Raw genomic sequence first — 115,333 nt, forward strand, 5'->3', positions numbered from 1 at the left:
TATTGCATTTATTGACTTTGAAGAAGCATTTGACAAAGTTAAAAGAAACATTATTTAACATATTAAAAGAAAGACAAATACCAAATAATATCCTAAAAACTATCACAAGTATATATGAAAATAATCAAATACAAATAAGATTAAATCACGAGCTATCATATACGAGAGAGATAAACCAAGGGGTCCGACAGGGATGTCCCCTCTCAGCAACTCTTTTTAATATCTACTTAAATGAAATAATAATAAAATGGAATAAAAATTTACATCAAGGAATTAAACTTTCTCCTACAGTAAACTTAAACACTCTCCTCTTTGCCGACGACCAAATAATAATTACAAATTCTGAAGATAAACTACAGAAAGCTATTTTAGATCTAAATGAGATATCCAAAGATTATTGGCATGATAATATCAACAGAAAAATCAAAAACTATGGCCTTTAAAGGACAAGATCCAGCAAGAACTAAAATAGTATTAGATAACAAGATCTTAGAACAGGTGAATTCATTTAACTACCTAGGATGTACGATCACATATGAAAATGAAAAAGATATAAACGTAAAAATCGCAAAATATTTAAAAATAACAGGTGTAATTAACTCTATATTTAAACCAAACCTAGTTCAAAAACAAACCGGACTAAAAGTATACAATACATTAGCCCTACCAGTCTTAATGTATGGAAGCGAAATCTGAACAATAAAACAAAAAGACAAACAAGATTAACAACAGCAGAAATGAAGTTTACGAGAAAAACTGCAAAGTATACCCTATTTGATCACAAAAGAAATGAAGAAATTATGAAAGAATTAAACCAAGAATCAGTAATAGAAAAAATTAAAAAATATAAACATAAATGGATGGAACACGTTCAAAGAATGAAAACAGAAAGATTACCAAAACAAGCCTTAAAATACAAGCCATTAGGAAAAAGAAAACCAGTACGTCCTCTTAAACAATGACTTCTAAGGCCGGAACAGGCCATGCTAGGCCTAAATCCTTGATATGCATGATGATGAACTCAGGACACACTTTGTCCAAGTATCACTTAGCATATACTGAGCCTTGGTTGAAGGAGGGAAACCTTCAATAATAAAAATCAATAAACAACAAGCAATTGGTTGAAATGTGGATAACACAAGTTCACTTCAAATCTGACAAAACAGCAAGGGAAGGCAGAAGCAATAAAACTATATTGTTGTTCACTTCATCCCTCTTATTATTCGTCATTCAGCAGCAGAATGACGAATAATAAAAGAGTGAAGTGAACAACAATATAGTTTTGTTTCCACCTTTGAACATTCTGAAGCGATTTGTTGGGTTTTTTTGTCTCCATTTGATTTCAATAATTTTTACTTATTCAATTTAAATTTGTTTTGTTTAGATAATTAAAAAGTATATTTACTTAATTTAAGTCTCCCTGCGGACTACAGGTTGAGAAACACTGCCCTAGACCATCAAATCTGTTCAAGTTAAGACAGTGAAGTAAAGTTTCACACGTTTCTTTATAAAGCCGTTCAATGAGGAAACGATTTTTATTAAGAACTCGTCTTGTTGAACTATGTTTAGTGTCCATAGCATGTTCTTCAAGTCTGGATTGCTCAGGCTCATGGTATTTAATTTAAGACTTGTGTTCTTCTAGCCAAATAAAACCAGATCTTCCTGTTTGTCTGAAATAAGATAATCCACAAGAGCAAGGAATCTGATAGATGCCTGGATAATTGGAAATGGAAAGTTGTGCTTGTTCCCAAAGTTAATAAACAACCAGTTATTCCTGGTTGTTTATGAACACTCTGGACTTGCAGAGCATGCTATCAACATTGAACATTAGTTTATAGGAACAAGACAGTTCTTCATAAGTCATTTCCTCATAGAACTGCTTTATAAAGTGTGAAACTTGACTTCGCTGTCATTACTTAAACAGGTCTGATGATCTACGTCTATCCCTTTATGGTAGATAATATTAGCTGATTTACAAAGCACCAATTTTATTTTGTCCATATGACCTTTCATTTGGTTACTTAGGTGGCGTTTTTTTATGTTGGTTAATGTTTAATCATCATTCTGTGACCTTGTACTGACGAAGCCTATGATACTTATGCAAAAATTCTAGCTAATAATTTTTTTTATGCAAGTTTTCCTCCGGTTTTATAATTCTTTACAAAGTATACAGTTGTTGCTACTACAGGGTGTCCCAAAATTCACGCAAGAAGTAATTTTGATAGAAAACACAGGTTTTTAATTAAAAATTGTAATTTCTTATTGATTCATAAAGTATACAGTATAGGGTTATGCATGGAATAGCATATTGGGTAAATATGCCTCCACGGCTTTGCTGGCACATATGCACTCTTTTGTCGAAATTTTCCATTACCGTTTTGCATAAATGTGGCTGAATTTCATTGATACAGCACTCAATTTCCTCCTTCAAGGCATGGGTGGTCGTGGGCTTGTTGGCATAAACCTTAGACTTCAAAAAACCCCAAAGAAAAAGGCGTTAAGTCACATGATCTGGGCGGCCAATTCTGATCACCAAAACGGGAAATTACACGACCAGGAAATGACTCGTGCAGTAATTGAATTGTTTCTCGGGCTGTATGGCATATGGCACCGTCTTGTTGAAACCACATCGTCCACATCCATATCTTGCAATTTAGGCACAAAAAAAACTGGATTATCATGTCGCGATAGCTGTTATTGCCTTACCAGCCGCATTTTCGAAGAAAAATGGACCGATGATGCCTCCAGCCCAAAATCCGCACCAAACAGTGACACGTTGTGGATGCATTTGTTTTTCAACAATCACTCATGGATTTTCTGAACCCCAAATGCGACAATTTTGTCAATTAACGAAGCCATCAAGATAAAAATGAGCTTCATCGCTGAAGATGATTTTGTTCGAAAAATAAACATCCACTTGTTGTTCCATAATCCATTCAACGAACTCTCTTCGCTGTGCATGGTCATTTTTAATAACCCTGAACTGTCAGCTGTCACACTGTCTTTTTTTTCTTGTTGGCAACACTTTAGCGCACAAATGGCGCTAAATTTAAATCTTGCGTGAATTTTGGGACACCCTGTATATACTAGAACAAGGAAAGATGTGGATGACGTATATGAGTAAGTCAAGCACGTGTGCAGGTAATTCCCATTATGATATCAAGTTCAGGAAAATACTAGGTAGGAATATCATATAGCAGGAAGGAAATGGAATTCATTTACCTACAAAGATAATTACTTGAAAGCATGATGTACTTGAGGTGACTTGGTATAGTGTATAGGATCAGATCTGTCCACAATAGGGTAACAACATTGCCTCCATTTGGGAAGAGTGATCCTGTAGGCTTTGGCTTGGGAGATTGCCAAAAGTGAAATTTTCATTAAGGATGTGAAATTACAGGGACACGTGATTATGATTAGGCAGCGCCATTGCATAAGAATATTCAAGAGGAGAATGTTAGCGGTGATTGGGATATGGTCAAGGGGTATCTGAAGTCAGCAACATCATATTGTATTCCTATAGGAGTTAGAAGGATGAGTGGTATTTTAAACAGGAGCTGTAAACAAAAGAAAATGTAGCAGAAGGCATACAAAGAGAAAGAAAGGTAAACAGTAACATCATCAACAGCACAAGACAGGCAGGCATGGTGACCAAAAAGGTAAGGAAGGAAAAACCAATTTGAGAAGAAATTAGCAGAGCATGCCAAACAGTTCTTTTTGCTCTGTGACAAGTAAAGGATAATGAGTATGAATATACAACCTTGATGAGCAGTGATGGCAAGGAGGCAACAGAAGAAGCCAAAATAAATGAGTTGCTAGAAGACCACTTTGCAAGGGTGGTCTATCATACATGTGAGGATACTGCAGTGACAAATGTCAGAAATTACGTAGTAGTAAAGGTTGATGAAAGTAATTAGGATAATCTCAGTGCAAATATGGCGACAGGAACAGATGGTATAGCAGCCTGCATATTACATTACAAGAATATTAATACTGTGTTGTACAATATGTTAAAGACTACACTACATCATGAACACTATGGAAACAGCTACCATGTTAAAATAAAACTTTAATTTAATATAAACCAAAATAAACACTCGACATTTCGACCTTGGTCGCTTCACCATGGAAAGGTGAAGTTACTGACCAACCATTACAACTATTGGCCTGACCTCTGGCGAAAAAAAAAAAAAAAAAACCTTACTACATCAAAGTTAGAGTCCTATTATTATTGCTATCTATTAGGTTACAAATTTAAATTAAGGTGGAGAGCAACATGTCTACAAAAAAGAAAAAAATTATTTAATAACTTATATAAGTATACATATAAATTACAATCAACTGGTATGGATAGTGGCCAATAAAAGCTTAAAAATTGTTTAGAGTCCTAAAGTCAGGGTTTGCTGGAAACTAAGTGGGCTGAATGTGTGCCATCCCCACTATCCATACCAGTTGGTTGTAATTTATATGTATACTTATGTAATTTTTTATTTATTATTTCCTTTTTTTTTGTAGACATGTTGTTCTGCAGCTTAATTTAATTTTGTACCCTAACAGATAATAATAATAGTACTCTAGCTTTGATATAGTAAGGTTTTTTCTTTTTTTTTCCACCAGAGGTCAGGCCAAATAGTTGGAAGTTGGTCAATAACTTCACCATGCCATACAGATTGTAGTGCAGCTTGTTTCTTTGTGTGTGTGTGTGTGTGTGTGTATCTCCAGATGATTTTAATGTGAAGGTCAAAACTTGAGTGTTTATTTTGGTTTATATGAAACTGAAGTTTTACTCTAACATGGTAAATGTTTCCATAATTTTCATAATGTATTCTGATCACCATGTAAGCATGAAGGAAAGGATGAATACTACACTATTCATGATTAGGGGCTGTTAAAACTCCCCTAAGTAAGTAGAAGGAGAACAAAATAGTTAAGTTGCATACAGGAGGCTCAAAGACAGAGGTATTAATAAGATACCAATCTCTGGAGGGGTAAGACATGTATTAGAAAGAATGGGTGGATAAGAATATGGTACTCTAAGGGGAAAAGGATTGTTTTATGGATAGGTAATCTCACCCCTATTAGAAAAAGTAATGCCCCTTTACTTTTTCTAATAGGGGTGAGGGTTTAGTATGAAAAAGGGTATGGTTCACTTCATCCCCAAGAAACTGCTAATTTTGCAAATGCATTTGACAGAATACTACATGGAACTCTAACAAGAATTGTAACAAATGGGAATGGATATGAAGTTGGTGATAGGAATACCACAACAGTATATAGGAAAGCAGAATCTAGGAGAATGCAGGTGACCAACAGTATATTTTTTATGTTGTTCCTACTCACGAAATGGTATTTGCAAACCTATAGTACAGTTTTGGAACGTGGGTGGGCTAAGGATTTTTTATTTTTTTTCCCCTATTTTATCTTATCAATTTAATATTTTTTTGTATTTTTAATTTATTTTTACATAGTTCAGAAACCCTGCTCTGGAGACTTCACAGTGATAAGAAAGTCATCATTCCCTTTATAATCTTTGTTATGGATACATTTGGATTACTGTGCAAAGTTGTGGTCATCTTTGTTTCTTGGGGATGAAGTAATAGTGGAGAGAATCCAGAGGCGAGTAAACTCTGTGTACTCTCTATGAGGATAGAATGAGAGCATGTGAAAAAGAGGAAGATAATAGAAATGTTTATATTACTAAAATGGAATGGTTTTATAGGATTGATACAGACTAGAGGAGACACAACATAGGGTCAATCCTAAAAATTGAGTGAGTGTGTAGTTAGTAAGCCTCTGGACTAAATTAGCTATCTGGAGTTGGTGATTAAGTGCAATGGATTACTGGTCTGTTATGAATGCTTTTTCAAGAAATGCATTCAAAGAGAGATAGAACAGGCACTAGTGTGGATAGGCTCTACTTCCATCAAAGAGTCTTAAGACTCCATGTGAATTCCAGTACAATAAAATTTTTTATATCATTTTCTAAATAGGGGTGAAAAAGAAGGGTCAAAGCTATATAACTGAGATAAGACCCCCACATAGCCTTTAAAGGAATGCAGAAAACCAATCAGGGCTTCTGACCTAATGTCCAATCCTCACCTTCTTGTGGTGCACCCTGTGGGGTATCTACCTAGATACTGAACGAATGAGGATGGGCTGACAATTTAGAATTTAGCCAACCAAATTGTATTCTTATTGGCTTCAACCAAAATAAAAAATGACGGTAAAACATGATAGAATTTCATGCCAGCTGGGGCGTCATCCGGTTAAACAAGCCTCATGATGCAGATATGGTGGAAGGGGGGTGTAAAGGAGAGTGTTAAAGATGATATTGAAACTATAAAAAAAAAAAGACTGAGAACAGAGAATTTGGGGGTTGCACACTAGCAGAGAGGAGAAAAAGTGGCAACATGACAGTCAAAGAATACTAGCAGATGGAATTTTTCATTTTATGGCAAGTGGTGAGAGGACAAGAGGGCATCCAGAAGCTGGATATTTTCTCTAAATGGTGTATTGTTGGAACTGCTTGCCTTTAGAAGTGGTGAGTGCAATTAGACATCTAATAAATTAAAGGAAATTATAGCCATAAGTTGAAAATTGTCAAGTTTTTAATATATTTTCAAATCTTGTCACATGTTGCACTATGTTCAAGAAGTTGCTCTAATAGCATCTAAGTTGAAAATAATGTTAATTGGTTGCAGAAGTTTTGGGGGTTGCACACTAGCAGAGAGTAGAATGGCAGTGGCAAAGTGCAAAGAAATTTTAAAGTATTTTATAATGGCAAAGAATCACCAAAAAACAAAAATAGTAGTATAATAAACTGTTTCAGGAGACTGGATGCATTTGTAAGTGAAAAAAAAAAAGTGTTTACTAACTGGGAAAACCAAGTTAGTAAAGGTTAAGGCAGGAGCAGTTCAAGTAACTTTTATTTACAATCTGGAAAGTCTGAGTTATTTCTTAGCACTTTCACTGCAATCAACACTTAGAACTTTTGATCAATGGTCTTTTTAGTCACTACACCCTCAACTGATTATGTACTCAATTGTACTGTCAAACAATTACCCAAAGTTTGAAAATGTACTTGGTTCCAGAATAATTTGAACATATTAACTTCATAATGATATGGTTAAAAGGGGGGGGGATTAAAAAAGCATTGAAAATGCTAACTCTTATTACATATACAAAACATACCATACAAAATTATGCAACATTTAATAAGAGAAATGATCATTAAATCTTATTTATTAATAAAATAATAAACTTTTCAAATCCTTTAAAAGCACTTTTATTTTCAATCCTGTAACATTTGCTTTTTTACTCACCCCCCCCTCTCCCTTTGTAAGAATGAAATATTTGAAACATTTACAGAAAACAAAATTTAGAATGTGCACTTCATAAGCAGAAATAGCACTTCATATTACTACAGTTTTATGTTTCCAGTATGCTGAAAAATGTATATTAACTATAATGAAGGTGTGCATGCACACATACTGAATATTATTTGATTACATTGAAGCATTCCAAATCCATGAAACTGATAAAACATCTTAAGATTTTTTCATGCTATGCATATTTTTTTTAAACTGCAAAAAAGTTGATTAATAATAATAAAGGATTATTCTGTTCTATTAAATAAAATACAGAAACAATAGTGCACTAATCCATTCTAGATTTTTGTATTTTAATGAAGTTCACTTTAGGCATTCACCACTTTTCTGCACTGTTCCCAAATAAATGGTATATAAAACTTAAATATATGCTATTTTCAAAAAATAAAACTGTAAGAAGTTGCATTGCAAAATATCTTTAAAATAGTCACTGGGCAGTAACAGCAGGAAAAAAATGGTAAAGATGATGAGTGCTTCTATTTAACAATGCTATCTTTCTTAGATGTTTATAATCTAGATGTGGTGTATTCTAATGGAAAACTAAAGCCATGCAACCCTTTTCCAGCCACGTTCGGTAAACTACCAGCATTTGGAATGACATTCCATGAAAGAGTCAAGGTAACATTCTTGTTTCCCCTGAAATTAAAAAATTATAAGCATTAAAGCTAAAAAACAAACCATTTATTATACATCTACAGCAAAGAGAAAACCAATTAATCATTTAAAGTTCTTAAGCATACTTTTATATACCTGAAATCAAACCACCTGTAATCCCAAGGTAAGATGACAAAAATAGTTGAAGGGTGCAGTGCAGGGGAAAAACAACTTCAGTCCACGATATTGACTTCCAAAAAAAACGTAATTAAATTTTCCTTGTTGTCAAAATGCAAGTAAATATAGCATAACAAAAAAAAAAAAAAAAATAAGATATGGTACATTCATGTATATTAAGCATAATTAATTTAAACAGTACTTAAAAATTAAAAAAACAAATGGCAAATAATGCCCTTTTTGTCGAAATGGCCAGACTGAAGCGGTTTTTCCCTGATAAATTCTGGCTAAGTTGGTGCCTATATAAAAAAAAATAGTTGTTATGCACATTTTTTTATTAATCGGATTGGTAATATCTGATTTTTTAATTATTTAATTTATAAATAATGATCAGATCGCATCCCTTGTTTTAAAGATAAAAGGTAAATATAAAAATTGGAATTATTATACTAACAAAAGTTGGTAGGTGCTTCTTTATTAAGTAAGCAATAATACACAAAAAATGAAATATGGTAAAAAGTAATAAAAATTTAAGTAGTTAAAATATTGTAGTTTTAAAATAATCATTTATTTCAATCACTTATTGGATGGTCATCAACGTTGTCATCATTGCCACCCTCTGGAACATCATTATACAGCAAGTCTTCGTAAAATTTTTTTGAATTTGGCCGCTCTAAAAATTGAGACAGGTGGAGTAGGTTGTTATACTTCGCTAACTTTATGGGTACTTTGGCAGTGTATAAGCTCTGTAGCGCAGTTTCTCTGTTATTTATTCTTTTATTCTTCTGATTCTTTACAATAGATGCAGTTTCATACGCCCTGGAATAAGCTGACTTGTAAAATATCGCTGTAGGTTTTTTTGTCCTTTAAAATTTGCAGCATACGAATTGGTCTCGTGGGAAAAGGGCATTTTGCTTTATACAAAGGCGATAAATGATCTGTCCAATTTTGGAAATCAAAATCCTATTCGCAGCCAATCACTTCAAAAGGTATAGGTTTATCTCGACTGATACGTAAAATTTCTCTCCAGTCGTCCGGAGTTTCAGTGTAAGATTTTTGGTTTAACAACCCCCATTTATGCAATAGTGATAATAGTTGATGTGATTGGACTGAAATTGTTTTTCCATACAACCACTCGGACTGAGGGTGTTCTTCCCAAGTTTAAGAAATATTCTCCGTTCATTTGTCTGGAGTGAGGTTGTTTATGCAGAAAGTCGTATTTATGAGATGAAACAGTCCTTTAATCCCCAACAGATAGCGGCATTAGGTTGAATTCACAAAAATTGGACTGAAGTTGTATTTCCACTGTACCCTTCAGTTATAAAAAAACAGGAAAAGATTGTTTATAGATGCAAGTATACTTGAGAAACGGTTGAGAAGAATTGTGGAAGAAAAGCTTGGTGAAGAACAAGCTGGATTCAGGCCAAATAGAGGCTGTCAGGATCAGATCTTCACTTTACGACAAATAGTCGGGAAAGCATGGGAATATAACAAAGATCTGTATTTAAGTTTTGTCGATCTGGAAAAGGCATATGACAAGGTGCCAAGAGAGAAGCTATTCAATACGCTTCAGTTATATGGTGTCAATGGGGCATTATATCAAGCAATACTTAGTCTTTATTTGAGTTGTAAGTCAGCAGTTAGAATTGAAGGAAGTACAGGAAGATGGTTTAATGTTAAATCTGGTGTGAGACAAGGATGTACATTATCCCCTCTGTTATTCATTATCTATATGGATCACATTATGAAGGAAAGTGGTATTAAACATGATATCAAAATTGGAGATGTTAATGTCAGCTCTTTGCTTTATGCGGATGATGTTATACTTCTAAATAAATCTGCTACAAGTCTGCAAGATTCTCTGACTAAATTGAATAGCTGTTGTAATAGATATGGTATGAAGGTCAGCAATAAAAAGACAAAGACAATGAAAATAGGCAGAATCATTGAAAATGTCAACTGTGTTGTGAATGGAGAACCCATGGAACAAGTAAAACATTTCAGCTATTTAGGCACGATTTTTACTGAAGATGGTAAATTAAATATAGAAATAGACAACAGAATCAGCAAAGCTGGTATGGTGGGAAGTCAATTGAATAAATTCATATGGAATAAGAGAGAAATCAGTCGGAACACTAAATTAGCTGTGTACAAGACAGTGTTCAAACCAGTTTTAACTTATGGATCTGAGAGCTGGGTCAGAAGTAAAACACTTGACCAAAGACTAGAGACCACAGATATGAGAGTCCTGAGAAAGATTATAGGCATGAACAGATGGCATCAATGGCAATATCATATTAAAAATGAGGACATTAGGAAAGAACTTGACATTGTCAGCATCCAGGAATGCATTAGCAGAGCTAATCTTAGGTGGTATGGTCACTTAAACAGAATGGTCACTTAAATACCATATCTATTACAACAGCTATTCAATTTAGTCAGAGAATCTTGCAGACTTGTAGCAGATTTATTTAGAAGTATAACATCATCCGCATAAAGCAAAGAGCTGACATTAACATCTCCAATTTTGATATCATGTTTAATACCACTTTCCTTCATGGTGGGAAGTCAATTGAATAAATTCATATGGAATAAGAGAGAAATCAGTTGGAACACTAAATTAGCTGTGTACAAGACAGTGTTCAAACCAGTTTTAACTTATGGATCTGAGAGCTGGGTCAGAAGTAAAACACTTGACCAAAGACTAGAGACCACAGATATGAGAGTCCTGAGAAAGATTATAGGCATGAACAGATGGCATCAATGGCAATATCATATTAAAAATGAGGACATTAGGAAAGAACTTGACATTGTCAGCATCCAGGAATGCATTAGCAGAGCTAATCTTAGGTGGTATGGTCACTTAAACAGAATGGGCGAAGAAAGATTAGCAAAACAAGTGTTCTCTGCCAGGTTGGCAGCAAAACGACCCAGAGGAAGACCAAGATATAGGTGGATTGATATGGTACAAAATGCTTTAGACGATAGAAATATAAGATCTGATAATGTTGGAGTTTTGACAAGTAACAGACTGATTTGGAGGAAAATTGTAGATAGGAAATTAATAATGATATAATTTTTTTCATGTAGTACTATCATATCCTGTACACCCCTTGAGGGTACATGGCAGGAATTTGATGATGATGATGATGATGATGAACTTTATTCCACAAATTTGAGTGCAGCAACTGAGCATGTTAATCACTGCTTTTTTTTTTAATCTAATCATGCTGCAATGATTATACAATATATTCAGGCAATGACAATCAAGGAAAAGGAGGAGTAGCCATAGTATTCAACACTAAACCCGAAGCTCAGTGGCGTACTCAATCTTGGGTGAAGCCGAGTCGAACATATAAAATTTTTTTAGCTACTTCATCTGCCTTGTGTTCACAGTGGCCATGATTTCCGAGAGCTAGAGGGTATTCCCACCTTATATAACCGCTAATTCATAAATAGTATAGAAATAGAAGACATGACACAACATAAATAAAAAAATTAATTTTAATTAGGAAAATATTTTTGGAAATTTTTCTAGTCTTTTTTCTCCCTTTGTCTTTGGGGTTACCAGGCCCCCCCTAGACCCCCCACCTATGGGGTGTGCCACTGACAAGGCTAATCTTCTTAAATGGCAGGCAGTCTCAAGTAGAGTGATGGGGGAAAATATGAAAATGTGGAACTGGACAAGTGAGACTTAGTTGTGCCTATGGTCCCAAAGAAGGTTCTACTAAGATAGAACCTTTTTTCATTAAAAGTGAAAAAAGCAATTCAAGCTGGTAGGTTTGGTATATTTCTCTGTGAATTAAGCTGTTCTGTGAGGGATCTAAACAGCTTTATAATCTTACACCAATCAAATATTCAATGCCTGTTTCATAAGGGAAAGGGGAAGTAATTTACATTTGAAGTAAGGTAACTATTACTGTCAAAGGTTTGGCTTATTTAACTAGTCAAACTTACATTACCAAACACCTTCTGGAATTTGTCTACAAGCTGCATTTTCATTTCTTTTTATCATAATTATTCATTCAAAAACCACATTAAAAAGTAAAATCACTTGGTGATTTCTATGTTTAGAATGAGTGGTGGTCAATTCCAGTCTGTGTTCCGATTATCTAAAGAGTTCAAGGAAGAAGCCTTTAGAAAAAACTCTTTAAAAGATTCTTCAGATATCATTTTGCCATTTGTGTTTAACTCCTTTCTGAAACATGTTTAAGCACACCAGTAAGCAACCGGTGTCCGAGCCAGGAAACCTTTAGGATTTCTCAGTAGTAACTAGGTAAACATAGAAGTCTACAATATTTCTTGTTACTCTACAAAAGATGTGAGGTAAACATCTGACTTTGTAGAATAACTAGGCAATTTTTCACTGTGAATGTGCTTAAAAATGTGATATTCAGCAGTAAGTGAAAGTCAAAGGAAAAAATCCTGAGAAATAATGTAACCTAAACTATTAAAATCCTTCAAAAATTTACATAATTTATCTTATAAAAATAATAAGGTTTCAAATAATTCATTCATAAAAAGAAAGTTTCTTTACAACTGAAACTAATGGAGTACCTGCAACAAGAATGAACCTCTCTCATGAGCAGAGAGTTATCGTGTAAAATGAAATTTAAAAGTATGTTAACATTTTTCTAATAAGTAAATAAGATGAAATAGAGTTTATGTATTCACACTTAAGTAGTGAATACATAAACTCTATTTCATCTTTAACTCTTGAATCTCACGTTAAGGTTGTTTAATGGAGGAAGAAAGCAAACAAAAGAATTAAACTTGGGTTTAATTTGTCCAGTATTGTCTGTCACAGAGATATCCAAGATAAGATATGAGAATTGTAATAACACACAAACATCGCAAAAAATAAGTAAAGGTGAAGGATATTAGACTGTAAGCCATTAAAGGGCTAAGAAAGCACCTTCCATGAATTATTGGTAAGGCATCTTGGCTGTTGGTTTGGGCATCTATGAATTACTGTTTCCCAAATCTTGAGAAGGTTCACATAACTATATTTATTCAGATTTGGTTGGCTGTTTTAAATCCTGTGAAAGGTGTTTGAAGGTATGGTCAGCTAGACAGACTGAGTACAATTGCAGTTATATATTTTTATACAAGCTTTGCCACCTAAATGAATTCTCTCTAGAACTCTTCATGCTTTTATAAAGTGTGGAGAGCTGGGTTGAGGCTCATACTGTGGTCCTCAATACTAGTGATTACTATTACAAAAGTAATGTGTTACTCAGACATCGTGCTACATACAAACCTGTTTTTAGATCACCCCACTCATTCCCAGAAATGTTAACCTCTTAAAAATGTTACCTCGTAGTTCCAAAATTAACTAAATCTCAAGCCAAGATAAAAAGCCAAACAGCTATTTTTTCTGGCAAAGTTAATTTAAACCTCAAGCCTTTAGTTTCCATCTCTCAATATTTCCAGATATTGTCTTAAATTCATAAATCCATAATCCCTCTTTCCCCATTGTGGATGCTATTGACTCTGCCACCTTTAAAATACTGGGAAATTCTTTAACTTTCCTACCTAGTCACACTTATTACATAAAAGGATTCCACTTAAAAAACAACAACTGAATTCTGGATTAAAGATTTGAAGTGGGTGGATTTTTTTACTATAATTTTTATTAACCAATATCCCCTATCTGATGTCTTAAATTTACTTAACCCTTTGAGCAATCAAGCAACACACACACACACACACACACAATGCTTCCATCTCAAAAACAGTATCAATGGTGTATGTATGTGTATACACATACACATTCAAATTTTAACTACAGTAAAGCTATAAATTTACATCTGGTTTTCAGTTTTTGCAGGGAGGTGCTGCAATCTCTTAGCAACCTCCCCCTCCTTTTTCCATGCATTTATAAGCTATAGGTGAGATGTTTTTGACTCACTGCACAAAGGGGCTAAAAATGTCTTACCCACCACCCCAAACATCTTGATACCCATCGCTTCAATTTGGCTATCTATGCCAGTTACTTCACTTGTGTTAAACTGTGAATGAAGATAATTATAATTAATAATACTTCATTCATAATTAACATGATCTACCATATCATAAGCAGGACTTATTTAAAATTATTTTGTTGGTCTCTTGGTTATAAAATGTTATTAATGTATTCGTTTCGAGTTTTGTTGGTTAATTTTATTTATGTAATTTTAGGGTATATCATAGACATGAAAAGGCTCTGTATTAAAGTGTCATTTATTTTATTTGCTTTATTCCTTTAATAATAATATAAGAAACTGTGATGTATATAATTTTAATATATCCAGAAGATTCCTTGTGATATCATTTGATTGGTTGTTGTGAGAAATCATGCGAATTTCTCCTAGCATGTGTTGGAGCGTGAACTACTATATACCAAGGGAAAAGCAAGTTCGATGTGAGCTAAACCGGTGAGAACCAGTTACTGGCAGAAAAAAGGAACGAGTGGACATGAAAACGAAAGTAAAAAAGGAGAAAAGAAACGAGTGGGGGAGTATAGAGAACGGCAGCTAGAGATTGAAGGGGGATTTTGATGTGCCGAAAACGGAATAGAAAGGACCAGGAATCGCTTGGCATTTTAGCTTACCTTTTTGGGAGTTGGATTTCTACCAAAACTTCCTAACATCTAGCAGTGGAATAGTGCAGGACATAGGATAATATGAATAAGAAAAGGAAGAAATAGGTAGATAATTTATACCAAGTGCAAAAAGGTTATATTCTCCCGAGTCTATAAATCAATCGTGGAAATAGAAGATTCTTTTAAGTTTGTGTTACTACAAAGTAAAGGTCAGCAAGGACTTCAAAGATGTTGTTCGATCTCCTTATGATGTAATGAAGCTATATCCTGGTAAGATTACCTTACTATACTTAGTGTGAAGTAACGAAAATTAATTCCGCCGAAAGTAATTTATTCCTGGTTGTTGTATTCAGCGAGTCAAGATTGAATGTGCGATGTGCTAAGACTTTTTCCTCTTCAAGTGACAAATGCTATATTATTGAATTAAGCATAAATTGATTGAATGAGAATATTAAGAAACCTATTTGTTGTAATTTAGGAATCTCGAACTTACAAGAACTAATTTTGATTGACTGAGTTTAGAGAATTACAAATGAATGCCTGATGGTTCATGAGTTGTATTCTTTCTGAAAATCTTGAACTGATTTGATATTTAAAATGTTTTGAGATGTAACCTTGGTCAGAGTGAAGTTGTGGTAGAAGTTCTTTGTAACAAGAAGAATAAGATCTGTTAATATAGTTTTTAGTTATAAATTTTAAGCTCAGCCGAGTAGCGTACTAGTATCTTAATGAAAATTTTATATTCATTTAATTGTAATGTCCCTGTTGGAACATTGTGTTATGATGTAATTATATGTGATACTGCATTAAATGTTTTATCTAAGATCATTCTAGAGTTTGTCTGATTTTCTTTCACTGAACCACTCATTAAATATTTCGAACCAAAAGCAAGAGCTTTGCTTAATAGTGAGAACCTTGGCCTAAAATCAGCTTTATAATAACCTGGTACAGTTGAAGGTTGATTTATCAAAGTTGCTCTTGCAATTCAGAACATAGAGTGGCGCAGTATAATACAAATTTTATTTATGTTCGGATGGCATATCAGCCTACAACTAGTTAAATACTAACGAGAGAGAACTATAAGATGATAAAACTCGATTGAGCAGAAGCTACAATTCAACACTTGGAAGAACACTGCATATAAACTAATAGCAGGTACAGCAATGGACTTTCCTTGTCAATTTCTGTATGAAGCAGTTCTAAAACTTGCTTGATTCTGCAGTTCTCAAACCTTCTATCTGGCTAAGATTCATATTGATGATGAGTTCTCTATTTGGCCACATAGCACACACACACATTACTCAATCCTCCTCCTCCACCTTAACAGCTAATATTCAAAAATCTTGTTTCCCATAAAAAAAAAAAAAAAAACCTATCTTTCCTAGACACTATAATCACTCCCCTAATGATACTCTCAGTGTTTTACAGAATATCTGTCTAAACAGGTATACATTTAAAAACTTTCCCATTCATCCACACTCCCAACAGTATGGTATCATAATCTTAGCTAACAGGGCCACCAACCTCTGTTCCAACCAGATTTTCTCATAGCTGAAGTCTCCTTTATGCATTACATTTTCCAATCTAATGGTAATGCTGAAATAATTAACAGAACATTTTTTCCTCTATGCTTCTCAGCATACAGATTATTAATAATGTTATTATTCCCTAATATCCAGGGCATCTAAAAAAGCCAGAACTTGAAATATAATCTCTGCACTGTGAATTACAGAGACTAGATGAAATGAAGGTCACTTCAAATGACAGGATGGTACACTAATTGATTATTTAGGAGGTGACTCAAAGCATCAGGGATAGCTATGATACTGAAGATAGTTCAGGCAAGAACCCTTCTTAGTTGTAATCCTGTTAATGACAGAATACTTTGTATTAGACTTGAGGCTATTTCTACCAAGTTTGTGTGCCCCACACAGATAGGCCTGATGAAGAAAGTGAGGAGTTCTTCAAAAACCTATAGACTATATTGGACTGCCTGCCAAGAAGGGATGCACTTTTTCATCGAAGGGGACTTTAATGCAAAAGTGGGAAATAGTATGAGAGTGAGTACTGAGTGTGGAATGTTTGGTCTGGGTAAATGTAATACCCATGGTAAAAGACTGTTGGAATTTGCCCATGCTAACTGATTGGTTATTAAAACTTGCTTCCAGAAACATCACAACAGACATATACTTGGACATTAACATTAACCAGATTGATTACATCCTAGTTCTCCAACGATGGAAGATTAGCATCTTCGATGTACATACTTGTTCTGGAGCAGACTGTGATCAGACCCATTCCACTAGACTGGATGTCAAAGTATTTCCTAGTGGGTTCACAGAAGAAACATCTACTTGGTTAGATGATGATTTTTGAGAACTCACCAGAAAGGCTTTGGGGAGGAATCAAAGTTATAAAACAGGATACAGTCAAGAAGTATCTCAGTCCAATAAAAAGACCAAGAGACTCATGGATATTAGATTCAACATGGGATCTAATCAAAAGAAGATGGTTGGAAAAAACAAAGAGACAGGGACTACAGAATATAAGAGATTACATAGAGAAGTCAGACGGGCCATCAGGCAGGACAAGGAAAAGAATAATAAATATGAAGAGATACAGTTCTAAGTGAGGAGGTACAATTATAAAAGGGTGTTTTTAGTTCATGACACAAAGCACAAGTTTAAGAACAAACTGAATGTCATCAAAGACAAGAATGGAGTAGTATTAACAGAAGAACTGGAAATCAAAAGCAGATGGAAAGAATACTGTGAGGAACTATACAACAGAGAGGATAATAAAAATTTGGAAGAGACCTCTCACCAGGAAAATTTTGATTTAGAACCTAAATCAAAAGCATGAGGTTGAAGAGCGGTTAAACAGCATAATAACAATAAGGCCCCAAGTGCTGATGGAATCACAGGAAAGTTAATTAAGGCTACAGAGGATGGAGGGATAAGAGTGTTTCATAGACTTATTACAAGGATACAGGATCACAGCCTATAGACTAGAAGAAGTGAGTTTTCATACCACTATATAAAACGGGAGATATGAAGGATTCTTCTTCTTCTCCCTTCTGTGTGTTGGGCCTACTAGTCTGTTAGAGAGCTATTTTAAGCCCTTCTAAGTCATATCCATCCCAAGGATAAGGTGATTAGCCCTATATTTCCTGGTATATTCTATGGCTGTAGCTCTGGGTATTCATGGGGACAGTTTGCATGCTTGCGGGAAAAATCCCAGATAAACTGTGGAGAAAACCCTGCTGTCCGTGCCCAAGACCGGCTAACTTGGCTATGTCTGAGAAAGATCCTTAAGCTCCTCGCATCGGCGACGGGAATCGAACCCAGGACACTCCTATTCCAGGCATATGGTTGCAAAGTGAATAGCCACTAGGCTAACCATGCAGACCAATATGAAGAATTGCAAGAACTATACAACTATTAGTTAATATCTCATGCAAGCAAGATTTTATTAAGGATCATTCTAAATAGGATTGAGGCCAAAGTTGAGACAGAGATGCCTGAGAAACAAGCAGGTTTTAGAGGTAAGGATATCAGAGATCAGATCCTTTGACTTAGATAAATCATAGAAAAATATAAAGAATTTAAACTCCCTATGGTAATGTGTTTCATAGACTAAAGCTTTTGACTGAATTCAGCATGTGGGAAGTAATGAAAAAGAACGAGTTTTCCTCTAAACACTATCAGGCTGATAGCTAACTTGTACAGGGAGCAAGAAGCCACGGAAAGAATAAGTGTTGGATTAACTGATTGGCTTCAGGTTGGAAAGGGAGTTAGGCAAGGATGTCTACTTTCTCCTTACTTGTTTAGTATCTATGCTGAAGTCATCATGAGTGTAGCATTGTTTGAGCTCAAGACGGTATTTAAGATAGGTGGTAGATTTATCGGTAAGCTGATGTATGATAATGATACAGTACTCCTCTGTAATGACAAGGAAAAATTAGTACAAATTCTTGACAAAGTTAATGAGATTAGTAAGAACAGAGGACTTCAGCTCAATCCTAGCAAGACAAAGATTATGGTTCTTAAAATAAATACAGACAGGGAAGCTCCTGAGAGGGTGTACCTTAGAAAGAATTGGGGACATCAGCAAGTCTGAGTACCTGGGATCCATTAGCAATGTGAAGAATTGCTGTTCAGAAGATGTTAAAAGAAGATTATGAATGGCTAAAACAATAGTCAGAGACTTGGTCTAAAATCTGGAAGGATGGATCTATCTCCATGAGAATAAAGTTGAGGATTTTGGAAGTAACTATTTTTCCAACTTATGGATGTGAGACTTGGAACCTAAAGAAGTTGATAAGAAGAAAAGTGAACAAATGGATGGGTACTAGAAAAAATTGGTAGAACTTTAAGGCTCCTTAAGGATATTGACAGAAGAAAGTTGAAATACTCTGGTCACATTGAAAGGATGGAAGGAGGACTTCTCGGAACAGTAATAGAAGGTAAAGTTTCTAGAAAAAAAGAGGAAGGGGTAGACTGTCAATGAGTTGGATGGATGGATGGTGTCTGGAGTGACTGATCTTCAGAGTTGAAGCCTCCCAGAAAAGCATGCAAGGACCACATGGCAAGAAATGGTGTGGTACATTACCAAGCATCTAAATAACCATATGGCATTTATGTCCAATGAACAGATGGATATTACCATTTTCAAATCATATTTGAAGTTAGCTGCCCCCTATCTGCTTTCCTAAAGATCAACTCCTCCCCAAGTTCCAGATGTATATAAGATTTTTAGTTCTTGCAACCCGTCCTATTATAGTGGTCAAAGTGGAAAATTATCCAACATCTGTCCTAAAGAACACAAATATCCTTGTTTATGATCAATCAGGTTTAGCAGATCATGCCTTGGACATCTTGCATAGCATCAAATAAAAATTATGATTTACTGCAAAAAAATGGTTGTGTAAAATTTCCTAGATTTGGGAAACAGTAATTCTTAGCCATCTTACTCAACAGCCAAGATCCTAATACAACTGTCATTAGTATTCCTCTTACAAATATTGGACAAAGGAGTTGCTCTGATTGTCAGTTGTTTTTTTTTAAAAAAAAAAGAATGTCCCATGAACACCCTCTTGAATGACTGGAGATCATAAACCTTCCAAACTCTGGATGAGGAAAGATAACATTTTCCTGAGTGGACATTATTCAGGTGTGTGTAATATTAAAAATGTTGTATTATTTACTGCTGCCTCTAATATTTTTTGTTTTCAGTTGATGTTGCAATAGTTTCTGGAAATGAGGGTTATGCTTTAGCCAGTTACTAAAGCATAACCCTCCCTTCAAAAAGCCAAGCTGTCCCCAGAGTATCATATTCCTGAATTCTGCTGAGCAACTTTTCAATACCTTTACTCACCTCTTCCAAAAGAGTGATGAATATATAATTTGCTACCTCAGTCCAGGAGCTTCCTTTATTTTACTCCTTTTTAAGTATATGTATTAAAAAGGCACAAAATTTAAATTTACTTTAAATTAAAAAAAATTGCTATTACAGATAATCTATCTGTTCCCAAGAATATGCAGAATGTGCCCAATTTACAGTCAGAATTAGCACATGGCAAAATTAGTAAATGAGAGAAATTATTTGAGTCTGGCTGACATTTTTTTGGCTGACAGAATTTGAGTCTCAATTGACTCAAATTCTGTCAGCCAATCACATACTGCTTTTATTAGTATTTCTATCTGGATAGGTTTCATGTGCTTTAGATATCCACTAGATATATACCATCATGATATACCATCAGGGAGATATACCATCATGATAATATCTTACCTGGAAAGATAATAGCTTACTGATACTGTCACACCGATAATAACTTATCGATACAAATTGATACAGCAAAAAAATTACACAATCATATTTCCATTCAAATAAATTTAAAATGTACACTAACTTTAGCCCATTGCCATCATCCCAGAAGTAATATTTTGTATTCATGCTCTGATAGTCTAGGACTGCATTTTCCCCTCGCTGGATAATCTTGTCCCATAGAACCACCTGATTTAGTACCTGCAAAAGCAGAAAAAATGATTCTAAGGTATTCCAAAAAACCTACATAACTGTCAGCAAATTTATATAACTATAGAATCGCACATATACCACAGTAAGAATTAAATTTATTATAGAGATATATCTTACAATATGCAAGACGAAATATCTGCATAATAAATTTAATTTTTACTGTGGTATATGTGTGATTCTATTGTTATGGATACTCCACAGGTCTCATTATCAAGAAATCAAATTTATATATTTCATTAACAACAAAACAAGTCTGCTGCAGAAAGCGCATTTGTGAATGAAAATTGTGAAGAACAAAATACAAGTACTAGAAATTTCATTGATCATCAAGTTTTAATTTTCTCATCTCATTCTTTAACATCTGATGAACATTTTTTAAATTTTCCAAATTATGGTTAATATTTTCAGATAAAAATCCAAGTGCAGATGGTAATATCCAATTTGCATTTCATCATAAGCACAAGTACATTACACAAATAATTCTATAGCTCTATTGTAACAGTGGACTGGTAATTGATTTAAAGTCTGTTTCTACCCTTGGAAAAGTTTTCAATCAAGATGACGAAAAAAAAAGATTTTTTGATTTAGTGATCTTTCACAGGCAATGACAATCGAGGAAAAGAAGGGGTAGCCATAGTATTCCACACTAAATACAAGATTAATCTTCTTGAATGGCAGGCAGTCTCAAGTAGAGTGATGTGGGCAAATATCAGAATGGGGAATGGACAATGAGACTTATTTATGCCTATGGTCCTACAGAAGGTTCTACTAAGGTAGAAGTGGAGGAATTTTTTGAGGCTTTATAGAAAGCAACTGACACAATGAAAAAGGAAAAGTTGGTCCTTGTTGGGGATCTAAATAGCATAGTAGGAAATGATTGTCAGACATACAAAAATAGTTTGGTAAAATTTGAAGAAAAGAGCAAAGCTAATAATAATAGCAAATACCTGTTGGATTTCTGCTCAGGACATGGACTGGTTATTACTAACACAATATTCCAACATAAAAATGTGCACAAATTCACACGGAGAGAAGGAATAAGAAAAGTCTCATTGACTATGTTATTGTCGAGAAGCGGTTAGCTAATAAGTTGTAGAATAACAATTATAGCTACGGAAAACAGCTGAGTGACTACTAAATAGACTAGCAATACCTGAGTTGAGATTTAATTTCAAGGCAGACCTTTCAAGGACACACGGAAACTTGAAGCATAGCACGAAGTAACTAGAGAATAATTAGAGGCGACAAAGTTGAGTTTAATGATAGCGGTGTTAAGAATTATGGTACCTAAATGATTAAATTGATGTCAAAGGAGTAGGCAACTGTGCATATTAAACTTCAAGTTAAGGAATTATTGTGTGTTACCTTAGTACAAGAGTTGTTAGTAGAACACTGAATTAGTTAAGTGAGGTCAAATGTAGTGCAAGCAGTTTGATCTGTGCAAGAACGTTTGATTGGGTGTATTGTGACCGTTAATTAATCCAGTTATTTCTAAGAAGATTTTTTTTAAATGAGTGCCGTTAATTGATTAAAGTGTATACAGTTACAAAAAGTGTTCGCATATACTTAAGTGCGAACACTTTTCACACTTAAGTATATGTATATTTAATACATATTTAAGTATATTTAAGTATACTTAAGTATATTTTTGCTTTAAAAAGAAGGAAAATTGTCGGTAAGAATATTCCAACCATTAATATTCCTATGCAGAGATAGGAGTGTCTTCCTAGAATATCCCTATACTAACAGTAACTGTTGCGGAGGTTAGCTGAAGCATAGATTTAAAAGTGTAAGCTTGTGAAAAAGTATTGCCACCCATAAATTGTATTTGAAACTAAAAAAAACTATGAGATGTGAATGATCACTAAGGAATTTTATGACATTAAGCTTTATTAAGTGTTAAGTGAACTGTGTGAAGACTGTACTAGAGATAACAGATTTACCATTGTCTGAATTTGTATGACAGTATTATCAGAAAGGCTGAAGTGTTTATAATAACTTATTTAGTATTTTCATCTTAAGTGTAAAATTTGTGATTTCAAAATTAAATGTTTGTTTTTGTTTATTTAAAGTTGTATTTTGCCTGAATCTCTTTTACTGCACCATTCATAAAATATTCGAACCAAAGCGGGTAAATTAAGTAAGTCAAATATACTAGGCCAGTATATATTTTAAGGAGAAATAGTTGAAGGTTGATTTTTCTTCAATTCTTGAACTAATTCAGATATAGAGTGGCACAGTCTTTAAATATAAATTTTCTCTATATTTGAATTAGAAATCAACTCGCAACTTATCAATTAGTTAAGAACATCGTAATTGTAATCATGTCGGATCCAAAGTATAGATTAAGAATAAGTAGGATCCAACAAAATGGTGCAATCGACAGGATTTGATTCCACTAATATTAATTAAGATATAGAGTATTAATTTTAAGATAAAGTGATCCCAGAAACTTTAAAAGTAATTTAAAGGAATCAAAGTGGATAGGTTGTAAACTAGAATCAGGCAAAGAAAGAAATTGTTTTAGAATTATGAATTTTTTTTGTTTGTAAGCTGATAAAAAGTTAAAATGGCAGTTTCATCTGGTTCAGAGATGGAAGACAGTGAATTTTTCAGAAGTGTGAATCCCCAACAGGTAGTTTCCCAGTTTTCAGGAGAAGACTCTGATGATGTGCTATCATTTTTTACTTTTATTGAGAAACTCAGAGAAACAGCAGGTTGGACAGACTTTCAGTTGTTGGTATTACTTAGAAACAAGCTAATTGGTAAAGCTAAAACATATTTTTTCTCATCTCCTATACTTAGAGAAACATTTGAGCACAAGAAACTTAAAGAAGCCTTACTATCTCAATTTTGTAAACGGAGGAGTGTTGGACCAAATTTATGGAAACTACAGAGAATTACACAGAAGGACAAAGAAAGTGTTGCTGATTTCTACAATCGTTTACTAACTCTCTCTAATAGTTTAAATGTATCCAATGAAGACAAACCTCATTTGGATTGGGCAGTTTATCAACAATTTAGACAAGGTGTTAGGCAAGAACTGAGGGAGACAGCCTACAAGAAGAAGAAGATAACCTCACTAGAGGGATGCCTTGTAGCTGCAAGGAAAAGGAACAGATGATTGGAGACCTTTGTACCTCATCCAATATAGGCCTTGTAAACATAGTAGAAAAAACTGATTGTTCCCTAGGTTTAAATAAAATTATTAAAGAGAATTCTATTAATTATAACTGCATGTCTGAGACAAATGAGCAAACCAACAAGAAGTTATTCAAGGCAGTACAAGACTTTGTTCACCAGGAGGTAGAAAAGTTGCAACAGCCAATGAATAATAAGTTAGATGAAGTAATGAAAAAATTGACAGAAATAACTATAGGATTTCAAGAACTTCAATCCCACAGCAGATTATGTTAGCGAAGTAACTTGATCAGCCTGTTATTCAACTTGACACTGACTTGACATCAAAACTTCAAGTGTCTGATTCTGTGCAAGAAATTTGTGCTGAGAATCAAATGCCAGTTAAAATCAATTTTACTAAGATATCTGCTTTACATATCAGAACTGAAAATATAAGAAGAGGAAAGAATTACAAGGGTTTGAGTGATCTCAGAAGGAAGACTAAAAGAATGAATTACCAAGATGGAAGACAACTTAGGTTGGATATTAGTGACAAGGAACAGAGTTTCTACCCTGAAAGAAGATTACCACACTATAGGCTTAGAAAACAATTGTTTCTTTATTTTAAGAGCAGCAAAGATACAAGAGCATATACAGAAAGAAATAAACGTATAAAACATGAAAGCAATTCAGATTTAATTCAAACTAGGAATTGTTTAAGAGTTAAAAAAGGAAATGAGCAGTCTGATTCCTCTATCAAAAGACCTAGCGTGAAAAATTTTTCTTTAAAGAAAAATTTTTCAGAGGAAGAGTAAGCCTTTGGTTCATCGAGGTGGATCCTGTTATTAATAAATAAATAAATTTATTTATTTATTTATTAAAGTTATAAATAAATTTAAAAAATTTTTCAAAGGAAGAGTAAGCCTTTGTTGGATTCTGATTATGTAGAGATTAAAGTAATTATTATTTGCTTCAGAATCCAACATGATCTTCCATCACAAAGGCTAGACTTGTAAATATTATTTAATGTAAACATATTTTACAATTTAATAGTCATAACTACCTTTAATTTTCATCTAATATTTAATTATTTAATCAAGAATATATGTATTAATAGTAGAAAAACTCTGTTAAAATTAAAATATTATCAAGCTATTTAGCTTATTTCTATGTTAATATAGAATTTATATTTGATAATTTAACTGTGCATTAATTGAAATGTAAATATTCTTATTTTGTTCCTGTTTGTAGAAGTAGGATCCAACAACACTAAATTAGCTATAAATAAGACAGTGTTCAAACCAGTTTTAACTTACGGACTTGAGAGCTGGGTCAGAAGTAAAACACTTGACCAAAGACTAGAGACCGCAGATATGAGAGTCCTGAGAAAGATTAGAGGTGTGAACAGATGGCATCAATGGCAATATCATATTAAAAACGAGGATATTAGGAAAGAACTTGACATTGTCAGCATCCAAGAATGCATTAGCAGAGCTAATCTCAGGTAGTATTGTCACTTAAACATGCCCTAGACGATAGAAATATAAGATCTGATAATGTTGGAGTCTTAACAAGTAACAGACTGATTTGGAGGAAAATTGTAGATAGGAAGTTAGTAATGATGTAATTTTTTTCATGTAGTACTATCATATCCTGTACACCCCTTGAGGGTACATGGCAGGAATTTGATGATCTTTTTAAAATAATTTGTTTTAATTTTTGAAATTTAAGAATAATTTTTCATTTAAGTCTAATACTAGAATGGAAATACTTATGTGCATATTCTCCCTCCAGAGATAATCCCACCCATAAGTCAGAAACCTATATAACATCTTAGTACTTTTCATGCCACTTCAAATCACCAAATAATTGTAGTAATGGTCTCATGCAAGTTAAATTCTCTTTATAGAGAATTTAACATTTTGTGTTAATTCCTCTATAAAGAGATATTCAGGTGATTGGGAATTATTTCAAAATACCACTTGCATATTTACACGTATACTGAAGCGTATCAAGATGAAATTAAGTCTGCAGCTTTTCAAAGTATGATAAAACAAGTTCAGATATCTCTGAGAATTTGCATAAATTGAGGTTGTTAGCAGATGTAAAAGAAATAATAAGTTTAACAATTCATATTTCATCAACCAGTTTTAAGAATATCAAATAAATGTTAAAAGAGCACTAATACTAGACTTAAACAGTTACATATAAATAGCAAAGCATTTATAATGCCATTTGAATTACTAATACACAAGAAAGAGAATGCATTATTCAAGTACTAACACACAACTGCACTAAAAAATAGAATGACATTCAAGATAAAGATTATAGCCAAAACAACCAAGACCAGCTTATGCCTGTTAATTTAATATATGCTGCATCCTGTTTGTTTTGCAGGATGAAAAACTAGGTATCCAGATGGAAAAATCCTGCCACCTCCTTATGAGGACTGGCTACAATTCTAGGCGGTACACTTATTAAATCTCAGAGATAATACAATCAAAAAAGCTCAAATTTAGGTGGTGACAAAATACTTCACAAGTTTCCATAAAAAGACCAATCTGAATGAGCTATGCAGTATTTAGTTTTTCGTTCTAGAAGACTATTTAGTGAAAATGGCATGGCTTGATTTATCCTGACTAAAGAAACAAATAGTCTTAACTTTCTTCATCAGAATTGAAGAATGTAACAAAGTGTCTGGTAGATTCCTGGAAATAAAACGAAGCAGTAATCTGTTGTTACCTGTAAGCAATATTAACTGTTGCATTATGGGATATTAAGACAACTGATGTAGTCAATGGTCTTTATACACAAGTGTACTAGTTGTAAATATACTTCACGCACAAATTTGCTTATGCTCGAGTCAAGGTTAATTTACAAGAACATAATTTCTTGTGAATTATAATATATTTTCTTAAAAAACTTTAATTATGCATATGTATGGGAATTAGAAATGAAAAACAATTTATTATCTATCATACACTAGATTCAGTTTTCTGAATCTAGTATATGATAGATGATAATGTTTAGATAATCTAGAGAACCTGCTATGGGACAAGAGTACTTTCTGAACCATTTCTGGCCACTAATAAGCAGAGTGATCTCATACCAGATGATGAGATCATCATTCACCACATGAAAATATTCACAAATGTTCATAGTGATTTGTAATAGTCTCTAATTTGAATTGTAATTCAAATGGTGATTTGAATTCACTGCTTGTTGACTAGAAAGATTTTTTTGAGAATAAAGATGTTAAATTTGGTATCAAATTTGATAATGATATCAAAAATCAGTGTTAAATTTGAAATAACAAAAATATAGAATATAAAATGATAAAAGAATTACACCTGGTCATCGACTTACGACCACACACACACACAAGAATAAATTAATAATAAATCAGGCAGCTGCGCATACGATAACTATCTCTCATATATGCTCAGTCGCTTTCAAGCATCTATTGCATGTGGTGTATTAATTAAAATTCTACTGAAATATTACCCATAAAATGTCTAGTAAAAGGAAAATGCCTTCACCTACAGATATGCCAGCTAAGAAGTCAAGGAAAACTATTGATTTAGAGTGCAAGACGAAAGTTATCCAGAAGTATGAAAGCGGAAAGAAAGTGAATAAGATAGCACGTGACTTGAAGTTATCACATTCCACGGTATCGACAATACTTATGGACAAAGAAAGAATACGGGAAGCTGTGAAAGGTTCCACACCTATGAAGTCTACAATTTTAACCAAACAACGACAGAGATCCATCCATGTAATGGAAAAATTTTTGTTTATGTGGATGGAAGATTTAATACAGAAAAATTCACCCATGAGCCTTTGCACAGTGCAAACGAAGGCTTATCGTGAGATATATGAAGGAAAAAAGAAACAAACTGTTCAAACAAAGCTCGGCATGTTCCTCATCAAGAGAACATCTCCCAGCACAAGCAAAGATTAAAATTTGATTTTGTAAATTTCATTTGTATTAATTTTAGATTGTATTTTTGTGTTTACTGTACAGTATTATTTTTCACATTATGTACAATATACATAATTATAAATTTAAAAGATTATAAAAATAAATTATAAAGATAAAAAGATTAGAAAGGTTAAAGAATACTGTTAATAAATATATGGCCGACATACGACCAGATCGACTTACGACCTGTCAGCCAGAACGAAAGTCGGTAGTAAGTTGATGACCAAGTGTACTCAAATTGTGGATTTAAAAAGATAAGGATAGAAATATTACAAAAAACCCTGTAAGAATGCATGACAAACCAGCAGTATGACAGTGTGCTGGTTGTTTGGGAGAAATCAGCATATGGTTGTGTGAGCACTTGCAGAAGGGCAAGCTAGTTTTACAGGAATAGTAGGTGGTATGTAAATGTACCTAATATGTTTGATGGGAGAAAGTTGTTTTAGCAGGATGAACTGCTAAATTTAAATGGATTTGATGTTATATATTTGGAAAGAGTGCTGGACTTTGAAGAGAGCATGAATATGAGTCAAGGAAATGAGATGTCAAGGTGGGAGGAAAGAGAAATTAAATATATACAGTTGAACCAAAAAGTAGTGTATATAGAAGAATGATTATAACATAAAGGCAACTGGTTAGAAGGAATGACCTAATATGTGGCACGACAGAGTACACCTAATGTGGATAATCATAGAAGCAGAGAGGGAAGGTGAGAGGAATTTAATGTCAGCTTACCAAATGAAATGAGATAGATATTAATGGATGAAAGGATACACTAATTAGCTGGATATGTCAATGCTTATTTCTTAATGAGAGAAGTTCATCAAAATGAGTAGTAGGACACTGATCAGTTCAACTTTACTAATAGGATAATCCTCAGTCCTCTAACAACAACCTATGTCATGTCATGTTGACATGAGGATCTCCTCCTTTAACATGACAAGACACAAGTTGTTGTTGTTATAGGACTCGGGATGCAGAAGATAAAAATGAAAAGTATAAGCAATTAGTTTAATTAGTTTATGCCTAAATGCATATCACAGATTTGGGAAAACAATCTAGTGTATGACAAATCGGAGAAAATGGGAATAGATATGAAACTAATGATATGGACAAGAGGTCTGATTGATAGGCAGTAGAATGTCACAGGCATATGTGCTTGCATTACTGCTATTGTTATTTAATTTGCACATTACTGATGCTGGGGAGGGCCACTACCCAGACTGGTTTCAACCTTAATTGAGGTCTCATCAGCAGGAACCAGACCCAGAAGCGATACCAAGGTTGAAATAATGCAGAAGTCATATTACCCATATACAAGTATATCAAAAGGTGTCACACATTATTAAAATACTTACGATTAAAGATAGATGCTGAAATTTTTTCCCCTTGGTTATACTGTAAATTAAGGATGTCAGCAAATCAAATTATATTCTTGGTTTAATCCTTTATCCAAGCTAAGTGAAGATACTTCACGTGCAAACATTATTTGCACGTGAAGTATCTTCACAAATGGGTTACTTGTATATACAGGCTAATGACTTCACATCAATTGCCTTAGTATCCCATAATGCAAAGCACACACCCTTTCAGATGTGTAAAATGCAATGTATTATGGAAAGGGCCACTAACCAGACCAATTAGAGATACCAAGGTTGATGTAATGCAGAAATTATATATAACCCATATACAATTAGGTAATAATATGACCTGCATTACTTCAACATTGGTATCTCTTCTGGGTCTGGCTCACACTGATACAGTTTTGTGTGGATTTGGGAAAATTCACTGAAGTGGTTTCCACAGATGTGGGGGGAGGGGGGTGGAAGCCACTCATACCTCAGGGAAAAGCATCCACTTCTGTGGATGCTTTTCCCTGAGGTATGAGTGGCTCATGCTTGGTGGTGGGGTGGACCTACCACTGAGTAGAACCACTGCTGAGTAATGAGTTAAATAATTCTGAGGGATCACGAGTTTTTGGAGAGAAATCTCCACACTTAAAAGCATACCTCTATAAAGGTCAAATCCGGTCTGGGTAGTGTCCATGCTTTGCATTATGGGATATTAAGGCAATTGATGTGAAGTCATTAACCTCAATATACAAGTAACCCAGTTGTGAAGATACTTCATGTGCAAACATCATTTGTTTACACTTAGATAAAGGTTTAAACCAAGAATATAATTTCTTGGCATCTTTAATTTATAGTATAACCAAGAGAAAAAAACTTTCAATAATACTGATTTGAGGGTTAATATCCAGTTGTTTCCAGATGCTAAGGAAGGACAGTGGTACATGAAACTAACGTAGAAGATCCTCAGGGGAGCTATGAATAGACTGACATTTTAGGTAAAAGATAAAAGTTCATTTTCAAACCTACATAATGCATTAACCTCAGGAAGGCAAAACTTGGAACAAATTACAAAATCAAGCAACACAGCACCAAAAGTGGAGTAGGGGAAGTTAATGTTTCTCTTTATAAGCTTTGATATGATCATATATATATATATATGCTCAGATTTAGCCAAATGGGAAATGGGGAATTTGTGAGCAAAGAAAGTGCATGGGATTCTACACACTGGAAACCAAGATGGTACTGGATGTGTGGATTCCTGTAAATGTATTCAACTGGCACTTCATCATATTAGATTTGCTTACTCTTATGCCTGTTCTACTTTTGGACACTTCCACAGGCATTTGCTTCATTGAATTGGTCACTACCTTACCTCCAAAATCATAAGAACAAGAGCTGCTATTAACTAACAACCCATTTACAGTCTAGCTTGAAACTTTCCAAACCAACTTTTCTGCATCCTCTTTCATTCCCATCTACTTCTGTTCTTTGGAACAGTCTTTCCCCACTCTGCCTTCACCAAAGAAAAAGACAATTTTCAGCTGTTTTGGGATAAAAAGTGAACAGAATCCTCCTTTCTTCTTACTTTCTTGACCACACACAGCACTGATATGCTACAGGCTCTGTGACCTTTCATGTGTGGGATAGATATTAAAAAAAAATTCTATTTCCATATTTAATTTGTCATTTTTGCTTAATATTGCACAATAATAGTTAAAATGTTTTGCCTGATATATAGGTTCCCCAATGAGAATGCAGCAGAAGTTTTTCATGTTCCTGTCTGCTTTCATAGTTTGCTATGAAAATCATTAAAAAGACTAACTTGTTATAGCATTTATCTTATGGCTCATTTTATGCAAAAGCTACTTTCCATTCTAACCTGTTCTGTACAATTTTTCATTTACACCATATAATTTTATGCTCTGAACAGCTTTTTTTTCTTGTATTTTAATCATTTGCTTTTTTCAAAACAAATAGAGATCTATATTACACATTCCTATGATCTTTTTCTCAATTGTTTGTGTTAAAATAAGAATTATCTTACAAGCCCTTGTCTGGCCTAAACCCCAGCTTGTTCTTTTCCCAAGTTACTCTTCAACTTCTGGCTCCTCTTCCAGTATGTTTAACATTAATCTTACATGAAACAATCGGTACAGAACTGTGCTTCACATTTAGTTATTTTCTTTTTTTTTTTTTTTTTTTTTTTTTTTTTTTTTTTTTTTATAGGTGAGTATTATGAAATCTCTATCCCAGATTATTACTTATAATTCAACCTTCAGCACAGCCACTATAAAACAATTATACTTCTATACTTGAGCATTTCATGTTGCATATCATATATCATCTACTTGCCTTTCAATATTTCAGATTTCAAATAGCTTTTTCTACCATGTTGCTACCTATCTCATTATCTGATTCCTTTTAAAATGCTTTTTTTAATCTCTATTTCTAAGTTTTAGCCTCTAGAATATTTTTCTGACCTTTATATAGCTTTTTATCATATTCACTTCTATATTCTTCCAAAAGCAACATTCTATATGATCCATATATGCGTTTACTTAACTATCACACATATATGGATGTGTGATAGTTAAGTAAACCTTGCATTTTTTTGTTTAAATTCAATGTTGTCAGCATGGCACCAATGCATGGTACCATACCGATACGGTCAAGATGTCCTTGTTGGATGAACTGAAGTGGTATGATTTTCTTTAGTGTAGTGTGCGCAAAATGCATTCATCATGAAAATTGAAGGATTTATGGAAAGAGAATGAAACTGGTGAGTGAAAGTGTTTTGAGAGCAAGTGCCATTTGGGTGTTTCCTTCAATCTGAAGGAAATTTTTAACCAAGAATTAGTAGCAACACTAGTTTTTAAGGGCTGGAGTTGATTTTCCTGATCTAAATTTAAGACTTTCGACATGAATTCCTTATTACTAAGGGAATTTCAAGCACAGTTTTTTAACTGGATATTTATTATTATTATGGGATGCCTCCAAGGAGTCCAGACTCATTAAGAGAGAGCACCTACTCTACAACTCTCTATCACTTAAATCCATCAAATACAGTGAACCGCAGTACTGTCATCTACATCGGGGAGGGGGGTTCTCAAACTCAAATGCAGCAAGGGCCAGTCAATTAGATGTATATCAGACGAGGGCCGTATTCAATATTATTCTGTGAACCAAAACAAACTAAAAAAATAAAGGTTCTAACAAAGGCCCTTTGGTTGCCGGGCCTTTACGATTTACGTAAACAGTTACACCACCATTTAAATTTTAAAAATAAGTTTAGAAAATATAAGTTCAATTACATTTTATTCATACTTTAAGAAAATTATTTATATACATAATTTTGACTTACAAAAATAAAGATTTTTATTTTTATTATAAAGATTTTCTATCATCAAATAACATCTGATGATAGAAACATGGCAAAAAGAATTATAATAATAAGTTTTACTTTTGTTTAAAGCTGTCATAAAACATTTAGAAGTTTCAATTTTTTCTGTTTTAATCCCTGCAGGATGTTAGAAACATTGATTTTTAGAAAAGAAATCATTAAGGTTGCAGGCCACCAGTTTGTGATTCCTGATCTACATCAACACCACCTACTGTCCAGCACTGGTATTTTTTGTCTGTAAATTGCATTTGTACTCAAAGCCGATTTGTCTGTATGCGAGATGAAACATCAAAGTTTCCAGGAGAATAAACCCTGCTCCCGTCATACGAGATTGGCTAACTCACCTTCAATTGAAAAAAAAAAAATATATATATATATATAAAGATTCTTCTTGTTATGAAGAGAATTGAACTTATGCCTTTTCAGATCGAAGGGTGCAATGTACCATTGTTCTTTCAATTGCGCTACAGAGGTGCAATTTTGGGAGCCTTCTTTTATGAATTAGAGCTACAGCTATGATTATGCTACAAGTGTCCTGTCCTTGTTAAGAAATGAATACTGTAGGTCTAATTACAATTCTCACAAAACCTATAGTCATTACAACTTACTAACTCTAGCAACATAGGTTGGTCGATTGGTAGAGCCTCTGCTACTAATGGCTCAGTTAAATAAGTTTGAGCGTGGTTAGTAGTTGGATGGGGACGAATCGTTCGATGCTGTTGGCACACTCTCCCTCGATGAGTCTTTGGACTCCCTGGAGGTGTCAAATAATAATAATAATAATAATAACATGGACGAAATTGAATCTACTAGTGAAACCTTGCTAAGAAGAGTTTTGCAAATTTCCACTTAAATTATCTAAAAGGATAAGGATACTAAGATTATGAAAAGGTTGTTTTTTTAAAAAAAACAAAAAATCAGCTAACGCCTTTTTATTCCCATATACGGGAGCAGGCGAGGCCATTTAGCCCTATCTAACTTTTGGAGACTGAGTGGGCAGTTCAATCTCCACTGGTACCCAATCAGAGATAGATGGCCCAAGGCTATCACTAATTAAGCGGTACGCAGTGAAGAGAGACGGCTCAAATGTGCCGCCATCTCGTGGTCCCTAACCCTAACACAATATATTTAATGTCTGAAATAATGTGGGTTCTACGGTCGATTTTCTCGAGTTTACAGGACGAAAAACCCGAGTTTCCGGGAGGAAAAACCTGCTTGCCCGTGCCAGTGATCGACTAACTCGGGAACCGGTCGAAAAAAGGCTTAGAAAAATTTCCTCTAGTCGCCGACTAGACTCGAAACCAAGTCTTCCTTCGTGCGGCCAAGCGCGGTGGTATGCAAACGCCACATCCACCGAGCTACACAGGCTCAGTGGATGTGGCGTTTAAGAAGTTTAATACATTTTACTCGATACTTAGCCTCTCTCTCTCTCTCTCCTACAAATATAGTTAAACATTCTGTGAAGATAAATATAAATACCCCAGCAATGCATTCAACTCACTAACAAATCTCCACATAAAAAAATTACTCCTCACACCCTTCACCATATTTTTATACAACTTCCAGGGATGGCCTCCAATTCTTCCCATCTTTCTTTCATTCACTCTTTCTATAATTCCTTCTGTATTAATCTGATAGAGCCCTTCAAGTTAGTTAAGGGATTTTATCATATATCCTCTTTCCATCCTATCCACCACCCTCTATAATCCACATTCCCTCAAATACTCTTCATAACCAACACTCCAGAGCCCTAATATCACTTTGGTCATTCATCTCTGAACCCTCTCTAGTGTTTCTACATCACAATGAAAACTATGTGACCAAATCTGAGCAATAGTCCATATGTGATTTGACCAATGACTTATAGAGGCACCACCACCTCTATCATAGCAGCAATACAATCTGCAGTCTTTTCAATACTTGTGATGTGCCTTCTGAACTTCAGTCCACTGTCTACCATCCCTCCAAGATCCCAAATCTCATCTATAATTGATATAACTGGGCCTTTAGAATCATTGCAGAACAGTCCTACTATTGAAAAAAACAAATGGAGTTTTGCATTCTGTGCTTGATTTGAGGGCAGTTAAATAAGGTCGCAGTACCCATTAATTTTCCTCTGAACAGCATAAAAGAATCGTTAGTTACTTTAAATGGCACTAAGTTATTCTCAAAGCTTGATCAATTCTACCAAATACCTCTGAAAAAAGAACAGACAATATTTAGTATCTACCACACAGTGGAAAAAACTCCAACATGTATGCCACAAGAATTACATGTAATTCTGTCACATATGTTGGGAAATGGTGTTCTGACCTTTCAAGACTTGTTATATTCTGTAAATTTTGATTCTTATTGCAAACTTCTAAAACAAGTCACATATAAATATAGATTACATGATTTAACTTAAAAGAGAAAATATCAAAATGAAATTTCTTTTTGGAAGAAGTTGTATATCTTTGCCATGTGATAAGTAAAGATTGAATAAAATGTTAGCACTCTAGCTTTCTTCAGTGTCCCCAAAATAGACAAGTTAGATTTGCTGGCATGATAAATTTTTACCAACTGTTTATTCCAAACTGTTCACCATATTTAAATGCTCTACCAAATCTTATAAGGATAGAGTAAAATTTACTTTGGGAACTAAAGAACCAAGATCATTTAAAATTTTAAAACATTTCTAATGACCCCCCCCTCTCATCAGTTTTAATTCATACAAAGTTTAATAAACCTTTTTTTCATAAGCACAGATTGCATCATCTCGTGATTATATTGCTGCAGTTGTAGAACAGAATGAAGGATATGAATTAAAACTAATTGCTTTCCTGAGTAGATGACTGGGCAACTCAGAAGTGAACTAATCGACTATTGAAAAGGAAATATTTCCTCTCAGCAAACTGAGATAACTTAAATGGTCAAGATATGTTAGATCAGACCAAAAACCCTGATCATTTCTAAGAAACATGAATAACAAAAATCTGAGAATTAAACACTGATCTTCAGAAACTCCAGAATCCAATCTTAAGGTTTGCTACATTCCTGGAAAACAAAATATAGTAGCAGCTTGCCTCTCTAGATCAATCAAAGAGAGTGAATTAGAAGAGATGCCTCTGGGAAGAAAATCTATTATGAAGTGATCAAAACATCAAGTGAATCCAATTTCTATTTTGTATCAGGATATCAACAGCAATCATGACAAATGGAATGTGGAAGTAGCAAGGGCCTAAAAGGAAGATAAGGTTTAGAAGAAAATTTATACGGATTTAAAGGCTGCGAACTTTCTAAGGTTTCTCCAATCGATACTGAATATCTGTTTCAATAGAGATGAATTACAGATGTTTAAATAATAAATATGTACTAGTAGTTTACCTAAAATCATTGTTCATTTTGTGATGATCTTACAGGTATTGAACCTGTCATTCCTCTAATCTTGTAGAACACATAGGTTCTCAAAAACACTAGACTTATGAAAACATAATACAGTACTGAGTATGTTTAGATAGCGACGTTAAAATTTTTCCTGTATTTTGCTGTGGATATAACAAGTCCATTACCACAAACAGAAGAAGTAACAAGTATATCTTTGTTATAATAGATATACTGTCTTGCTATCCAGAAGCATTTCCCATTAAAGACTAGAAGGCAGAGACTATAGCAAGGTGTTTTGTTGAAGGCATCACATGAAGTTCTGGAAGTCTTGGAACACTTTACAGATAGGGATCCAAATTTTTCTCACACCATTTTATTCAAGTATGTAATACATTGGGTATAAAAAATTATTCACAACTTCATATAGACCTCAATGTAATACTGAACATATCAATCAGATATTAGCTAATGTCATTATGTAGGCTTCTGTGGAGAGATGCTTCTCTTATGTAATGATATCCTAACTCAAGGTGAGTCACTACTTTCAAAAGTGAATAAATTTAAAAACTAAGAATAAAACAAAAACTTTTCCATAACAAGTTAACATTTCTTTTGTGATGAAGAGACAATAGTTATTCCTTGTTTATTAAGGTTGAACTGGCAGTTCATCACAACACATGCTTTAAGATTTCTAAATCACTTAGGGAATTGAACAACGTGGATCCGAATATAAATTAAATTATACTTTAATAAATATTTCTGATATTTCCGCAACGTCACGTTGCCATTTTCAAAAGGAACTTACAAAAAGGCACGTGCATGCAGGCACAACAACACAGTAACTGAGAATGAAGGTATGAAGCTATCGTTCTCCTAGAAGAACTTTCGTGCACTTTAAATCACGAACTGTGGTCTATTTTACATGACATCTCGTGTACCACTGCAGACAAAGAATTTGAAAAAATACGAGGCTGACAGATGAAAAAATTCGAAAAATTAAAAAAGAATTCTACCATCAATCCAAAACTTGCTACCAACACTGTAATCAACCTTTCTTCAGTCACCCTGAAGCCCTCAACGCGCTTGCACGTGGCCACAACTTCGCCATTGCTCCCAGAAAAATACCCAGTGAGGATATTATGATCCAGATCGAAAGGGGAATCTGCCACCTTCCACATCAAATCGCCAACAGTGTAAGACTGGATGTAGCTTGTGTCCTTTCCAAAGGAAGACCACCAAAAACCAACATATCCAACAAGGAATTTAAAGCTCTACAGGAAATAAGGAATAATAAAGAATTAGTTATCACCAAAGCAGATAAGGGAAATGCAACTGTAGTACTTAACCAAAAGGACTACAAAGGTAAGCTTAATGCTCTTCTATTAAATCGGGCTACTTACCTCCCCATCGAATATAATCCCACCAACTCACAAATGAGAAAACTTCACAGGCTCCTTAAGAAAGTTACTTCTTGGCCTGTAGAAGTTACCAACAGATTAAAGCCGTTTAACTCTATACGCCCCCCCCCCCCCCCGTATTTACGGACTCCCAAAAATACATAAAGAAAATGTGCCATAGAAAGAAATGTCAACCATCTCTCCAGTATCGAAGCCAACAGACTTCGATTTGAAGTAGCTAAAGTGATCTACAATGCCAAACCTTCAGAATTAAATATCCCACCATCAGAATTGAAAGCTATTATTTCCTTAAAACATAATAGAAGCATAATCATTACCAGAGCTGATAAAGGAAATACCACTGTGGTTCTTGATACAAACTCATATGACCGAAAAATGAATTTACTTCTTCGAGATCGTAATACTTACGCCAAATTGGATTATGATCCTACAAAACGTCAACTCAGAAAATTAAATAAGCTACTTAATGAAACTTCCTCCTTAGATGAAGAAACAATCAAAAAGCTTAAAACATACCATGCAAGACGGGTGGGTCTAATGTTCCACTTAGACCCGTCGTAGACTGTATCAGCAGTCAAACTTACAAGTTATCAATATTCTTATCTAACCTTCTCTGCCCTCACATAGGCAACTCAGTCTCTTCAATCAAAAATTCTACTGAGTTTCACACAAAAATTAAAGACATTCAACTATCAAAAACTGACTTGTTAATCAGCTTCGACATTGTCTCCCTCTTCACAAACATTCCCCATAAATAAACAATAGAATTACTAACTCAAAAATTTCCATCTGATATAGTTGAATTGTTCAAGTTTGTTATTACATCAGGTTACTTCGAAAGATGAAATTTACAAGCAAGAAGAAGGAACAGCAATGGGATCTCCTTTATCACCAAACCTAGCAAACTTGTTTCTAGAACACCTTGAGGGAAAAAAAAAAATTCACTTTTGAACCCAAACCAAAAATTTGGTTAAGATATGTCGATGACGTATTTGCAGTCTGGGATCATCCCGAACATGAATTAGAAATGTTTCTAGATAAAATTAACCTTCTTCATCATCGCATCAACTTTACATTAGAAAAAGAATCTCCACAGGGTATCTCCTTTTTGGATTTACACATACAAAGAAAAGAAGACGGTTTCATCGCCACGTCTGTCTTTCGCAAGCCTACATTCTCAGGTCGCTACATTCACAATTCTTCCACTCATCATCCATCTCAGAAATCTGGCATTATTAAATCACTAGTTTCCAGAGCACACAAATTCTGTTCCTCTGAAGAATCTTTAAACGAGGAATTAGAAGTAATCAACAATACAGCCATCCTAAATGGATATAATCCTAAAACAACTCAAAAAAAAATCAGTCACTTCTCCACACATCAAAAACAGGAAGAAGTCTATAGGATTCCCATACCTTACGTCAAAGGCATCTCCAAACGTCTTTCTAAAATTACGAAGAAATACAATTTTGCCACTACTTACAAACCTATCAACCAAATTCACAACTTGTTACCTTCTCCTAAGGACAAACTCTCACCTTTGATGTTGCCTGGCATTTATGAGATTCCATGCTCATGCAAATTGTCTTACTTTGGACAGACAGGTAGGTCTATTCAGAAACGCATCTCGGAACATCAAGACCACATTCGTCTTTTTAAACCGCAGAAATCTGGCCACTCTCAACACGGAATTGAAAATCCAAACCATAGGATCCATTGGGAAAAATCTAAACTTTTACATAGATCTTTATATAAATATGAACGTTTATACAAAGAAAGTTCTGAAGCCCTACTACACAGATCAAACTTAAACTGCAATGACGTTCTTACTATTCCTAAAGTATGGGAAATTGCCATACAAAATTGTGTTAAATAATTTTTTTTAATTAATTAATTTTTTTTTTTTTTACTTCTGTAACACGTTATGCACGTTTCATGAGATTCTACTGTAATCATGTGCCCTAATGGTATGTTATTCCTATTATTGTTTTAAACTACTGTACTGATGATTTCCTAAGATACTTAGGATGAAATATTTACAATTAAATAATTTTCACTGTGATTAATACGTATGTTTCTTTTAATTAAAACTGTTAATGTATTAATGTTTTTGGTACCTGCTTTAAACAGAAACTGAATATGCTCAAAGTAAAACATATGTTGAAGATATGCTTGATCATCAAATTCCTGACATGTATCCTCAAGGAGGTGTAAATGATATCATGATAGTACCACATGAAAAAGTTATATAATTACTTTAACTTCCTATCAACAATTTTCCTCCAAATTAATCTGTTATTTATCAAGACTCCAACATTATCAGATCTTATATTTCTGTCTTCTAAGGCACTTCTAACTGTATCAATCCACCATGATTTTGGTCTTTTTCCTGCCATCCTAGTAAAGAATATTTGTTATTTTGCTAACCTTTCTCTCCCATTATGTTTAAGTGAGCAGATCAGCAAAAATTAGCTGCTAACACACTCCTGAGTGCTAACATCAAACACTTTCCTAATATTCTCAATTTTTTAATATGACACTGCCATTGATACCATCTGTTCAATCTCCTAATCTTTAAATTAAGAGGATAAAAATCCCTTATTATTTTACAGCCAGTGGCGAAGAACTATCGGCGAATCCAAGGGTAAGTGACCACCTGGTAGTACAACACCAAGGCAACTTGAAGCAAAGGTGGAGCAAGATCCCTCACTATCGTTGATATTTTCTCATAATGTAAAAACATACAGCTCCTAGGAGATGTAATACTGCTTTACATTATGAAAAGAGGTCACTACCCAGACCGGTTTCAACCTTTTTTTGAGGTCTTATCAGTGAGTAGCTAGACCTGGATGATGATGATATCAAAGTTTAAGTGAAAAGAACTTGCATACCTTCACTATACGAATGCCAGAAAGGTGTGCCCATATATTATATTATAACAAAGATAAAAAGCCAAACGGCTATTTTTTCTGGTAAAGTTAATTAAATTAAGGGGATAAAAATACCTTATTATTTTATCCCCTTAATTTAACTAACTTCGCCAGAAAAAAATAGCCGTTTAGCTTTCCATCTCTCCTAATCTTTCTCAAAACTCTCATATCTCTGTCTCCAGTCTTTGATCATGTTTTATTTTTAACCCAGTTCTCAGATCCATCAAGTTAAAATTGGCTTGAGCAATGTCTTGTATAGGAACCAAACCTTGGAGATTCAGTGGCAAGCCTTGAAGAAAACTCTGATTCGGCCAGAGAGGCATGTGGTGAGGTTGTCTGCAAGGATAGAAAAATCAGGACTCCATGGTGGACACAGGAAGTTAAAGAGGCAGTGAATGAAAAGAAGAAATCACATCAAAAGTTCCTGGCAAATAAGTCAGCTTTTGCTCTTAGAGAATACACAGACAAATGTAAAAAAGCGAAACACTGTGTAAAACTAGCTAAACAAAAGTCATGGGAGGATTTTGGCAAGAACATAGAAAATAAATATCAAGAAGGTGGTAAGATATTGTGGAGGGTGTTGAAGAAGCTTAGAAATGGAAGAAAGAGTGCTGTAAAAGGAATTAGAGATGATAAAGGTGACATGAAAACAGCAGAAAAAGATATCCTTGAAGTATGGAGTAATTACTTCGAAAAATTGCTAAATGAAACAAGCAGTGATAGCACAGTGGTAAAAAACACTCAACAGGCATACAGTCAGGAATATATATCCATACTTGAAGTAGAAAAAGTCAAAAGCTTGAAATGTGGAAAGGCAGCAGTAGTAGATGATATTCGATCAGAAATGCTGAAGTATGGTGGTATAAAAGTCTTACAGTGGCTGCACTGCATAGTTCAGAAGGTCTGGACAGAGGGACGAATTCCCAATGATTGGAGTAGAGCTCTCATAGTACCCATACATAAAAAGGGAAATAAAACTGAATGTGAGAATTACAGAGGTATTTCCCCACTGAGTGTTCCTGGTAAGATATATGCAAGTATACTTGAGAAGAATTGTGGAAGAAAAGCTGGATTCAGGCCAAATAGAGGCTGTCAGGATCAGATCTTCACTATACGAAAAATAGTCGAGAAATCTCTATTTGAGTTTTGTCGATCTGGAAAAGGCATATGTTAAGGTGCCAAGAGAGAAGCTATTCAATACACTACAGTTATATGGTGTCGATGGGGCATTATATCAAGCAATACTTAGTCTGTATTTGAGTTGTAAGCCGGCAGTTACAATTGAAGGATGTACAGGAAGATGGTTTAATGTTAAATCTGGTGTGAAACAAGGATGTACATTATCCCCTCTGTTATTCATTATCTATATGGATCACATTATGAAGGAAAGTGGTATTAAACATGATATCAGAATTGGAGATGTTAATGTCAGCTCTTTGCTTTATGCGGACAATGTTATACTTCTGAATAAATCCGCTACAAGTTTGCAAGATTCCCTGACTAATTGAATAACTGTAGTAATAGATATGGTATGAAGGTCAGCATTAAAAAGACAAAGACAATGAAAACTGGTAGAATCATTGAAAATGTCAACTGTGTTGTGAATGGAGAACCTGTGGAACAAGTAAAACATTTCAGCTACTTAGGCACGATTTTTAGTGAATATGGTAAATTAAATATGGAAATAGACAACAGAATCAAGAAAGCTGGTATGGTAGGAAGTCAACTGAATAAATTCATAAGAGAGAAATTAGTCGGAACACTAAATTAGCTGTATACAAGATAGTGTTCAAACCAATTTTAACTTATGGATCTGAGAGCTGGGTCAGAAGTAAAACACTTGACCAAAGACCAGAGACCACAGATATGAGAGTCCTGAGAAAGATTAGAGACGTGAACAGATGGCATCAATGGCAATACCATATTAAAAACGAGGATATTAGGAAAGAACTTGACATTGTCGGCATCCAGGAATACGTTAGCAGAGCTAATCTCAGGTGGTATGGTCACTTAAATAGAATGGGAGAGGAAAGATTAGCAAAACAAGTGTTCTCTGGCAGGAAAACGACGCAGAGGAAGACCAAGATATAGGTGGATTGATATGGTACGATGTGCCTTAGACGATAGAAATATAAGATCTGATAATGATAATATTGGAGTCTTGTGTTAGCAACCTTTCAAAGTATTTATTCCAGACATCTAGAATATCTTTATCTTCAGTTCTCATGTCACCTTTACCATATTCAATTCCTATTACAGTACTCTTTCCTTCATCCCTAAGCGTTTTTCAATAGCCTCCAGAATATTTTGTCACCTTCCTAATATTTATTTTCTAAGTTCTTACCAAAGTTTTCCCATGACTTGGTGTAGCCAGTTTTATATAGTGCTGCACTTTCTTATATATTTCTGTATATCCTCTCTGTCCCAGAAACTTTTGATACATTTTTTCCCTTGGTTTGGTTCCTGTTTGCAAACTTTCATTTTCTTGAATAACGTTTGTATATTTTAGTCTATAATTTACCTCTGAAAGCTGCTCAAACTTGGATTCCTTTGAAAACTTTTTTACACTCCTCTTTTCAAGAAGAAATTTACTGTTATCCTGCTCAAAACTAAATTGTCATCACTTCCAATTTCAAATCCTCCATATACTCATGTCCTAAAGCAGTGAGAAAACATCATTATGAACAATATCATAATCAATGCGACTTATTTCTTGCATATTCTCTCCATGTGTCTTTTGCACATTTTTATGTTAGAACATAGTGTTAGTAATAACTAATTCATGTCCTCAACAAATTTTAGCAGGTACTTACATTAATATTGGCTTTTCTCTTTTCTCCACATTTTTCCAAAACATTTCAATATGGCTGGTAATGATTTCTTAGTCTGCTATTTAGATCTCCAACAAGGACAAATTCCTTTTCGTCATGTCAACTGCCTTTCCATGTACCTCAAAAAATTCCTCTATTTCTTCCTTGTAGAACCTTCTGTGAAACTATAGGCATAAACTGTCTCATTGTCTGAGATACAGGTATAAGTTGTCAATTTCTTGAGTAATTGTATGCAAGGACATCTGTTGTTGTTCTTTCCCTTAGAGAACTTATGAATTGATGAGAAACATGTGTTCTGTGTTTCCAGAACAAGAATAGCCAAGTTTTCTATTGTTTCAGTTTGATTCTCAGACTGAAATATGTTACCCTGTGTTTTTGCAAACACATAGTAATTCATGTCAAAACAAATTTGAGCCAAAGATTAAGGTTATAAGTATGTAGAAGGGTCACTATTTTTTCCCCCTATGCACACTTCAATAAAATGCGTGAAAGAAAGAAACTTGGCTTTCAAGTATGTAACTTGAAACCTTAACTCTGTTACTATGGACAGTGAACTTAGTGGACGTTTAGAGGCCAAATACAGCACTAAAGGAAATGTCTCTAGAATGGATTTCCAATTTACATAATCTTCAACTCGCACATTTAACTAAAGTGTAAATTTCTTATATCTTTTTAATGAGAATTCTGCACCTTAAAGTGAGACCAACAAAAAGCATGGTATGATAAATGTTGTGAGAAATTTATTAATATTAAGAAATCAAAAGATCACACTTGCATAGATCTAGGTGAAGAAATCAGCAGTTCAGGAAGAAAACTATATTTGATATCTTTAAAACTATTATGGCTTCTGCTCAAGCTACTTAGTCTAAATAATGTCTTTGCTTAAAGTAATGATATTAAATTAATATTTTAATTCAAATTCTTAAAAATTATACAATACTTACATTATTATCTGTAACATATTCAGCAGTCAGGTACAAGAAAAGTTGCTTGACATTCCAATTAAACAAATTGCTAAGATGTTAATAGGTTAAGGATTCGAGTGAAAATTACAAGAATTAAATATACACACACATATCTACATATATATATATATATACATATATACATATACATATATACATACATACATATATATACATATATACATACATACATATATATACATATATACATACATACATATATATACATATATACATACATACATATATATATATATATATATATATATATATATATATATATATATATATATAGCATACAACTATTTACAGTTATTCTATTCTAAACAATTCCAAAAGGAATTTATATAGGCATTCAAAGACTTCTCTTTAAACGCTATTTCTTGAAAGCTTGCCAAAGCTTATCTCTCGTGATAAGCTTTGGCAAGTAGTACAGGAGTATGGAGTGGATGACCAACTATTAGCTGCCATCAAGGCCCAGAGTTTTGTGTCAGGGTAAACAGCACAAAATTCAAACCTTTCACAGTCTCTGTTGGTCTCTGCCAAGGGTGTGTTCTGTCACCCCCTCCTTTTCATAATATTTATGGATTGGATTGATAGGCACAGCTGAGGCAGTGAGTGTGTCAAAATTAAAAGATGTAGCATTGGACTTCTGCTTTTTGCAGATGACATAGTTCTGCTTAGCTCTGCCACAGATCACCTCCAGCAGATCCCTGGATAGGTTTGTAGCTGTTTGTGCAGAAGTCAGGATGAAGATCAGTGTGGCCAAAATGGAAACATTTGTGGTCTCAAAGACAACCATCCCAGTGCACTCTACATGTGAGTGGAGTCCCACTGAGGCAGGTGGAGAAGTTTAAATACCCAGGGTCCATATTCATGAGTGATGGAAAGTGGGACGTAGAGCTAGATACTCTAATTGGATCAGCAAGTGCAATATTGCAGGAGCATGGCCGTTCGGTAGTATTGAAGCAGGAGTTTAAGCAAGAAGGCAAAGCTGGCCGTCTTCAATACAGTCTATGTCTCCATCCTCACCTATGGTCATGAGAGCCGAGTAATGACCAAAAGAATGCGGACACGAATCCAAGCAGCTGAAATGAGGTTCCTTCGAAGGGTTGCGGGGCTGACAAGACTCAACAGCGTCAGAAGCTCTGCAATTCGGGAAACCCTCAATACTCAATTGCTGCTTCTCCGTGTTGAGAGATCACAGTTACGATGGTACAGGCACCTGGTCAGAATGCCACAAGAGAGGCTCTCCAGCAGGCCTTCTTTGCCAAGACAGAGGGTGGGAGGCCACATGAAAGGCAAAGGACTCACTGGATAGACTATATCCAAAACCTTGGATGGACACGTCTGGTGGGAGTCCCACCAGAATACCTCAGCTTGGTGGCAGAGGATCGTGACCATTGGAAGTCCCTCTTGCAGCTGCTGTCCCCACAACCCAATTAGGAAAGGTGTGCCTTGAAGATGGATGGATTATTTTCAAATCCCATGATTGCAACTTCATATCATTACACTGCTACATTCAAACATCACTGGGTCAACCCACTCAGATAAAAAAAAAAACATTCTCTAGCATTTTCCATACTCAAATGTGCATCTGTTACATCTGTAAGCGAAGGATATAAAAAACTGCATCATTTATTTGAATTTATTGTTACGAACATTATTTAATTTATTGTTATAAACAACTTTTTAATAAGCAACAACCTAGAATTTATTTTAAAAACTTATCTAGTGTTGTCTGTTATGTGTTTGAATATAGTAATTCATGAACAAATTGCTTATACTCATAATGCCTTTCAAAGTTTGTTGCTCAATGTTGCACACCGTGACAAAGTAGTCAGAGCTTCTTGCATCTGGGCATTGGTTGGAGGAGCTTCTAAAATTTGTTCTTCTATACTTGTATTAGGTTCACTTCCTTCTACTAGTTTAAAGTTATCATTGGAAGCAGCTTGACATGTTTCCAACGCTGTCATTGTAGCCACCATTTCAACACTGTTATCAATATCCAAGCAATTTTCAAATTCTTCTTTTGACATGTCATCTGGGATTTTATCAAAAATTTCATTTATAAGATATTCAAATTCTTTGGAAGAAGAAGTTTCAGAGTTTGTTTTAAAAAATCCACCTTTTTGGAAGCAGTTTTCAGTAGTCTTCTCTGAGACTTGCTTCCATGATATTGCTACCAAATGCACACAGATTTAGAATCTGTGTTCATTTCCCTTCAACGTCAAGTAGGGAAATCTTTTTTGCAATTGCACTTGCATCCAAGATTAACACAAAAGTCAGATTTTGACAAATGTTCTTTGTCAAATTCTTTCCTGATTAACCCTTGAAGTTCTTAATTCTGAGATGCAAAAGGCTAAACATTCGAGGATTTTGATAACAATAACCAGAACTTTGATTATAATAGACCGATTATTTATAATTCATTTTAAATGGTGTATTTTGGGACTTACTGATTTTGATAACATTATCTGTAATCACAATAAGCGGATTCTACAGTGTATAAGAAAATGTGGAGCTAAAAATCACATTTCACGTCTCATTTGATTGAGAAAAGCGGACTAGGTTTGGACCTAAATATGTGAGTTTTATACCTATTTTTATGTACTTTTATGATTTATATCTTGAAAACTTTGACTTGCTGCCACCAAATTACGTGGGATCCTAACTGAATGAGATGAGAAAGGACAATGAATCCAAAATTTTTATCTCTTCAGATAGTTTGCATAACAATCCATCATACCTATTTTGTGGTTTTTCAATTATCAACTGACAACAAAAAAAAAGTAGCAATCTAATGGAAGATAGCTCACTTGTGAAATATGTTTTGCCATTTTTAAAATCCCACTCTACAAAATGTATTTCAATGCCTTTCTGAACTCTGCAATTTTGCAGAAATGAATACTTTGAAAATTAGTTGCTATAGACAGTTTTCAGCAGAATGTGGCATCTGGAATATCAGAAAATTAAGCAGAAGACTTAAAGACTCGTCAATACTTGAAACAGAATTCAATAATTAAAAATTGTACCTGAATTAATATCCAGTTAAGTCAAGTTAGTTTTCCTAGACTTCAATCAAAATTCCTATTTTAGGCATCATGAAATATAGAATTTATACAAATTCCAAATGGAGTAATATTACTATGGTGATCTCCTCACCAACAGCATTATACATACTGAAGTCTATAGCTTTAAGTAATAAAGGCATTTAGTGTTTATAGAAATGAACAATCAATCACACCTAACCAATCACACACACTTCTTTAGATTTCGTATGTGCAAATTTTTAAATTTACAGTTTATCTAATAAAACCTCCAATTTTTGATGTGGAAAAATGTTATACAAACATTGTCATGGACAATCACAAAAGTTTAAAAATGAAATAATACAAGAAGCAAGTAGTTTCCACTGAATACTATTTCCATATAAAGAATGCTTCCCTGCTTTGTATTAGCACTCAGCATACTAATGTAAATGATACCTTGTACATAGAATACTGCATATATAAGGATGAGTAACATTTAAAAGCAAAAAAAAAAAAGTGATTTACAAAGACATGTGAGAGAAGGGTGTATATATATTAGAATGTATCTTGCTATTCATTTATGTGTCAGTCCATCTTGCTTTGTCATGTTGCAAGTTTTTTCAGCGCTAAGTAGGCAATTATATTTGCACAAGAAATTCTTGCTTTCATCCTTATTTAATCAAGCATAAACCAATAAGCCTGCACATGAAGTGGCTATACAACTAATATACAGAACAGCAGACCTCAAACTTCCGTTTGTATTCAATAATGTTCAGCACATTTTTTCCTTGGACACATATGTTATGAAGTGAATTATCATAACACGGCGTCATTACATATTCCTACGAAGAGGGCATATACTACACATTATGAGATACAAAAAAAGTGACAGAATGAAGTCTCTGCATACAAATAACATAACGGCAATAATGGTTCATGTGCAAACTGTTGTTTGTTCATGCTTGGACAAAATGGAATGAAAACAGTATAATTTGTCAAATATAATTTACTGAAGTGTGGGTGTTGTGCTCATTACTACAAAAAATGTTTTAAAATTAAAAAAAGTTAAAATACTACAAAAAATTTCTAAATCAACAAAGTTAACAAATAATGAAAATTTTAAAAGTCTGACTTGACATCATACTGTGTCCATTTTACTTTATAGCTGTTTCTGAATTACAAGACAACCCCAATCAGACCATATAAAATTTATTACTCAAACACAGCCAATTCTCACTATAGCAAACATCACATTAGTAACTCTCCCTTCGACAAACTATGGAAAAGTCCCAAAGACAACTAATATACAGAGCATCTGACTTCAAACTTCCCTTTGTATTCAATAATGTTCAGCACATTTTTTCCTTGGACACATATGATGTTATGATCTCACCTATAAGCATTGTACCTAAGGAACTAAATTTCCATAGGTACAATGCCATGCTAAAAGAAATTCACTACAATAAAGTATCCATTAAAATATTCTAGGAATTTGCTATAGTGAGTCAAACGTACTTGGACTAATTTTTTTTTATGTGAAAACTACTGCCACAGTCCATGTCAGTAGAGGTAACCTAAAGTGGTATGGCTACTTAAACAGAATGGGTGAGGACAGGTTAGCAAAACAGGTGTTTGTTGCCAAGATGGAAGGAAAGAGACCCAGAGGAAGACCAAGGTCTAGATGGATTAATTCAGAACTGCCTAAGAACAAAATGTCACATATGAAAATACAGGAATGCTTACTGGTAATAGACTAATTTGGAGGAAAATTGTGGATAGGAGATTAATAATAATGTTACCATAATCATGTAGTGTGGTCATAGTAACCTAAACACCCTTGGGGTATATATCAATCAATCTATCTATTTAGCCTCACTTCCAATTCTTCCCTCCCACTACAAGAAAATATACAACTTTATGTCAGTGCCTCCAACTTTGCCCTTCCTATATTCATCCTTAACCTTCTCATCTACAAAGCTGCATATGCCACCAAGTTTTCAGTGGGATCTTCTATATAAATTGAAGTGTGCCAAACCAGATTCTGACATACAGTGGAGGCTATGGCATAATATCTTGCCAACTTCCACTAAACTATACAAACTTCAACTTAGAGAATCAAATCTGTGTCTATTCTGCAAAGTTTCAGGTACCATGGAACACATATCTAACCTGTCCTGCAAACAAAGCAATGATTACCTATTGCCTCTAGCACTTGTAACTATGCAAGCAGCCAAGAAGACTACTGGAATTGCAATTTATTCTTCATCTGCATCAAGGCCATCATTCACAGTACACAAGAAATAACCGGCACCCATCCGTCACTGAATCGGAACAAACTCATGTGTAGCCTATGTCGGAAACTACAAAGCAGGCTTTCACTGGAACTAAATTATTACAAAGAAATAAGAACTGTCACAAAATTCACAGAGGAATGGAATCCAACTGGTACCCTATTCTGCATCGCCAATGATGATACACTACAGCTGAAAAATAACTAAAAGTGATACTGAACTGAAATATTGACTCTTACTAAAAAGACAAATCCTGTCTACCACTGATGTATCTTTTGCCTCCTTTCTATTGTATATTGAAAGGAAAATCCTTTTTTTTTTTCCCTCTGTAACACATATTCTTATAATATGTAAATAGTCTTTTGTTGCCTATCTTCCAATGTATATTTTATCAAGTTAAATAAAAAAAAATCTATCTATATAAAGATTCCCTTTCAAATTAAATACACTTTAAAGTTTGTGAGCGAAAAAAAAAAAAAAAAAACTAAGTAGCCGCTCCGAACCACTGATGCGTAATGAAACATAACCCCACCAAAATGTTAAAAACTGAAGTTTCGCAGATCTTTTACCGAAATATTTGGAACAATAGAACTGGTGTGTGGTTAAAATGTCAGCATGTCCAAATTTATAAATATACAGAATATAATATTATATAATATATTCTGTATATATATATACAGAATATACCTCCAGAGACAGAGGGTACTTAATATGTAAATAGTCTTTTGTTGCCTATCTTCCAATGTATATTTTATCAAGTTAAATAAAAAAAAATCTATCTATATAAAGATTCCCTTTCAAATTAAATACACTTTAAAGTTTGTGAGCGAAAAAAAAAAAAAAAAAAACTAAGTAGCCGCTCCGAACCACTGATGCGTAATGAAACATAACCCCACCAAAATGTTAAAAACTGAAGTTTCGCAGATCTTTTACCGAAATATTTGGAACAATAGAACTGGTGTGTGGTTAAAATGTCAGCATGTCCAAATTTATAAATATACAGAATATAATATTATATAATATATTCTGTATATATATATACAGAATAATATATAACAACACCTCCAGAGACAGAGGGTACTTAAGGGTCAAAGCTGTATAACGGAGAGGAGACCTCCACATAGCCTTTAAAGGAATGTGAAGAACTGAACAGGGTTTCTGACCTAATGTTCAATCCTCGATACAAAATCCTCATATTGCACCCTGTAGGGTATCTACCTAGATACTGAACGAATGAGGATGGGCTGACAATTTGGGATTTAGCTGATCAAATTGCAATTCTTATTGGCTTAAATCAAAATAACAAAATGATGGGACAACATGACAAAATTTCACACCAGCTGGGGCATCGCCCGGTTAAACAAGACACCCGTTGTTTTCAGCAGGGAACCAGGGTGAACAGCGAAAAGTTAGCTACTGGAACAAATCTGAAAAAACACCAAAACTCAACATCAGAGTTAAAGATCAGTACTATCAACATAAGAAGCCTGAATGGCAAAGAAATGGAGCTAGCTGTGGAATTAGATAAGTACCAGATCGACATAATAGGGGTGACTGAAACAAAAAAGACAAAAACTGGCGAGATCTTTATGAGCAATAAATATAAAATGTTATATTCAGGCAATGACAATCAAGGAAAAGAAGGAGTAGCCATTGTATTCAACACTAAATACGAGGCTAATCCTCTTGAATGGCAGGCAGTCTCAAGTAGAGTGATGTGGGCAAATATCCGAATGGGGAATGGACAATGAGACTTATTTATGCCTATGGTCCCACAGAAGGTTCTACTAAGGTAGAGGTGGAGGAATTTTTTGAGGCTTTATAGAAAGCAACTGACACAATGAAAAAGGAAAAGTTGGTCCTTGTTGGTGATCTAAATAGCATAGTAGGAAATGATTGTCAGACATACAAAAATAGTTTGGTAAAATTTGGAGAAAAGAGCAAAGCTAATAATAATAACAAATACCTGTTGGATTTCTGCTCAGGACATGGACTGGTTATTACTAACACAATATTCCAACATAAAAATATGCACAAATTCACACGGAGAGAAGGAATAAGAAAAGTCTCATTGACTATGTTATTGTTGATAGTGATGCTTTCTCCCTGGTGCAGGACACCAGAGAGTACTGAGGATTTGAAATTGAAAGTGATCACTATTTAGTCTTGAGCAGGAAAAAATTAAATTTCATATTGAAAAGAATAACATGTAAGAAAGTTTTGAAGCAAATAAAAGTTGAGCAGCTCTCTGATGTGAACTGTAGACTAAAATACACAAAGATTATTGAAGAAAAAACAAAAGAGTTTGAGAACAGGAACCAAACTTAAGAGATTCAGTGGCAAGCCTTGAAGAAAACCTTGATTGATTTAGCCAGAGAGGCAATGATAGAAAAATCAGAACTCCATGGTGGACACAGGAAGTTAAAGAGGCAGTGAAGGAAAAGAAGAAAGCATATCAAAAGTTCCTGGCAAATAAGTCAGCTTGTGCTCTTAGAGAATACAGAGACAAATGTAAGAAAGCTAAACACTATGTAAAACTAGCTAAACAAAAGTCATGGGAGAACTTTGGCAAGAACATAGAAAATAAATATCAAGAAGGTGGCAAAATATTTTGGAGGTTGTTGAAGAAGCTTAGGAATGGAGGAAAGAGTACTGTAAAAGGAGTTAGAGATGATCAAGGAGACATGAAAACAGGAGAAAAAGATATCCTTGAAGTATGGAGTAATTACTTCAAAAAATTGCTAAATGAAACAAGTAGTGATAGCACAGTGGTAAAAAAAAACATTCACCAGGAATACAGTCAGGAATACACAGGCATACAGTCAGGAATACATATCCATACTTGAAGTAGAAAAAACCATCAAAGGCTTAAAATGTGGAAAGGCAGCAGGAGTAGATGATATTCAACCAGAAATGCTGAAGTATGGTGGTATGTCTTACAGTGGCTGCACTGCATAGTTCAGAAGGCCTGGATAGAGGGACCAATTCCTGATGATTGGAGTAGAGTTCTCATAGTACCCATATATAAAAAGGGAAATAAAACCGAATTTGAGAATTACAGAGGCATTTCCCTACTAAGTGTTCCTGGCAAGAGCTATACAAGTATACTTGAGAAACGATTAAGAAGAATTGTAGAAGAAAAGCTTGGTGAAGAACAAGCTGGATTCTGGGCAAAAGAGGCTGTCAGGATCAGATACTAACTTTACGACAAATAGTGGAGAAATCATGGGAATATAACAAAGATCTCTATTTGTGTTTTGTAGATCTGGAAAAGGCATATGATAAGGTGCCAAGAGAGAAGCTATTCAATACGCTACAGTTATATGGTGTGTCAATGGAGCATTATATCAAGTAATACTTAAGTCTTTATTTGAGTTGCAGGTCAGCAGTTAGAATTCATAGAAGTACAGGAAGATGGTTTAATGTTAAATCTGGTGTGAGACAAGGATATACATTATCCCCCTCTGGTATTCATTATCTATATGGATCACATTATGAAGGAAAGTGGTATTAAACATGATAACAAAATTAAATATGTTAATGTCAGCTCTTTGGTTTATGCGGACAATGTTATACTTATCAATAAATCCGCTACGAGTCTGCAAGATTCCTTAACTAAATTGAATAGCTGTTGTAGTAGATATGGTATGAAGGTCAGCAATAAAAAGACAAAGACAATGAAAATAGGCAGAATCGTTGAAAATGTCAACTGCATTGCAAACAGAGAACCTGTGGAACAAGTAAAACATTTCACCTACTTAGGCACGATTTTTAGTATAGATGGTGAATTAAATATGGAAATAGACAACAGAATCAATAAAGCTGGTATAGTAGGAAGTCAATTGAATAAATTCATATGGAATAAGAGAGAAATTAGTCGGAACACTAAATTAGCTGTATACAAGGCAGTGTTCAAACCAGTTTTAACTTATGGATCCGAGAGCTGGATCAGAAGTAAAACACTTGACCAAAACTAGAGACCACAGATATGAGAATCCTGAGAAAGATTAGAGTCCTGAACAGATGGCATCAATGGCAATATCATATTAAAAACGAGGATATTAGGAAAGAACTTGACATTGTCAGCATCCAGGAATGCGTTAGCACAGGTAATCTCAGGTGGTATGGTCATTTAAACAGAATGGCCGAGGAAAGATTGGCAAAACAAGTATCCTCTGCCAGGTTGGCAGGAAAATGACCCAGAGGAAGACCAAGATATAGGTGAATTGATATGGTACAAAGTTCCTTAGACGACAGAAATATAAGATCTGATAATATTGGAGTCTTGACAAGTAACAGACTGATCTAGAGGAAAATTGTAGATAGGAAGTTAGTAATGATGTAAATTTTTATGTAGTACTTTCATATCCTGTATGCCACTTAAGGGTACATGGCAGGAATTTGATGATGATGACCTCCAGAGAGGGAGGACACCCACTCCACAGCTCATTCCAACTGCAACTACATCAATGCTATCTACCACCCACCATCATCACCACTAGCGTTTCCACAGACAACCACTTGGACAACTAGGCCAGCAAAGTGGCATGTCTGGTTTTTTCATAAATATTTTTTTTTCTGGGAAAAAAAAAAAACAAAAAAAAAATCTTTCAATGAATATGATGCTGGTTGGTGCTGATAGAAATATTCTCTGAGAAACTGTACTGCAGAATAAGTTTATTCATTAGATTGAAAATCCTTATTTGAACAATTGGGTATGGCCTGTTATCCAATGCAATCACTTCAACCAGCCATAGTGTTAGTGCTTACATGCATTGTGGTGTGATATTTCAGTTTCATTTTGTTTTACAAATTCATTGATAAGTTTGAATTTTTACAGGATTAATCATAGATGTATACTTTTTTTCTTCTATTATCCTGATATTTTGTTATTTTCATATTTTATAAATCAAATCTTCACATAAATCAAAAATTTCCAAATTTTTTTTATTATTATTCATGACCAACACTGCTATTTTTGCATGTTTTAAGACAAATTTTAAAATTTCATAATAAAAACTCCAAAGAAAGTGCCTATAGCAAATGCAGCAAGCCATTGTATGCAGTTGGGCATGATAATAGGACAATTTTCCAGTTCGCTGTTTGCTGTTTTTTTTCATCCAGCTAAATACCGATTCTTTTTACTGATTCGTCCAAAGCCACGTAAAGTAGCCCCCCCCTTATCCATGGGGTATACGTTCCAAGACATTGTGCAGATACCTGAAACTGCGGATAGTACCGAATCCTATATATATATACTATGTATTTCCCTATACATACGAAGGTGGTCTGAAAAGTTCTTGGCCAAACAATGAAAAAAACGAATTTATAATTTCAAAATTATTTTTACAACATAATCTCCCTTAAGACTAATACATTTATTCCAGCAATGCTCCAGCACCATTATCCCATCCCTGTAGTGGATCTCAGTAAGATCTGCAAAATACCCTTCTACAGCTGCAATCACCTCTTGATTCGAAGAAAAACACTGACCAGTGAGGAAGAGTTTTAGTTTTGGGAAAAGATAGAAGTCAGAGGGAGCCAAATCTGGGGAATGGGGTGGATGTTCCAACAATTCATAGTGCAAATCCCTTAATTTTCCCATTGATAAAACACTTTAGTGGGCAGGTGCATTTTTTTCAGTGCATCCCCGAGTTACTACCTACTGGACTTAAGTAGCTAAAGCAACTCGGGGATGCCAATGATTGTATTCTCGTAAGCCCTCAAATCAACTTGTGAAACTTTCATACTTTCTACAAACATTTGGCTTAAAAATAATTTTGGATTTAATATCCACTTTGACGATGTAATTATAAATAGTTTATTTCTGGAATTTCCCCATTTAATATCTTCGGACTAGGGTTGACAGTGGATAACTGAAACTACGGATAAGGGGATGACGACTACAGTACTGTATTTACTCAAATATAACTCTTTTTTCCTCACAAAGCAAAGTTAAAAAAATTGTCATGAGATATATATGAGAATTTTCAGAAACTAAAGTTTTTCAGGAAAAAAACGAAATTGAGAAAAAACGAATTTGGGACTGGATGGTATTCCACCACGAATTTTGAGAGAATGTGCTAAAGAACCAATAGCACCTTTGACCTGGCTTTTGCTTTTCAATGAAAGTCTGGCTGCAGGAAAGGTGCCCAGGGAATGGAAGGAAGATAAGATAGTGCCATTACATAAGGGTGATAGCAGACTAGAAGTGTCTAATTATAGGCCAGTTTGTGTGTCATCAGTAGTTGTTAAGATCATGGAGAAATTAATGACGGACCATATACAGCATTGGGCAGATGAGGGTAATGTTATCTGTGAGAGTCAACATGGATTTGTGAAGGGGGGCGCTCGTTTTAGCAATATGCTAGTTTTTTATAATAAAATTACAAGAGCAGTAGATGACGGAAAAGGCATATACTGCCATTTTCTTGGACTCAGCGAAGGCATTTGACAGGGTGCCACATGATAAGCTGATATTTAAGTTGCAGCACATGGGTCTGGATGTCAGGTTGGCCAACTGGATTCAGGATTGGCTGTCTAATAGGTATCAGAGAGTTGTGTATGGTGGGGCAGTTTCAAGGAGGCAGAGGGTTACAAGTGGGGTCCCACAGGGCTCAGTACTGAGACCTATATTGTTTAATCTTTATATCAATGACAATGTCAGTGGATTGCAGGGAAATATTCAGTTGTTTGCAGATGATGCGAAGCTGGGAAGGGTTATGAGTAATAGTGCAGATGCCGTATCCCTGCAAGAGGATTTGAATAAGCTAGACAGATGGGCAATGAATGGGGGTATTGGTTTAATGCAGCAAAATGTAATGAGTTTTGGGACACATCGATGGGATGCTACATAATCTATGGGAGGAGCTATACTGGAGGAAGTAGGGGAGACAAGAGATCTGGGGGTTGATGATTGATAGAAACCTGAAATTTAGGGGACATATTGCAAAGGTGGTGAAGGTAACACAGAGGATTGCTGAAATAACAAGAAGGACACTGATCTACACAGATAAAAGAGTTATCATTCCGTTGTATAAGACTCTGATCAGACCACACTTAGACTATTATTCTCAGATTTGGTCCCCAGGATTTGAAAGGGATAAATTAAATGTGGAAAGGGTACAAAGGCAGATAACAAAGATGGTTTCAAGACTGTACAATGTTAGTTATGAGGATCGGTTGAGGGAATGTGGACTGCAGAGTTTGGTGGATAGAAGCAGGAGAGGTGATATGATTGAGACTTTTAAACTGCTGAGAGGTGGTTACAGGGTTAACACTGGGGTGTTCTTTCGCTTGGTTGAACAGCGGGAAGGAGTGATGACAAGGGGACATCCCAGGAAGTTACGGAAGGAAACTGTGAGCAAGAGGGTGAGGAGTGGTTTCTTTGCATGGAGGGAGGTTGAACCATGGAATACATTGCCTAATAGAGTGGTGAGAGCAAGAATGGTCAATGAGTTTAAGGAGTGGTATGATAGACTGTGTTTCCTAGGAGGGACCTCCCACGATAAGTCTTGATAGACTGTGTTTCCTGCGATGAGTCTTTGGACTCCATGAAGGCCTGAATAATAATAATAATTAGATCCTCAGTACTCATTATAATTTATAATTGCTTACATTATTTATAAAATTAGTGTATTTAAAATTTTAATTAAACGTTATTTATGTGCTCAGCCGCTCACCAGCATGTGATATATTTGAATTTTTTAGTGACAATGCAATTAAATTAATTATTTCTAGCAAAATCATGTCCCAAGCTCTCAAAATCCAGTTGCACAACAGTTCTAATGATGGTCTCTTAATCTACCTCCGCGAATTTCAAGATAGAGTAGAAGTCGATGCTTTCACTACCACATTTCTTGTACTGGTTCCTTCCATCTCTATGCATATGATTGGTGTGGCATTAACAAAAGATTATGCAACTCAACGTTTTGTTGAGTTGAAATGCTGATTCTTGTCAATTGAATTACAAAATATCTGAAACTGCCATAACATTCACTATCTATTTCTTAAAGTTTTAAACTTTTTTCCACTTGCAAACTAGATGCGAAACTTTAATTTCTTTTTTCATAAAGTAAAATCAGCGGTGCAAGATATATGCGAGGGCATGTTATATTCTAGTAAATACAGTACGGTTGCACCTCGAACAATGAGGCAGTTAGGGGCACCGACACACGCCGTTGTTCGAAAATCCACGTATGACTTTTGACCCCCCAAAAACTTAACTACTAATAGTCTACTCTTGACTGGAAGCCTTATCAATGACAAACAGTCATTGATAAGGCTTAACACATTTTGTTAATTTACTAGTGTATGTATATATACTATATTCTTACAATAACGCAAGCTAAAAGAAAATCATAAGGAAGTGAAAATACATTTACAGTGCTGTACTGTACTGCATTTATTGATATCGTAAGTTAATTTTGTCTGTTTAAAACATGAATCATGTCTGTCAGTAAGTACATCAATATTGTCTTAATAGATACAAAACACTGCAGATGTTATATATATTACTAGAAAAGATAATATGAAAAAGAAATTCATATTTATTGACAGGTATAATGATTCATGCATTGATAATGAAGCAGCAGCAATATGATTGCTTTATGGCAGCCTAGTGTAATTGATAGGATCGTTATAAAATTTTTATTCTATGCTAATTAATTCAACTAATTAATAATAGTTAATTTTATGCAGTTATGATTTAATACTGAATATTTAAGTTTGTTTACATTTCTCTTGACTGCAAATGGCCATGTATGGTCTGCAAGTGTTTGGTGCGTACATTTTGATAAATTTTAACTTTTTATAATAGATTTGTGTATAGTTTATGGCAGTAAATGATAAAATAGTCTAGTGTCTACATATATTTTATACATTCATGACATACCTAACTTTTTCTTAATGTTTTCGATATTTCTAGGCTACATGGCTCATCTGCAAGTTTTTTAAATTAAAAAAAATATAAAAAAAAGTGTATAAGTTAAATCACGCTGTTCAAACCCTCATTCTTTAAGAGTCAACTGTATTTGCAAAAACATGCTAAATGAGCTGAATACCAAGGAAAAACCAAATATTCAACGCATCCCTATTAGCCACATCAGAAAATGATTTACAAAGATTAGTAAAATCAATATAAATTTAGAATATCTAAATTAAAGACAACAATGGGTTTTTCCTTTTGAAAGTCATTAGTAAGAAGTAAAATACTGAGATATAAAATATTAGAACACAAATACTTTCAAATTCATATGATTCAAATTCAGATAAATCACATTCTAGAATTTGAAAGATACATTAAAATATCAAATTTTGCTCAAGTAAATAGCATAATGAATTATATTTAAGCTATCCCTAATACAAAATCGCAGCAGAATCAGACTATATAATGTCCTGCCTAAACTAAAACTAACTTTATTATGTGGAAGTGAACTATGAAAAACAAAAAGATCAAAAATGAATTCAAACAGCAGAAATGACATTTCTCAAAACAGCTGGATATACCAAGTGGGACCATAAAACAAATGAAGACATTTTACAATCCCTGAATGTAAAACACCAATTTACTATTATATAAATAAATATAAACAACAATAGATAGAATATCTAAATCAAACAGACAACCAAAAAACTATACAAATATGAAATAAATGGAAAAAGAACTGAAAAACCTGGAAAGTGATGGAATGAGACCAGAACAGGTCACTTGGACTAAAATCCATGATAGAAGAATATAATCCAATATTGGCCTGACAAGGATTGCATAATGGTATTATTATAACTAACATCTTACCTTCATGCAGTCAAAGGACTCATTGTTGAAAAAAAAATCCATAGGCCCATACTCACTCACTTTCTCATGCAAAAATATCCCCCAACCATGCATTAAACTGCTTCAGTTTCTGCACTCACCACACTTTCAGGCAATGCATTCCATTCACCAATCACTCTCCATGCAAAGAACTTACTTATCACTACCTTGCTAACACCATTCTTACAGCTTCCAGGGATGGCTTCTTGTTCTATCCTTGTCTCCTCTAATCTATGAAAAATCTCCACATTAATCTGATAACAACCCTTCACCAACTTATGTTTCAACATCCTCTCTCCTTCCATTCACAAGGATCTGAAGATGCATTCCTTCAATTTCTCCTCATATCTGACATTCCATAGATGTGACACTGACTAGTAAACCTTCTCTGGATGCCTTCCAATCCTTTAGGACTTGCCTGCTGCAAGACTGATGATGTTATACAGGTGTGCAAAGGTATCATTAATTCCTTGGGGCATTCCTTCAAGACAAGTGGCAATATTTTGTCAAGTCCTACTACCTTATTAACATATTAACAGAATTTACTTAATTCCTCATATACCTTCTGCTCATTCACTATCAGTCCCTCCTCTGCTATCCTCTATACTCCAGCTTCTTATGCTGTTGTCTTCACAAGGATGAAATACACTGATAAATTGCTCACTGAATACTTCAGCTATGTTCTCAGCATTGGTTTACCAATTTGCCAGTGTCATCAACTAGCATCATCCTACCTTAGTCATTTTCTCTTTTTGCTACATATCAAAAACTCAATAGGATTTCTTAGCTTGATTGGCTAATTTATTCTCATACTGCACTTTTGCTGTCTTTACCAACCTGACTTGCTCTTTGTACTCTTCGTGCAACTGATTATTACCAACATTTTGTTGCCTCCACACTGCCTTCTTCCAGATTCTATGCTTAACACATTCAGTGCCACTGACACTTTAAAGCATCAAACTGATATTTGCATATGTGCCACTGCTGCTTCTAAGCATTGTAATAATCACATTTCTATGCTGCATAACTCAGTCTGACCTGAGCAGTCAAATCACGTGGATATGTAGGCAATGCAGCAAAGTCATTCTGAAAATGCTGGGGACATTCTGTCATAAATGAGTAGCAGTGAATGTGTTACTCATTTATGACCCAATTCATTCCCATATTATTTAGCCTTTTCACCTTTGAAATACACTCAGACACTACTGCTGTTAAATAGCTCTTGATCAATGCCCAATCAACATCTGTCTCCTTTCCATTCAACTCCTCTTTCCATGCCTTATCTTGGTTGTCCCATAAGCTTTTCATAATTCCCAGCCATGTTTCTCTCTTCACAGAAGCTCTCATATGATTAGCTACAACCCAGGTGATCACTTCATGGTCACTCTCGCCAACCAGGAGAAGATTAGACACTCCATTCACAATCATATCCTTGGATGATATAACCAGATCTAAGACTCTTAGTTCTCCATGCCCTCCATTACATACTACATAAGATAGTTGTCCTTAAGAACAAAGAATTCATACTCCTTATTCCATAATGCTATCTCTTCAATCCAATCAATATTGCCATAACTAAAAATTGCTCATAATTATCCTTTGCTTGCTCACCAAGCCAAGTTGACTTAGTCCCTGTCTCCACCCTCCACATTCCCTGGTAGCAACATTCAATCACATATCTCATTCTATCAAGAATTATCAATAAGTTAGCACAAGAATGTTTTTGTTAATATTTGCCAAATATTTCAGTCTGAAATTAACAGACTATCATCAGTGGCTTGATAGGAACAGTTTTTACATGGTGGAATACAAACAATTGATCAATCAAAAGTAGAACGAGCCACGTGATGTTACATTGCTAAGCACTAAAGAGAAGTAAATTTCATCAGTGATGAATAAATTATAGGTATCAATTCACAAATTCACACAACAATCTTAATTTATAATTTCAATTAAAGATAACATTAGAAATAATGTAAGAATTAGAAGGTCTCAATTGAAAAAAATAAATAAAAAATAGTGTTATCCGGATTAAACTTCCCCATATTTTTGACAAAGATAGCCAATCATTTCGATTCAAGTTAGGCCGTTGAAGTAAGGCCTCAGCACTCTCTTTGAATAGGCGTTCAAATTTATAGCAACATCTGTGTAGAAGGCAAGCCCTGGACCAGAGAATGTTGTGGCTTGTCTATATCCCATGTTGTGCTAATCCAGACTTACTGAATTTGTTGTGAAGAATGTACGATTGATGTTCTTGTATTCTTTTTTCTATAGAGCATCCAGTTTGTGCAAAGTACGACAGACTGCAGTCACACGGAATTTGATATACACCAGGCAGCGACATAGTTGAGCGTTTATCTTTAGAAGAGGGGGAAATAGATAGATATTTTATTAATAGGAATATAAGTGGCTGTTAAATTATATTTCTTCAGAATTCTTGAAATTTGTTCTGGAAATTCCTGAAATATATGGAATTGGAACTCAAACAGATGGTGTGTAGTCTTTTTGGAGAAGCCATTTAATTTCATGTAATGTTTGATAGTGGAAAGGCCTTTCTGTAATTCATGGAGAGTTGAGCAATTAGTTCTAGCTCGTCGAATTAAACATTTTATGATTCCTGTTTTTTTGATAAGGATGATGAGCAGATTGTTTGAGATGTAACGTCCAGTAAAAGTGGGTTTTCTGTAAACTATTGTTGTCGAAATACCTGAAGGTGACCAGATGAGAAAGATGTCTAAAAAAGGATAACTTGTCTTTTTCAATCTCCATTGTAAACTTGATACGAGGGTGTAAAGAATTGATTTTTGCTAAAAAGGAAAGTAAGGAATCTCTGTTGTGAGGCCACACTGAAAAAATGTCTATATACCTAACCCATAAGGTTGAGGGTATATAGATGAAAAAAAGAATGTCTTCTAGATGCTCCAAATAAGTCAGATAGAGCAGATGAAAGTGGACTTCTCATGGCCGTTCCTTCTACTTGGTTGTAGAATTTGTTTTGATACAAGAAATATCCAGAGTGCATCACGAAATCGAATAATTTTACGATATCTCATGGGAAGATGTCAGCAAGTAAATGTAAAGTCTCTTTGAGAGGTACATTCGAGAATACATTGAAGCTCACCATAAGATCTGTAGGCTGTAATGGGATATTTTTTAATTTGTTTAAGAAATAAGAGTTTTTCAAAAAAGAGAGTGATCGTCTATATGTTATTTCAATAATTTTGCTAAATGTTTGGCTACAGTAAGTAGATGAATCAATACAGTCAACTATAGGACAGAGAGGAATGTCTGTCTTGTGAATTTTTGGTAGAATAAAACCCAGGTGGTTTTGCAAAATGAGTTTTTAACCTTTCTATAGTGTCTGCATCTAAACTTATAACCTCATCTAGAAAGGAATTTAATTTCCTCAGTTGCCTGTTAGTGGATTCATGATAAAGTTCTTAGTATGTTGAGTGATCTGAAAGTAAGAGAAATTTTTCTTCTGTAATTTGAAGAATCCATAACAGAACCTAAGTCAGTCCTCCAGTGAAAAGGCTAATTCTCTCCGCCTAGAAGTTGCTTCTACGCTACTTAAAGCCAAGCTTCCTCCTTCCAACATATCTCCTTCTAAAAAGAAAGCGCTACATTCCTTAAGAAACAACAGTCGCTTTGTTATCACTAAAGCAGACAAGGGAAAAGCAACACTAATTATTGATTCTTCAAATTACAGAAGAAAAATTCTGTAATTTAAGTTTTGTCACTTAAGGACAAGCTCTCTCTCTCTTTCTCCCCCTCTCCCGATAATCACATATGAAGTGATCTTGCTTACTATGGACAGACAGGAATATCTGTTGACATCTGCCTCGGAGAATATAAAAACATTTGACACTACCATTATGGCAGGTCAGGAATAGCAGACCATGCTTTGGATGGTCTGCTATTCCTGACCTTCACACATAAAGAAAAAAAAAAAAAAACGGAAGAGTGCAACACAGAAGTCACTACAAGTCAGAGAGAGAGAGAGAGAGAATATTTTTGAAATTAGCAGCTGCCTTAAAACATTCCCCAAACCTCAACAAGTACAGCTACGTCAATTTAACACTTGTGAACCTCTGTATCCAACAATAGATGATGGCAATTAGGATTTTATTTCTTTATGGTGTCCATTATAATTTTAAACTGTTTCCAACTATTAACTAATTGTGACTGTTTGCATATTGTGAAAACTTGTGTACTCTGAAGATGCTTGGTAAAAACCAGCAAAACAGCCACAGAGTTTACCAGAAATATTGGATGTACAGTTCAGATAACTAAGGCATGAGATTGGCACTGCACATATTCTGCTTGGCAGGTTAGCATTTTACATAGGGGAAAAGAGCTTACCAGAAAGAAAATTCCTGCTGGTCTCACATGGAGCTGGAAGGGATTCAACAATGTTTAGCTGAAAAGTCTGATACAGTCATAGCCTGATAGTACAATTTGCTAAATGAAATTCACTTTAGCAACATGAACACTATGACCATCCTTTCCTGTGATCCCCCAAAGTGGGAGTCAACTGCATGACTTCCTTGCTTCCTAAACAACATTGACAAACTTCTTTCTATGTAAAAAGAAAATACTGCCTCATCCTCACAAATGTACTTAAAATTACAAAGAAAAAAAGTTAAGGAAAGTTACAAAATTCCCATCGACACTTGAACAGGAATAGCTGTCAATTTAAAAACTGGAAAATGGTTAACCTGCACAATTGAAAATATTGATTGTGATGGGAGGATGTATACTCGATTGGAGGAGCTATACTGGAGGAAGTAGGGTAGACAAGAGATGTGGGGGGGGGGGTGATGATTCATAGAAAACTGAAAATCAGGGAGCATATTGTGAAGGTGGTGAAGGTAACCCAGAGGATTGCTGTAATACTGGGATGGATGCAGACCTGCAGAGATAAAAGAGTTATCATTCCATTATATAAGACCCTGATCAGACCACACTCAGACTACAGTTATGAGGGAATGTGGACTGAAGAGTTTGGTGAATAGGAGAGGTGATATGATTGAGACTTTTAAACTGTTGAGAGGTGGTTATAGGGTTGACAATGGGGAGTTCTTTCGCTTGGTTGAACAGCAGGAAGGAGCGATGACAGGGGGGGGCGGCATCCCTGGAAGTTACGGAAGGAAACTGAGCAAGAGGGTGAGGAGTGGTTTCTTTGCGTGGAGGGTGGTTGAACCATGGAATGCATTGTCTGAGAGAGTGGTTAGAGCAAGAATGATCAATGAGTGGTATGATAAACTGTGTTTCTAAGATCGACCTCCCACAATGAGCCTTTTGACTCCATGGAGGCCCGAATAATAATCTTATTCTTTATTTTTTTGCATGCACATTTACAATAGTTACATAGACGTTTTAAACAATATACAATTTTTTTCAATCTCATTATTTCATTTTAGCTCTAATACTGTTTCCTTCTCACATTACATACAGCAGCCCAAGATAGTGATGAAACATTTAATTTTCAAATGTGGCATACCCTTAACTGTATTCTGAAGATGATGCTAAGTGAAATCTGTGCTCATTAATCATGTCACAATCATGTCTTAATTACTGTCATGTAATAAATAGTAATTTTAGCCCCATTAAGATGGTTGCTTTCAAGGATGGTTTCAATATGTTATTAATAAAACATGAGACACGGAAATTTTTACAAACTACTATTGAAATTCTCAACTTAAATTCATACATATCTTTGAATAAGGATATCAGTATTAAGATCAAATGTAACAAATCCAAGGTCGTTCTTTTCTCGAGATGCACTATAATCTGGAACATTTTTCCTGTTAAAAAAAGAAAAATTCAGACATATCTTAAATAACATATGAGTTACTTCACAGTAAAGCTTCTAGAATATATATTTTAGCATACTGCATATATATGCAACTTTCAAAAAACATATTGTGAAAACTTTTGTGCTCTGAAGATGCTGGGTAGAAAACCAGCAAAAACAGTCACAGAGAATAGAGTGAGAGGAGATATTCTTGGATATAATATCCATGCAGAGTGACCAGTCTCCTTGCCCTTTGTGAAGCAACAGTAAAGATTTTGTCTAATAATCTGTTTTTTCTCTGGGAAATTTTCTATCTCAAAATAATGCCATGAATTTGAAAATACACACATTCTTCTTCTTTCTTCTTGTGGCTCAAACAATTTTCAGAGCTTTTAGCCAAAAGGTTCTATAATATATTATAATTTCAAGACATACTCATATAGTATGTGCAGCTGGAGGAAAGATATAGAATATTAGAGAAGTTATTTCTTTCCGAAGAAAAATTAATGTGCTTTTCTTGGATTTATTAATAATAAATGAAACTGGGTCTCATGGCCAATGAGGTTACTAATAATAATGTAGATAAGCTCTGTAAATAATTCATCATTCATACTCTTTGAATACATACAAATGGCCAACTTTACTATTTTGCCAAGATTAATTAACGTAATACAGATCAGAAGTCGTACACCTTAAATGCCAGTGAATTATTTGGCTAACATAATAGGACATGAAATTTACTGCTGCTCTTGTGTCAGACCATATACTGTAATACCTGCTTGCAACAACATGAACCCAGTAAGGTTCATTATGTTTACCACGTGGCACTTTTCTGGTTTAACATGTTTGGCACAGGCTTGCTTATTATGGTTCTATGATTAAGAAACAGCATCTTTGGATTGTGAACATTAGGAAAGGTCAAATAAAGGCTTTTTTTTTGGGGGGGGGTAGCATTACTGAAAATATCACATATATAAAAAAAAATAAATAAATAAATAAATAAAAAATAAAAAAAAATCCAACAGCATACTAGTACTGCTAACATATAAAGGATTACATAAGCAAGCCTGGAGACCAAACTGTGCTTTATGTCTCAATGGGGCTTAGGCAATGAAAATCATTCACCACCAAGTGATTTTTCTACTTGCAAACATCTCTATTAAGGTCACTTAAAAAGATGACTTCACTATTTGGATAGCTGGATTGCAGGTGGTCTGCCTTCACTGAATGGCAAATGAAGAGGTCAGAGAGGTTATCGGAATTTGGAGACAGGTAAATGCAGGAAAGGAATGTTATTAACTAGGGCAAGGAAACATTGAGCCAAAAGGTAGTGAAAAATAGGAGATTCTAAGTTAGTCATTCTCTAGAAAGCAATGTCAGATTTCATAAAGGCACAGGATGCTGCCCTGGCAGTGAAAGAAATTGTGTGGTGTGTAATTTGGACATTAAAAATGGGCAGTAGTGGATGTAGCAGTAATTTGGATTTCTGTTGAGAATAAAGTGGTTCCGATCACTACAAGCAGTGATGGTACACATCATTTTGCTGGTGTAAATGCCACAGATGTTAATAAAGTGGATGTGAAGTGAGTTTTCATTATGAAGATTCATACAAGATTTGTATGTTGTGACTAGTTTGTCTTCCTTATTAGAACTGATTTTTGAGAGATTTATTTTTGTCACAATATCACCATCAATATTTCTTTGATTCACCACATGTTCATGTTTTGATGAAAGGACAGGGTGAGCAATTGTGGGGAGAAGATCCATACACAGAGACCAATCTCCTTGCCATAATATGGTCTCAAAGTGTCTTCCACATCATAATGTGAATCAGCTGTTTATTTTATATTTGTGCAATATATATACTAGCTTGGGTGGCCAAGTGGACATCATCTCCACTTTGCAAACCAATGGGTTATGGATTAGAATGCTATTATAGTACTTAAGTCCTCAAGAGAAACCTGAATGATGCAAGCCCACTACATTGCTTATTAAAGGCGAGAAGCAGCTTTAAATGTAAGGTTCTTCAATTATTTCTATAAAACAGGATTTCTCATACTACTAAATGTCTTATATGCACCATCTTTCCATGGGTGGGATTGCCACTAAAAAAAAAAAAAAGTTAAACATATTGATGTCAGAGGAAAGGTGGAGGGGGAATTTTCTACTATCTAATAAAAAAAAAAAATCATGACATCATATGACATGATTTTTTTTTCAATTTATCAGTTTGTCAAAATTTTAGTATGTTAAAATAGCATCTAGTTACGATGAGAGTATTTTTTTTTTCAACCACCCGCAAGTGTTTATTAAAGCACTATAGTCACCAAATTTGAGTTTTAATCAACTCTATTAATGTTTATTAGTGATTCAGATATCTCTGCAAGTTAAACACATTATGCCATTTGAGTGGAATACACAGACTCCATGGAAATATGTAATGATATAGAATGGTCATGTCATTGAGCTGTTTATGCTTACTAAATAACTTAAGGAAATTACAACATACAATAGAATATACATTTTATTTTGATATACAATATAATTATATATAGAATATACATTATACATTTTAAATACAATCCCACCAACTCACAAATTAGAAAACTCCACATGCTCCTTAAGAAGGTCACTTCTTGGCCTGTAGAAATTACTAACAAATTAAAACCGTATAACTCTATAATTCCCCCCCCCCATATATATGGACTCCCAAAAATACATAAAGAAAATGTGCCATTACGTCCCATAGTGGATGGCATTGATTCCCCCACACACAAATTAGCTAAACACTTGGCCAAAGTGCTCACACACTATACTGGCAACACATCATCACACATAAAAAACTCAGCCCACTTCAAAGCCAGCATAGAAAACCTTACACTCCAACATACCAGTGGCAGCCCATGAAGTTTTAAGTAGGGGTGCTGCCTATACAAAATAATTTTAAAAAAATTATTTTTTTCCTAATTAGTAACCAATTTATTAATAAATAAATCTACAGATTTATTTATTAATAAATTAATAAGTGGAACACAAATGCTCCACTCAAGGGAAACAGAGCTAATCCAAGCTAAATTTCCTTCTGATATCTCAGCCCTATTTCAGTTCACAATGAACTCAGGCTATTTTGTTTGGTAGAGAAAATTCTACAAACAAATAGAGGGGACAGTCATGGATTCACCACTCTCCCCACCCTTGGCCAATTTCTTTATGGAGACCTTAGAAGAGAAAACCTTAAACTCTGCCACACAAAACCCTACCATATGGTGTCGCTACATTGATGATGTGTTCGCTATTCGGCCACATGGCTCTGATGCACTCCTCTCCTTCTTAACACACTTAAACAACCAACACCCCAGAATTAAGTTCACTCTGGAAAAAGAGGAAAACAACAGCCTCCCTTTCCTAGACACACTAGTCACCAGCCAGCCTGATGGAACCTTGGTTTTCTCAGTTTATAGAAAACTCATTCATATAGGCAGATACATTCACCAACAATCCCACCATTCCCCTCCTCACAACAATATGGAGTTGTTAAGACACTATATAACAGGGCTAAACTAATCTGTTCAAATGACAATGCCCTAACCAATGAACTAAATCACATCCTCAACACTTTCTCAGCCAATGGCTATCCTTCCCCCCCCAAAAAATTGAAACCAGTAAACCACAACCCCCCCCACAACACGGATTACTCTAAATCCATCACCATTCCCTACATCCGAGGCATCTTGAAAAAAATTACCAAAATCTTAAAAAAACATGACTTGACCTCTTGCTACAGACCTTATAGAAAATTGGCATTCTTTATCTGCTGCACTAAAGACCAACCACTCCCCCTAGACTTATCTGGTGTATACCAAGTCCCTTGAAGCTATAAGTTGTCCTACTTTGGCCAAACAGGCAGGACAGTGAATATCAGAACACAAGGATTACATCCAGTTTCACCAGTACAGCCACTCTGGTCTTGCAGACCATGCTCTGGATATATGCCACAGAATACGGTGGAAGAAAGCCACAATAATACACCATAGCAAGTTCAAATTTGAAAGACTATTCATGGAATCAGCCTCAGCCCTAAGAAACATGCCAAACCTCAACAAATTTGGTTGCATGAGACTGCCCCAAATTTGGGAGGCTTACATCAGGAGACCTTCAGCCCAACAGCCAAAAATACCTACATAGCCTGCTAGGGGACACCATCAGGACTTTCAAAAAAACCATAGCTTCCTTGCTTCGTTCTCATTTACTGTGTTTAGTTTCTGCGTGTCTTTATTGTAAGTTCCTTTGAAAATGGCAACATGACGTTGCCGAAATATTGGAAATATATTAAAAGTTTAATTTAACGTGTATTCTATTGTACGTTGTAATTTCCTTAAGTTATTTAGTATGCATGTACAACCAACGTTTAAGCCTATCTACGAGAATTGAGCTGTTTAGGGTCACCAAGCTATGTCAAACTTCTGCACTTAGTGGCATGACCATTTTGTATGCACATCAAAAGAGACCTTAAACCTTACATCAAGCATTAACATTTCACAATACTTGTCAAATTTCACTTTGAACTCACTTGTAGATAAAGCACTCAAAACTGATTCTAGCAACACATTCCACTCATTCACCACTCCCCAAACAAAAAAAAAAATCTAATCCTCAAAGAAAGGGAATGAAGACTAGATTTTTATGATCTTCAAATTCCAGAGATGATCTAGAATTCTTCAATCCATTGTGTGTGGGAGAGGAGGAGGAGAAATAAGTTATTTCTAGTGATTATATTTATCTTCAGTCATGTATTGAAGATCAATACTATAATAACCTTTAAGTAGCATGTTTCTATCCTATCTCCCCCTTTCCTGACTAACAACCAACTTCTATAACCAAGGAACATTTCATAGACTTGCCACCATCTTGGTCACTTGCATCTGGATCATCCATCTCTTCTTCACCCCTAATAAATCAAATCCATGCATAACAGTCCAGATGGGACTGTATCAAGGCCTTATAAAAAAGGCATAATAACCTCCTTATCTCTGATCAATGTGATGAGTGCTGTTTCTAAGAATATTTATTATGCATAAGCATGCACGCACGCACACACACACACACACACACACACACACACACACACACATGCACCGCTTTATTATTCCAGGATTTGAACTATGATTGATGAAGTTTAAAAACATCAACTTAACCTCTAAAGGTTTCATATACTTCCCAAAAGAAATTTCTTAGTTCATGTGGAATACTTTGTTTTTTCTTCCAGCATGAAGCTTTAAAAGTAGCAGAAACAGCACATTTTTAATCAATACTTTTCCTGCTCTCTTATTGATGGCTTAATTCTTACTTGCTTATAGGCTGCTGCTATTACTAAGGAGAACCATTAGTTTAAACAGTATTTTTAGAACCTTAAAAAATGAACTAATAAAAAAGATTACATGAACTCTTCAGAGACAGCCTCATAAGGATTTGAAGTACTACTATTTCTTGAACTACTCATGCACCCCCCCCCCTTGAAAAGTACACCTGAAATGCAAATAGTATATTTGCATTTCAGGTGTACATTTAATATTTATGTATATTTAATATTTTAGGTGTTTATTTCATGTGGCTTCTCCCCCCATCCCTTAGTAAGGTTTAAGCCCTCTAATGAGGGATTAAGTATGTATTTTATGACTATAGATCTGTGTATGTTCACAGGGCAAAAATGTACGTAAGGACGTCAGTAAAGTTGTGGGACTGGATGGTATTTCACCATGAGTTTTGAGAGAATGTGCTAAAGAACTGACAGCTCTGTTGACCTGGCTTTTCAATGAAAGTCTGGCTACGGGAAAGGTACTCAAGGAATGGAAGGTAAGATAGCCATTGCATAAGGGCAGTAGCAGACTGGAAGTGTCTAATTATAGGCCAGTTAGTGTGTCATCAGTAGATGTTAAGGTCTTGGAGTGAGGGGCCATATACAGCATTGGGCAAATGAGGGTAATGTTATCTGTGAGAAATTAACATAGATTTGTTAAGGGGTGCTCTTGCTTTAGTAATATGATTGCCTTTTATAATAAAGTGACAAGAGCAGTTGAGGGAAAGGCATATACTGCCATTTTTTTTGGATTTTGCAAAGGCATTTGACAGGGTGCCACAAGATAAGATGATATTTAAGTTGCACCCCATGGGTTTAGATATCGAGTTAGTCAAATGGATTCAGGATTGGCTGTCTGATAGGTATCAGAGAGTTGTGTATAGTGGGGCAACATCAAGGAGGCACAAGTTTACAAGTGGGATTCCACAGGACTCAGTACTGGGACCTGTATTGTTTAACTTTTATAACAATGACATCGTCAATGGATTGCAAGGTGATATTCAGTTGTTTGCAGATGATGTAAAGCTGGGAAGGGTTATTAGTAATAGTGCAGATGTGGCAGCCCTGCAAGAGTATTTCAATAAACCAGACAGATGGGCAAATGAATGGGGGTGTGGGTTTAATGCAGCAAAATGTAAAGTCTTGAAGTTTGAGATACATTGATGGGAGGTTGCATACTTGATTGGAGGAGCTGTGCTGGAGTAGGGGGAGACGAGAGATCTGGAGGGATGACTGATAGAAAACTGAAATTCAGGGAGCATATCAAAGATGGTGAAGCTAACCCAGAGGATTGCCACAATACTGAGAAGGACGCTGACCTACAGATATAAGAGTTACCATTCCATTGTATAAGACCCTGATCAGACCACACTTAAGGACTATTGTTCTTAAATTTGGTCCCCCAGGATTTGAAAGGGGTAAGTTAACTCTGGAAAGGGGTGCATAGGCAAATAACAAAGATGGTTTCAGGACTGTACAATGATAGTTATGAGGATCGGTTGAGAGAATGTGGAATGCAGAGTTTGATGGATAGAAAAAGGAGAGGTGATATGATCGAGACTTTTAAACTGTTGAGAGGCAGTTACGGGGTTGACACTGGGGAGTTCTTTCACTTGGTGGAACAGCTGGAATGAGCAATGACAAGGGGCCATCCCTGGAAGTTGCGAGCAAGAGGGTGAGGAATGGTTTCTTTGCACGAGGGGTGGTTGAACCATGGAATGCATTGCCTGATAGTGGTGAGAGCAAGAACAGTTCAATAAGTTCAAGGAGTGGTATTATAGACTTCATGTTTCCTAGGAAGGACCTCCATCGATAAGTCTCTTGACTCCATGGAGGCCTGAATAATAATAATAATAAAACTGAGTATCTGAGTGAAAAAATCCCCTGCCTCTGTGTGAGACCAGCTAACTCACCTTTAGTCGAAAGAGACCAGATAAAGGTTCCTCCCATCTTGGATGGGAATCGAACCCAGGTCTTTGCGACTAAAGGGCTTCATCTATACCCACTGAGCTACAGAGGCTCTAACATTTAGGTTAGACATCAGAAAGAAATTAGACTTTTTAAAAAATTAATGCTACTGCTCCAGTTTTTTTATTATTATTATTCAAATCACTCAATTTTGTAATCCTTTAATTCTGTTGCATTTAAAAGTATACCTTCTATTATGCATTAAAATTGCATGCCTTCCTAATATGAAGGTTTCAGATAATTAATAGTAGCTGATTTAATGTAATTTTAATTTGCAAACTGAATTCCCAACAAGCTTTATTACTTACAAAACCAATGGTCTGTGTAAAAGAAACAGTAAAATCAGAAAAAACAAGACATACTGAAATGCAGTAGAAAACTTTGATACTGCAAATGAAATGACTTGTGTTACACATGATATCATCTACCAGATCTACTTTCAAGGTGCTTGCTGGTGATTGTTGGATAGTCTAGACCTGAAGTACTTCAGAATATGACTAGAGATTGCCCATATATCATGCAGAATTAAGCCTATGATTCTCATTGGTTTCATGTGGGTAGAAATTTTCACTTGATTCTATGAAATAACATCCCAAGAAATTGTCTTCCAAATAAGACTCTTTAGCCCAAATTATAAAGAACAATACTGTGTTGACATTGACACTGTATTGCATAATCAATAGCCCAGATTGTAACTATCAGCTAACAAGGAGCATGATGGTCGAACAATCTATCCTAAATTAAATTACCCCAATTTGGAAGTACAAAACCCAGGAAAACTAGCAATATTAGGGAAGAAGCAATCAAGCATGTGTTTAGCCATCCCTAGGACAAATGAGTGTGAGGGCAGGAATGACTGACCAGAAATAGCCACCCCTGGGATAGGTAAGTACGAGTGCAGGAATGATTGTGAAGAGTTGGGTGCACTTTCCCAGGTTTTGAATCTGTAAGGGTAACAGTGAGCCCAAGGGGATACTGAAATGCATGTACACTAAGTATCAAAAATAAAGGAGCAGAGTTTTTCACAATGGTCAGCTCAAATTGGCCAAAAATTATTGGCATCATTGAGACTTGTAAGGTCTTCAGGTTTGGGAAACATTGATGGGATGCTACACACTCTATAGGAGGAGTTATACTGGAGGAAGTAGGTGAGACAAGAGATCTGGGGTTGATGATTGATAGAAACCTGAAATTTAGGAGACATATTGCAAAGGTGGTGAAGGTAACACAGAGGATTGCTGCAATTATGAGAAGGACACTGACCTGCAGAGATAAAAGGGTTATCATTCCATTGTACAAGTCTCTGATCAGACCACACTTAAACTATTGTTCTCAGATTTGGTCCCCAGGATTTGAAGAGGATAAATTAACTGTGGAAAGGGTACAAAGATGGATGACAAAGATGGTTTCAGGACTGTACAATTTTGGTTACGAGGATCGGCTGAGGGAATGTGGACTGCAGAGTTTGGTGGATAGAAGAAGGAGAGGTGATATGATCGAGACTTTTAAACTGTTGAGAGATGGTTACAGGGTTAACACTGGGGAGTTCTTTCGCTTGGTTGAACAGCGGGAGGGAGTAATGACAAGAGGCCATTCCTGGAAGTTACGAAAGGAAACTGTGAGCAAGAGGGTGAGGAGTAGTTGAACAGTGGAATGCATTGCCTGATGGAGTGGTGAGAGTGAGAACAGTCAATGAGTTTAATGAGTGGTATGATAGACTGTTTCTTAGGGGGGGGGACCTCCCCTTGATGAGTCTTGACAGACTTTATGTTCTTAGGAAGGACCTCCCACGATGAGTCTTTTGACTCCATGGAGGCCTGAATGATGATAATAATAATAATAATTGAGACCTGATTTTTAAAGAATGATGTACTTACAGGGATAGAATGTAATTTTATTATTATATGACACCTCCAGGGAGTCCAAAGACTCATCGAGGGAGGGCACCTGCTCTACAGCTCTGTCTCCACCAATCCACCAACTACAACGAACCGCAGATCCACCAACACCATCTACTGTCCACTACCACTACTAGCATTTTCACAGCCATCCATGCCCACAGCAGAATTTGAACCCGCAGCCTTTTGGCTGGAGAGCAGATATGCTAACCACTCGGCCAGCCAGACTGGCATGGATATTATATTTTCAGAAAACAGAAGAAATAGGGCAGGAAGAGGGGAATTATTAATTATAGTTAAAGAACTTCAACCAACAAAAATTGAAGTTAAGGAAAATTGTAGATTTGATGGAAATGGTTCATTTCAGGGTGTCTGATGTGAGATAGAAGCCAATAGGACAAAATAAATTGTTGGTTGCTGCTAAAAACATGGAGGGATGGCAGTCCGAAGATGTGCACGACATGCATCAACAGATTAGCACAATGAGTGCAGGCTGAGCAATTATCGTAGGAGACCTCAACTATGATGAAATAGATTGGAAGGAGGAAAGGACACATGGTAAAATGGAATTTCTACAGTTACTAAGAGGTGATTACATCAAAAAAGCACGTGATCATTGGAACCAGGGGTTTGAGAGAGTGTTGAACCTGGTAACAGCATCAGCAAATCTGTAACTACTGTAGCAATTAAACCCCTGATTGGGGAAAGTGAGCATGCAGTCTTGTCCTGGGAGGTTGCTCACAACATGCATAAATTTAAGTTAAGAAAGGATTTATGCATAACTACAAAGCAGGCAATTATGACAAACTTAGGAGGCAAGGTGGAGCAGGCCATGGTATAAGAAACTACAGGGAATGAGTGTCATTAGTGCACGGGAAGCAATGAAGGATCGTTTGAGCAGGGGGGGGGGGCAGTTCATCCTCCTGACCAAGGGTCAGGAGGATAAACTAAGTAGGGATTAAGTGGATGACTAGTAATAAAAAGTAGCAGCTGCAAAAAAAAAAAAAAAAAAGAAAGCATTGTGGAAGGAATATAAACAACAAGCTGATCAGAATGCCCATGAGCAATATAAAGCACAGGCAAGGATTCCTAGTATCGTAAGGAAGGCTAAATCAGATTTTGAGAGAAAATTAGCTAAGCAGAACAAAGTAAATCCAAAAGAGTTTTTTTTTTTTTTTTTTTTTTTTTTTTTTTTTTTTATGTAGCAAGTAAGGGAAAGAATGATTATGGAAAGATAACTTTACTCAGTGCTGATGATATATCATCCAGGTGATGACTGCAGTTACTGAGGTTACAGAGACTAATGTGAGCATTGAAGTAAATGAACTAGAGGTATTTAATTTATTGAAAAAATATCAATGTGAAAATAGCAGTGGGCCTACACAGTATGCCAGCTCTTATGCAACACGAATGTGCTAGTGAACTGGTAGTGCCTCTAACAAGTGCCTGAGACTTAGATTAAAGTTATTTAATCTAAGTCTCAGCTCTGGCAAGGTTCCAAGGGAGTCAAAAGAAAGTAAGATAGATCCATTACATAAAGGCAACTTCAAGACAGAACTGGCAAATTACAGACCACTTAGTATCTCTCTGGAGGGTGTTTAAAGTATTGGAAAAGTTAGTTAAAAGTACAGCCAAATCGGCCCTCAGGACACATGCAATTTACAGATAAAAAATACTAGTGGCAGTGGTGGTGGGCAGTAGATGGTGGTGGTGTAGATGATGGTGACAGATGGAAGTGGTAGAGACGAAGTGTTGTAGGGTAGGTGCAAGGTACCTCCCTCAATGAGTCTTTGGACTCCTTGGAGATGTCACGAAATAATAATAATGATAAAAATAAAATTCAAGAATGGGTGGATAGGAATATGATACGCTATAGGATAGCATGGTTTGTAAAAGGTAGGTCCTGCCTCAGTAATTTATTCACCTTTTTCTTGTAGATATACTTATACCTTATATCTTGTAGATAAGCTTATTCACCTTTTATAATAATAAGACAGCAGAATTGTATAAAGGATAGCTATACCATGATACTGCTAGACTTTGCAAAAGGCATTTAACAGAACACTGCATGGAAAATTATTACATAAGTTGGAGCAAATGGAAATGGATATGAGACTGTGGCATGGATTTGGGAGGAGGGGAGGGGCTGATAGACATCAGAAGGTGGTGTATGGTGGAGGTAAATGAGGGTGACTAGTGGAGTGCACTGAGGCTCTGTACTAGGACCATTACTCTTTAATTTGTACATTCATGATATAGCAAATTTGAAAGGGGATGTTCAGGTTGCTTGCCAATGATGCAAAACTAGAGAGGGCAAAAGTTGTTAAGGTAATATAGACATTTTACAACAATGAATATTTTACATTCAATGTTGTAAAATGCATGACAATGCACTTTGGGATGAAAAGATTACACATTTTGTATCATACTGATGGTATTGGTTTACAGAGAATTGATGATGGTAGGGATCTGGGGAAATAAAGGAGAGAGATTTCAAATTCAGAGGAAATATTACAAGAGTTGGCAAAATAGCTCAGATTACTTGGAAGCTGAAGAATATACTGACAAGTAAAAAGAGGGAGGTTATTATCCCTGTTTATGAGGCTATGATTAGGCCACATGATTAGGTCACCTGCATTTCTTGGGAATCAAGAGGTGGTGAAGAGGTTTCAGAGATGAGTGACCAAGATGGTGACAGGTCTGTGGAATGTTCCAGAACAGACTAAGGGTGTGTGGGTTGCAAAGTTTAGCTGACAGGCAAAGAAGAGGGGATATGATAGAAACATGTATGCTACTAAAGGATTCGATAAGATTGACACAAAAGAAATTTTTCAAATAAATAGGGAGTAGAGAGGAAAAAAAAAGAAGGATCAGCAGAGGTGGATCAATATGTTGGAGACCTGGCAGCTGCAATGGGCTCCAAGCTCAAAAGGATACAATTTTTCCAAATGTAGAAAGTATTTTAAAAAATTTCATGACTATTCCTATTTCCAATTCATCAGGAAAGATCTTTCTCTGTCTTAAAAAGATTAAAAAACTATCTAAGGAGTACGATGTCAGAAGAAAGGTTAAGCAGTGTGGCACTAATGTACGTGGAACAAGAACTATTAAATAATATCAATACTTCCAAAATAATTGATGAATTTGCTAGAGAAAAACATTTATGTAACTTTTTACTCCAACTTAAATTTCTTTTTTTAAAGATTTTATTATTTCATTGGGATTGATGATGCTAGGTATCTGGAATGCTGAATTAATTTATATATATATTTTTAATATATATTTTACACCTGATATAAAGAAAATTGATTGCAATATTTTGAAATAAAAATATTAAATCTGATATAATGTATGTTGGGTTTTTTTTTGTTATAGTGAAGCCCTAGTTCTCTTGAAGCATATACATATATAAACACTTTTTAGTAACCCGATAAATTTTATCAACGTGGGTCTCCAGCCAGCCTAATAAGCAACTGGGGGTCACACTCGGAAGTTGTCTAAGAGTGTAGTTAGTAAGGGTGTGCTGACTAGTTTACTTGGAGTGTGGTAAATGAGTGGAATGGATTGCTAGAGGTGGTTGCAAGAGCCCTCACAGTGAACAGGTTTAAGGAGATGTGTGATAGGTATTGTGTTAATGGATAAAGTGGATCTCCCAAGATGAGTCTTGATTTCATGGAGTACCCATATTAATAATAATAATTACGCTATTATGTGATAAATGGCGAAAGCACCCTGAGTGGATGAGTTAGGTCACAACGCGTGAAACAGTTCAATGGTATATATGGAAAGCTGAAAGTTTGAACATTTTCGGCGTATGCTGAGATGATGAAAACTTCCTTTTTAAAATAATTCAATACTGAAGATTAATTTTAATGCTGTCAAGTAAGCATATATTCGGATACGCTATTTCACCACCACCTCCAATATTCTGGGAGACACTGGCAGCAACGGTTCATTAATGATTCTATCGGGTGACACGTCAGCCTTATTGGAGTGGAAGGTAAAGCTTACGTTTGGTAATATTCGATGTTTAAAGAAGCGATAAAAAAAAAAACTTATTATTACAGAAGCTACTATAGAACTATGTCATTATAAATGAAAAAAATAAATCTGTTTACAACATATCAAATGCTGTCTGAAACAACAACAAAAGAAAGCGAAACTTACACAACAGCTTTTACTGTTTTCACTGTAACATTAGCCTTATACTCATTAAATGCTGTGGAAAGAAAACACAAAAATGTTAACCCTGCCAATACACTAAGGGTAAAGGCGAAAATTGCATTAGCTCGTGAAAGAAAAGTATTCATCTCAACAATCTAAAGTACAAAACTAAAAGAAACATCACATCAAATCATAACACATCCCAACTTTACTCAGTTAACAACGACACCATTCAAAATGATACGGCGAAACTTTTTCCAAAAAAATTGTAAAGCTTTTCAATATGTTTTCGGCTTCAATATTCCAAGAAATCCTGCACAACACTATACGATAAAAGCAAGCAGCATATGTTTACTCAGTATTTTTTCTAATTATAGCTAAGTTTTTAAAACGTTTTGCCAAATTTTATTAACAGAATATTTCGAGGTTTATTATTATTACAACCATTTTTCAAAACACACGCACACACACTGCTTCGAAAGAAGTCAATGGACACCACTGTGGAAAGAACAAATAGATATGAATCACAGCAATCCTAATGGGTTCTTTTCCACAAGCTTTCGATAGCAATCAATGGGAATCATTGACCATTCTTCCTGTAGTCATGTAATGAGGTCTTGGACTGTTGTAGGACGGACGTCTCTTGATTTCACTCGAAGCTCCAGTTCATACTATAGATGTCAATAGGATTAAACTCGGGACTCTATAGAGGCCAGTCAAGTATGGCGAAGTTCTTGTCAACAAACTACACAGTTACAGCAGTCTTATCACATGGGTGGATTGTCTTCCAGAAAGAGACAATAATCAGTATCGTAGAAATTTCACAAAGTATGAAGCATTGCATTGTCCAGAAAGTTGAGGTACCTCTCGGAGTACAAAGTTCGTGGAGCCACAAACAGAGGTCCGAGGCCAAACTTGGAAAAACAGGATCATGCCATCACATCCTCACCTCCGAATTTCATAGTTCGGTTAGGCACTCTAGTAAGATACGTTCACCGGGCATCCACCATACACGTCCATCTGTTCATTAGAGGGTATGTGATTCGTCGTACCATTGCACACCTTTCCATTGCTTCCACGTCTCACTGTATTCGCTTTTAAAGACGATCGAATAATGTGGACCTTGCATATTACGGTCCTACCATCGAAACCCATCTTATGAACCTTGGTTCGGAATGATTTTGTGCAGATTCGTATTCCATCGATGTCCAGAATTCCACCATCACCATGTCCGCCGAAGAATGGTGATTTTTGCATATTTCCTTTGTAGCACCTTACGGTCGCTTTCAGTGAGTGTCTTGGGCTGTCCACATCAGGTAGAACTTGCATTTCACTCCCTGCACTTTCATCTGAGTATGGTATCACTGACTGTTGACCTGGGAAGGACCAATTTGTCAATATTGGAGCATCATATTCATGCTTCCAATTTAAACCGGCTACAAACACATGACTTATTACATAGTATGATGCACCTTGTCCATTAGGGTATCCATTGATTTCTTTCTAATTTGTGTCAGTGTATGCCTGTGCGTGTGTGGATATGTTGGTGTGCTGTAAGGATTTATCGTGGCGTTTATTGAGAAACATTTAATAATGGAATTACAGACTGCATTGCTAAATGAAAACAAAAAACACACACACACACAAGGATTTATCATGGCGTTTATTGAGAAACATTTAATAATGGAATTACAGACTGCATTGCTAAATGAAAACAACACACACACGCACACGCACGCACGCACGCACACACACACACACACACACACACACACACACACACACACACACACACACACACACACACACACACACACACACACACACACACACACACACACACACACACACACACACACACATTAACAGATTGCGTGGCTAAATCATAAAGAGTAAATATATTCAGGGTCACAGAGAAGAACATGGACATTTAACAAGAATTACGGAAAAAGAGACCATTGTGGAGGAAATGTAAATATAAACCGTACAAAGAGCAGGATAGAAGAGTGACGAACATAATATGAAAGAAGAAGATAGAGTCTGAGAGGACACTAATGAAATAGGGTAGGAAATATCTGTGTGAGATTTTCCGTTCTGAGGCTAGCAAAAGAGTGAATAGTTATAGGAGGATGAATCTACTGATTCGAGATAATGTAGGCGAGCCGAAGGCAAAAGTTACATTGGGAGTATTTAATGATCATTTATTAAGGTTTACAGAGTGATGAAAAAGAGGAATGAATTAGAAGCCTTTAAGTGTTTAAGTAATCTTCATGTGAATAAGGCGCTGAAATCTAGGCTGAGTATTATTATTATTATTATTATGTGACTCCTCCAGGGAGTCAAAAGACTCATCGAGGAAGAATGTGCCAACAGCATCGAACGATTGAACCCTTCCAACTACTAACCGCGCTCAAACTTGCTTAACGTTTTGCGAGCCATTAGTAGCAGAGGCTCTACCAATCGACCAACTTTTGCCTATTTCTTTGAGACAAAAAAGGGACATTTGGATGACAAAAATGGAACTAGGGTTATGTCATATCCTGTATTCATGAAAAAGTAAGACGATAAAAAGAGTTTTATTACATAAACACATTATGTTTGCCAAGACTTTTGCAACCGCCAAAATTGGTGTTCGTCTTCTCTACACACAAAACAACAATTTTGTTTTCTAAGGCAAATTTGTCACTTGCTTCTTTAACATAGCACACTATGTGTCAGATGTTTCACCAGGTAAGGAAATAAAGTTTATAATTTTGTCTTGAACATCACAATTTGGCAAAACGTACCGCACAACGAATGGAAAAAGTCTGATGTCTTTTTTGTTTGATGCATCTAAACCAGGGGTCGCCAAGATCATTTGCCCGTCGACCCCTTCAAGTGTTTCTTGACTTTTTATCGACCCCTATATTTTACTATTACGTAATTATAATAGGAAAGCAAAAAAAGACGCTTATGTGGGTTTTTAGAGTGTTTATTTTATAGTTACAGTGTTTATTGTATGTATAATATAGTATATATTATTATACTACTATTACTACTACTATTACTACTACTATTACCACTAGTATTATCACTGCTATTACTAGTGATACTAATAAACTACTGGTATTAATATCACTGGTATTACTACCAGCGCTGCTCAACTCTTCAACATAGAGAAGTTTAGTTCGTGAATGAATAACGATTGAATTATAATATGTATGTTGATGAATTTTAGAACACGGACGCTCAATTGTATGTCGATGCGCAAAAATGAGACTGGGATCAAATACGTGTAAGTATCAGTAAATAAGAACTACGCACGTGTTGCAATCTCGGTCCCACTGCGCCGGCGGGCAGGAACCATCAACCCGTTTATTGGTAAATACGCCACTTTGGCTTACTTGATTGGCCTCAGTAACTATTTTCATGACCTTACTCCATCTTACAGGTCCTATTCATGGACCTGTAAGATGGAGTAAGATGCTTCCACGATTCACTCTTAATTGCGTTGTCATTATTCGTTTCACTCTTAATTGCGTTGTCACGGGTACGAATGAATTGAAAGGTGATAAATTTTTTATGAGAGAGGACTTGAAAATATTGTTAAAGGTAGCGAAAGAAGAGAGTGACAGAGTTAGATTGGTGAGTCTGTTGCCGCGGTATGACAGAGATGAGTTTAGAAGGAGGGCCATAATCTCAAATGACATTATGCGCAGGTTATGCAGACGGTGTGGTGTGGAATTCGTGGACGTGTGTAATGAGTTTGATGGGCGAAAGTATTTATACAAGATGGATGGCCTGCATTTGAATGGACTTGGTGTGCGGAGACTGGAAAAAGTGTTGCTGAATGAAGTGAAAATGGATGTGCAGAACCAGGGAAACTAGAACTCCCAAGGAGGGGGGGGGGGTGGATATGCAGACATCAGTGAGACATTTGAGTGTAAGAATGTATATAATGTACCCGAGCCAGCACTAAGGACAAAAAATGGGAATGAGATATTTAGAATAACGCATCAAGATAGGGGTGGGACAAAGGGACCTCTGCATTTCATGTATACTAATGCCAGGAGTATTAGGAACAAGAAGGAAGAATTTTTGGCCTTGATTGGCTCTTCCTGGCAACAGGTTATTGGCATTAGTGAAACATGGCTGACGGAAGATGATATAGTTAGTGGGATAGAATGTGTAGATTATAGTGTGTTTAAGAGGGACAGAGAGAATAAAATCGGGGGGGGGGGGGGTATTGATGATATCTGATAAACTGCAGCCAAAAAGAATCGAAGTTGTATCGCAGGAAAGTGAAAGGAGCTCATTTGAGGCTATTTGGTGTGAGATTGAGACTGGCAGAACAAAATATACAGTTGGATGCTGCTATAGACCAGGTGATGGATTAGATGATGGAGATAGTATGCATAAACAAATTGATGAAATGAGTGTAAGGAAGGTAATTATTATGGGAATTTCAACTATGGTAACATTGATTGGAAGGAGGAGAGGACACATGTGAGGAAGGAAATGGATTTTATTCAATTATTAAGGGATAACTATCTGAGACAGCATGTAATTGAAAATACTAGGGGTGTGAGAGTGCTTGACCTGGTAATAGCATCTCGGAATTTGACTGTAATGAATATGACCATGTTGTCACCTATTGATGAGATTGATCATAAGATTGACCTGGGAGGTGGCTAAAGGTGTGGAATTTTCGATTAAGACAGAGTATATGTGGAATTACCGTGATGGCAACTATGACAAGCTTAGGAGATTGCTTGGATCAGTGCCATGGCATGTACAACTGCAAGGGCTGGACGTCGATAGAGCATGGGAAGTGGTCAAGGAGCATTTACAGGAGGTTATGGCTGATTGTATACCTAGGGTCCGAATAGTAAAACAAATAGGGGTTAAATGGATGAATAACACCATTAACCTTGAGCTGCAAAAAAAAAAAAAAAAAACAACTGTGGAGGGAATTTAAAGAAAGGGGTGACCTGCAGGCACACGAACGGTATAAAGTGCAGGCCAGAAGGGTAACGAGTGTGGTAAAAAAAGCAAAAGCGGATTATGAAACGAAACTAGCTATGCAAGCTAAAGCGAATCCCAAACAGTTCTTTCAATATGCTGCAAGCAAGAAAAAAACTGTACACGGCAAAATGATTTTAAGGAATGACGATGGTAAGGAGGTCACTGAATCAGTCGATATAGTGGAGTTACTGAGCGCGCACTTTGCAAAAGTATATCATCCAGGTGGTGATATTGAAAAAATGAAGGAACCATTAGTTTATACGTGAATTGTGATGAATGAAGTGGAGGTGAATAGTCTATTACAGAACCTTAATGTGAATACATCTGTGGGATTGGATGGTATACCAGCATGGGTCTTGTGTGAAGCGGCTAAGGAATTATCAGTGCCCTTGACTATGTTGTTTAATCTGAGTCTCGGGTCTGGTTTAGTCCCGAAGGTGTGGAAAGAGGGGAAAATAGTTTCACTGCATAAAGGAGGATCCAAGACTACGGTTGCAAATTACCGACCGATCAGCATATCAGGAGTCGTTGTCAAGGTCTTGGAGAAAGTAGTCAAGGGGAAAATACAGGAATGAATTGATGAAAATGAGATACTGTACAGGGGACAGCATGGCTTTGTGAAGGGTAGATCATGCCTCAGTAACTTGCTCAAATTTTATAACCAGGTGAAAGCTGAACTGGATAAGAGAAATGGGTTTAGACTGATACTACTAGACCTGGCAAAGGAGTTTGACAGGATACCACATGGAATTCTAATCCGTAAACTACAACATATGGGAATGGATATAGGGTTGGTGAGATGGATACGTGGGTGGTTTATGGAGAGATATCAAAGAGTAGTTTATTCATGAGTCCAAAAGATGGCCTGTGACTAGTGGTGTGCCACATGGTTCTGTTCTTGGACCACTGCTGTTTAATTTGTTCATTAACGATATAGGGAAGGATCTAAGAGGAACAGTTCATTTGTTCGCTGATGATACAAAGTTTTGTAGCGCAATAGTGAATGCAGAAGATATCAAAATCTTGCAGGACGACTTGGATAGACTGGAGTTCTGGGGTAAGAAGAATGGATGTCAATTTAATGTGACAAAATTTAAGGTTATGCATTCGGTGGTGAAAAGATTAGCAGCGGTGGTGAAAAGATCAATCTCGTGGAGTACAGTTCCACATTGGTGGAACTGTACTCCAAGATATTTATGAGGCCAGGGACTTGGGGGTGTTGGTGGATAGGGAGATGAAGTTTAGGGGTACATTGCAAAAGTAGCTAAATCAGCTCATCAACTCACTTGGTTGTTGAAAAATACCTTGACGAGCAGAGACAAGCAAGTTATTGTACCTCTGACTGAGCCTTGATAAGACCTCATCTCGACTACTGTGCCCAGATTTGGTCACCTCGGTTCCTTCTTGATGGGGAGGAGGTGGAGAGGATCCAGAGGCGACTGACTAAGATGATAGCAGGTCTATGGAATGAACCATATGAGAACAGGTTGAAGATTTGTGGGTTGCAGAACCTAGTTGATAGGTGGAAAAGGGGAGATGTGATAGAGACATTCAAATTGCTAAAGATATTCTATAGGATTAATTCAGATGATATTTTTGAGATCAGGACTGGTTGTGGGAGAACTAGGGGACACCTATGGAAGCTGGGCAAGAGTGTGGTTAGCAGTGGTGTTAGAGCTGGGTTCTTTACTTTTAGAGTGGTAAATGAGTGGAATAAGCTGCCAGAGTCTTGTGGGTGCTATGACGGTCAGCGAGTTCAAGGCAAGGTATAATAGATACTGTGAGAATGTCATATAGTTGTGTGGACATGATGTTTAGGGCCTCCCTCGATGAGTCTAAGGACTCACTAGAGTCGTTGAAGTAATAATATTAATAATAATAATTACTTCTATGTCTTTTGTCATGGAGGTAATCTAAGTTAACCGAATTAAATATTACCCATACAATGATGTCTTATATTTTTCTGTCGACCCCTGAGCCCGAATATACCCCTAACAATGTCATATCAACCCCAGAGGGTCGATCTGACATTGTTATATTTGGCGACCACTGATCTAAACTGACTGTAATGCTTTTTTGTTTTATTCAAATCCTCTGTTACTTGGCCCAGAATGTGTTGTGATAAAACGTTGGTAATTCCTGCTTCTGTTTTGGTACGTGATGAAAAAATGTTTGGTTCAAAAATTTTATTTATCAATGTTCACAAGTAATCATTTGCGTGAAAACTTTCTCTGTGACGCACAGTATAATAAGCAACAAGAGTTTCACGTGCTGCAAATCACTATCACACGTCTCACCATAAACGAGCTGATGTTTTTTAAATACATAACATTTGTTATAGTTTTTATTTTAGAACATTATTGGGGTTATTGACAATTATGACCTCAGAAATGCAACCTCGAGAAATACGTTCCGTGACAGTAGTGACTGTAAGTGAACTATCAAAACTTAAATTTTCACAGTTGACTCTCGCTTTGAAAGTTTCTATTAAATTAAGAGGCTGTCCTTTACCCTATATTCAAATATCTCAGCCAGGAATAAGCAATGATAAGAAGTACATTAGAAGTTTTAATACAGAGTGGTATAAAAAAAAAGTTGGCTGTGTGGTTGTGAAGTGAAAAATGCGCTATTCGTTTTCCGTGTTTGTTGTTTGGAGGTGATACGAAATGGACAAAGGATGGTTTCCTAAATATAAATAAAATGAAAGAAAAAACTGAAAAACATGAAACGTCAAAAAACAATATTGAAAATGGACTTTCTTTGTCGCTTTTAGGAACTATAGATATTAAACAAAATGTTAGTGAGGTCTACAGAATTTCAGTTAATGAGCATAACAAAAAAGTTGCTAAAACATGACATTTTATCCAAGATAATTTACTGTATGTTATTTTGTGGAAATTTTGAAATTCCTTTACGTGGACATGACGAAAAAGATGATTCGGCAAATCCAAAGGTGCTGCAAAGTTGCAGCACTCCCACGATTTCAAGCCACGAGCCACCACTGGACTTAACATAGTTGGCATACCACTTTAGTTCCATCACCAGAGATTGTCCATTTTAATAAATGGACAAGCTTTGGTAAATTTGAATTCTTTCTGGAGTTCCTCATTAAAACTGTAGTTTTGCCTCTTTGGCATTACAAGGATTAAAGCTTTACAAAATAAGACTTAAAACTTTAAAAAATATGAAATGTAAATCATCAGCCGCCGATTAGCATACAGGCAAAACGAAAACTAACGCTACAGCAGAACAGATGCTGCGTCTGAGACGCACTAGTGTTGCCAACAGGTATTATTTTATTTTCTCTGAATAAATCACTGCAGACATTAATATTTAGAATCGAACAATGCGATTACATGGTTATACAAATTACTGGTATCGATGATATTGATATACGATTATGGGTTGCAGATAATAATTTATCATTGACCAATATTAAAGTATATTTATAATTTTTGTTTAAAACGGGAAAAAAGTGACATTGTTATTCAAACGACGGGACGGCCGGGAAATGTGAAAAAACCGGATGTGAAAAAACTGTCCTGTTCCAAACGGTACGTATGGTCAGCCTACTTAAATATGATGGGATTTCGCCTAGTGTTGCAAAAGAATTTATTAAAGAAATGCTCTTTCCAATGACTTTTTGTTTAATGATTGTCGTAATGAGGGCATGATAAATGACGAATGGATAAAGACAAATTGTTCAACTGCATAAAGGTGAAATAAAATGTTTATCATGACAGCGTTTGCATTGCTGGAGAGGTTTCGGGAAATTAGTTAAGGATCAGATGCAGAGTTGGATATATAAGGAATAGGAATAGATAAAGAGTGGATAGAGACAAGATTACTCACCTGCATAAAGTTGAAGCATGGCGCTGTTTGCATTTATGTGGATCAGCACAAATCTGTTAAAGAATGATCGTGTTTTATTGATCTACTTATTTTATAATAGTGTGGGTACAATAGTTGATAGAAGAGATTCATAGATGCTTATATTTCTGGAGTTTGCAAAGTCATCTGAGAGACTACCATGCAATAGATAGGTTTAGGGCCATACTTATGCACAGTCGCAGGAGGCTCTAGGTGGATGTCCCGAAAAATTAAGGCCAATTTAAGGGCCCTGAGCACTCTAGCGCCTAGGGCCTTACCAGCCTCAGGAAAACTTATCAGTACAGCCCTGGATAAGTGTATAACGTACCGCAAATGGGTATGACTAATTATTATTATTATTATGACTTTTTTTTCTTGACTACTAGCATTAATAAATTAAAGACTTAATTCTGTATGTTAGTCAAGTAAATATTAGTTTAATATCCAACGTTTCACTGACTGATATCTGTCAGTATTTTCAATGGAATACACTGGTAAGCAATAGAAAGCAACAAAAACTAGGAAACTAACCGACAATTCTAAAAATTATATAAAGTTATCACTGTGCGTGATACAATGATATAATACGCGTGTTGCAAACGCAACGTTTTATTTGTTGAGATATTTTATGAAATTTTCATGAAAGTTCATTTCTTTTTGGTTAAATGATCTGATTAGAGTTTTCCATATATCTGGTAAGATTAGGCCTACATAGAAGACAACTACCATTCCAGAACATTTAAAGAAGCTGCTACAGTCGCCCGTTCAAGAGATAACTTAAATAAGAGAATCTAGGCCTAATCTTACCTAATCTTTCTCTTCATTGTTTTGTTGGTTTACAAGTATCTTGGCCTCTCTTTTCTCTTCTATGGTAGCTATGATTTCTTGGGTTATCCACTGTTTGTTTATTTTGGGTTTGGAACCTAGAGTGTCTTTTGCAATTGATAACACTGTTTCTTTTCCTTCTTCCCAGAATTTTCCGCTGTTCTGTAAGATGGAGGGTTTTAATTTCAAGTACATCTGTTCTAAAAATCGACTTCTGCTTGAGCTATCTTTTAGTTTTGATAGGTTGATGTTTTCTTCTTATCTGATATTATTTTTACTGTTGAATTTTAACTTCAGTTTTTCAGTTAATATTTCGTGGTCAGTGTCAAAATCAAAACTTCTTAATGTTCGTACAATATTTACTGATCTTTTCCATTGTTTGTTTATGATGATATAGTCTCTGCAGTTCTTTATATTACCATCTGGGGATGTCCATGTATATTTATTATTAGGGCGTTGATAGAACAATGTGTTTGTAATCATTAGATCGTTTGCTTTACAGAAGTGGAGTAATTGTTCTCTGTCGTTAAGCTCTCCGTATCCAAATTTCCCCATAACATCTTTTTTGTCTGCTGTGAACTGTCCTATTTTAGCATTAAAATCTCCCATCACTATCATGAGTTCTCTATTTTTGGGATTATCTAATTCCTGTTGTAGTCCTTCATAGAAATTTTCCGTTTCTTCCTCTGAATGGTTACTGTCTGGTGCATATATTTGGATAATTTTAATTGTTTGACCTTTTTCTTTTGCTTGAAGTTTGGCTGTTATTATTCTTGGAGACACTGGGTTTATTTCAATTATTGAGTGTGTGAGTTTCTTTTCAATTAGTAATGCAACTCCTTTTCTGTGTATGTTATCTTTTCTTCCTGAGAAGTACAGGCTTCCTTCTGGTAAATCCATGAATCCATCTCTGCCCCAATGTGTCTCTGATAAATCTAAAATACTCCATTTCAGTCATTTTAAATTTTCCTGGACTAATTGTAATTTTCCAGGTCGGTATAGTGATCTTATGTTGAGGGTGGCTACATGTTTCACATCCTTGGCTGACCACATTGCTGATTTCTCACCTACTATATGTGGTCTTTGAGTAGGCGCGTCGGTTGTCCCGTATGCAGTAGCACTATCTCGGTTTGTAGACTTTCTCCTGCTCATGAAAGTTACTGGCATAATAATGTAGCCAGCTTGCCATGCCTCTGCTACATCCTTTGGTCCACGGCTCTTTATTCTTTATTCAGAGCAACCCATTTGGTTTTCCCCATCCGCCACCCGGGGGACGCGCCTGGTAGGAGTGTGGTCTCCCCCAAGGGGGAGACTACACTCCTACCAGGCGCGAAACCAGATTGCAAACGAAAACCAGAACAGCACTGTACAATACCTAGACACGCTATCCATGTATAATCTAATACCAACAATAACATCATATACTAGAGAAGAAATATTCGGAAATACTATCACTGCTTTCTGCCTAGATCACATAAACGTCTGAGCACCACCAAAACGTTACACTGCATCAGTCATAAAATGCAAAGTTGCAGATCATTACTTCACGGCTCTAAACCTGCACACTAAGACAATATTCATGCAACGCCCCACAGAAGAAAAGCAACACAAAACAATGACAGACGAAGAAGTAGTCAACCATGAAATAAGAAAACCAACTGGGAACACATGGCATAAGATTCAGCAGATATCTTATGCAACAACATTAGACTCACACTGGAGGAAATATATAAGAAAGCTGCAAAGAAAAATCAGAATTCGCTCAAAAAAACAACCCAAAATCCTTGGATAACAAAACTTAATCCTAGAAATACAAGAAAGGGCGATATCCAAATAACACAGCTTTAAAAACTGAATATAGGATAACAAGGAAATGCCTTACAACACAAATAAGAAATGCAAAAAGAAACTACTACAGAGACAAATTAACCTCTGCACAAAACAACACGAAGCAAACCTAGCAGCTGATCAACGAGATGCTAGATTGTGCTCCCAACACCACCGCCTCCGAAACCATAAAACACATCTTCATGAAAGACGCAAAACCTATCGAACTACTATCAAATGACTTTAACTAATACTTTGCAGACTCCATCCAAGACTTGCACAGAAATATTCCCCCAATCACAAAACGTGATCCTCCACTTGCACCACAATCAAAACAGACATTATGGTTCACATCCATAAAACAGAACTTTTCTCTGCAATACATTAAATATCAAACCAAGAAAAGGCCCAGGAATTGATGGTATAAGACCTAACGATATCAAGAAACATGCGACTAGCTTAGGTTCTATCCTACTAAAATTAATAAACAAAATATTATGCTAAAGGCCGCCATAATCACACCCATATACAAACGTGGAAAAATAAATTTAATCAGCAATTACAGACCCATAGCAACATTACCAATTATCAATCAAATTATGGAACGGATCGTACTGAAGAAAATCACAGCATATACAGAGACCTTTCATATTATCCCCAAAACACAATGTGGTTTCAGAAAAATAAGGGAACAACATCTCTCTTGGAAGACTTTAAAAACGCAATTAATACCGCCTTAGACAAAAACAAAATTGCAATGGTAGTTTTTATTGATCTAACTAAAGCATTTGAAACACTCACACATCAAACCTTGTTAGAAAAGCTGAGGCATGTTAAAATGGACGGTTCTCTGCACAGGTGGTTTACAAACTACCTCCAAAATAGAAAGCATATCACACGTATTGGGTCAAGCCGAAGTAGAGAGCTTCGAGTAACCTGTGGAGTGCCACAGGAAGCTGTACTCTCCTCAACTCTATTCAACATTTACACGCACGATATTAATCGGCTACCTCTGAAAGGTAATATATTCCCATACGCAGACGATACAGCGATAATATCCATCCATAATAACACAAACATTGCCCAAACAAATACATCTAAACTCAGATTAGACAAAATTAATGATATTCAGAAATCCACCGACTCGACCAGATGATGACAAATATATAACCATCCAACATCCACTCTCCATAAAAAACACACAGAACAGCGAAACCACCATAATCACTCAGATTGAAACAATACGATATCTTGGAATTTACTTCGATGCAGATATGAACTGAAATAGCCATATAAACCATCTACACAACAAACTCCGAACAATAGCTGGCAAACCCTACATGTTAAAAGACATAGTTTCCACATGCCTAAAAACACTAATATACAAAGCACTATTCCAAAATATACTAAGATACGCTATAACAACGTATGCTTTCGGTGCATACGTTGTTATAGTGTGTGTGTGTGTGTGTGTGTGTGTGTGTGTGTGTGTGTGTGTGTGTGTGTGTGTGTGTGTGTGTGTGTGTGTGTGTGTGTGTGTGTGTGTGTGTGTGTGTGTGTGTGTGTGTGTGTGTGTGTGTGTGTGTGTGCGTGCGTGCGTGCGTGTGCGTGTGCGTGCGTGCGCGCGCGCGTGCGTGCGTGTGTGCGTGCGAATATCTCAATCATAGATTTCGTAGCTTCCCAACACAGCAAAAAAAACCCAATAAATAAAAACCAACTGGTGTCATCCTTAGATAAGCTTACATATAAGCTTCGAGGATGAAAGCAAAGAAATTACTTCTCAACCAAGATGTATCATATGTAACCGAATGTATGTAATGTACGTATCACATCTAAACCAATATATGTAATGTATGCATTATATGTAAACAAATGTATGTAATGTAAGTATCATATGTAATCAAATGTATGTAATGTATGTGATAACTAACAAATGTATGCAATGTAATAAAAAAACTGTAAATCATGAGTTTACACCGTATGTTTGTGAGAATTAGGAAATATAATATTTTGATTGCATATGTGTAAATACTGTTGTATAATCACACCTTTTCAAACTTGAAAAAAAAAATAGTAAACTACAACATGTAATATTATACAACTTATGTAACTCTGAACAATATAATTGTAAATTATTACTGTGATTGTTATTAAAAAAAACTATGTTATCATCATTACTATTTAAATCTCTTTACATGTAGCACAAAGTCCTGAACCTTGTAAAATAATATACTGAATAGATGATCATTGTACATATGTAAATATTTGAAAGAACAATAAAAAATTATTATTATTTTTATTATTAACTTCAAAGCTGATACAAATCAAAAGCTCAGAAAACATAGAAAGACTACCACAGTTAAAAAAAGTCTCCTAATTAGTTCATAAAGAAGACTGCAATAAAAATGAATGTGAACCAACAAGACAGATGTAATAACACCAGAATATATCGGCAATTCCACTTTGATCAGACCTTTCAGATCATTCATTTGACCTATCAAACACCAGCCTACTTCCAAAACAGCAATCAAATCAATAAAAAAATATCTAACCGGTGTCATCCTCAGATAAGCTTATTAAAAAGCTTCGAGGATGCAAGCTGAGACATCACATCTCAACCGACATCAACAGGAAGGGGAAAATAATTATTTATTACATTGAAGTGCTGTAGAAACAACGCTTCAATATATTTAAAGCAAAAATTGTAAAATATATATAACTTATTGTTATACTATAAATGCTGTTTAAAAGATGTAATCTTATTCAATTGCAAAAACTATAAATTACTATCTATAGTAACTAGTATTATTAAGGCATTATACAAAAAAAAAAAAGAAATAATATTTTATATGAAATTCATTGCTAAAAAAACAATAACCAGAACAACATGTTGTGTAAATGCATAATATGCAATCATAATTTTAATAATAAAAATCATGGAATTTAAAAAATATACTATTATTATTATCATATATATGCAATTTTTAGAATTATTAAATTTTGTAATTTCTACAAAAAAATTATTATTTATTTATTTATTCATTCATTCACAATATTGATACACAGTCACAAAAAGATGTCGTTTAAACAGCACTGGTGACTGGTTATACAGAAAATTATGCTGTTTTTTGTAGTCATATGGGGTCACTTTATTGATTTTTAATTGCTGTAAATAGTAGGACAGCTTCTTTGAAGTTGTACCAAATGCACCGATAACTATTGGGATGACTTTGGTGTGTTTAATTCGGTCAACTTCGATTGCCAGATATTATTATTATTATTATTATTACTTCTTTTTAAACCTTGTTTAATTCAAATCTTATGGACTCAGTAGCGCAGTGGAAGTGGAAATTGATTCTTCAGCGCTAGGCAGCCGGAACCGAAGATAGACTTAAGTTCAAGACTATTCGCCGACTGGAGTAACATTTTCTAAGCTTATCTTCTGTCGGTTCCCGAGTTACTCGATCTCTTGCATGGACAAGACGGGGGGGGGGGGGTTCTCCCGGAAATTTAAGTAAATCCACTATAGAACCCACATTATTTCAGACATTAACGTATCCTGTTAGGGTTAGGTACCAAGAGTTGGCAGCATGTATTTTCATGTCTCTTCATCGGTTGCAGCTTATAATTAATGGTACTTATAGAATAATATATCAGTGATAGGATGACATTCAAGTTTATGTGATCGGGTTAGAGGTGATATTGTGAATGTTTGTGTAATTTGGTGCTCGTGTAAAATTGGTGATTTTTTCTATTTTCTTTTATTTTTTATTAGAAAATGAGTGTATTATATTGTATTAGTGTAAAGTTTCGCGTTTTTAGGGTATTTAGTCTATACGCCATTGTCATTGTGATATTTATTTTGAATTTTATCGGCATGACCCCAGTGCAACGATAAATAGCCTCAAAGATCACGTTGTCCAGAGATTTGAATTTGCGGGATTTCATTCAGTTCATTGTGCTTGAAAGGTTTTAGTCGAGAAAATTAAAGAATATTATTATTATTATTATTATTATTCCTGATACCTCCAAGGAGTCCGAAGACTCATCGTGGGAGGACATCTACAATTCTCTCTACACCTAACCTCTACTACGAATCATCTCCATCAACGCCATCTACCGCCCACTTCCAACACCACCACAACTAGTAATTTTTGTCTGTAAATTGCGTGTGTTCTGATGGGCCGATTTGTATGTATGCGGGATGAAAAACCCGAGTTTCCGGGAGAAAAAACCCTGCTACCTCCATATGAGATCGGCTAACTCACCTTCGATTGAAATCGACCAGATAAAGATTCCTCCCGTCGCGACGAGAATCGAACTTAGGCCTATTCCAATCGAAGGGCGCAATGTACCGTCGTTCTTCCAATTGCGCTACGGAGGCGCAATTGGAATATGTGGAAGGAAATTGAAACTGGAGAGAGATATCATGTATTAAATGTTTCAAAAGTGAGTGTCTGTTAAATGACAAGAAAGGAAACAAATACAGACGGTAAGATGAAAAATAAGGTTACGGATGTAGAATGTGCCGTCGTTTGAAATAGAGGAGACCAAAATGGACATTAATAAAGAAACAGTGCGCATAAATATTTTCCTTCAGAGGACAAAGCCCGATTGAAAAATTGCACAAGCGGAAAAATATTAGCAGGAATGAAACGAAAAAGAAGCAGGCGAAAAAAAAAAAAAAAAAAAAAAAAAAAAAAAAAAAAAAAAACGACCAAGAAAATAATGTAAAGAGACTCACTGATCAGGAGATTAGTTACCGAAAGTGTCACAAAATCCTGTTCCCAGGAAAAAAATCCATGATATTAGCAATGCGATTTGGATATAAAAAGGTAAGTCTTAGGAAACGATTGTATTGGTTGGTAAAAATGATTTGAGAGTCGAGAAGTATTCTCTGAGGGAGAATGTAAATGAGTTATTATTATTATTATTATTATTATTATTATTATTATTATTATTATTATTATTATTATTATTATTATTATTATTATTATTATTATTCAGGCCTCCATGGAGTCAAAAGACATATCGTGGGAGAGTTGTTAGAAGAGACACAAATGAACTGTGAGGAGGTAAAGAATGTAATCCTCCTACAACGCTATGATAGAGGCCAACTGATGAGGAGGATATTGATAGCGAATGTGGTCTCCGTTTGATGTTGGTTTTGTACAATGTTTATGGCAAGAAGGATTCGTACCATTTTGATGGAATGAATCTAAGTGGTCTTGCAGTTAGGTGTCTGGAAACAATTTTGTTCACTGAGCATTCTGAAAGCACAAATTGAGGAAAATTTAAGCAATTTGAACGGAAACAGGTGAGTTTGTGTAAGGGTATCCATGAAGCAAATGAATGTGAGAATGACCAAGTGCAGAATCCTCTCTCTCTCTCTCTCTCTCTGTGTGTATATATATATATATATATATATATATATATATATATAGAGAGAGAGAGAGAGAGAGAGAGAGAGAGAGAGAGAGAGAGAGAGAGAGAGAGAGAGATAGGCTGGAGGGTGGCTGTTTATTTGAAGCAGTCTGGTGTGAGATTAAGGCCAGCAACAAAAAAATATGCAGCGCTGGCTATTACTATAGGCCAGGGGATTGCAGCGATGATTTGTAAAACATACATCTCCAAATTAGTACAATAAGTGGAAGAAGAGTGTTTATTATGAAGGACTTCAACGATAGAAATATAGACTGCAAAAAAGAAAGATCACGTATCATGAAGGAAATAGAATTTATACACCTGCTAAGAGATAATTAATTAATGGAACATGTGATGGAAAGGTACCAGGAGTGGGACAGTGTTGGACCTAGTCATAGGATCAGAAGAGCTATCCATGACTCCAATTAGTGAAAGTGACCAGATTGTAAAACATGAGGATTATCCTATCAACAACGGAACAGCAACAATATGTGGAACAACAACAGGTGATTATGACAAGGAAGAAGCTTAAATCTGGCTCATGACATAACTGCAGAATTTGGACATTAGTAGTGCATTGGGTAAAACTAAGGGTCATCTAGAGGATGCAGTATTAAATTATAAAACTAGGGCAACGAGGGTGAATCAGGTATTAGTTAGATGAATAAGCAATACCATTAAGCACTAGCTGCAGAAGATTTCAATGCTGTGGCGGGTATATAAAGTGAAAGGTGACCAGCAAACTCGAGAACAGTACAAGGCTCAGGCAAAAAAGGTGACCAGCATGGCAAGGAATGCAAAATCAGATTATAAGAAGAATCTAGCCAAGAAGGTTAAATTAAATCCCAGAGAGTTCTTTTGTTATATGGCAAGTAGAAAGAAGAAGAATGACTATGGACGTGTAATCGTAATGAGTGATGATGGTCATGAGGACACAGAGGTGGATAAAAACTTTGAATTACTGAGTGACCACTTTGCAAGAGTAAATAATCTTAGCGATGTTACTGCTTTAACATATTTATGGACATTGATGTGGGAATAGAAATGGACGAATTGGATGTTCTTAGGGTATTGCAGAATCTCGCAAATACAGCTATGGGAGTAGATGGAGTATCAGTTAGTCATTTGAGAGAATGTGCAAGGGGAACTGACAATTCCTTTTTCTGGGCGCCTTAATTAAAATCTGAGCTCTGGTAGAGTTCCAAGGAAGGCGGGGTAAAGGCAAAATAATTCCCTTGCATAAGGGAAGTTCTAAGACGGCAGTAGTAAATTAGCGACGAATCAATATCTCAGGTGTGATGGTAAAAGTACTACAAAAATTGATCAAAAAGAGAACTGAAATGGGTAGATAATATATGATACTGTATAAGAGTCAACATGGCTTTGAGAAAGGACACCATGCCTTAGTAAGTTTCTAATTTTTTATAATCGGGTCTGAAAACGAATTTATAATTTATAAACGAGTTTATTAATCAAGTGATGCTTCAGTGCCATTATCCTGTCCCTGTAGTGGTTCTCAGTAAGGTCTGCAACATATCCCTCTAAAGCTGCAATCACCTCTTGAATCGAAGAATAACACTGACCGTGAGGAAGAGGTTTAGTTTTGAGAAGACATAAAAGTCAGAAGGGAGCCAAATATGGGGTTTTAGGTGGTTGTTCCAACAATTCATAACGCAGAACCCTCAATTTTCACATTGCCAAAACACCTTTGTGGGCAGGTGCATTATCCTTTTGAAAAATGATTTTGTTTCTTCTGCAAATAGGATTTTTTCTCACAAATTTTATCGTCTAGTCTGATTAAAAGATCAGAATAATATTCCGTGGTTATTGTTTTACCATTTTCAAGATAATTAATAAACAACATGCCATTAGCTTTCCGAAACACTGATGCTATGACTTTTCCTGCTGATGGAACCGACTTTGTCTTCTTTGGAGCTGAATAACCGGCTTCTGTCCACTGTTTTGACTGCTGTTTGGATGTTGCTGTGTAATGGTGAATCCAGTTTCATCCATAGTAATAAATTGATGCATAGAATCATTTTATTCTTGTTAAAATGCTTCAAGCACTGTTCAGAGATTTTTAGAAACCCCGACGGTTGAACATCTCAAATTTTCTATTTTCAGATAACCGACACATACAGATAGGTACTGTTATGCTGACTCACAGCATTTTCCTACACAGAAGCTGGGTATCATCTCCACTCTAGGTCACCCAGCTCGGTCTGTTCTGTTGGACGAAGAAAATCTTATTACTTAACTTAAACATCTTCAATTTACATTTAAACGTAATGGATACTTTCAGAAAACTATAGATATATTACTGTTCAACCCTCATCAACGACAGTATGAAGACACAACTACTTCTCAGGGCAACATTTCTTTGCCATGTATCAGTTCTTTGTCTGTAAAATTGGCTAAAATTCTGGAGAAATATAATATTAAGACGTTCTTCAAAACCCTATCTAAACTTTCCATCTTAAGTCATCCTCAAACTAAACACAATAATCTTAACTATCCTGGTGTTTATAAGATTCTTTACGATTACGGTAAGCCCATACTTTGGAGACGTTAAACCTATCGACCTCCGTTTAGAGAAACACCAGAGATATTATCTACCACAGAAATCGATCCAGTGCTTTGTCCAGTAATGTGATATTTTCAGTGAACTCAAATGAGAAGGTTTGCACATCAGATACATTTGGATGAAACTATCAACGTACACCGATGTAGGGACGAGTTAAAGAGAAGAATTTTAGAGTCTAAGGAGATAATTATCAATCCCGTCGATATTAATAACATCCTAAGCTACAGCCTACCAGACTCTGACAGCTCAACCATTCGATATGGGCGCTCTGGAGACCTTATACATGGCCATGTGCAAAATCATACAGTCAGAGTTCATTCTTATATTTAAATTCTAGCCTATATTCTCTTCAGTGTTGATTATGATTTTGCTTTGGACTTATGACGAGAACAGTCGTATTATTTTACATTGAGCCTGATTAGATTTCATGCAAGGTTTTTCAGGAATCACACATTGCACTGCCACTGATAGAGTATGATTCCTAATGTCTCCCTCTCTGCATGAAAAATGCAGGAGGTCTGATGGCCGTGCAGGTCCCACTCAAAACGAGGACAGTGATGGATTTAAAGTATTTTAGGGAGGTAGGTTTTCACTCTGTTGCCAACTGAGTTCTTCACACTCCTTTCCCCTATTAGCAGAGCATTAAAAACTACCGCGTGAGTCTACAGGAGCTAATAGTAGGCTATAAACCTACAGATTGCCAAAACAGGATATACCTGTTGTTCAGTTATGTTGTTCACATAACTGAACAATAGGTATATCTACACGCTCTTTATCCCAGTATGGACATCACGGACGATAGTGTTCAAACCTTTAGCGAAGATCAGTTGCTTGACATGTTCAAGAAGATATTAAAAAGGCTTGATACAGAATTCCCGGGATTTAAAAACATATACACCCAGGTCAGTGATCAAGAAGGAGAGGATGAGGATACAGAGGGCGAATTCACAACGGTCCCATCGCCCAAGAACCCTCGACAGATCGACTCCCAGGGTGCACAGGAAATCAAAAGAGGGAGGACATCTGAAGATCTTATGGAAGTAGATCTAACATCACAAGCTTCAGAAGACAAAAAAGAAAGAGTCCCACCAGTGATTCTGCAAGACAAAGAAAAGTAGATGTCGATTCAAGAACCATTGGTGAACAAAACATCAACTTCTCCTGGGCCAAAAACACAGATGAGGGAGTTAAGATTCATCATGCTACTATCTCAGATTATCGCAGAATGACAAAAATGCTGGACATTTCCAAATTGATCTTCCATATCTTCGCACTCTCAAGCGAAAAAAACTTAAAGAGGTCCTCAGAGGGGGTTTCCAAAGGCATAACAACAGATGAGGTCACTGCTGACCTCACCAGTCAAGGACATACCCCAATCAAAGTTAGCAGAATGCTTTGATCTGACAAATGGCAAATGCCTTCAGTATCTATAGAAATTAGCAGCACCCAGAAACGGATATACGAAGTGACAGATATCTGCAAGCTCAAAATTACTACTACTGACCTTTAATGAAAATGGCATCAGCAGGCCAATGCCATAGATGCCAAAAATTTGGGCATGCCCAAAATTGTGCAGAGCACCCTACAGATGTCTAAAATGTGGTTAAGGACACCAGACCAGCTCCTGCACCAAGAAGAGGACCACACCTGCCTGTTGTGCTAATTGTAGAGGACCTCACCCCACAAACTATGAGGGATGCCTTTTCCATCTAAAAAATCGTGGGTCAGCAAGAGTGAACCCTACTCCTCCACGAAAGGACACCATAAGCAACCAAGCAGGTTGCCCTCCTGGTCGAAATACCTCAACTTCAGCAGTACAGAAAGGCATGCGATCTTCATCCATGACCAAAACATATGCAGAGACTGTCGAACTCAGATTCCTTCATCACATATGCAAGCAAGCTCCAACTTAACATCACTTCTAACTGTGTCTCTTGCCACCATGCTGCAGGAATTCAGCAAAGCAAGCTCCTCACCTTCTTCCACAAATAGGTTCTATCTAGAATCCCAATCCATAATGACAGCACTATACAAGGTATAAAAACTCAAACCAAACTGACACGATAATAGGTTGGAATGCTAATGTTATCTAAATCAAATCCATGAACTGCAAAAGTTCACTCACAGATAGAATCCTGATAGAGTCATAGTAACGAAACGCTACTTAGGCCAGCAAATAGTCCTAAATTCCGGGGCTTAACGATGTATAAAAAATACAGAATTACAGCCGGTGGAGGAGGCTAAGCAAAATACATCAAAAATTATTTAAGCCACAACTTCTTGACCAACCCACAAACCAAGAATCTTGAGATAACAGGTATTGAAGTTCATGCTAACAATACCGGCAGCATCAATATCTGCACCGCATACAACCCTCCCGGCATCCCACTGTTGGCAGCTGATTTGGATTCCATTCTCAGCTCTACTGACTCCATTATTATGGCTAGAGACTTTAATGCCAAGCATACAGCTTGGTTCAACTCCACAATCAATAACAAAGGTAGTATTCTACCATTACTCAACTCAATACTCAATAGTTACAGCCGGACCTAGAGAGCCCACTCATCACAACAAAGCTGGAAACTCAGATGTACTTGATATAGTCATTCTCAGAAAAATTGGATACTAGTATCAGCTATAAACACTAAATGTACTGACTTCCGAACGCAACCCGATCCTGCTTAAGCTCTGTACGCTTGAGAAAAATCACTCCACGACATTCATTTATACCTTGTGACAAACTCTCTAGAATTTTCCCAGAGCACATTGGCCCATCCCTTGTTATTCACAATATAGAGCAGATAAACTTTGCTGTAAACAACCTAACCAATCAAATGAAAAAAAGCATTAAAGTCAGTCACCCAAACTACAGTCTTTCATCCGATCAGTCGGATCCCGGAGGAAATCATGGATCTTATCAGATTAAAAGCAAAGCCAGAAAGGGGTACTATAATACAACAGGCCCCACAAGATAAAATTTAAATATACAAGTCCGTGAAGCTATGCAAAAACATCGAAACCAAGATTAGGAAACCGAACTTACTAGCCTAAACTCAGAGGACAATTCCATCTGGAAATTCTTGAGAACCCTCCCGCACTGAGGCAATTTATATCCCCAATTCAGAACAAGAAGGGAGTATCCCACACTGACAAAGAAAAAACAGAAGATCAATGTAACCCCTCTCATGAAAATCTGAACATCAATCTTATCTACAAGATTCACTCCCGAGTCAAGCAGGTCTTAAGACACCAAAAAGATAACTCAGAACCTATCACACCCACTTCCCCAGCAGAAGGTATAAATATCATAACCTATTTCAACAACAACAACAACAAGGCTCCAGGTCCAGATGAAATCACAAACAGAATAATCAAACTACTCCCCAGAAAAGCCATTTCGCATTTAGTCAACATAATCAATACCATCCTCAGATTCAAGCATTTCCCTATAACTTGGAAAACTGCAGATATCACTCCAATGAAAAAGATTGAAAAGAACTCTCAACTTCCCGAAAGCTGCAGACCTATCAGTCTTCTATCCAGGCTTGGAAAAGTAGCGGAAAAAGTCATCCTTACAAGGCTACAGACAGTAATGATAAGTTAGGAATTATTCCGTACGAGCAGTTCGGATTCAGAAAAAAACCATAGAACTCTACAACAAATATACCAACTGGTTGAATATATAACAAAAAGTTTCAACTGGAACCTTCACACAGGTGCGGTCTTTATAGATGCTGCGAAGGCTTTTGACAATGTGTGGCATCAGGGTCTCTATAAATTCTACAAACTCATCAAATTCAATATACCAATTAATCTAGTAAAAATTATTTACACATAACTCAAAGACAGATACATGAATGTCAAAATAAATGAAACTGTATCAACCAGACGCAAGATCCTAGCAGAATGCCGCAGGTTTCACTTCCTCCCCCCCCCCCAACTAGTTTCTATCTACATAGCTGATATCCCTCAAAACCCAAGTTCAACAATCACTGCATTATATGCAGATGATACTGCTTTATTAGCAAGATCGCTCAGCCCCAAACTGGTTATCAGAAGACTCCAAACCAGCATTCATGCACTGGAGAAGTGGCTGATGGACTGGAGGTTCCAAGCAAACCCCCAGAAGAGTTCAGCCATACTGTTCTCCAAAAAGAAGGTCCAGACCATGGAGGACATACGCCTGCTAGGAGTCAAGATTCCATGTCAGACTGAACTCAAATATCTAGGCGTGATTCTAAACAAAAAACTCCAATTCACTGGTCATATAAAACACATAAGCTCGAAGGCAACCAAAGTAATCGCGCAACTCTACCCCATGATCAACAGATAAAGCAAACTGAATACTCGGAACAAACTACTCATATACAGGATGGTAATAGACCCAGTCATCACTTACGCATCTCCTGCATGGAGCCATACCTCGGATACAAACAATCAAAAACTGCAAATATAGAATAAATGCCTAAGAATGATTCTGGATGCCTCTTGGTTGATTAGAAACTCCCATTTTCACAGAGAAGGCAACATTCCCTACATCACATTCCTCCATCATGATCGAGCAGAAACGTTCTTCACCAAGACAAGCAATTATCCAAACCTGCTGATCAAGCAAGCTTTAGACTACAATGAAGCAGAATTCTACAAATACAAGAGACCCAAGTCAATTCTATGCTCAGCTGAACACAACTAATCTCACTGCTCTTGCTGGTTAGTGAGATAATCTCACTGCTCTTGCTGGTTAGTGGAGAGTTATTGAGCTTAAAGCTCAATAACTCTCCACTCAAAGAACTTCCCTCTGAGACAAAGGGGAATATGAAAAGCTTATATGCTTCACCCATCAAACCAATAACGTTCTATGTTCTCTTCAGTGTTAGATAAGTTACTCTATTTATTAAAAAACCGATTCATTTAGATGGGTTACTGGTATTTATATGTTTATCTCGCACCTGAAGTCTAGATTTAGACGAAACTAGCAGTGTAATTAAAGTTTTTTATTTAAACTTCGGTTCTAGTCATTAAATGTTCGGTTTGCTTACTTGGGAAATGAACTAAAACCAGATTTAAAATAGCTTGGTATCTTTAACATATATATAAAAAAAAAAACAGCTGACGCCTTTTTATTCCCACATACTGGGAGTAGGCGAGGTCATTTAGCCCTATCTAACTTTTGGAAACTGAGTTGGCAGTTCAATCTCCACTGGTACCAATCAGAGATAGATGGCCCAAGGCTATCACTAATTAAGCGGTATACAGTGAAGAGAGACGGCTCAAATGTGCCGCCATCTCGTGATCCCTAACCCTAACACAAAATATTTAATGGCTGAAATAATGTGGGTTCTACGGTCGATTTTTTGAGTTTACAGGACGAAAATCCCGAGTTTCCGGGAGGAAAAACCTGCTTTCCCGTGCCAGAGATCGACTAACTCGGGAACAGGTCGAAAAAAGGTTTAGAAAAATTTTCTCTAGTCACCGACTAGACTCGAAACCAAATCTTCCTTCGTGCTGACAAGCGCCGTGGTGTACAAACGCCTCATCCACTGAGCTACACAGGCTAAAGGACTGATACCGGGAGAGATGAAGACGTAACATGGTTTATTTAAAAAAGACACTACTAGTTTACTAGTTTCGTTGAATAGATCAACTTCTTCAGGTATCATAATCAAAGAAATATACAAAAAATAACAGAGACTTAATAATTGCATTAACAGTACTAGTACAAAAGACAGTAGTACATTTTGAATACAGTAATGCGAGCTTGAGTTCCAAATAAAAGTTGACTATGTGCTGTCATGTGTGCGCCAGTATTGAACAGAGGCAATGTGTGCGTCAGAGAGATTGAAACTTAGGCTGTTATTGATCTAAGGTAATTTCTCTTGATTCGACAATCTTTCTTTCAAGATCATCATAGCACACATGGATATTAGAAGTTTGTGTCCGGTCCACAATGTGTTGGCGGCCTTCATCTGAGTTAAAAGAAAAAAGAACATGGCTAGAGAGAGCGCTGGCTCTAGTCCTGTTGTAGGAAATATCTATACGGTGTACTTCCATACGTAAAAGGATGGATTTCGCAGTTTGGCCGTAGTATGGCTTTCCACAATCACGTAAAATCTTGTAGACTCCTGGAAACTGTGTGGGAAGATGTTTCTCTTTAGGTTTACTAAGTATGGAGCGAAGTTTTGGGAGCGTAGAGTTCTGAAGTTAAATTTCTTTAGAATTTTAGTTAGTTTTAGTGAAAGATAGCTGATGTAAGGCAAAGAAATAAAGGCTCTGGGGTGAGAGGAATCTTCAGAAGCAGTTGAATGACAGAGAGAAGCAAATTTATCAATCTTATTAGGAGAGAAACCATTATTAATAAAAGTCTTTTTAAGAAAAACGAGTTCATTTTCAATTTCTGTTTCTTCTGTAAGTAAAGATTTGGCCCGGTGTGCTAAGGTGGAAATAATGCCAAATTTTTGCGGAGGACAGTGATGTCAAGAAGCATGAAGGTATCTGTCAGTATGAATAGGTTTCTAAAAATTGAGATTTTAATACTTTCAGAACATCTGGTAAGTTTCAGATCTGGAAAGGGGAGTCATTCATCGGATTCCACTTCGAAGGTAAAAGAGATTTTTTCATGAAATGTATTTAGGTCGTCCAAAAATAAATTGAGATTGTTGACACCGTCTTTCCAGATTAGGAATATATCGTCTATATAAGGATACCAAAATTTTGGCTTAAGAGGGAAGGAGTTAATAGCTTTTTCTTCAAAATCGTTAAGAAATATATCTGTGAGAATCGGAGAGAGTGAGCTTCCCATGGCCAGACCTGTGTTTTGTAAGTAGATCTTATTGTCATATTTGATATATATATATATATTGTGATTGTTCTTTTTTTTTTCATAGAAAATTGTGATATCCAGACTGTAATCAACGAACCGTAGAGTTAATAGGCTACGAAAGTTTCTTGGACGGGATTGTCATTTAAAAAAAAAAAAAAAAAATGTATGATTATGAATAGTGGAGTGAAGTTGGATGAAAACAATGATCATTATAGCCGGAATTTCATACTTTTTAGGGAAATGTGGAAACAGTACTTTAAATTGATAAAATGACAAAATTCATAGCAACTTTCTTCGAGATACTAAGTAAAAAAGAAACAGAAGAATTTATTCTAGCGACTCAAGAATATGCGTTACAAATTAATGCAATCAAATCAAAAACATTGACATCGATAATTATAGCAAATGCAGATTATGCGGTCAAAAAAAAAAAACGAGATTGTTGAACATCTAATCAGACCCTGCAGCAAGATAGCCCGAACTATTATAAATACAGCCATGATCAAGGGGCCAAAATAATTCATTGGCATGTATGAACAAAATATGGTTTTCCTACTTCTGATAACTGGTGGCAGCATAATATACAGACAGTACTGGAAAAGGAAATAATAAAAATCGTCTGCGACTTTAGAATACAAACGGATTGTTTGGAACTAGACGTGACATTACATTATTGAGCATGGATAATTTTGGATTATTGACATCTCGGTACCCACCGGTAACAACATCAGTAACAAAGAATTGAGGTGAAAAATAACTAAATATAGAGATCTGGCAATCGAAGTTGACTGGCGTTGGCTTAAACACAACAAAGTCATTCCAATAGTTTACGGTGCCCTTGATGCAATTTCAAATAAGGTATCTCACTATTTACAAGAATCAAACATCACCGAAGTGACCACATATGACCTACAAAAAACGGTATTACTTGTAACAGTCCATATTTTTCCATGCTACCTCAGGGACTGTTATATTTTTAGGTAGAATCTGAGTCTGCAGCAAATTATTATTTGAATGATATATTATTTTGACTCTATTAATTTTGCAAATTAAAAAAAATCAGCTAACGCTTTTCTATTCCCGTATAGGTTGTAGTCGAGGCCGTTCAGCCCTACCTAACTTTTTGGAGACTGAGTGGGCATTTCAATCTCCACTGGCAGCCAATCAGAGAGAGCTGGCCCAAGGCTATTACTAATTAAGCGGCACGCAGTGAAGAGAGACGGCTCAACAAGTGCCGCCATCTAGTGGTCCCTAATCCTAACTCTCGTATTTAATGTCTGAAATAATGTGGGTTCTACTGTCGATTTTCTTGAGTTTACAGGACGAAAAACCCGAGTTTCCGGGAGAAAAAACCCGCTTGCCCGTGCAAGAGATCGACTAACTTGGGAACTAGTCGAAAAAAGGCTTAGAAAAATTTCTTCTAGTCGTCGACTAGATTCGAAACCAAGAGGTCTTCCTTCGTGCGGTCAATCGCCGTGGCGTGCCAACGACATCCACTGAGCTACACAGGCTTTTGCAAATAAAATAAAATGAATAAAAAATAATAATAATTTCTTATGTGGCTTACAGTTTAGTTTGATAATTCCAGTTTATGATAAATTCAAGGGTGCTGACATTCATAAAATGTAAAAAATAATTAATACTGATATATTTACTGTACGTTTTATTTATTTATTTATTTAAAGCACATCACTTGTTTCTCGCCTACACCCTAGACGGAAATAAATGGCGTCAGATGATTACTGGTTTAAATTTTAATATTATTCGCATTCATAACCTTGCGATATAATATAATATGAACATACTAATTTTGTGAAGTTCGGATATTTGCATCCTATCTCAGGAGAAGTAGTAAAAATTAATTTTCTAATGGTTGTTGCTGCTGCAATTATTCCAGTGTAGAAACGCGACTCCTATTGGCCTCGGGTGTTCTTTGCCGCCATGTTGTAGAGCGTGTGAACTTTTTTTAACATCTAATTTGGTACCGAACTATTTCGTTTTTTTTTTTTTTTTTTTGGGTAGTTTATTTTCTCGGCAATTCAAAATGACTTCATACATTCAGGTTGTAGAAGAAGAAAGCGACGAACCGATGGAATTACCTTGTGAAGATGATGGTACGCTTTTACTTACAACTCTGTGTGCACAGTTTCCGAGTGTTTGTGGTCTGAAGTACAGGAATCCCATTACTGGTGCGATGCGCGGAGTTCGTCTTGTTGATGGACGATTGCATCCTCCTGTTAACGGATGGGACAGTTTGGTATTTATATGCGTTTTTCCTAAAGAGAATAAAAGAAAATCTGATGAACAATTACAAAACAATACAGCAAAAACCAAGCGATTGGTAAATAGGCATAAGTGTTCAGACTTAGTTGTACTTGGCTTGCCGTGGGAAACTACTGAACAAGATTTGAGACAGTACTTCGAAACTTTTGGTGAAATTTTAATGGCACAGGTGAAGATGCATCCGAAAACGGGCCAGTCAAGAGGATTTGGGTTTGTTAAATTTGCGAACTTCGATTCCCAAATGAGGGTTTTGTCGAAACGTCACATGATTAGTGGTCGATGGTGTGACGTCAAAATTCCCAATTCTAGAGATGGACAAGTTGCTGTAATGAGCCGAAAAGTTTTCATTGGCAGGTGTACAGAAGATCTAACCGCCGATGACTTACGTGAGTATTTCTCCCAATTTGGTGAAGTAACAGATGTTTTTATTCCAAAGCCATTCAGAGCATTTGCTTTTGTTACTTTTATGGATCCGGAAGTTGCACAAAGGTTATGGGGAGAGGATCACATAATTAAAGGAATCAGTGTTCATGTGAGTAATGCAGTACCCAAAGATGGAGGTTCCAACCAAGGGTTACGGGATTATGGCAGAATGGATGATCGTGCAGGAGCCACAGGTTTAGGGACTGGCATGAGTGGTTATAGTGGTGGTGGAACAGGGGTTCCTTATGGAAGTAGTCAGATTGCTCATCATGGGGCTTTAGGAATAAGTAGTATTGGTGGTGGTGCAGTATGGAACCAAGGATCATCAGGAGTAGGAATACAAAGAGCTGGTGAAATTCCATTAGCAACACTTAGTGCAAGTGTAGGCCTGCCAGCAGTTAGCTTGGGGGCAAATCAGAGTGTAACTCAGTCTGGAAATACTGGTCATGGTCTTAATAATACCCCTCCAACAATAGGCATGGGAGCTCTAAATTTGGGTGCTGCATTACCAGTTGTTGCAGCTGCTTTGGGACAAGCTGGCCTTGGCCTTTTTGGAGGTAATTTTTTGCCTCAGGCAGGCTCAGGCCAAGCTGATGTGCAAAGTTTAAGTGCAGTGCCAAATTCAAATCAGACAGGAGTCAGCTCCAGTTTTGGAGGTACAATAGATGCTACTGGACATTTAGGTTGGTTGAATCAAACACAGCCTACTGCAGAAGCAGCAAACACTACACATGGTCCTTGGCCTCAGAGAGATGTGAAACCAGGTTATGGGTTGTCAGTGTCACAGTGAGTGAATGAGTTTTCTTTCTTTTCTCCCTCCCCCTTTTTTTTATTCCTATAGAAATACTAATATTCTACCTGTATGTAGAAATGAATGAAATTGTACGTATGTATGTTTGCTTGCATGCATGGTGTATTCAAAATTATACCACAGATTTTGTGTTTGGAGTGATTGCCTTTGTGTATCAGTATATGTATTGTAATAAAGTGCATTATTCTGTTAAATGTTATCTTGCATTTTTGCTGAGAATGAAATGTGTATTTGAAAATGGAATTGCTGATTCTCTGGCTAAATGAGTAGTACAAGGTGGATAATTCTTATTTCATGTTTTTTAGTGAATAATGAAATTAATGTTCAGTGGCATTAACTTTGGTCTACCCTTGCACCTTGAAATGACATTGTGTTCTTGAACAAGGAATTTACCTAGAAAGATGAAATTTTAAGTTTCACTTTTGATGCTGCTTTCACTTTTGATTCATGGCAAAGAGGAATTTAAAGAAAAATTCCTCTTTGCCATAAATGTTATTTAATTATTGGGGATGTTTCCACGTAACTCTCAGGACTTCGCAAGAGGCCAGTGTATACATTCCTTTCAACCTCTCCCAAAATTCAAGTGTCAGTATACTCTTCTCTCGGACAACACGTTTCGCTTATGAGACAATTCTGTTCCTCACTCAGTTATTGACTTTATGCACACCAAATTTCCAGAAACGAACTTCCTGTACCTTGCCCATAACTGAAAAAATGCACTAATTGCCCATACGTGCCATATTCATCCTATAAAATTTCATCACCAACTTATGTCTCTCAACCCCCATCATGACAGTGTAGCATTTGCTTTTAAGTGAGGGAGATTTGGGCTCTGTTACTATCTAGGACATGAATTTTTATAAATAAGGGGTTTACGGTTAAAGGTAAGTTAGTTTATCTCATATGGAAGTGGTAGGTTTTCTTCTCTGAAACTTAAGTATTTCATCCTGCCAACCAGACAGCAATCACATGCATTTAATGGATACAATACGTTTCCCCTGCCCTCTTAGGCTTAATTTATTTAGCTGTAATTCCAGCCAGCCAGTCCCCCCCCCCCCAACACACACCATTATTATTGTCAGAATGGGATTTTTTTACTTTATTTATATATAAGGAATGATTTACTAAGTATATTCAGTACATGTTCATACTGGGTGCTCATTTATTATTTTGCACTAGTACATATGACATGCTTATTATTATTATAATATATATATATATATATATATAATTCTCTCAGATGAAATGCAAGCATGTAATCTATTTAGCAGTATTGATAGATTAAGGATTAGATCATCCAGAAACACTTCTACACAGACTAGATATGAAACTTCAAGCTGTGCCCAATTTCACACTGGACAAACAGAAATCTTCTGCTGCTTAGATGTTCACAAACATTAATTCAACAGTCTTGATGGGATTTTCACTTCTCCAAGCTGGTAAACTGGCAGGAAGAACATGTGGTTAACAGTCATAATACAGTAGCCATAGCATTTGTTGCTTTGGTTATAATTTCAAACATCATCAACAACAGCTATCTGCTTGATCAAAAATTTCAAACTTATGGTTAGCTGTTTTTAATGCTTTTTAAGGTGTAAAGTTACTGAATTTGTAATCGAATGAAATATTTGTGAATAAATTTATAGTCTAATGAAATACTAAAAACTATAATATTTATTAGATAATAAACATTTGAAATGTAGTGTAATAGCATAGTGTTTATGATGGTAAGCAAATATAACTAATCCTATTCCTTCAAATTGGAGTGTTTCTACTCTCAAAACAGACCATGGGTGAAAAGATAGATACTTTCCATAGTGGTGCAAGGCCCTCACCCTGTTTTTTCTCACAAACTCATCCAACACCAATTGAGCAAGGAATGTTAAAGGAATGTCATTCAACTTTCAAAGTCCTGCAGGTGCGATTCCTGTGTCAGGGATATTTTGAATGGGTAGAAATGCAGAATCTTCTGTAGAATTTTCTTTTCCAGACAGTTGTGTATCAAGGCCCTCACCCTGTTATTGGAGACTTGAAGTGGTTGTAAAAGTACCTTGTACGGTGTCTAGATTCTGGGTTATCTAATCCTTTGTCCACTACAGTTTTTAAATGGTTTGTTTTGTGTGTGTGTGTGTGTGTGTAACCTTCCATTTCTCAGTTAGTATAAACAATGTTAAGTATAAATCCTTTTGGTTTGAAAGAACTGGGTTTGAATTCCATCTAGGATGAGAAGAACTGTTATCAGGGTTTTTCAGTTGAATGCGAGTTAGCCAGTCTCATATGGAGCTGGAAGATTTTTCCTCACAGAAACTCATATTTTTCATTCTGCAAAACTGGCAAACTGATCAGAAGAAAACATAATTTAGAGTCATAAGAGACAGTTCATGTAGGATTAACCACTCCTTCATAAGCACTAAGAAGATTTCAAAAATGGCTGTTATAAGCCATTTAGCCCAACACACACAAAAAGGGAGAATGGGATGGTGCATATGTGTGTTTTGTATTGCCTTGTACTTATTTACCCCCCCCCCAAATAAAAAAAAACAAAGAAAGAAAGAATTATATATATTTCTTGCATTCAGAAGGAACCCCAGTAGCTCTGTTGATACCCTTTGGTGTGGAAAGACAGGCTTGAATCTATAGTATGCAAAGAATCTTTATAAGAACTTTTCATTTGAAGGTTATTTAGTCAGTCTCATATGGAGGTGATCGAGTTTTCTTCCCAGAAAATTTCATCCTACCATACAAACACACCAGCCACAAAATAGACACATTTTACAAAAAAAGTGTTACAAGCAATGCAATATTGGTTTTATAAGATGGTGCTGTAAACATTTATCTGCCTGTAGAGGCTTAATGACTGTTATATCATCATATATTCATAAATTCAGAAATAAAAGAAATTTTGTATGAAACCTTGTATTTAGGCAGCATGTGGTGGAGGGAACACAAGGGTTTTTCAGTTGAATGCGAGTTAGCCAGTCTCATATGGAGCTGGAAGATTTTTCCTCACAGAAACTCATATTTTTCATTCTGCAAAACTGGCAAACTGATCAGAAGAAAACATAATTTAGAGTCATAAGAGACAGTTCATGTAGATTAACCACTCCTTCATAAGCACTAAGAAGATTTCAAAAATGGCTGTTATAAGCCATTTAGCCCAACACACACAAAAAGGGAGAATGGGATGGTGCATATGTGTGTTTTGTATTGCCTTGTACTTATTTACCCCCCCCCCCCCCCAAATAAAAAAAAACAAAGAAAGAAAGAATTATATATATTTCTTGCATTCAGAAGGAACCCCAGTAGCTCATTTGATGATGTTGATACCCTTTGGTGTGGAAAGACAAGCTTGAATCTATAGTATGCAAAGAATCTTTATAAGAACTTTTCATTTGAAGGTTATTTAGTCAGTCTCATATGGAGGTGATCGAGTTTTCTTCCCAGAAAATTTCATCCTACCATACAAACACACCAGCCACAAAATAGACACATTTTACAAAAAAAGTGTTACAAGCAATGCAATATTGGTTTTATAAGATGGTGCTGTAAACATTTATCTGCCTGTAGAGGCTTAATGACTGTTATATCATCATATATTCATAAATTCAGAAATAAAAGAAATTTTGTATGAAACCTTGTATTTAGGCAGCATGTGGTGGAGGGAACACAAGGATCAAGAGTTTGATTTGGTCATAGCATCAGAAGATCTGATTGTGACAATCATATTTGACCCAGTGTGGAAAGTTACCATGTAGTCCTGACTTGGAGGATGAATATGCATGCCAAAGTACCAAAGTAGAAGGAATTTATGTGGAATTATAAGGTGAGCAACTATTATAACTGGTAATTAGTTTACGGAATTAACAACGCAAATGAAGTATATTAATTAATGGTAACTTTAATGAATCACTTCTATATTTCGGCAACGTCACATTGCCATCTTCAGGAACATAAAGATATGGTATGTGCACTCAGTAACTAACACAAAGCAAATGAGGAAGAAAGCAAGAAACTAATATTGTTCCTAAAGTCCTAATGGTGCAAATAAATAACTTGTCTTAGCCCGCAAGAGGGCACCATTAGGACTTTAGGAACAATATTAGTTTCTTGCTTTCTTCCTCATTTGCTTGGTGTTAGTTCCTGAGTGCACATACCATATCTTTATGTTCCTGAAGATGGCAATGTGACGTTGTCGAAATATAGAAGTGATTCATTAAAGTTACCTTTAATTAATATACTTCATTTGCGTTGTTAATTCCGTAAACTAATTACCAGTTATGTCTAACCAACGTATAAGCCTTGCTACTAGAAGCAACTATTATAGACTTAAACTAGCTTTCAACAGCGTACTGTTTACAGTGGATTTTGAAAGAAGAGAGAGGCCAGTAGTGCATGGGAGATACCTAAGAAATGTTGAGAGAAGCAGCAGATTACACCTTGAGTGAAGAAGATAAAACAATTTGGAGTTAATTGATAGTGAGAATAATTAAACAGGAATTGCAGAAGAAAAAAGATTATGGAAGACATATAAAGACTACTGCTGTAAGGAGAGAAAAATTAGATTATGAGAATATGAATTAGAAAATTTGGAGACTAGCCCTGCAATTCAAGGAGAATCTATGTTTTTTTTTTTTTTTTTTTCTATGTAGCAAGTAAGAGGAAAAATGATTGTGGATGGAGACAGGACTCTAGTGACCAGTGCAGATGACATGATTGAGCTATTTAATAATCACTTTATTATCATGTTCTATCCTGGTACAGCAGGCTTTATTCCTGGTGAAATGTTAGAAGTGAATAAAGAGGATGTATTCTGAATTATGAGTAAGTCAGGAGGACTACATGGAATTTTGCCATAAGCCTTAAGGGAATTGCTGTAGAACTGACAGCCATTAATTTGCCTGTGTCAAAGTCTTGCAGTGGGACGAGTTCCTTGAGAGTGGAAGATAAGATAGTGCCATTGCATAAAAGTGGTGGTAGAATGAAGGTATTTACTTTATTTTTATTATTATTTGCTTTATTATTAAATCGCTGCAAGCTGTGCGTGTGTGTGTGTAGAGGAGGCTGAAAGCTTAACTGCTTTTAAGTTAATTATTATGATTCAGGACTTCATGGAGTCACATGACTCATCTAGGATGGGAAGCCCTATAAAATCCTATAAAACACAGTCTATCGTACTACTTCTTGAACTCATTCACTGTTCATTGCTTTCTTCATTCTATCAGGTAGTGTATTCCACAGTCACCCACCCTCTGTGCAAAGAAACCGCCCCTCACTCTCTTGCTCATGACTGAATTTTGCAACTTCCAGGGATGACTCATGTTCCACCAAACAAAAGAACATCCCGTTGTCAATCCTGTAACTACCTCTCAACAATTTATGTCTTAGTCATATCACTTCTCTTTCTTCTGTCTACCAAACTTTGCAGTCCACATTCCCTCAGTCTAATAGATACAGGGTTAGGCCAGGTCTGTCACAAGTTATTTGACTCTGTGGAATTATATTGATGATAATATCACTTTATTTGGCAAGCAGAAAAATATTATTTGCGATAATATAAATTTAATGTAGTATTTATTTAATGTTTGTTTTAAAGTTTAGAAGCTTTGCGCAGGTACTTTGTAAAGAAGTCTCAAGTTCAAAAAAAAAAAAAAAAAAACTTAATTTTCTTTTCAAGCAAGAAGAACAATATTTAATTTATTAGTAATCAGATTTAACTTGTAGTTCAAAACATTTATCAGTGAATCGATAATATCTCTAAAATTGAGCTATATCATATTCAAATAATATTTATCTCTTTTCCAGTCAATACACCTGTAGGTTTCAGTTTTTTCTTAAGCATGTAAATAACAAAGTGAAATGTAGACGGGGGGGGATGTAAGGTTAGACTAGGAAGTGTTGTTCTATAGTTTATTTTATATTAGTGGCAGGCATAGCATTGTCATTAAGATCCAGTAACAGCTAGAAAGGAGAGAAAGAATACATTTCTTTGCGTAAGGGCAAGCCAAATGAGTTATCTTGAAATGTCACTGAACATGAAGTATGTGTATTCATGAAAATTTTACAACACTCTTTGGAGTTATCTGTTTATTTCTCTGGTTAGATTCCAATTTTCTTTTCTTCTTTTTTTTTTTTTTAATATATATATATGTGTGTGTGTGTGTGTGTGTGTGTGTGTGTGTTTATACATGTCTATCATATATATATATATAGACATGGCTCCAGAAATCGACTCACCACCGTTAAGTTACCAGGTGTGATGAGTGACTTTTCAGCACTGTTCTGAATACATTAAAAATATATTACCTTATTTTTTTACATAGTTTACACATTTTGTTTATTTGTCAAGTTATTTTATTGTAGGCAGGTGCCATAAATTAAACAAGTTTTATTCCTTTGTAGACTACTGTCCCCCCCCTCCACCTGCCATAAAAAGATGTTTTCATAAAGATGTTCCCATATTTATGCTTTGCTACGGTATTCGAAATATGAAGTGATTCTATGACAGTGTGTGGCATTATTTATCTCTCACTCACTCTGTTTTGAACTTAAGTACCAGGTATTCCCTGGTTAATATTGAAAGAATCAAGCACTTCAATTTCTGAAAATTACGGTGCTCCAATATTTGATATGTAAACAAAAAAAAAAAAAAAAAAAAAAAAACAGAACTGTTTTTGGTAATGGAGTGCCCCTTTTTCACTTAATCCAACTAGTTTACAGAGACGCTAAATAAATGAGATTAAATACGAATGATATTAGGGAGGTGTTGAAGATGAATGGATAATTTCAGCATACAGACTCATCAGAAAACCATAAAATATGAATAAATCAGTAGCGAAAAAGGAATTAAACAAACTAGGAATTTAAGAGCTGAAGCTGAAACTTGTTAAAACACAGCAAGCCAGCAGCATGACATTTGTGCTGGCTGTTTCTCTTTAAAACATCTGATGATGTTTTAAAGAGAAACAGCCGATTTAATTTAAACAGCCGATGAAAT

The 115,333-nt window shown here is 35.7% G+C and overlaps 1 protein-coding gene and 1 pseudogene across 1 annotated transcript; one reads left to right on the top strand and one right to left on the bottom strand.

The window, feature by feature from the left end:
- Nucleotides 1-7,269: 7,269 nt before the first annotated feature.
- Spase22-23 (Signal peptidase complex subunit Spase22-23) lies at nucleotides 7,270-78,693 on the bottom strand. Its single transcript, XM_090396825.1, has 5 exons — nucleotides 78,472-78,693; nucleotides 65,017-65,092; nucleotides 44,128-44,202; nucleotides 20,657-20,772; nucleotides 7,270-8,024 (listed from the first exon to the last, which is right to left on the bottom strand). Exons 1-5 carry the CDS (start codon nucleotides 78,612-78,614, stop codon nucleotides 7,895-7,897), a joined length of 540 nt encoding a protein of 179 aa, XP_090252951.1. The 5' UTR covers nucleotides 78,615-78,693; the 3' UTR covers nucleotides 7,270-7,894.
- A 27,859-nt stretch (nucleotides 78,694-106,552) lies between these two features.
- LOC150104197 (TAR DNA-binding protein 43 pseudogene) lies at nucleotides 106,553-108,533 on the top strand (annotated as a pseudogene).
- Nucleotides 108,534-115,333: the final 6,800 nt, after the last annotated feature.

This window comes from Typopeltis vanoorti, chromosome 8, assembly GCF_054136105.1.
Source record: "Typopeltis vanoorti isolate ZY-2024b chromosome 8, IOZ_Tvanoo_1.0, whole genome shotgun sequence".
NCBI lineage: Eukaryota > Metazoa > Arthropoda > Arachnida > Uropygi > Thelyphonidae > Typopeltis > Typopeltis vanoorti.

What these genes read in the sequence shown, in the direction of transcription:
- Spase22-23 (XM_090396825.1), bottom strand. Translation starts at nt 78,614, where the DNA reads ATGAATACTTTTCTTTCACGAGCTAATGCAATTTTCGCCTTTACCCTT. An exon ending in AAAACAGTAAAAGCTGTTGT is followed by an intron (nt 65,093 to 78,471) that starts GTAAGTTTCGCT and finishes TTTTTTTAACAG; the next exon opens with GAAAAATGTTCCAGATTATA. An exon ending in AATATGTTACAGATAATAAT is followed by an intron (nt 20,773 to 44,127) that starts GTAAGTATTGTA and finishes CTGCTTTTGCAG; the next exon opens with GTACTAAATCAGGTGGTTCT.